The sequence below is a fragment of the Lepisma saccharinum genome, chromosome 22 (genome assembly GCF_977018435.1).
Source record: "Lepisma saccharinum chromosome 22, izLepSacc3.1, whole genome shotgun sequence".
Classification (NCBI taxonomy): Eukaryota; Metazoa; Arthropoda; class Insecta; order Zygentoma; family Lepismatidae; genus Lepisma; species Lepisma saccharinum.
Genome location: NC_139250.1, coordinates 37,429,738 through 37,573,916, shown reverse-complemented (window position 1 = coordinate 37,573,916; position 144,179 = coordinate 37,429,738). Strand labels below are relative to the sequence as shown.

Below are 144,179 nucleotides of genomic sequence, written 5' to 3'. Positions count from 1 at the left end.
GGTGGCAGCAATTTATATTTTTCCTTGGAGGTACAGTGAAATGCACATTTAGTTTAAAGTTTGGTTTATTTTTATTTCTGGGCCTCTTTCAAAGTTCCACATGGCTTAGTGCAGTATTTTCCCGATTTTTTTTAAAAAAAATGATTGAAAATAACACACAGGGTGTGATACAGGATTATTATTTGACTTTGTAAAGCTAAAGAATGAGTTGATTGCTCTGTATTCTTCCCCCGAGTTTGAATATAAACCTGTACATGAACTAGTGCCATATATGAACACGTACAATATTCATAACATTATGAGTAAAACTTACAAGTTGGCTACACTCATTTTGTCAATACCAGTTTCAACTGCATCAGTGTAACGATCTTTTTCAGCATTAAGAATAATTAATAATTACATTAGAGCAACCCAATCACAAGGAAGATTAAGAGCGCTTGGTATATTATCCATTGAAAGAGAGCTGCTTCTGAAAATTAAAGCATTGCCCTCATTTCAAGATGTTATAAGGGAATTTACCACTCAAAACAGAAGAGCAGAATTTACATTTAAATTATTTTAATTAAGTCTGGTCTTTTGTTCCTGAATATCTTATTGTAATTTAGGCCTCTACTACAATGTTATTTGCATAAGCCAAACAAACCTAAATTGTGAATCTCCAATGTAATATATAAACTTTTTATAAATATCAAGTGATTTTATAATTTTATGAAGACTTCCACATCAGACATCAAACCTGGTGAGTTTTGAACTTTATTATCCATATTTCATTACTTTATACGTTATGCAATATTTAGTAATGTTAATGTGCAAATCGTCAACTATTGAATATGTATAATGTTGTCCCTCATTCCATTATATATATGTTTTAAAAAATTTGTGTACAGCATTCCCTTTATGACATTCCAAGATACGTCACTGTTTAGAAGTATTATGCCATTGAGTTTACCAGAATACAGTGTTTAGTTTTCATAATGTGAGCCGTTGAAGTTACGTTGGTACACAGAAAATTAGGATACTTGAAGAGCAACACATGTGCGTCAGATTTTGTTTCAAATTGGGTAACACATTTACAGAAACGCTTAAAATGTTACAAGAAGCATATGGGGAAGAGTGTATGAAGAACATCATAACGAGCGATGAGACATGGGTCTATGGCTATGATGTCGAAAGCAAAGCACAATCATCACAATGGGTGGGCAAATCATCGCCGAGACCAAAAAAGGCATGCCAAAGTCGCTCCAGTGTCAAAGTGATGTTCCTTGTGTTTTTGGATTATCAAGGTGTCGGGTGGATAAATCTAGATTGCGCCATGATTCTATGATTAGCCTATGCGCAGGAAAAATGCTTGATTAGCGTAAAATTAGCACTAAGTTTCTTAATTTCATTTCTCATCCCCCCGTGGCTTTGACAGGACATTATTAGCAATTCAATTGTTTACTCTCCTGGAAATTTGATAAGTTAGGTTCAACAATTGCGTAACAGAGTGACAACAGTACCGAACACATCTTTGAAATAGTTAACCAACCTTTATGCAACATCCTAATGTTAATTCTCCTTTTTCCACAACCCAATCGCCGAATAACTTAGTTGAAACTCTACTCTTATTTATTTGCATCTTACCGTGTAGCATATTGCTTGGTCTACCTTTTGCTTTCTTTTCTTGATATTTGGTAATAAATGATTATTAGCACAACGTGAAGTGCTAACAAATAAAAATTCCGGTGCTATATCCCACGTACGTAATTTGCAAAGCTAGAAGGCTCTATTATTTTCATCATATTTTGGAATGAAATAGATGAAAATCGCAGTATTTCACGTACTGCAATGTTTTCTCATCGCATTTGCGAAAAATGGATGAGAAGCCCAAAGCACGTCCACCACGTAACGCAACTCCCATGCTGCATTTGAGATCGAACCAAGAACCTCTAGATTGAATTGGGTGATGTAGTTATTGCTCATTCATCTCTCAGATGGTTATCACTCGCTTGGCGTAAATGTGATAAATGCAAGAGGTTACATTTAAAGGAATGGCGATATAAATTAACTTAGGTTAAATATGGGTTTTATACTCTCCATGACTGAACCGATATGGATTGGTTTAGAAAAGGATATTACTTGCCTTACAAATAGATGAAGATTGTTCCTACACTTGTCCTCTGAAATGTCACTTGTCTGACCTCCCTGTCAGACATCGATCCAATCACACACCATCGTCCAATAATCGTTCTCCACTTTGCTTCTCTCTCACAATCCGCACAGCTTACTCTCTCTCGTATTCTCACCAACTGATCACACCTCCCGACAATTCCAACACTCATGCCACATACGCCTTCCAAGTCAATCACCTGACCTTTGCCTGATTACTTATTCAGCATTCCTATCTCTGTTTCCTACTATGCTAAGAATTTATACATCTTACCCAATACCTTGGGTACGATACGGTACACTACAGTCCCTTTTAACCAAATTTGATGGGACCGATGGTGCTTCGGTTGAACGAAAATTTGGTTAAACCGGAATAAAGGTATTTTGATATACAGTACGTACATATTATTATGTACAGTATTTTGATATACAGTACAGTATTTTCATATACAATACAGTATTTTCATATACAGTACATATGTATTTCAGCGTGTAGGCATAAACAAAAAGCTTACAATAATACATAGTCATTTAATCCAAGAACATGAATTACAGTAACATTAAGGCTCTGTTACATTTTTTTTTATTTGATTTGCATTATTTTACTTCACTTTCTGTGCCACTTTTGGCTAATTTGCAAAGATGGGGATGAGTGATGATATGATGAATGGACACTCACAAATATCCATGCCCAGGCCAGGATTCGAACCCGGGACCGCAGCGTCGTAGTGTGATGTGCTAACCACTCTGCCACAGGGGCAGGGTCTTGTACATAAAGGCGCACGACTAAAACATAATAAAGTTTAATTCAGATTGTGAAAATAAATTGTAACTCACGAGTAACAGCTTTTATATATATATATATATATATATATATATATATATATATATATATATATATATATATATATATATAGAGAGAGAGAGAGAGAGAGAGAGAGAGAGAGAGAGAGAGAGAGATTCAGTTAATCCGGAAATTACATTAATCGGGATTCGGTTAAATGGAACTGTAGTGTACTTTGAAGCTGATAAAACCGAACAGGTTGTGTGCAAAGTAAATAAATTTATTTTGAAAAACTTCGGATTTTTTTTGGACAAACCTCGTAGATGTTATAATAGATCTGTCATTTACGTATTTATTTTTGGCGAATGATTACAGATAAATAGATAACTATCAATTAATATATTTCATGACACATTCTTCACTCCTGCTTCACTCGTGAAAAAATTTATTCATGCATTCATTTAATTTAAAGATCGGTTTTGTGAAACTCTGTGAAAACGTAAAAGACAAGTATATTGGCTTCAAAAACAAATAGATTAATTTTTCAATATGATAAACATTACATACTACATTACACACACAATGCTTATGTAGCCATAAATAAACAGAATGACAAAAGCAAATTGGTATTCGCTGATATGAACACACGTGTTCTTCGTAATTACATGTCCTATCATTTCGACAATGAAACTGTAAGAAGTGGGAGTTCATCACAGTTTGCAGCAATGTCTATCATCCAGAAATAAATCATGTCAGTCTTCCCGACTCAGCTTTTGGTTTGAAGGAAGTCTTTGAAGCAGCAGCTTACAGTTTTACAACAATCATATACGCGAAGGATATAAAAATATTGAAAACCACAAACTATAATTTATGGGGGAAGAATGCTATTTTACCTTTATTGGTTATTTGCTTGTGGTCCTGCTCTTCTATGATTACAGATGCAGCAAAAAAAATTGGAAATGGAGGTTACAATCACAAAATTACCGACTGGAACAAAGTTACTGAATATATCAACAGGCTTCTCGAAATGTAAAGTCACAACATGTGACCGACTAAAAGTGCCACACACTGTCTAGCAAACACAGAAGAGCGTGTTGAGGAGAGAGAGAGAGATAAGAGTAGTTGGTTAAGGCGATCTCCTACTCCGGGGAAATGTTTGAACATTTTCCATATAAGCTCATGGGGTTAACTTTGGTCACGATTATCTCAAGAATCAATGTACAGAACATTTTGAAATTTTAACTGAACACCAAGAAAGGATGTTTCTAGAGAACTTCTGATTGATATTTTCATTTTCTGCATCAACGTCCCGAAAATTAATTAATTAATTAATTTTTATTCGCATTTTTCCACTTTTCTTGACAGGGCAACACTGCTGCCGGCCGGCAAACTCACTGCAGGTGCTCGCGGTCGCCTAACGACCTTGTAGAAAGAGGGTTGGAACATGGCGGGTGGTTTAGAAGGTGAACAGAAAGCAACATGTCTTTTGAACTTCTAACTGGGTAGCTTTTAAATTGTAGACTGGAAATGGCAGAATGAAATTGGTAAAGTGTGTTCCGAACCCATGAAAATATGAAGTTGGGATGTGATGCGAGAATATGCTTCAAATTTTTGCGAGCGTGAATTACATTTCTAAAGCAGTAGCGTTTCCATAACGGGGCAGGTTGTGGCATTATTATTGTTAGTGTAAAATATACTATTGTCGATTCTTCCATGATGAATGTAGATACGGACCATACTTTATAAATATAAATAATACGTTTCTTTTGTTTGTTTTTTAAAATTTGGTTTATGCACAGAAAGGATAGCTAGCTTACAATTTAAAGTGAGGTTCGAAACACAATGTGCCTCCACCGGGTATCGACCTCGGGACTCCTTGATTACACTGGAAGGTTTGCATATAATACATATATACTAGGGATGGCCAACAATGTAAAGTTCAGGGTAAACAAGAACTAGCTACCTGGATTTGGATCATAGAACCGAGTGTCCGTTGATTGTCTGATTAATTTGGTTATTTTTCGTCGTTTTCTGCTACATTTGGATAATTTCGACAATGATGAAGAATGGATATTAGATGAAATTGTTGAATGGCCACTCACAAAGAACCCCTATGTTCTAGTCTGGTTTTGAACCAATGACACCTGGTGTTTTAGCACTTTGCACGCACTTCGGCCCAAGTGTCCAGATTTCGGGTTGTGGATATATGAATTTTACATAATGGGTATTCCTACATTAAGACCAATTAACTATTAAATCAATCATTTTGAAAGCTCTTATCACGAATGCAATGAAACATTTCAGGCACAAAATACAAGTATTTTTGCCAATATATTATTTCAATTCCATTGCAAAAATGTAACGTTCGTCGTGCATAGTGAATGTAATAAGGGGAAGCTGCTACAAAATATCATCAGAGACCTAAATGCACTGATTCACGAAAAACACTGAATGTACAAAATTGCTGTATTGTGAGGCTATTGCAGTGTTCTTCACAGCACCGTGGAAGCTCTCAAGAATTTCAATTGTTAGTACTGGAACCCATAAACAATGTACTTCAATATTAGAATACTAAATCAATAGTAGCATTTTAATATTTGCTGGAAGTGAGAAAATCAATAAGTAAAAAATCGTAAGTATACGTTCGTGACAATGTGTCATTAAGCTGTAAGAAAAGAAGCTCTGTCAATATGCTAACCATTAGTCTTCCAATTTTACGTGCACATAACAGTAACCATATACACTTTGCTTGTTTTACCTCCACCTCTAACTACAAGATACAACTACAACCCACATTCATTTGTTGTTTTAGTACCAGGGTCAGTGAATGTACAATTCAATTCAATTTTATAATATCAACGACAGTTTTATTTAAAATTTAAGTAACACACTGTATCGATATTCGTAGACTATAAATATACGAGGCATATTCGTAAAGTAAGTACCGTTTGAAAATATTGCCGATGTAGCGCTGCAGTCGTGACCGTGTGAGTTCTTGCTGACGTCCTTCATCCGTTAGTAGGCCACAGGCAGTCGTGGAAGCAGGTCATGCTTTTTCTTCGTAGGTTTATGAAGGTTTGAAATGTTCAAGAAAATCAATCAGCCCGCCGACTGTGAAGTCCGGTCTATGATTCGTTTTCTCAATGCAAGAAACGTCAAACTGGTAGATATCCACCGTCAACTGTGTTGGCCATCTGTTTATTGCTTTCACTTGTGCTACTCATTTTTGTACAAAATTAATTTAAAGCAAAAGTATCTTCTGTAACAGTTTTTAAAAATATTTTTTATTATTTATGTACATTTCTGAAAATATTTTCCTAATATGAGCCTGGAGAATAAAAACTTTTGAACATTTTCCAAAAATTTGGTGCAATTTGGCCCATTGGTTGTTCAGAAAACATTCTTGAATGAGAGCACTGTGAATCACATATCATGGTGATAATCTTTGGGGTTACCTAAAAATTCTGTCCATCCATGCGCAGACAAAGTGTTAAAATTTTGTGCTTTTTTTCCCAGAAACTCTCAACATTCTCACATACTTGATCTAATTTAAATTTTTGTAAACTAGCATTATTTACCTGTTCTGTCTCTCGTTGATTGAATTTTATCCTCTTTATGGAGGCAGTATCTTTCAACATCATATCAGCATTAATATATTTTTGAAGGAAATCATCAAAGCCATGAATCTCATGCTCACATTGCATGCATACAACATCTGTTGAATCAAGTTGTGTTGTTGTCTGAAAGAAAGAAAAAATTGATAAATGAATTAAAACTATGTCCATGTGGCTCTGACATCTAGACCCACAGCTAGCATAATTATTTGTGCTATATACACATAGGCACACACAGAATGACTAGCTTTACCAGATGGTAAAGTGATGAAGCTAGCTTTAGAGCTATTTTTACCATGTTCTAAACTGTGCATGCACATAATATTTGACCTGGTGTGGCCTGTTACGCGAACGTGTGAATTCTTTAGTTGTTGGCAACTGGCATACATCAAGTTATTTCTATGTGCATTCATTTTCATTTAGGTGACAAGTACTTTTTTCTGCACAACATGAAGTTTAAAAATACAAGAAGTTTCGATATGGGCTGCTGCTAAAATGCCATGTGACATATGTATGAAAGGGTATTAAACCTTAATGTTTTCATTGTTGGGTTAGGCAGGGCTGTTAGCATTAAAATTCATGGTTGAAACATTACATGTAAAGTATCATTTATATAAATAAAAATAACCATGATCAGCATCTTTATTATTTTTCTAATATGAAGACAACAACACTTAATCATGTTATCAAGAAAGAGGCATGACAGCCTCCCTGCCTCTAATGCCAATGTACTAAAAATTGTGTTTTTATTTTTTCAAGTATGTAATAACTAGGGCTGAGCTGATACACAGAGATGCCGATGTATGGGCCGGTACCAGCAGTATCAGTATCAGTGGGTATTCATTGAATTTTTAATTCCATTTCATTTATTCATTTGCCCATCACAGAACCAAACTCCCATTTATGTTGAACATAATTTAAAGCAGCACTAATGCCGGGCCATGTGATTGCAGACCTTTTGGGACAGAGGGATAAAGGTTGCTGTGAAATTAGCTTTGTTTTATCTACATTCAAGTGGCAAGTGGATTCATCAATTTTCTCTTGTGCTATTCCATTCTGTAGTTCTGATGTTTGACTGCTGGCATTGACCAATGAAGGATTATTTATTTTCGCCCAGATTAGATTGGGACCATAGGCGTGGATGACAGTACCAAAGAAGATTTATGCACATCACTTCTTATAATAATATACACAAAATACTAATTAGAAACATTACATTTCATCAACTAGATGTAAAATGTTTTCATCATTTTCTGTTGTTCAATAAATATTGCTCTTTTTACATTAATTTTCTTGCCAGGGCAGTTGTTTTCTTATAAATTTTAGCGGTCTTAACTACACATAAACTAAATGATGAATACTTATGGTTATATCTCTAATTTTACAGCATTTTAAAACTAATTATATAATAATTAAATTAACTTACATGTTATCATGAATAGACTGATATATTAATGTATTAATTACAAACATGTGTATAATTATTATTTCTGAGTAACTTAGTTCGGACCCCCTCCCCCTCAAAACAATATGTACGTGCCTGGTGATGTGAGAAGTTAGTATGAATCAGTAACTAGTCTTTAATATTTACACTGGAATTATAGTGGTATTGGCAGCAGTGATTTATCCACACAACCCCTAACACCTCCCCAACACCCTCTCAAATTTTGATGAACACCCTCCCATGCAGAAAAGGTGGAACAACCCTCCTGCAGGGGGGAGGGGTGTAAATATGGATTTGTATATCAAGAAGAGAATGACAATACCTCAACATTAACAGAAATCAACCATTTTTAGCTCTACAAGATGCATAGTCCAATGGACCTTTCGAACTAAAACAAAAGTGTCAAGGAAGGAGGGTGGAATGTGCAGCATGGTCATTTCCTGGAAACACTAGCTCCCTTGACAAGGCTTCGGTCAGCTCTAGGGAAGGGACATTGCCATCTGGAAAATGTCAAACTGATCTCTCACCCTCTTTACAGGGAGCACATACCGCACACAGTGTTGACAGTTCAGGGTTTGAATACCTAATAAATATTTCTTAAATACGTTACAGATCTGTAAATTCAACCCCTGAGTCAATGAAATTTACATTTGTTGCATTTTCCTTTTGATTCTTTCATGTGAAACATGTAGGATAGAAGTAAGGGAAGAAATTGAAAGATACTCCTTGCAGTAAATTCTGTTACTATGGTTAGCAACACCATTTTTCTGTAACTTGGGCGAGATGTATGATTTTGTAGTGGTAGAGAAGGGAACAGTCAAATGCCTCAGTGGAGCATCTCAGTTCGTGTGTTGTCATTCTGCTTAGTGTAACAATGTCTGAAACTTTACTGCAAAACTGTCTGAAGAAGGTAGAGAAAATTAAACCAGACAGAAAGAAACTGAAAGTGGTGAGTAGAAAAACATTGACACTATATGTAGGTATAATTTCTTCAAACAGATATTCATAGAGTATGAATATAAAATTTACTGACTAAGTATTCGATATAAGTATTTCATAAAGAACCTAAGTGATTCATTCACGTCTATAGTTGATGTATGTGTAAGCTTACCATATGTCCGGGATTAGCCCGGACAGTCCTGGTTTTTTAGTGCTGTCTGGGATTGCAAAATATCTGGGGTATTGAGAATCTGAATGTGAAAATAGCTACCGGTATTGAATATTCACGACCAGAATTTATGACCAGCAAGGATCGATTATACCTTTTCTTTCTTTGAGATATCGACTTCCGAGCGGTTCCGTTTCCGTACTTCTGTGTGCGTCTTGGTGGTCTTGCAAGCGTGTGAAGTAACTCGTCTACACATTTTTGATACAAGGAACATCTGCTCCAGTTGAGAGAGTATTTTCAATTATGGGGAATATTTGGTCTGCAGAAAGAGGTAGACTTCTAGTATCCACTGTTAAAGATCTGCTGAATGTCAAAATTAATTCAGAACTTCCATGTTGTGAATTTTATGATGTTATTAAAATAAACAAGCCATTTCTGAAAAAAATCATGTCTAGTGAAAAGTACAACTGAGTCAACTAGAGTTGACGAGCTGTATCTTTGCGGGTGGCCTTGGCTACTTCGCACAGAGTGGGAGAGAGATACGTTTATGTAGTTGCCACCTACTTGCCCTTTGGGTGGTCGACAGCAAGGACAGAACGCAAGGATAATGACGCGCAGCCGGTAGCTCCTACCCCTTGCTACTGTGCAGCAAGGCTTGGGCAGGGTTCACCCACAAAGATACAGCTCATCAACTCTAACAAATAATGCTACCTAGGACAGAGAGGTTTCCTAAACATCAGAAAATATATTATTCAATTAAATATTTGAAAATTAATTGATTGATTTTGGAAAATAATGTTAATATTTTTTCTTGTACAATTTATATTTTAATATTCCAATAAAATGTTAAGGCTTTTAAGTAATTTCAATTTATTTTTGTAAAGAAAACAAATTCAACAGTAACGAGTTGATCGCGAATATGTACTGGGTTGGACCCAAAAAAATATGGTAAGCCTATGTATGTGACCATTTTTGTTGGCTCTAAGAGTTCTTACCTTAGTAAAATAAATTATATATTAGAAAGAGAATTGTATAAGGGGGAAAGGGGTTTGCATGGGGTGGTTACCTGAGCGCTAAGGACAAATGGGATCCCGAACAAGCAAAACAGATAAAAATAAAAAAGCATTAACGTCTTGGTGCCCTGAGAAATCACTGGCACCCTGTCAGTTTGGAAAGATATAAATTTAGTAAAAATTGTATTTCGCTTTTTATCTAGTCGGTTCCCTGACATAATGACATATTCCTTTTTGGTAAAAATTTACTATCCGTCGGACACCTATAACTTCTTAGTTTCATCAATTTCTGACATTCCTACTTACCTATCTGCTTCACGAAATATTCCTTAAGGTGTATTGACGTTTTTTTCATCAACGTAATTGAAATTTTTCACATTACGAGTACTTCTTTCTCGTAGTCTTTTCGCTTGCCTGAGATGCAATATGGTGCGTACACCTTCCTACATAATCGTGCATCGTGCTTGTGTTTTGTCGACTTTCATTCGTTACGCAGTGTTTCAACCTTCGGAACCCAAGAAATACCCGTGAACAAAGCTCAACTGATCTATTTTTTTTTAACTTTTTCGCATTGTTTTACGAAGAAAATTTTAGTGTTTCGTGGTGCTATCCGTGAATGGTTTTTGGGGCTATCAGTCCCGGAAATGGTGGAAAATTTAAACTAAAAACATTATTTTCGTTTTTAAATTTTTGAATCCAAATTTCTCACCGATTCCAGGCTCCGCCCCTGGGGTAATTGACCTACTGCTATTGCGGCCTTGCCTCCACTCTGCTCCGGCTACCCGGCTTTCTCTATAGAGTCCCTGTTAAAGGCATGTTAGAAATTGGCCGGAGTTACGTGCCCCCAAATGAGCCCCAAACTTTTAAATTTGAAGAAATCCGTTTCCAGTTACGGAAAATTTACCTGAATTTCACCACGCATCCACGACATGTTATATTAGGAATATACCCACAGCCCATTCCTTCTAACAAGTAGCTCACATTCACTGCCACATTTTCGACATTCCTTTCCTTTCTTCACGATTCCATGTTCAATTAAATTTAAAAAAATCTACTGGATCTTCCACACCCGGTATGAATTTCACCACGCATCCATGACACGTCATGTTTCTAACTTTTGTTGCAAACACAGACAGTTCGAAACACTGGATACCCAATGAACATGAACAAAACACTAACATGACACGAGATGATGTACGAAGGTGTATGCGCCAAATGCTATTGTCCGTCGGAGAATTAATTTTCAACAAAGAACATGAATTTCCGCAATGAAACATTCCCACATCACACAAAACACCTTCCAGATTTTAGGCAATGCTACAGGAAGTTATTACCGTAAGTAGTTTCTGGTGTAAAAATGAAGAAATCTGTCCGATGTATAGTAAATTAGTAACTAATTAATAGTGCAGTAAGCTTGTTTTAGTCCAGCCATTTCTTGCATGGAGTGGTGCTCGATTACTGAGAGTACATAAAATATACAGAAGGATCCATTCAAGTGTAGACACACTATCGGGAAGCGTGGCAGTCACGGCTGTTTGTTGGTATCATACAGTGTCGATGAAGAAAGTGCACAAGTTACCGTAATTATTTAAAAAAGTTATTTACTTACCAGATTTATAAGAGGTGGTGTTCAAACTAGTCGCGCACATTTTTGTTACATCTTTATTAATACATCCACTAACATAAGCTGGCGAGGGAGCTAGAAACAAGTTTTTATGGAGGTCAGGGTGGCTACAAACAAGCAGAAATGAAATTCCCTGACTTTTCCAGGTTTTCCAGGACAAAATTTAAATTTTTCCCTGACAATTACAAACTAAACTAAATCGATGTTTTTGCAAATGGAAATAATAAACTCATACAGATTCACGTATGGTTTTGCTAAGTACCAATATTATCTTCTATTAAATTGACTTAATTTCTCTATTCTCTATGATTTCAATTCAAACTGCAAAATAATGAATTTGGAAAATTATTACAATTCACAAGCTAAGTAAGGATTATGGAATTTTGTCATACGCAGTAAGTTTAAAATAAAATACTTGATTATTTTTAAAGTTACGACTAAATGAGATGAGAGTGAAGAGTGAATGATTAAGAAATACAATTTGTAATTTATCAGTCTCCTTATACATTCTCTGTATTATATGCTGATATTTCCACTGAGGTTTGGAACCCTCTGCTTGCAAAAACTATGAGTGCGGACTCATTTTTCAATGTATAAAGCTACTTCTCTCTTCTCTGTAAAGCAAACAACTTAACTCTTGCATATAAGTGAAACAACTGAATCAAACAAAAGAAAGTGTCATATTTCCTTACATTATCGATGGGATTTCTGCTTCAGTACAGTATATCCAAGTGAAGTACTGTGAAACTGACAACATGCAGTTATACCATTACTGCTGACGAAAAGGGTATGTAAGTATTAGAAATTTAACGCAAGGAATTTATAGAATTGCATTGTATAGGTACCTGATTTAGCTAACCAACACATTAAAACAGGAACACTCAAATAATAAAAGCTTCTGAAAGTTCATATACGAGGGGCATCCTGAAAAAGCTCCAATAGTGCCTATACGCAACACTAGTGGTCGGAGAGCGACACACACACATACAGGCAGGAAGAAGTGGCATGTAGCTGTAATCTGGTACAGTTGCAATGTAGCCGGTTTAGGACGGTTCTAGGTTAAAGATTGCAGCTCTCATAAAGTCTCTCACCGACTGCGATGTAGCCTACATTGCACGCTCAGAATTTGGCACAGAGCAATCGTGTGAGTTGTGCAGACCGGACGTCGTGCGTGATAGTATGGTCAGACGATGGTGCAGACAATTCACGGAAGGCCAATCGAATGTGCACAAGCACAACCCCATAGAGCTGAGTACACACGGGCCCTTTGCATCACTTCAGGTGAGAGATCTTAGACCACTCCCTGTACAGCGCTGGCCTTGAATGTACCTACTTTCATCTCTTTGTTTAACTGAAGAGGTTTCTGGCAAGGCAACGATTTGACAGCTACATTGCTGTAAAGATAGTTCCAGTCTTTGCTGTCAGACACATATACCATGGGCATACAAAATTTAGTGGCATGCTGCGACACATGCCAGAACAACGGTGGTGATTATGCCGAAAATTTTTCCCAAAATTCACATTTTCATTTTAGCACATTTTCTGGCAAATATCTAAAATTATACCTTCATGGTGTTTTTAAACTACTGTTTCAAATTGTAAGTCACATTGCTTATGCCTCTTCGCGAGAGTTTGATATCTTGAAAGTTATTTTGGGAAAGTTATTTTCCATACCCCTTTATTAATTTTAAGGTAAGGATTTTAGATAATGGAATTTTGGTGTGGAGTTAGGGCCCCACACTTTCTTGATCACGGCTGAAGTTGGGGGTAATGTGATCAGCACCACACTCCTGGCTACCTTTATCCCTCAAAGTTTCCTCAAGGTACCAGCTTCATATGATGCTGGGTGGGCGCCGGAGCAGTTTGAATAGGTGGAAAACATCCCGGTTCTCCCCCGCAGGGGATCGACCCCGGGTCTCTCACATAGTAGTCAGATGCCCTAACGACTGAGCTCCATTATTACTCACTCGACAAATGCCGATAGTGCGCACTTAGCTTGGTAATTCAAAACATATCTCGTGCGACAAATTCGAAGATGTGGCTCCCGTCTGACGGTAGATACACACTCGATCTCCTGTTAGAACCCTGCCACTTTGCTCTGTGATGCAAATGGTTTTGATAGAAGTTGAAAAAATCGTGGGAAATAAATGATTTAATGTGGCTGTCGGAATTATTTCACGTACGTATAACTCTATAATTTACTCTTGAGTAAAATGTTGGAAAACTTACATGTTCTATGTACACAAACATGGCCTAGAAAAGACAAGGGTGTTGGATTTCATGGAATTTTTCATTGTTTTAGGGCATTTCTTAAAAAAAAAAAATCGCTAAAAATGCCTATAATTCGCATTATTTCGATATTTCGAATGGGCGAAAAATGTGTCCAGACATCACTGCACATTCCTAAACATAATTTCGCAGCAATTACCATTTTTCACGGTTTTGGAGTTTGCAAAAAATCAATGTACCTAGTAATTGGAAATTACTTTCTGGCCACCCCTCGTATAAATCAGTAGATGGAAAGTGAAAATTTAGCAGGGCTGGCAGAGAAAAGTCAATTCTTGAAGAAAGTGATTTGCTGTTATGATTGAATAATTTGAGTAAATATGATATTAGAATATTTACGTATTTATTATTAGTATTTTATTTCATAATATTGGACATTAACTTCACTCAGTGAGAGATTTAAGACCATCTCTCACGAGATTAAACAGACAGGACAGAGAGTGGCGTTAATTTCATTGCAATACTAGTGTTGCAGTATATTTGAGGTTGGGAGCATGCACTTGCCAATTTTTAAAACGTTCACCAATGCAGTTTTATGTTTCACTTTTTCGTGATAGTATTTAATATATATCCCGTTTGGTTGGATTCTTCTTGATATCTAAGAATATTGCAATGTCATTGTAAACGTATGTTAACTTGTGCGAAACCAGTAATACGTCAGGATTATAAAAGAAAGCCTTCGCAAGCACTGCTACATTCAATAAGGTGAAGTGAGCCAGAAGAGTAATAAAATTCCAGCAGCATATTTTCAGTCTAAAGCTCTTCTTGTTTATGCATGCGATTTTTGTTGGATGTTTCAGTCCATTCAATTTCTGTTGCATGTTGTAGTGAGATACTTTGTCGGGTGGCGATATTCAACAAAAATCGTATGTATCAATGGAACATATTTGTTTCCATGTTCCTTCAGTTTGCCCAACAAAATGCCTTACTACGATGTCCGACAACTATCGGACGGCGCCACCCGCTCTTATCGCCTCCATCTGTCGACAGGTCCCCTACTACTCCCATACGGACAAGAAAAAATGATAATTCAATGCATTTTACACATAATAACATAATATTTAGAGGCTTAACCTTTACTCCTCCGATGATACCAACCATGGTATCATCAGAGTAAGGTCGTACTGGCCCGATGATACCATATGGTATCATGGTGCTGATTACGAAATGAATGTGCTTTTTGGACCTTCATACTCTTATGTTTGTGTGGAAACTCGGACACAGGTCTGGAGCAAGCCTGGGAAATTCATATTGATGACCAACCTCACCCCCCCCCCCCCGCTCTCTGCAACATATCCATGCCACATTTCCGAACAGAGTTTCTTTCACATTTTGGCTCATTATTCAACTTGTATGGCACCAAAGAACATGAAATATGTTTCATTCTTTTGAGAAATGTTCATTCTTTGAGAAGAATACTAAGGTTTGCGCCTTCTTCCCAAAATAGCGGGAGAAGAGGATGTAAACTCCAGATTTTTATGTTGTTTTTTCATTGAAATTCGGTGGTCGCGCCCACAAACCCCCCCCCCCCCTTTCTTCAGTTCGGTGTTCTGAATTGTACACGGTTGCATGCTATGATGTTTTAGCTGAAAACCAAAACTTATCCGAAGTAGATTGCTCCCATAGTACCCGAGATATAACAATTTTCCTCCAAACATGCAAATTACCTATTTTTCGTAAAAAAAGAAAAATCACATTTTGGCATATTATTCAACTTGTATTGCACCAATGAACATGGAACATGTTTCATTCTCTTGAGAAATGTCCATCCTTTGAAAAGAATACTAAAGTTTGCACCTTCTTCCCAAATAGCGGGAGAAGAGGGGGTAAACTCCAGATTTTTAATTATTTTTTTTTTTCATTGAAATTCGGTAGTCGCTCCCCCCAAACCCCCTTTCCTCGGTTCAGCGTTCTGAATTGTACACCGTTGCATTCTCTGATGTTCTAGCTGAAAACCAAAACTTATCCGAATTAGATTGCTCCCATAGTACCCGAGTTATAACAATTTTCCTCCAAAAATGCAAATAGTTATTTTTCGTAAAAAAAAATAATAAAAAAAATTGGCTTATTATTCAACTTGTATGGCACCCAAGAACATAAAACATGTTTCATTCTCTTGAGAAGTGTCCATTCTTTGAAAATAATACTAAAGTTTGCTACTTCTTCCCAAAATAGCGGGAGAAGTGGGGGCAAACTCCAGATTTTTGTTTTTTCCATTGAAATTCGGGGGACGTGCCCCCCAAAACCCCCTTCCTCGGTCCGGTTTGGAAATTGTACACCGTTGCATGCACTGATGTTTTAGCTGCAAAACAAAAGTTATCCGAAGTAGCTTGCTCCCATAGTGCCCGAGTTATAACAATTTTCGTCAACAGAGTGTTCGAAGTCAATGATGACGAAATTCCCTGACTTTTTTTGACACCTCAAATTCCCTGACTTTTCCCGGTTTTCCAGGTTTTCCAGGTCTGTCGCCACCCTGGGAGGTCCTCCAAGTAGACATGAGACTGTGAAGTGATATGGGTCCTTGTCTTTTTTATTGTGTGGCCTGTTTATTAGTCTGACAGCTGTGATAGGGTGCATGTTACGTATTGTGTTTTCTCCAGTGTATTCAACCAAGAAGTGGGTTGTGGCTCAGCAATGTTTTCTACTGCACAGCGTGTATTTATTTATGATTCATATGTGTTAAACCAATCGCCAGGTGAAGTTCAAAGGCGATTTTAACAAGATTCCCGGGTGTTAAAGTTCCATGCAAATTTTATCTCTAGGGTAAATTAAAAATGATGTATGCAAGTCGAATCCACACACCCTGGAAGAACTGAAAAAAAAATAATAAAAAGAACCCAACATTATCAAACCAATCTTTAAACTAGTTACGGAAACTAGCACGCGACTTCACAGACAGTCTACAGTGCCGAAATATCGCTGCGAGCCCCTCGCTTGCCAAACTAACTAACTCCCTAGCCTTCTTAAACCTGAAGGATTGGATTGGATTGATTTGGTGTTTTAAGTCCACTTTATGCACAGTAAGGCTAATCGGGACTGGACCTACAGTTTAAAGTCGGATCCGAACCACTTGTGCCTCCACCGTGTATCGAACCCGGGACCCCTTGATTACAAGGCTACGACGCTACCACTGTGCCATCGGGGAGGCCCTTAAACCCAAAGGTTCATGGCTGCAGCAACACAGGCCTTCCATCTTTCCCTATCTTGAGCAAGTTCTATATACTCTTTTCCATCCCTACCGATTTCCCTTAGGTCCATCTCAACGTTGTCCCTCCATCTTCTTCTTGGCCTTCCTACAGGTCTCTTACCATCAGGTTTCCCAACAAGAATCCTGTAAACTCCTCTTTCCTCTCCCATTCGTGCCACATGGCCGGCCCACCTAAGTCTTCTTGATTTAATTATTCTAATAATATCTGGACATGAATACAAATTATGTAGTTCTAAATTATGTAACCTTCTCCACTCACCTGTCCCCTCATCCCTTTTAGATCCAAAGATTTTCCTAAGGATCTTATTTTCAAATACTCTCAATTTATGTTCCTCTTTCAATGTAAGGGACTAAGTTTCACATCCATATAATACTACAGGCAAAATTACTGTTTTGTATATTTTAACTTTTAGTTCCTTAGATATTAAACGAGAAGACAAAAGTTTATGAAGAGAGAAGTAACATGCATTTCCTGAATTAAGCCTACTTTTTATTTCCTCTTTAATATAATTTTCATTTGTTAATATTACTCCTAAGTATTTGAATTTGGAAACTGGTTCAAACGAGTTGTTATCAATAATTAGATTTTGATTATTACCTAACACTTGGTTTCGGCCTGTAAGCATATATTTAGTTTTCTCTTTGTTAACTTCCAAACCTATCTCTTTAGCAGTTTTGAAAAATATTTTAGCATTATTCTTAATTGTATTCACATCATCCCCCAGTAAGTCTACATCATCTGCATATGCTAACAACTGAGCCACACCATTTAATTTTAGTCCTTCTTTAGTTTCTTTTACCTTCCTAACAGCATATTCTAAGGCAAAATTAAAGAGCAATGGAGATAATGCATCTCCTTGTTTTAACCCATCATGAATTGTAAATTTGTCAGACATATTAATACCCACACGAATTTTACTTTCTGTCTCACTGGTGCATATTTTTTATCATACTAACAAGCTTCTTAGGTATTCCAAACTCTACTAATATATTATATAATTTATCTCTTTTGACCGAATCATATGCTTTTTTGAAATGAATGAATAGCTGATGGACATTTTGATTATATTCCCACTTTATTTCAAGTGTCTGTCTGATGTGAAAAATTTGATCTGTAGTTGATCTGTTACGTTTAAATCCACATTGATAATCACCTATAATTTCATTAGCATATGGGGTTAGTCTTGTTAAAAGAATGTTAGATAATATTTTATATGTTGTTGAGAGTAGAGAAATTCCACGGTAATTATTGCAGTTCATTTTATCACCTTTTTTAAACACAGGAACAATTATGGATTCTTTCCACTGTTGAGGGATTTCTTCTTTATTCCATATTAAACAAATTAATTTATGAATTTGACATATTAATGAATTTCCACCATATTTAATTAACTCAGCTGGTATTAAATCAATGCCAGGTGCTTTGTTATTCTTTAGCCTTTTAATAGCATCTTTAACTTCAGTCAAGTTAGGTTCTGGAACTAAAGGTTCTGCTCTGTGGACTTCATTTACTTCTGATTTATCTCCTACATGGACATTTAAAAGGTCATTAAAGTAGTTCTTCCATCTATTTAGAATATCGCTTGGGTCAGCTAGAAAATCACCATCTTTATCTTTTATCAAGTTTACTTTAGGTTGCCACCCCTTTCTAAACTCATTTACACCTTTATATAAATCTCTGATATTTTTATTTTTGCTGTTTGTTTCAATTTCGTTAATTTTACTTTTCAAGTAATCTCTCTTTTTACTTCTAAACGTGCAGTTAACTTCTCGCTTTATTCTAATATAATTGTTTAGATTTGTATCATCAAAGTTATTTAACCACCTAAGTCTAGCCTGATTTCTTATTTCTATTAGATTATGACATTCATTATCAAACCATGGCTTACTTTTTCTCTGCTTATGGTATCCTATACTTTTTTTAGATGCTGATTCTATTGCATTATGTATGTGCTCCCAATTCTTATTTACGTCTGTTTCATTTATATTTTCATCATCATTTAAATCCTGCAAAACATCAAATCTATTTGACAGTTTAATTTGGTAATCTTTCTTAATTCTTTCATCAGTAAACTTTCCTGTATCAAATTTTAGAACTTTTAGATTTTGTTGCTTATGATTTATCACTGAGAGTCTTTCTCTTAATTTAGCAATTACTAAATAATGGTCACTGGCACAGTCAGCACCTCTATGTGTACGAACGTTAATTATACTAGTATGCCTTCTCTTATCAATGAGAATATGATCTATCTGATTATGAGTTTTACCATCTGGAGAAGACCAGGTATATTTATGGATATCTTTATGTTTAAAAGTGGTACTTTTCACAATTATCATTATCATTACTTAATTCATGAAGACTTTCTTTACCAATTGTGGGTTTAAATGTCTCTTCTTTGCCAGTCTGTGCATTACAGTCACCTAATAGAATTTTCATATCATACTGAGAAAATTTATCAAAGACCTGTTCTAACTCTGTATAAAAATCATCTTTAGTATTATCATCTTTATCTTCCATTGGTGCATGTACGTTTATTAAAATAATTTTACACCACCTACCCTGTAAAACTGCATATGATATCCTATCATTAATAAATTCTACTGTTTTAAGAGCCGAGATAATTCTATTATTTATGAAAAAGCCTGTTCCAAAATTATGGTTTTCAGTACCACCATAGAAAAAAGTATAATTTTTAGTTTTACAATTCCCTTCTCCTGGCCACCTAACTTCCTGGACAGCTACTACATCTAATTTATACTTAACTATCTCATTAACTGTACACTGAAATGCCCCAGGCTGGTAAAGGCTCAGAACATTCCAGGTTTCTAATTTAATATCCTTATTCCTAATGTAGATCTTATCCTTAGTCCAGGGACCTCCCAAAGTAGTCCCCACCCGGAGATCCGAACGGGGGACTATTTTACCTCCGGAATATTTTACCTTGGGATCATCCATGGCCTTATATTGTTGTTTCTTGACATTTTTTTTTAGAGTGCAGAGTTATCAGCTCTACGCCTAACCCCCAATATGAATGGAGGAACTACTACACAAGACAAACACAAACAAATAAGCAGCACAACTACTACGCAAGACAAAACAAACATACAAGACAGCACAACTACTAGGTAGTTACCCTCGCTTGCCAATAACAAAAATAGCAGCCCAGTTGTCTACCTTCAGTGGATCACTGTATATGATAGGGTGCAGTAAATGTGATTATAGTATTGTATAGGTAAAGTTTCAAACAAAGCATGATGTGCTACCATCTTCATCCTAGATGCTGTAACTTGTGGTGATTAATGCAGTTGGTTTTCAAAATGAACTGGACAAATGACATGCGACATGAAAAAATACAAGATTTTACCTACTCAATTAAATATTTAGATCGTCACAAATGAGAAGCAGGACGACATACATAGGAGTAGTACTTTTCTACCTTTTAAGCTGCTTTTAACATTCCTATTCCAAATGTAAAGAAGCATGGCACAAATTTTAAGAATTTTTTGTTAACTTGACAACTAGTTATGAAATTGTTTTTTTTTTTAAAAAAAAAATATCTTCCACTTCTTATTGCTGAAACATACCATAAAAGGTAAGGGACCAAAATTTCGTCCCCTAGTCACTCTTTCATACCTGAAGATGTTATTAAATTACGTATGAGCTACATAATTTGACTTTACATCCTTTAACTATCCCTTTACATGGAAGCCAAGCCCAGTCTCCTGTATAAGCAATTGTTGGTATATAAAAAAAATCTAGAGTATCTAGATTAGGCAAAATAATAAAAAAAATTGTTCCTCTTCATCTCCCTAAAAATTAGGGTAATTACAAATTTTGAAATTTGTTTTTTTAATATTCATATTATTTACATAAAGTCATTTAAAAAGTGAGCATAATTAGTCAAATGTAATAATTTAATGAAAATTTTATGCTTATAGAAAATTGAAAACAAATTTAGCAAAAATAAGAAAGAATATATAATACTTTACAAAATAACCTTATTGTTATTTCTTTTAGATGATTCCATATTTTAGCCTTCCAGGCAAGTATAACAAATAAATATCAGTTTTTGGCATCAAAGCATAACTCATGAAACCATATGAAACATTGCAAGCAGCAGATCCAGTTTTCGCCATGTCTATCTACACAAATACAGATTAGATGTGGATATAAAACTTAAAAAGTATTTTCAAGCAATTACTTGGAGGGTAATTCCACACAAGGAAAGCAGTGACAGTGAAAAATGAGGCAAAACCAGGACTGCCTGAAGTTACGCACCCTGGGAATCGAACCCAGGTTCTTACATGGTCATCAAATGCCCTACTTACTCAACCACTGTGGTTCCTCTTGAACAGTGTAGGATCTTAAAATTACTTAGAGAATGTTAATGAGTATTATAATGAGAAAGTATTGATGTATATTCATGTATCAGAACAGGGCCGTGGCAGGGGGGGGGGGTACTTGCCCCACTGAGATATGTAGGAAAACTTCATGTAATTCAAATTTTTAAATTGTAGCTTGAAAACGTGGACGATGTGCCGTGAGAGACAGCTGATCAAGTGCCTATGCAAATTATTCATTCTAGTGCTGGGACTACTTTATGATAATTACCTTCACTGGGGGAAAAGTTCAGCCCCCGCCCTTTCCCCACTTTAAGCACTGCTGCCCTCCTGGGAAAAGATCCTGTGTGTGGTCTTGACTTCACGATTTAAAATAAGACATCCTAACTGTAGAGTTAATTACATGAATAGGATGCTGCAGGAAGAACTTTTTGCTCGAGCGTCTAATAGTTCGCACGGACGATGCTAGATAGCATTCAGAATTGACAGATTCTTCGCTTAATCGAATAACACTCGAACAGATAAAATGATTGGTACTCGCTCGAAGCACAGTATTTCATGTACTGCCTGTGGCAATAGGCCTCAAATATGGATTCTAACGTGGGTGACACAGTTAAATTGAAACTTAAGTGATCACAGTCATCATCTCCATGTTAAAATGTAGTTTTAACCTATACATAGCGATATATGAAAATGAAATAGATGATTGTGGGCTGAAAACTACCAGGGCAAATTTTTAGGTTATATAGGTTACGATTATTATCAAATTGAATGATATTTGATTCTATTCGCTCGAGCATGGGAGACTCGAACGAGTATGAGGGAGCGAAAGTGGTCCCATGCAATACTCTAGTATTTAACTACTATTTCTTCAAGCAGTAGCTTCACTTCTCGACTTTAAAAACCAATCTAGCTTCTCATTACATTTCTTCTCTATTTCAGGTGCAACCACACAGGCGACTGCCATACCCAAGATCCAAGTCTCGGCTCTGGGAATCACGGCAATCTCAGCAGTGCAGAACCCTTCGCTAACCAGTACGGTTCCAGTTAAGATGGAAGTGGACGAAACAGGCACAACAGGAGTCAAGAGGAGAAGAGAGGATGATGATTTCGAAATGCCCGAATAGGACTTCCTTTTCTAGGTCTTTTCTGCCATGCTGCAGTGTGTTCTTATTGTATAAAAGGTTCGGATCTCAAGAGTGTACTGTTCAAATTTCTGTGTGCATGATGTGTTATCAACTAGCAAAATATTCCCTGTTCTCAAGGAACAGGTTTAATGTGACATTAGAGTTCTAAGAGATAAAAGTACAAAATTTGAATACTTAAGTGTAACTTTATTATGTGAATTCATCTTTACAAAATGAATGTACAATTGATGTTATACCTTTCTGATGATAAATATTTGAATAATAAGATATGTTTTAAAAAATTCATGAAGTTCAAATATTATTATTATTATTATTTTATGGTACATAGCATATAAATATCATCCTAAAAAATAATATGTTGGTGAAACTTTGATGTCTGTCTAAGATTAGGCTGGGATAAATCATTCTACAACAGCCAATTTCTCTGACAGTGATGTGAGATGTAAAGTTTACATTTCAACAATTTTTTTCCACTTTTGTTTATTTATTACACAATTGCAACTTACCCAAAAAACCTGGAAAATCATTTTTTTAACTTGCCAAAATTTGGGATTGAAAATTGAAAATAAATGTCACTCTTTCTTGAACTAAGTTCTTGATGGAAGATATTCTACACCAGTATTTCCAAACTTTTTCGTCTCAAGATTTTTCCGCAGCACCCAATCTATCTAACACTTGCGACGCTTAGGTAGTACGGTTAGGTTGCTTGCCTGAAGATAAAAAAACAAACACACACGAGGTGTGGCAATAAAGTTTCCGGACTCATGCTGTAACTCTTTTATTAAAAAAAATCAGACAATCGAAATGTTGTACCCTTCAATGTAGTCCCCTCCTCGATCCCTACTCCGCTCCAGATGGATCTTCATCTGTTAGAAGCAGTGTTGCAGGTCATTTTCTGATATGCTGTTCAAGAGTTGCGTCGCTTTGGCTTTCACCGCATCCACAGACTTTAACCGGCTTCCTTTTAGTGCGGACTTGACTTTTGGGAAGATAAAAAAGTCGCACGGGGCTAGGTCCAGCAAGTACGGTGGATATTCCAACACTGGAATATTGTGTTTACCAGAATCTTATTCACAGATAGTGCGTTGTGAATTGCCAGGGTGTCCTGATGAAGAATCAATGAGCCATTCATCCACATGCCTGATCTCCTTCTTCTCACCCGTTCACGAAGGGTCCCCAAAAGATACAACTGATTGAAAGTCTGACCTTCAGGCACCCAGGCAGGTTTCAATGGAGCAGTGGTTCGTGCTCAAAGTTTTCTATGAAGAAATTGAATATGACAGTCGAGAGAGGAACCCATTGCCTGTTTATAGTACTGCCCCCTTAGCTGAAGTACGTCGACGTTGGTGTATGTTTGAATAGACTGATGATTTCCAATGTGAAGTGGCATTCTAATAATTCCAGTAAATCTTGAAGTGGCGCTTTGGTGAAGAGGGCCACCTGGTGATATTCTGATGTGCTGCAACTTCTTGAATTCTGTGGAGTTTTTTCAGATGGTGTTCACATTTCCCTATAAGTGGTTGCAACTAGGCTGTCAGGAATTTGACGAGTCTGTATGTTAAGCATCCAAAGTGATGATGGTTTTTATCAGATGGGGTGACCACCACCACCTCTCTTACTCTAGCCAATTCTGCACACAAACATGGCCCTTGACCAAGAAGGTGTTTGAGTTTGGTGTGATGAGTCACGCCCATCTTTGAGTAGGATGTATGAGATAAGTATTACAAAGCCATTACCATGTTTCTTCTCTTCGTTTTATGCAATGGAAGCTTCAAGAATTGAAGCAAATTGGAAAATAAGGTGATAGCAACCTCTGCATCTGTGTAGGTAAAAATATATTCTTTAAAAATGCCTAAGATGTGAGAAAAAGGAATTAAAATAGTCATGACAATTTTCCATCAATACTTGTACATCCCTTCAAATGATGACAATCCGCGTATTGTTTCTTTTGTTGTTGGATGTACACAGTTGGTTGAGCATCTGGCTACCATGCAGAAGACCCAGGTTCGAATCCGAGGCACATAATTTGGACCAAGAAGTTTTCCAGTCATATCCCTGTTTCTGCATGGCTCTGAAGCCCATCCAGCCTCATGTAAATGGGTACCTGGGGGCAACCCTAGGAGGTAAAGACTGTTGGGCATGATGCTGATCACATTATCCCAACTATGCCCGAGATCAATAATATGTGGAGCTTAATACCTCCACATCACCCCATATGCCTTCAAGGCATCAATGTGCATGCACAGAGGTACATTCAGTGTGATATTTGTAGGGGGGAATGGGGGAATTCCCGCCTCTGGATACTTGTGTCCTCCTCTCTGATTGATAAATTTTATCCCTGGGGGGAATGGTGTTTGGGGAGGGAAACAAGAAATTATTGGCAATTTAGTTACATTTTCCTACTTCCCCATTCAATTGCAACATTTTCTATCAGCCAACTGGAAGCTCCATTTGGCGAACACAGATGTGGTCTCAAGCGCTGCTCTATTTCTGGGACTGTCAAAGAAGTGGCCAGGGTTGAAGATCACCTCCCCTCTTTCCTTTTCTTTGTCCACGGAATTTGATAGGAAAATGCATGTAAAAGTTCAATTTAGTTGTCACGTGCCTCGAACTTGTCACTTTAGAACGACTGAATTTGTATGAGTGGAACAATAGTACACGAAGATAGCCTACATGGAATTTTTGACGCAAGCGCAATAGCCCTTTACGAAGTCATTTTTTTAATAGAACAATGTGCTTTTTTAAAAAAATAATGAGTTAGATTTCTTTGTGAAGCTAGAATGTTAGTGGAAAAAGTGAGCATTACAAGTTCCAGACTCTGCTATATCAGGAATCTGCCTTCAAAAAGAACGAAATCTGATAAAGCTGGTGGCAGTGAAGGTTGTGTTGATCAAAGGATTGGTTTTGAAAATTTGCAAGTGCATCTACACAAGAAGGAGGTAGTAGTAATGTGTTGAGTTTCTTTGTTTGTTGCCCATGAGAGATTTAACAAAAACGTAAAATTACGTGGCCATGGATGGCTTGATGCATTTACTGATGAAGTTGCATATGAGTCATTCCATGTCAAATCAGGCAGGAGTTGGCCCTCATAGTCACAGATTTTGATGATATTTGGTACACAGCTTTGCTTTGCTCCAAAATCGACACCTGTCAAAGGATTTTGCTGAAATATGATTATTACGAATTATATGAGGATTGTTCAAAATGTCAATTTTGAGCAACATGCCTTTTTCAATTACGTATACATCTGGGATGAATGAAGATACAGAAGCGTTCTTGAGCTCGTTGTAAAGAGGAAAGATGGTAGCATATCATGAGATGATCAAATGTTGAAACTTAGTAAAATTTGAACACTCTATTGAAATTTTCACATTTCAAGTTTGAACAGCTCAAAACATGCTCCAATCGATTTTTCTCATTTTTTGATATTTTTAACTACCATCCTTCTTCTTTATACTGAGAAAGTTTTATCAAGGTGTTTTGTGATATATGTGAGAAAAATGAAGTTGAAATTTGTCCTGCATCATCAATGAACAGAGCTGTAGCGTCCCTATGATGAGACTTTTCATTTGTGTTGCGCTAAAGGATATATATACTTACTGTTCAGGGATAGACGATATTCCACTTGATAATTGGCTTCCTTATGTGTTGTTATTACTAATTTATATGTTACTTTTTCCATATTTTTAGCCACGTTTGTGTGGGACAAGATGTGGGCGTGTTATGAAAATTCCTGTGTTAGCCAAGAAAATGAAGGGTGGAACACGATGAATGTCGGGAATAATTCCATACAAGATGAATTTTGTTCAGTTGTTAGACCACTACTAGAAGTGCAAAATCTCAAAGTTCTCGCCCTTCTCCCTTGTGCTTCCCCCTAAGCATCACATTCACAGACTCTTAGTTACTGGCCTACATGTAAGCAGTTATTTTTTTTAAAAGTTTGGTCCTCATTAGATGGACTGAAGAAAAGGTGATGTTTAATTGTTCAATAATGTCAGTATTTTCACGTTATGTAAGAAATCATCTTTTTTGAAAAGACAATTCTTCCTGTACTTTTTGAAGTTTCTCCTTTGTAACTTTCAAATAACTTACGCGACAGAAAATTGTTTGGAATAAAAGTTATAGCCTAATTTATAGGCATTAAACTGATATAAGTTTTATTGTATTTAATCAAAGAATCGCCATAAGATGTACCTCCAAATAGAGGACTTCATACCCACCATCTTGATCACTGTCCAGCAGCTAAGTCCCTAATGATTGATGAATTGTTACACTTTTTGATAAAAGCAAGAGACTTGGTAGTATAATTGTTATGCCATTTAAGGTATTTGCAGTCCAGAAGCCAATCACTATGTGCGACCTGACGCCTCCCATGTTGAAAGAGTCCGCCATATTGGATACTTTTGGTTTGATATATTTCGTGAACGATGACACCTATCAATCTATGGTTTTCTCAAAAATGCTCCAAATAGTGTAAACTTTCACATTCAATCAAGAAATCTATTTTTAGAGAGTAAACAATTGTTTTGTGAAAAACTCACTTTTTAAAGCTTTTTGTGAGAATAACTGTGAGTTGAAAGTTGTACATTCTCAGTCAAATAAATTAGAGCTCATTCCAACATCTCGAAATGCGGTCTCCAGAAATAAAATTTTGTAGAATTGAATTTATTAAAAATGGCATTTGTCCAGTAACTTTATAAATATAAAGATAGTATTTTAAATATTCAGTTAATCTAAAATTTAAATTTAAACTTCTAACAAATATTACCCAATATTACAACATATATAATACTATCGTTTGATTCGGGAATATTTTTAAGACTGCTAACTAGTAGTAGTAGTAGCGGCAATTGAGTGCCGAACATTGGGGGATGGGGGAAGGGCAGTTAATTTTCTTATTAGACAAGACATTGCAATAAGAGGGCATAATGCAAGGCAAAAAGTGGCAGCAAAAAGTTGGAGGTAACTGCCCCAAGTACCCCTAATTGCCGCCATTGCTTCTAACACACAGTTACTCTCATAAATTATTATAAGTAATGATTTTTTTCACAAACATTTCCGACATTCGTCGTTTTCCACCCTTCATTTTCTTGGCTAACACAGAAATTTTCATAACACGCCCACATCTTGTCCCACACAAACGTGGCTAAAAATATGGAAACAGTAACGTATAAATTAGAAATAACAGCACATAAGGAAGCCAATTATCAAGTGGATTATCATCTATCCCTGAACAGTAAGAATAGCCTTTAGCGCGACACAAATGAAAAGTCTCATCATAGGGACGCTACAGCTCCGTTCATTGCGCTACAGCTCCGTTCATTGCTGATGCAGGACAAATTTCAACTTCATTTTTCTCACTTATATAAAACACCTCGATAAGAATTTCTCAGTATAAAGAGGAAGGATGGTAGTTAAAAATATCCAAAAATGAGAAAAATCGATTGGGGGCTGTTTTGAATTGTTCAGACTTGAAATGTGAACATTTCAATAGAGTGTTCAAATTTTACTAAGTTTCAACATTTGATCATCTCATAATATGCTACCATCTTTCCCCTTTACAACGAGCTCAAGGACGCTTCTGTATCTTCATTCGTTCATTTATACGTAATTGAAAAAGGCATGTTGCTCAAAACTGATATTTTGAACAACCCTCATATAATACGTAATAATCATATTTCAGCAAAATCCTTTGACAGGTGTCGATTTTGGAGCAAAGCAAAGCTGTGTACCAAATATCATCAAAATCGGTGACTATGAGGGTCAACTCCTGCCTAATTTGAAATGGAATGACTCATATACATTATCTTTCATTACACACCTAACAAATTTTCAGAATTAACAAGCTAATGGAACTTGTGTTAAGCTCCTGGTTCCTGAGATGATTTCGCAAATGTAACGGTTAATTACCAAAGGAGTCTTGGGTGTTATTTTTATGTGGTACAAAACTTCTTGATTGTGCCTCCCCCCAAAAGTTATGCCCAAGTTTGATTCAGATCCCCAAAAGTTAAGTCCCAGACTAGATTTCTGACGGTGGGTGTCAAAATCTCACTTTAAAAACTGTAGGCAAAGTCCCAATAAGCTGTTCTGATCATAAATTGGATTTGGCCATTTCACTCTGTCAAGATACAAATTTACATCGGCAATTTTTCATCAATTATTAAAAATATGTTCTATAGGTCCAGTCCCGATTAGCCTTACTGTGCATAAAGGTGGACTTAAAACACCAAATCAACCAATCACATAATATATATATATATATATATATATATATATATAATATTACATTCTAGAGTCGGTAGAATTTGTCCCCTCTGGAAATTTCTTAAATACCACAATGGGTACATTTACCTTCACCTTCCTATCTTTTGCTTTATTCTATGTGTTTTTATGGAAAGAATTGTACTTGTACCTGTCTTAACATTTTCTTACCATCCTCAGATGTCTCAAATATTGCTGAAATAAGGAAAAGTCTAGATTGAAGGAAGAACTTGAAGAGCATGAGATACAGTCTCCACGGGACTCTTCCGTCTATGGCAGTGTGCCTACTTAACTCTCTTGGAGTCAGATCTGGCTATTTTGTGCACTCGTACGGCTGAGAACTGGGACGTCCACCCCCATATCCCACTATGATGCCATCACTGGTTCCAACCCACATAGACCAACTTTTGTTATAATTATACATTTTGCACATTACGTGATATTGTTATATTGGCTGCGTCACTCCACTCCCTCTTATCTCCCCAGCTACTTCATTATAACGCCGTGTTTGACGTGAAATTGACATAATATTGTTATCAGGGAATTCTTTATTTTCGATTTCATACGACCATCGGTGGATTATTGAGAGGGGCGATGCCGCTGGATCTACATGTTGAAAATTAAGAATAAATTGTCATCAATTTAGACTTTTAGAGTTAACGATAATAGAAGTGTCCCCACCTCTTTCACAACTAACATTACCCTAGGAGGCACTTTATCCAGCCTTCGTAAATCTAGCTCCATGAAAGTCAGTTTTAACTCCATTTAAGGTGAAATTTAGTTCTTTTATGCACATCAGGTTTGGCAACATTACCAGGAGGCAAGGAGGAATGCCATTTATCATATGGGAGTATGATCTGATTCGTTCTCTTGGGCATATAAAACTTCCGATGGAATAGAAAAAGATGTGAACGGGAAGAGGGCAGTTTGAAGATGTATTTCACCAGCGGAAAAGTCGAAACTTCCATTTGATTAGCCGTAACTTGATGTTGAAGTTGATTCCCCATAAGGAATACGTGGGATTCCAAAAATTCTTATTCATGATATTTTTCAAACATCGTGTCCAGCTTAATAATCAACATAAAAAAAACGCATCCACTTGCAACATGGAGAGAACTTCATACTCTTGGATCAGAGGCGTGCCCAAGGGGGTTGTTGGGGGTCATGAAATCCCCCTTTTGGCCCATTATTCCTAAAAAAAAAAAAATGAACGTCAAAGGTAGGAAAAGTAGTCAAAATAAGGGCTGACTACCAGAAAAAATGTACGTAACCTCTCCCTTTCAAAAATCCTGGGCACGCCACTGTCTTGGATACACCCAGGTTTTTTAGTAGCAGTGTCCATTCGGGCGATATTGAAATAAATGCACAATTGGTGTGTAACTGTATCTCCTGCCCTTAAAAAAATATCCCTTTTTACATATGCCTGCATGACTATTTTTTGAAAGTGTTATGGTGACTGTTCTAATCCAATACTTCAACGAAATATAATCAGGGTGTGAAATCCTGGGGGATTTTCCCTTCCAACAAAAATATTGGGCTCACAAATTTCAGAGGGGGGATAGTTTTTGTTATAACAAATAAAAGGTAAGCAATTACTTTCAATTTTAAATAGGATATACTTTACTAAGAATAATATCGAAAACAAACACAAATTAGTGTAGTTGTGAGAATTGAATGCATTCTCTCTCAAGAGATCATTAACAAATCTACATCAATATGCACAATAAAAGTACAACAAGGATGCAAGAAAATAATAACTATGAAATCTAATTGATTTATATTAACTTAAAGCAAAAATTAAGTAAAAACTTAACATAATGAAACCACTTCAACTATTTCATAACTTATTAATATGTTTACCAGTTAGTAGGCCTAAAGGCATTAGATACTTGCCTTGCAATATCTGATACGTATAAGAGTAACAAATTAATTTACATTATTTCATTAATAATAATAATATATTTTAATTGAGTAATTTATTTTTACTTTTAATAACACTACAAATATGTATATCATATTATTTACACATATGTTTGTGGGGGAGGGAGTTTGTAGATGAAGAACTTTCTCCCCCCCACCAGTTTTCAATGATTTCGCACCTTGAATATAATTAATTATGGTCAACAATAAAACAAAAGTTCAAATAGCTACAATTAAAAGTTACAATTACAAATGCAATTATCGCAAACAAGAAACTTTACTAACTGCAACAATTTATTATATTTCAAAGGTTTTTAAAACATCTACAATATTTTCTTCAAAAAAGTTGGTAATCACTAGAAATGATTAATTATCACTGTTTACGGAACTCAGATTGATTGACTGAATTAGGTTCTTTTACGTCCCTTCAACTTTTGGCTAATCGCGACGATGGAGATGAATGGTGATAAGATGGAAGGGACACAACACCAGCTGGCTTCGAGTGCCAGAGCGTCGTTAGTCTGCAAATGGAGTCCAGGGTGGAAGAGAAGTTGACGTACAGGTGTCTTCAGAAAGGATTACTCCTTACATCCTGTGATTTAAGTTCAAAACTTGCTGTTGTAACTTCTGTCACCACTCACCATTTGCAGAGTCCTACCATTGTTGATACAGAAATCCGTGGAAAATACAATATCCATAACGTTCCTTTCTCTATTATCTCTCCATCTCTGTCTCTTTCCCCCTCTTGTTCTATGCAGTAGCATAGTGCAGTTTCCTGTGCATCCCCCTCCCCCCGCAAGTAAAATCTGGGGGGCCCCTTACTGAAAGAAATTATGAGACTACTATAGTTGGCTAGCACACTCGCCCCCACGCTGAAAGTAATCTTCCACACAGAAAAGAATACTGGTGACACGTAATTCATAGAAAGGTACCGTATGCGACAGAAGATGTATGTAGAATACACAATTTATTATCAGGAAGTAATAGCCCTTAGTGCAAGGGAAAACTTGACTCCTGGGCCCCATCTGCTACTGCATTTTGGGGGCCCTTTGAAGTGCATAAGAGTTAGAAGAAAAATAAACTATCTTGTTATGCATAAGAGTTAGAAGAAAAATAAACTATCTTGTTATACTGCAGCTAAAAATCGAGAATAACATTAACACATGACAGGTGTGTACAATGTGGGAAATATATCTTAGCTGTTATTTGAATATAAAAGAAGATTGGGAAACTCCCAGGTCTTGTGCGAGCGGCTGCTTCGCCACTGGTTTTATCTGTTTATCTTTGCCCATTCTCTTTTCCCACTCTCTTTTTATCTTTCTTTGTCTTTTCCCAATCTCTTTTTATCTTTCTTTGTCTTTTCCCTTCTCTCTCTTTTGCCTCTGACTTTTTCTCAATCTTCCTATCTCTTTTATAACTTCTCCTGTCTCCCTCCCCTCTCTCTCTGCTTATCTCTTTCTCGTGTCCCTTTCTACCTATTTTCATATCTGTTTCTTTTCTCTATCTATTTCTTCTGTTCTTCCAGAGTTGGTTACCCTCCGGAGGGCGGCTCTATTACTTTGTAATCTCATATTTTTGTACCATCAAAACCTCATTTGCCAAATTTTGCACTATTTTTGTACTACTCAAAAATGCTAAAAATAATTTTTGTACCACTCAATTTACCGTCTAAAAACAAAAATCAATTTTGGGGTTACAGAGTAACGTCTCAACCTCATCATCGGTTTCAGCTAAGTTATCCCCATCAAAATATTGTACTATTTATGTACCATTTTGTACGACTATTTAAAAATTTTGTACCCATCAGAAACAGCCAGAAAAAAGGCGGGAAAATTTGTACCTTGCAACCATATATTTTTGTTCAGTCTCAAAATGGTTCGAAGAATATTCTGCTATTTTTGTACTATTTTTTTAAAAATAAAAAACTTTATACACACTACTTTGAAATAAGTGGATATCCGATTTTTATAGAGATCTTAAAAACTCCCAAAAAACTTTGAATTTGTATTTATTTCTTAGAGGCAACAATTCACGGAAAAAAATTGGATACATGACATAATATGTTTATACTCGGTCTCATACTGTATATAATGATGAACTAGCTCTGGATTGTTTTTCCAATGAATTGGGTAAAGTTTTGCCAAGACACACCACAGAAAACACTTATCATTCTTTTTTATATTAACTACACCTTTGTTATTTTGAATATTCACTGGAAGAGGGACATAAGTAGAAGTAGATAGAGGTGAAAATTGACTTATTTTCAATTCAAGTTTATGTAGGAGTCCACATAATTTCCAACCAGATCCTTTGGCCTCAAATTCCTCATGTTTTGTGAGTAATGTGTTCATAAGCTGGGTATAAATTTGTTCCAAATTATCTATATCACTCAAATATATAAGATGAGTTTTGGAACAATGGCAAAATGTATGACGTGTGTCATCACGTTTCTCATATTCAGAGGATAGAGTAGTATAAAACTTAATAGATTTATTTTTAAGTTAATTTCTCAGGTGTCTTTCAGGGTGGCTACAAACAAGCAGAAATGAAATTCCCTGACTTTTCCAGGTTTTCCAGGACAAAATTTACATTTTTCCCTGACAATTACAAACTAAACTAAATCGATGTTTGTCAATGGAAATAATATACTCATGCAGATCCAGGTATGGATTTGTTAAGTACCAATATTATCTTCTATGAAACTGACTTAATTTCTCTATTCTCTATGATTTGAATACAAGCAGAAAAATAGTGAATTTGGAAAATTATTACAATTCAAAGCTAGGGAAGGATTACAGAATTTTATCATACGCAGTAAGTTTAAAATAAAATACTTGCTTATTTTTAAAGTTAGGAATAAATGAGATTAGAATTAAGATTGATTGATTAATAAATACAAATTGTAATTTATCAGTTTCCTTATACATTCTCGGTATTATATGTTGATATTTCCACTGAGGTTTGGAACCCTCTGCTTGCAAGAACCATGAGTGCGGACTCATTTTTCGATGCATAAAGCTGCTTCTCTCTTCTCTGTAAAGCAAACAACTTAACTCTTGCATATAAGTGAAACAACTGAATTGTACAAAAGAAAGTGTCACATTTCCTTAGATTATCAATTGGATATCTGGTTCAGTACAGTATATCCAAGTGAAGTACTATGAAACTGACAACATGCAATTATACCATTACTGCTGACAAAAGGGTATGTAGGTATTAGAAATTTAACGCAAGGAATCTATAGAATTGCATTGTACAGGTACCTGATTTAGCTAACCACACATTAAAACAGGAACACTCTGTTGATAACAGCTTCTGAAAGTTCATATACGACGGGCGTCCTGAAAAAGATCCAATGCTGGTGGAGCACTAGTGGTCGGAGATGGCACACACACATGCAGGCAGGAAAAAGTGGCATGTAGCTGTAATCTGGTACAGTTGTAATGCAGCCGTCTTAGGACAGTTCTAGGTTAAACATTGCAGCTCTCATACAGTCTCCCACCGACTGCAATGTAGCCTATGTGTAGTAATCAGATTTTTGGCCGCTCAGAATTTGGCACAGAGCCACCAGCAATTGTGTGAGTGATAGTATGGTCAGACGATGGTGCAGAAAATTCACGGAAGGCCAATCAAATGTGCACAATTACAATTACAATCCCATACAGCTGAGTACACACGGGCCCTTTGCATCGCTTCAGGTGAGAGATCTTGGACCACCCCCGGTACAGCCCTGGCCTTGAATGTACCAACTTTCATCTCTTTGTTTAACTGAAGAGGTTTCTGGCAGGACAAGAATTTGACAGCTACACTGTGGTAGAGATAGTTCCAGTATTTGCTGTCAGACACAAATGCCATGGGCATACAAAATTTAGTGCCATGCTACGACAAATGCCAGAACAAGGGTGGTGATTATGCCGAAAATTAGGTTAGGACTCACTGTCACTAATGCAATAACTTGCAACTGATATTCCTGTTTTATTTATGCCTAATAGGTAGGGATCAAATTGGTGTTTTATTTTTATTTTTTACTATTTGGTGTTATTTTTCCCAAAATTCAAATTTTCATTTTAGCTCATTTTCTGGCAAATACCTGAAATTATACCTTCATGGTGTTTTTAAACTACTGTTTCAAATTGTAAGTCACATGGACTATGCCTCTTCGTGAGAGTTAGATATATTTAAAGTTATTTTCCATACACCCTTTAAGGTAAGGGTTTTCGATAATTGAATTTTCCCCATACATACTGAAGGGTGCATAATGACCATAAATGGCGACACACCCAAAAAATTTAAATCAATCAATATCACGTGACAGATACAGATATATTATGACACCAAAAATTGCCATTATCTTTCTTTGACTTGTTAGTGTTACGTTTCCCAAAATTCGCGTTTTTGTTTTAGAACATCTTTGTGCCTAATATACCAAAACTTAATACTCCATTGTGCTTTTAAACTATTGTTTTAAATTGTAGGTCACATGGTCTACGTAATTTCGTGACAGTTTGATATGTTGGAACAGATTTTTGAGGAAGAAAAAATAAAGTACTCCCCTGCACTTTGCCATGAAAGTGTATAGGGGTGTGGAGTTAGGTCCCCACACTTTCCTGATCACGGCTGAAGGTGGGGGTGATGTGATCAGCACCACGCTCCTGACTACCTTTATTCCTCAAAATTTTCTCCAATTACCGGCTTGATATGATGCTGGGTGGGCGCCAGAGCAGTTTGAATAGATGGAAAAGATCCCGGTTCTCCCCAGCAGGGAATCTACCCCGGGTCTCTCGCATGGTAGTCAGACGCCCTAATGACTGAGCTCCATTATTTCTCGCTCGACAAATGCCGATGATGCGCACTTAGCTTGGTATTTCGAAACACATCTCGCGAGACAATTATTGAAGATGTGGCTCCCGTGTGACAGCAGATACGCACTCGATCTCCTGTTAGAACCCTGCCACTTTGCTCTGTGATGCAAATGGTTTTGATAGATGTTGAAAAAATCGTGGGAAATACATGATTTAATGTGGCTGTCGGAATTATTCCATGTATAACAAGCATTATAGTTTGCTCTTAAATAAAATGTTGGAAAACTTGCATGTTCTATGTACACAAACATGGCCTAGAAAAAACAAGAATGTTGGATTTCATGGAATTTTTCGTTGTTTTAGGACATCTTTAAAAAAAATCGAAAAAAGCCCCAACAATTCGCATTTTTATGCCAAATTCGCATTATTTCGATATTTCGAACGGGCAAAAAATGTGTCCAGACATCAATGCACATTCATAAATACAACTTCGCAGCAATTACCATTTTTCATGGTTTTCGCGTTGGTGTAAAATCAATGTCCCTACTAACTGGAAATTACTTTCTGACCACCCTACGAGTTTAAACAGATAGGACAGAGAGTGGCGTTAATTTCATTTCAATACTACTGTTGCAGTAAATTTGATGTTTCGAGCATGCACTTGCCAATTTTTATAATGTTCACCAATGCAGCTTTATGTCTCACTTTTTCGTGATAGTATTCAATATATATCCCGTTTTGTTGGATTCTTCTTGATATATAAGAATAGTGCAATGTCATTGTAAACGTATGTTAACTTGAGCGAAACCAGTAATATGTCAAGATGATGAAAGAAAACCTTTGTAACACTGCTACTTTAAATAAGGTGAAGTGAGCCAGAAGAGTAATAAAATTCCAGCAGCATATTTGCAGTCTAAAGCTCTTCTTGTTCATGTATGTGATTTTTGTTGGATGTTGCAGTCCGAAGACATCCAACAAAAATCAATTCCATACGAGTGTCATGCAAGCAATTTCTGTCGCATGTTGTAGTGAGATGCTTTGTCGGGTGGCGATATTCGACAAAAATTGTATGTATCAATGGAGCCTATTTGTTTCCATGTTCCTTCAGTTTGTCCAACAAAATGCCTTACTACGACATCCGACAACTATCGGATGGAGCCACCCGCTCCCATCCCCTCCATCTGTTGACAGTTCTGTCCCCTTACTACTCCCATACGGACCAGTATGATCATCATGATCATTCAATGCATTTTCCACATAATATTTAGAGGCTTAACACATTTTTCTGCCCCTCCGGGAAATTCTCTCTCTTTCTCTCTCTTTTCCTGCCATCACTGGTTTCTGGCGCTGTGGTTGTGTTGTGCATAAAAGGGGCCTAAAAGTCGAGGCTGAAACTTAGCAACAAGATTTCCTGTTCTTGTGCAGTTCCATAACGATATCTTCATATAAAAATAAGTAAATAAATAAATAAACAAAAGCCAATCAAGACAAAATTCCCTGACTTTTTTTGACACCTCAAATTCACTGACTTTTCCCGATTTTCCAGGTTTTCCAGGTCTGTCGCCACCCTGCTTATTATTGAAGATTTTATGTTCTTCAAAAAATTGTTGATATCACAGTGTGGCTCTGACTTGAAGGAGTAATCATTAAGTTGACCACCAAAAGCTGTTGCACTAAGTGTATTTGAAGATTTGATTTGTTTTAATTCAGGACCATCATTTGGATCTATATCTGCTTGTCGTTTTCTAGTTTGGCTGGTTGATGTTTGAGATTTGCAACTCGTCTTCTTATGTCTGCTCATATGAGGTATGCTAATAACATTTCCACAATAGGAGCAGGGTTGGGTTGGTAATATATGAGTTTTCGGTTGGCCAGTGCATATTGCCAAGTGTTTTGACAAATTTGTCTTAGATACGAAATTATCACAAATGTGGCACTCAGTTTTACAAGTAGGATTAACCATTGTTTTTATTTGGCATTTATATATAAATTTTTCTGGATATATCACAACTCAAGAGTGTGTTAATATTTCAATCTCACTTAGAGATAATATGTTTAGCACAAGCACTTTTTAAAATTGAACAGAAACTACTCTATGCTTAAGTATGTCAAGAACAGTTAAATATTTTGGGTATTGTTATTATATAGATTTTGCTGGGTATTAGATTCACTTGTTATTTTTATTGTCAAATAATATATTTGGTTGTAATAGTGGCTCTATGGTAATGTTTGGAGCTAGCAGATCTGCTTCTCTTTTTCTAGAATTAGTCTGGCTGGTTGATGGTTGAGATTTGTAAAAATTGGTAGGTGATGGTGGCCACAAGGTAATGTGTGTATCAGTTTGAGCTATATCTGCTTTTCTTTTTCTAGGACTACTCTGGCTGGTTCATGGTTAAAATTTATAATTTTAACTATGTCTGTTTAAATTGGGTATGCTAATAAGATTTCCAAAATAGGGACAGGATTGGGTTGGTAATTTTGGATTTTTGGGTTGGCCAGAGCATATTGCAAAGTATTTTGACAAATTTGTTTTAGGTACAAATTTACCACAAATGGGGCATTAAGTTTTACTACAAAAGGGGCATTTAGTTTTACAAGTAGGATTTTCCGTCGTTTTTTATTTAGTATTTATATATAAATTTTTCTGGATATACTACATCCCAAGAGTGTGTTAATATTTCAATCTCACTTGTAGATAATATATTTAGCACAAACATTCTTTAAAAATTGAATGGAAACTAATCTATGCTTAAGTGTGTCAAGAACAGTAAAATATTTTGGGTATTGTTATTATATAGATCTTGCTGGGTATTAGTATTTATATATATATAGAGAGAGAGACCATACAGATCAATCTTGGCAATATACAGTGACTGAGACTCTGTATACCAGATCTTCAAGCAATCTGAACACACTATATTTCATCCGAATAGTATGTAATAGATGTCTATACAACTCAAAATACTTAGGTATTGAAAAAAAATAGAAACTCCCCTAATAATCTAGATTGAATTTTAGACATATTTGTGTATATGAATATTTTCTCCATCATACATAATTGCATTCTCAAGAACAGCAGTCAAAATTCTAACTGTGGAATGGCAAATAATATAATCCAAGTTATTTTTCTTATACACTTACTCTTATAACTTTATTATACTGTGTAAGTTGTCATGAATATACACATACTGCTTTGACTTGTAGGCAGTCCTAGCCTCAAATAAAATGCTTAAATATTTCACACAGTATTTCATTAGGAATATCTGTTGGCAGATTAATACCCATAGTTAAATATTAAGAAACCTGGTATTCAACAGTTTTACTTAGTTTTCTCTGAAACCAGGTATACAATGTTTCTAGTAATATACACTTACAGTGTTCTGGAGTAAAATTTTCTAAGTTCCAGTATCTCTTAGAGAAGACAAAATAATAATTCAAGTTCAGATTAACAGTAAAGATCTATCTGTTATATATAAAACAGTCTTGTGCCCGGTTCGCTCAACGCGCGTTAAATTTTAAAGAAGCGTTAAATGAAGTTAATGCTACATTAGCACATTGAGACATTTCTTCAACCTTCGTTAAGGCTAACAGACCTCTAATGTCATCGTTAAATCTAAAGGCACTCTTTTGCTTCATTAAAGTGCTTAACAGCACACTGTGTTGTGTTGGAAATAAGATGGCGAAATTATGTATGCCAGCTGTTGTGTTGAAAGGTTATCCCAAACCGATTTGAACACATTATTTGCATACCATCGCAAAACATACACTAGTTCGACTTCTTTCTACAGCAAAAATAATTTTCCCATTTCGTATTTCATATTATAAATTCGTACTGCAAATCAGAAATCACATGTAAGTTAAATGAGAAATATTGTATCAATGTACTTTTTAAAGTTTTGTCAATAATGGCATCGTGATCATTACACATTATTCAAATTTTATTAATTTTGCCTGTCGAGCCAAAAATATATGCTTATAGTTAATTATACGAACTTGATGTTTTTACAATGCATATTGGGCTTCCACCTTCAATGCACTGTAACCATAAACACAAAATATCGCATGACTTTTTAAAATAATGTAACCTCCTTTTACATATTTCAATTTGTATAAGGTGAAGTTATTCACCAAAATATTCGGTGTCATCGTCCACGCCGTTTTTTGAGTGGATCACTTAGAAACTGGAGAAAGTCGTGGTTTCTTGTGTTTATGTCTGCTTATAACTACCATTCCAATTTTATGTTGTCTGTTAAACTGAAAAATGTCAGAAAACGTAAGAGATAAAATTAAAATGAAGAAACTATCCTAGAAATAGGCAATACACGTCCTGTACTCTTATTTAACGTAAAATAAATTTGTGACATTACACAATGTAGCCTGCAATCTTTCAAAGTAGTAGCGAATTGTTCTTTCGAACTTTTCAAATTATTATCCACCTACTCCAATTAACATAATGGAAAAAAATGATTTTGCAGTGACGAGAATGCTTGACAGAAATGTTCATCATTCTATATTCTGAATCACAAGCGGCTAGGGACAGCTCTAGCAAACTGGAGATGCTAAAAGCACCAAACCTGACCTGCCTAACCTAACCAAGTACAGAAATAAAGAAAACCTGCATAACCTATTTACTTATTTAGCTCTTATCTGTACGTAAGTACTGTAGAATATAACATGTTTAATATAATGAGTCTTAATATAATCACAAAATCAAAACAAATATTATGCAGTATATTGAAAATGGGCTGACATATAACGATGCAAATAAGAATTTAATCGTATTCATAACAAACTGAAAGAGCACTTAAAAATTGAAAAAAATAATCAACCGTTACATGTACAAGGTACATTTACGAACGACTACCATCTCATCACGTAATATAGCTTACATATGTTGTTTCATTAAGAAAAAAAGCTTCAAGTCCTAAGCAGTTTCAGGTATATAGTTTCATGCATGGACATTGTAACATTTTGACATTGTGCAGTGACATGAAACACACTACCATCCAATCGGAAATTATTCCTTGTACATTCGTACAAGTGGTAATGATATTGTCTGAGTGCACTTGTTATATTTTTTACCAGTTATGATAAATTAAATGTAAAACATCATATTAATCAACCATTCCATGTACAAGGTACATTTTCTGAATGACTACAATTTCATCACATAATGAATAACCAAACATATTGTAAAGAACCGTACTACACATGTATGTTTCATTAAGGAAAAAAGCTTCAGGTCCTAAGCAGTTTAAAGGTGTTGTCGTTTCGTGCACGGAAATTGTAAGAGTATACATATTTGATTGAAAAACACACTACCATCCATTCGGAAATTTTTCGTATGTACAAGTGGTAATGGTACTGTCTAACAGTGCACTTGTTTTTTTTTTTTTTTACCAGTTATGATAAATCAAGTGTAAAATATTATATTAATCAACCGTTCCATGTACAAGGTACATTTTCTGAATGACTACAATTTCATCACATAATGAATAACCAAACATAATGTAAAGTACCGTACTACACATGTTTCATTAAAAAAAAGCTTAAATCCTAAGCTGTTCATGGTAATGTAGTTTCGTGCATTGACATTGTAAAAGTATGGTATTTGTTTGTAAAACACACTACCACGCATTCGGAAATTATTCTTTGCACGGTACGTTCGTACAAGTGGTGAAGATAGTCTAACAGTGAACTTGTCCTTTTTACCTTTTATGATAAATCAAATATAAAATATCGTATTGTATTATATATATTTTTTCATTGAAAAATATTTGTACGAAATAAAAACAGAACCATTCAGAAACGTCCCTTGTACATATGCATGAACGGTAATCATACTGGTAAACATTTTATGTGCCTTCTTTTTTTGTCAGTGATTATTTGGAAACAGTAGATTTCTTGTTTGCAATGCCACATTCACATCAATGCCAATAGAAGTGACTTGCAATATTTACATATTATTTAATTGCCATGGCACAGTAAGTAAGTAAGTGTACATTTCGTGAAATGTTCTTTTTTGTTGAGGAAAATTATTATAGCAAACACACGTTCATTTCCACCTTTAGGCCTCTTTTGCAATGCCATTTTAATATAATTAAATTTATCAAACTTCAAACAGATTACCAAAACCTAAAACAGTAGTTTTTATTTATATATTTATGATCTTGTATTGGCAGTCGGTAGGCACTCATTTAAATCTAACTTACGAAATTACAATGTAACTGTTAATCCTAATACATAACATTTTCGGGGTGCGGACGTAAATACCTAACTAACATTCATTTCTTAAACATATATTTATGTGTTACACATTACTTTATTTATTTTTGTTCCTGGGATTTCATACAAAAAAGCCCAAATCCACTTACGCACAGTCTACTAGTCTACTGTCCACAGTGCAACCAATGAAAATGTTGCATTTCTCGTATCAAAGTATGAGAAAAGCAAGGCTTCAAAGCTAAAAGTCTCTAACATGTCGTTAGTTAACGGGCCTATAAAATCGCTTGAGCGAACATTAAAAGTTTAACAGGCTGCTAAGATTTTAGTGATGCGTTAACTATCAACTCGTTAAGAACGTTTTAAAGATGGTTGAGCGAACCGGGGATTGGTGTTGAAAATATTTCTAAGTCAGAGTCTCTCTAAGTTGGAGGAGAACTTTTTACTGACACAAGTAAGTTCAGATTAACAGTAAAAATTTATCTGTCATATATAAAACACTCTTGGTGTTGAAAATATTTCTAAGTCAGATTCTCTCTCAGTTGGAGGAGAACTTTTTACTGACACAAGTAAGTTCAGATTATCAGTAAAAATGTACCTGTCATATATAAAACACTCTTGGTGTTGAAAATATTTCTAAGTCAGAGTCTCTCTCAGTTGGAGGAGACAGAAATCAGGCAGAAATGAACAGTCTTGTTGGACCGTATTTATATAAGGTAAAGCTGTTAGCCTGGATATGGAAACCTTGAACTCAAAGGTTCATGAACGTAGAAGGAAAATTCCCATTAATGACGCACCTAGTATAAGAGGTCATGCACATGGAAGAAAAAAGTAAGAAACATCAACATCCAACCTTGAACTCAAAGGTTCATGCACACAGAAAGAAAACAAAACAATTGGATTACATGAATACATGAGTTACTAGTGGACAAACATTGGGGAAAAGTAGACATATGTAGCTGATTAATATCTCAGGCAATTAACTAAGACTATTAACATCAACCTTGAACTTTTGCAAGAAATACCTGCAGGAAACTGGCAGGTTTCTTATTTGACTCCTGGCAAATAAGAATAAAAAACAGGTTGTGTTAAAAGTAATGTCTATTTTTTTATACAAGTAATTAATACTTTAGTTCCAACAACAATTATGTTTCAAATATTATATACATTACTCTCTATGTTGAGTCGTGACTATGAGGATAATAAACAAGAATTTTCAAATATAAATTAGTTAACCTAGGTCAGGCACTAACTTAAAGTCAAGCACCATTCTCAAACAAGAGTAGACACCTGTTTGGAGAATAAGTTAAATACACTCACAACTAATCAACAGTGTCACATGACTCTAAGGGTAGAATTCCCAAGGTAGATATTAAAAAAAAATTAAGATCTTGTTAATCACTCTAGTACGAGGGTACTAGCATGGTTGGGCATTTTGCTACACCTAGAACTTAGCTAAATCCACCAGAAGATATGAAAATATAGCTTAATTTTGGCCAAAGTAGGCTATGGTATCAAACGGATTTGTCCGGTGAATGCCCTATTTCTCTAGTACTGATAACGTTGATATTCGTCTCATTTCTGGTGCTTCAGTTTCGAGTTTTATTGATAAATGAGGTCACAAATCTGAATTCCCATTCAACCATTCGGGTCTGTGCCACCACAATGAACACTGTTTCATGACGCTTGCATCAATGCCTTTTGATATTAAATCAACTGGATTATAGTTTGAAGGTACATGTTTCCAATTACTGATTTCTGTTAAATCCTGAATCCTAGAAACTCTATCTCCTACAAATGTTTTCCATTTTACAAGTGAGACTGATATCCAGGACAGAACAATTTGAGAATCTGTCCATAAATGTATGCTTTCAACTTGCAAATTCAATGCTGGCATTGCCTTATGAACGGGTTCTGCTAAAAGTAATGCTGCACAAAGCTAGTCTGGGTAAGGTTACTTTCTTTATTGGAGCTACGCGTGACTTCAAACAAAGAAGTTCGACTGAAACTTGACCTTGTTGATTTCTGGAGGGAATACATAAGCATGAGCCATATGCTTTTTCAGTTGCATCTGAAAATCCATGCATTTGTATTTGTGTTATGTTACCTCTTTGTAGTACAAATCTCTCGACATTTATTTCATTGATAAGTGGAAGTTGCACTTGCAGTTTCTGCCATTTAGTAATTAATTCTGGTGACAGCTGTTGATCCCAATCAACTTCTTTCTGTCAAAGATGCTGAAAAACATTTTGTACTTGACGACAATTGGACTAACAAGTCCTAATGGATCGAAAATGGATGAAATGATGTCTGTTATTTGACGCTTAGTAGAAATGCTAACCGTTCTAGAACCAAAGGTAAATTTACTGCCAACGATGAATTTGTCCTCTACAGGATTCCAAGATATTCCTAGTGGGTTTGCAAATGTAATTGTACTGGAAAGTTATCTTTTCTGTATTCTGGTGGAATTGAACTTAATAGCTCAGCGTTATTACAACACCATTTGCATACTACAAAGCCTCCTTTAGCTAGTAACTCGATGAGTTCGGCTTGCAATTGTGCCACTTGTACGTTTTGAGATCCACGAGCTAAGTTGTCAACATAAAAGCTCTCAGCTAAAATGTTCGTTGCTTGAGGATAATTACAACTTTCTTCTTGTGCTAGCTGCTGCATACAGCATGTTGCTAAAAATGATGCTGGCGCTGTGCCATACGTGAGAGTCTGTAATTCATATATTTTGATTTCTTCCTTTGGCGTGTGTCTCCACAATATTTTCTGCAACGGAGTATCATCTTGATGTATTTTTATCATTCGATACATTTCTTCGATGTCTGCTGTTTAAGCGATAGGATGTACTCTAAATCTTAAGGCTATGGACATCAAATCAGGTTAAATGGTGGGTCCAATCATTCATTCAATGATTTTCCATTGTCTGTCTTGGCTAGGTAGTAGAATTGCTAGGTTTTACTACAGCGTGATGCGGCATGTAAAAGGTGACTCCTTGTGATGTGTTACATTCCTCAACTTGTTTCATGTGTCCAAATTCTTCATATTTACGCAAAAATGTTATGTAATCTTGACGTAATTCTGGTTTACGTTGCAATTTCGCTTCAAGTGGATAAAACATGATTGAAGATAGGTTGTATGATTGTCCAATGTTTCTTTAGCATCCTTGAATGGCAACTATCTTGTGAAACGCCCTGTATGGTCATGTGTGGTGTGGTTTACAAAGTGCTGCTCGCATGCCATTTATTCTCTCGTTGTTACCAATTTTCTTAATTCCTCCAGCTCCCAAAAAGCTCGTAACTGCCTATTAAGGTTGTCCTCAGTCAATATGAAACATGAAGTAATCGATGTGCTGGAGCTACATTGTTGTGGGATGCGTCCTGATAGAATGGAGCCCAATTGCATGTCTTGAAGTACGAGGAAGTTCTTTGGGTGAGTCATACGTTCTGGCTTCAATATTTGAAAGAAAACATCAGCGCCTAATAATAACTGTATTTTGCCTGGAATAGCGAACGTAGTATCTGCCAATGCAATATTTTCTTGGAATGTTGCATTCTTTATACGGAACGTTTTCTGTCGGTAAATTGCCGGTGATGGTTGACAACACTGCACATTCTATGGTTGTAGAAAAATCGATTGTAGTGGATTGCAAACATACTTCAACGCTTGATCTGGTTTCTGACGTAGCACCATTTATTCCTTTTATTGGAACAACCCTTCGTTGTTTCATGAGCCCTAGTTGTTGAACCATATCCGCTGTTACGAAATTAGATTGAGATGCAATGTCTAATAACACTCTGCATTTTATCCATCTTCCTTTTCGATCTTTCAGCTTAACTAACACAGTTGCAAGCAAAACTTGTGACTGAGGATTTCCTTTTATTGTGCAATACGAAGCTCGCGGTAATGAAAATTCATTCTGACTGTACTGATTTGTGTTAGAAGGCTCGGAGTTAACAGAACGAGTTTCTGATTGTTACAACATTCTTGACGCTTCTGTTGCGCAATCTACGTGCAATAAGGTGTTGTGGTTCTTCCGGCATTTTTTACATAAGCTTGAAAAATGTCCTTTTTTGAGACAGTTAGTATGGATATTGTCGTCTCGCAAACATTGATATTTCTGCACTTGATTTGCATTAATGAAGTCTTTACATTTGTAAAAAGCATGTGGTAGTTTAAAAAAAAAATGGACAGGTTGGAGATGATGTAGTGACGTATGCCTTGTGAATTTGTCTTACCATGCATTAAGATACGTTTTTCTTGCCTGCTTGTTTGTTATCAGAAGTGGAATTGATCGTATTTTTGATGGATTCTAACGCTTGGCACCTTTTTTCTATAAGTGACAAAAAGTCATTTATAGTGGGAAATGAAGATTCTGTGCATTATAATTCCCATGCCTTTCTTGTTGGAACATCTACTTGTGAAACGAAATGATGCATAAGAATCATGTCTTCTAACGATGCATCTATTTGTAATGCTTGAAGTGCATTTAAATTACTTATCGCTGAATTGACAAATTCTCGGAGTTCTGTTGCATTTTCCTTGTGCACGGGTTTAATGCGAAGGATTTCGTCAATGTACGAAGCTTCAATCACCCTTTTGTTTGAATATCTTTCTAATAACAGCTCCCATGCAACCTTGTAATTTGCTTCGCTGATTTCAAGATTTTCAGTGAGACACAACGCTTCTTCCTTGAGCGAAGTGCGCAGATACTGAAACTTATATATTTGCGGGATGTCTTTGTTGTCATGAATAAGCAAACGAAACGTCTTTTCATATGTGAGCCAATGATTATAATCCTCCTCAAAAGTAGGTAAATGCACGTTTGGAAGTTTCAAGTGTGAACTTGAAGCCGACGCTACATTGTTTTGCAGCTTTGTTGTTATCAAATTCGTGATCTTGAATGATTGTTCTCATTGTTGACTTAAGTGAAATATACAGCTGTTCCATTTCTGCCCAAAACTTCTTCCTGACATATTAGAACCCCCCAATGAACATTAAAAAAATAATTTCAAGAAGATCTAGTTGGTTAAAATATTAAAATATAATGTCAAATGAGGAGCTCTCCACTCTATGGACAATTATAAAAAGTTACTATAAAAATCGAAAATGTGCAGCACTGTTAACTCCACGTCAGGAATCGGAGGGGATGAAAACCATTGTGATTTCAAGGAACAGTTGGAAGTGCTTGTCTTGCCTTTTATATAAGATGTTTGGGATTAAATTCTGATTTTCCTATTGATATTCATATTGCTGAGAAGCTTCTCAATATGAGAAATTTTGCAAATCATTGTTATAATTAGAATAATAAACATTACCTACAGAACTCATCTGAAAATGTATATTTGTCTTACTTGTATTTCAAGGAGTAATACAATAACAGAAAACATTTTGTCGCTCTCTGTGGACCAAGATGCTCATGGAAGGGACAATTTCGTGTTTTTATCATTTGTTGAATCTGAAAGAAGACAATTGTAATTTTAGACCCAGCTATTCCTTTAAAGTGAGTTGTTGTAGATTCGAATATATTTATTTATTTTCTTGTTCACCAAATGAATAAGATAACTTATTGATAAGTGTCGTGTGTGTGACGCTGATTATGTAAATAGAGAGTATGGTTTACAAGATATTTGAAAATGTTAATATGTGGGTAAAAAGGGATTGTCGTTTGTCTTATATAAATGCAGTTCGTTATAGATTGTTGAGTGCCAATTTGATATCAAATAAATAATGTTCGTTTACGCAGTGCCTATATTTTAGAATATATTAGACACCTTGTGTGTGATTTGTGTGTGTTCAAATACACCACAGATGTATTAAATGGCGACGAGGAAAATATTTAACGGTGTAGTACAGAATTAGGTAAGTTTTGTCTATGATTAATTGGACTTAATTGTTGCTGTATGCATCATGTCGTATGTGCCAGGATTTGACATATATGATCCAGAGGAAGGATCCATAAACTCTTATTTGCAAAGATATGATAATAATTACTGCTGAGTGTTAAACATATCTGAGGAGAGCAAAGTTCCTTGATTCATATCTGTAATTGGCCCCAAACCTTATGAAGTTTTACGCGAGTTATTCTCTCCAATAGTACCACAGAAGAAATCGTTCAAGGAAATCTCGGATAGGCTCATTTCTTATTACAATCCAAGTAGTAATTTTATAGTTCTAAAGTTAAGAAAATGTATGCAATTGGATTTGGAGAAGGTTCAAGATTTTACAAGAAGGCTCCGAAAGATAGGTGAAGCATGTGGATATGGTGAGTTTTTATCTATTTCATTGTTTGATGCGTTTGTCAGTGGTTTATTGTCTCATATATTCAGGAAGAAAATAATAGCAGGAAACATCATGGAATTCCAGAAAGCTTTTGAGTTAGCTAGACAAATGGAAAAGCTCGAGAGTGATATGAAGGATTATTATGGTGAAGTGAATTTACAAGGCACAATGAATATTAAGTGCAAGGCAATGACAGAAATTTCATGAAGCGAATAATGTTTCACGTAAAAATAAGAATGATTCGAAATTTAGCAATCAGCAAAGTTATCTTCATGGTCAAGGTAATAATTCAAAATAATATGAATCTAAGTTAATGTTAGTTCTGCGGGAAGCAAGGCATTAATTATTTTAAATGTTTTAAAAGGTTTAACATTGAACGTAGAAAGTCTACAAATTATGAACACAATAACAGATTTGTTGCTCATACAACTGATTTAGAATCCATACCTAACTCTGAAGCTAATCCAACAGACACAGCTACCAGTCAAGATTTATTTATTGCCGCTATTTTTATGCATTCTAATGATGCACAAGTCAATGTTAATAGTAAAGTTGATAAAGAAGAAATTGTGGATCAGATATCCAGCCTTCAATCACATGTGATCAATGATTCTGAAAATGGTATAAAAGTGTGTACAAGGGATATAGATTCCAACATTAAACAGCGTGCATATTTACTAGAAATTAGTGAAAATGGTTATGAAACAAAGTTTGAGATTGACACTGGATCCTATGCATCTGTAGCTAGTAAAGGTTTTTATCAAACGTTTCTGCAAAATGTACAAATGTCTGAGCCTAACTGTACAGTGTGTCTCAAAAGTTTTAGGACAACGACATTTTAAACTAGGCAACCCAATTTACACAATGCATTGGTGGGTTGCGTGTAGAGTTAGGCTCAATTTCAGGGTTGCCACATGCACAATATATATTTATGAAATATGCAAAAGAAACAGAAAAAAAGCATTATTGTATAAAAATATCACTATTACATCGCAAATGACAAAATTCTTTCTGAAAGGGAAAAAAAATAGGTCTTCTAGCATTTCATCACTGAAGACTCTACAGAAAGGAAAAGAGGTGAGAGGAAACGAAAGGTGACAAAGGAGCGGAGACAGAGAAAGCGAAAGCAGAAGAGGAAAAGTAGAGGTGAGGAGAAAGAGAGGATAGACGAAGAGAGGAGAAGTAGTGAGAAGAAAGGAAAAATATCCAAGGAGAGAAGAGAAAAACGAGAGGATGGGAGGAGACGAGAAGAGGGGAGTGGAGAGTAGAGTAAAAGAGAGAAGAAGAGAAGAACGAAAAAAGAGAAGAGTGCATTGGAATCGGGAAGAGAGGAGTGGAGAAGATGAGGAGAGGAGTGGGGAGTAGAAAGAGAAGAAAGAAAAGAAGAGGAGAAGAGCGCATTGGAGTCAGAAATTGAAGAGAGGAGTAGAGAAGAGTGGGATGGAGACAAAATGCGAGAAAAGTAGGGAAGGCGATATGAGATAAAAGCAGAGGAGAAGGATGTGAAAGAAGAAGGAGAAGAAAAGAACAGAAGGGACTGGAGACAAGAGGAGAGAAGAGGTAGTTGCAGAAAATATTGTCTCGGCGTCAAGAATTGATGCATTGATCAGATTATCGACATGAAATATTCAATAACATTTTAAAATGTATTAGATAATGTATTAGATCGGTGCGAAATGCCTTTTGGCTGAGTACAGAGCAAGAAAAAATCTTTTACGTAAGATCTTTGATTTTACTTGCGATTATATCATTAAAAACATGAATGTAATTTTAATATTTGTAAGAATTATCCAGTTTTTCTCCACTTCTTGGTCGTTGAAATGGAGATTTAATATTTACCCTCCCTCCATAATTAATTCCAATCTGAATCATTCCATTTCACATGGCGTGGACAATGAACGCAATAGGATATGTCTAAAACTTACGAAAATGTTCTGCCACCGGAGGGGTTTGAACCTACGACCAATAGGTTGACAATCCTTAACATTAACCACTACCCTACAAGCTTTCTCTCCTAAAAGCAGGTAGAAGAAGCTGCCCAATGTGAAATGTAGATGCAATTCTGGTCCTACATGTAATATGCAAAGAATACTTGCTTGTAACAAAGCAAATAAAGACATGCGTAGTACGAATCGGCAAAAACATTTAATGGAGAATTGCACATGATGAAAACTTTCTAGTCGATATTTGTGTATCTTTGCATTGAACTCGAATTGGAAAATGGGTAAAATTAGTGTGTTCTGACACAAATATAGAAAGTTATTTCATTAATATTTGTCAATGTCTTTGAAGCAGGACACAATTATCGTTAGAGTATCATAATTCACGATCTTATACATGAAAATATACCTTTGAACGTGTGTCAATTTATTTTTCTTATATATATAAATTCCAGATGCAAAACAATGTAACAACTTTACTCTGCTATTACAAATAATGTCACCATGCTCTTCATTAATAAAAAAAGAATTAAAAAAAGCACTTCGTAAGGAGAATCAAACATGGGACCACTAGCAGCCCAACCGAGAACTCTAACCACTACACCACGCCCTTTCCTTCTGTTGTAACAACGATTTTTAAGTATTCTGTCCATCCAATATTGTAACTGTCGTTGGGTATATATGTAGTTGAACTGTTACTTTAGTTTTGAATTGCTCTCTTGTAGTAAGCTTGTATAATGACGCATTTCTATGTCCAGAACAGTCATAAGAAAAGTATTTGCTGTTGCGTAAGGTAACACAAAATAATTACACCACTTGCGAATTGGCAAATGTACGAAACGTTATACATAAACAGGCAGAAAATTGTATTCATAAAATCACATCACATTTGACAGTGTTAGTCAAGAGGTAGAAGAAGCTGACCAATGTGAAATGTAGATGCAGACTGTTCTGGACACGAGACTGCGTCAGTAAACAAGCATTTCATCTGTTGCAGTATCACAGAAAGAGAACATCGTCCTGGAATGTTCAAGTCTCTAGATATTTTCCATTAATAATATCTAATCATAATAATAAGTTGGAAGAAATAACTCGCATTTTCACAACTACCAATATTCTTGTTTTTCTTCATCACTTCGAAAATTATTTCTCGAAGATAGTTGTTACACTACAAGAAAGCAATTCATAACTAAATTAACATTTTAACTACATGTATACCCAACGACAGTTACAATATTGGAGGGACAGAATACTTAAAAATTGTTGTTACAATGGAAGGAAAGGGCATGGTGTAGTGGTTAGAGTTCTCGATTGTAATGCTAGTGGTTCCAGGTTCGATTCTCCTTACAGATGTTCTCTATTTTTATTATCTTTTTATTAATGAAGAGCATGGTGACATTATTTGTAATAGCGGAGTAAAGTGGTTACATTGTTTTGCATCTGGAATTTATATTGTTGAACTGCCTATGGCAGCCTGGGGATGTAACAGTTGAGAGACTTGCTTTTAATCCTATTTCAAATATTTATTTTAAACACCTTGACCATGCGGATTCGAATGTGGACTAGAAGTAGACTCACTTACCTAATTCATTCTCTCTCGGGTCCTGGCACCTCCTTACTTCCAGCATGCCACTTACTGCTCAACACCACCTTCTCCTCTCACTCTCCAAAACACCACTCTCGATCAGCCACAACTTCCTCCCGGCCAATGTCTTTCAGTTTTTATTACTCAGCAATGACATTCCCCGATCAGAAGTCGCACCTGTATTTCTACTTCAAGATCTCCGTCTCTGTCCACAATACATATAAGAAAAATGAATTGACACACGTTCAAAGGGATATTTTCATGTATAAGATAGTGAATTATGATACTCTAACGATAATTGTGCCCTGCCTCAAAGGCATTAACAAATATTAATGAAATAACTATCTATATTTGTGGCAATTCAGGACACACTTATTTTACCAATTTTTCAACTCAAGTTCAATGCAAAGATACTTCCACAAATATCATGTTCAATTCTCCATTAAATGTTTTCGCCAATTCATACTACGTGTGTCTTCATTTGCTTTGTTACAAACAAGTATTGTTTGCACATTACATGTAGGAGGAGAGTTGTATCTACATTTCACATTTGGCAGCTCCTTGTACCTGCTTTCAGGAGCGAAAGCTTGTAGGGTAGTGGTTAACGTTAAGGATTCTCAACTTAATGGTCGTAGGTTCAAACCCCTCCAGTGGCAGAAAATTTTCGTAAGTTTTAGACATATCCCATTGTGTTCGTTTTTCACACCATGTGAAACGGAATGATTCAGTTTGGAATTAATGATGGGAGGAGGGGAAATATTAAATTACAAAATCTCCATTTCAACGAACCGAGAAGTGGAGAAAAATTGGATAATACTTATAAATATTAAAATTACATTCATGTTTTTAGTGATATAATCGCAAGTAGAATCAAATATCTTACGTGGAAGATTTTATCTTGCTCTGAACTCAGCCAAAAGGCATTTTGCACCGATCTAATACATTCTCCAATACATTTTAAAATGTTATTGAATGTTTCATGTCGATAATTTGATCAATGCATCAATTCTTGACGTTGAGACGATATTCTCTGCAACTACCTCTTCTCTCCTCTCTTCTCCTTCTCCTCTGCTTTTATCTCATATCGCCTTCCCTACTTTTCTCACTTCTTGTCTCCATCCCACTTTTCTCCACTTCTCTTATCTCCTCTCCTATCTTCTATTTCCGACTCCACTGCACTCTTCTTCTCTTCTTTTCGTTCTTCTATTTTTCTCTTTTACGCTACTCTCCAGTTCCTTCTTCTCATCTCCTCCTCTCCTCTCCAAACTCCTCTTCTCTCATCTCGTTTTCCTCCTCGTCTCCTCTTGCTCCATTTTCCTCATCTCTCCTCGAATATTTTTCCTTTCTCCTCATTACTTCTCCTATCCACGTCTGTCCTCTATGTTCCTCTCTCCTTTACTTTTCCTTTTCCCCTTTCTCTGTTCTCCTCTCTTTTGCCTCATTCCGTTTCCTCTCTCCTCTTTTCTTTGTGTAGACTCATCAGCAATGAAGTACTAGAAAATCGATTTTCTTTCTTTTAGAAAGTATTTTTCATTTACATCAAATGTAATACTGAAATTTTTTTCTAGTTTCATACAATAATACTCGTACTCAGATTTCTTTCTTTTGCGTATTTCATAAATATATATTGTGCCTGTGGCAACCCTGAAATTGAGCCTAACTCTACACGTAACCCACCAACGCCTTGTGTAAATTGGGTTGCCTAGTTTAAAATGTTGTCATCCTAAAACTTTTAAGACACATGGTACATTGAAAGGTGCTGGTCATAATGTGATACCTTTATTGGGAAAAGTTAATGTGACTGTTTCATGGAGAAATCAGTTCTATCATCTACATTTGTACATAATTAACTGTCATCTAGAATATCCAGTTTTAGGAAGAAGTTGGATTCAGATTATGATCCCCAAGTTACATTGTGAGTTGACTGAATTTTGTGCAAGGGAAACTTGTTATTCACAGTCTGATATTATTGCACACAATGTCACAGGAAATAATTCAATGAACTCTGATGTTCGTAATTTCATGCATATATTGAATAAATGTGGCAACTGTATAAAAACTAATGATATTCAAGGAATCGTTGATATTCTAAAGGAAGCATTTCATTCTACATTTCATGGCGATTTAAGCATACCTATAAAGGATTTTAGAGCTGATATTCCATTAAAACTGGATGTAACTCCAATTTTTTTTTTAGAGATTTTACAATGTGCCTTATGGAATTAAAGCTAAAGTAAAATCAGAATTGGATAAAATGATAGAAAATGGCATTTATGAAAGAGTTGACACTAGTGAATGGGCCAGTCCGATGGTTGTCATTAAAAAGAAAAATGGAGATTTACACATTTGTTGCGATATGAAAAGTACGTAGAACCAATATGTAGAAAACGCTTCTGATCCCCTACCACTGTTAGAGGATATTTTTCAGAAAGTTAGAGGAAATGCCGTATTTGTTAGTTTGGATTTGCAAAAAACTTGCTGGCAAATAACTTTCAGTGAAAAAGCGAAAAGGTTGCTTGTAATGAACACACCACGGGGATCATTGCAACATACTAGATTGCCGTTTGGAGTTAAAATTTCGTCTCAAATATTTCAAAGAATAATTGAACAAATATTGCATGGTCTGCATTATGTAATTTCTTATCAAGACGATATTCTAATTTGTGGATCTGGATTGAAAGAAACGGTTAGCAGATGTATTGAGGTCATGGACAGGTTAGCTCAATATAACGTGAACGTTAATTTGGAAAAGTGCAAATTCTTTAAATCATCCATTCAATATTTAGGATATAAACTTTCTGCAGTAGGAATTAAATTGTGTCAGTGCAAGATTGAAGCATTGGTTAATTGTCCACGTCCGCATACCGTGAAGGAATTGAAGTCGTTTTTGAGAAGCATTAATTTTTTTCGAAGGTGCATTCCAAGTATGGATATACTGATTCCAGTTTTGTACAATTTATTAAAGAAGAATGTGCATTAGAATTGGAGTGATGACTGTGAAAGTCAGTACAAATATGTTAAAGAAGCACTGCAGTCATCCGAAACTTTAACTCCATTTGATCCGAGCAAGGATATGATTATTATATGTGATGCTTCGAGCTACGGATTAGGAACTCAGTTGTGCCATAGAATTAATGGTGAATTGAAAACAATAGAATGTGCATCCACTACTCTTTCAAAACATGAAATGACTTAACTGCATCATGAAAAGGAAGCTCTTTCAATTATATTTACCGTGAAGAGATTTAGAAAGCATATCTATAGAAAGCAATTTCAAATATGGACCAATTTATTACCCACCAAACAACTACTACAATATGGAAAGGCTATACCCATTATGGCTTCATCCAGGATTCAACGTTGGTGTTTGTTCTTGTCTAATTATGAATATGATATTGTGTACAAGAAAAATGTTGAAGTAGCGGATCTGTTGTCAAGGTTGCCGTTGCAAGGGGAAACAGTTGATTTCGACGAGATTCAGTTTGTAAATGCAATTAAGCTCACAGATCACCTAAAAGATGTCTTCCAAACTTTGTAAGAACAAGATGTGATGTTGAGACAGGTCAAAAGGTACATTAAGGAAGGTTGGCCAGAATCTAAGATTAAGGTTTCAAATATAGATGCAAATGAGTTTGAAGCGCTAAGAAGAAATCATCTACAATGTGAAGAAAATATATTGCTGTGGAGTACCAGATATTGTGCCTAATGCAATAAGGCATCAAGTTTTGGAGAAAGCTCATGAGAATCACATTAAATGTTAGTTAAAATGAGGTTACTATGGTGTGAAAGATATTAGTGGCCTGGCATAGGCAAATTCGTTGAAGATCACGTAAAATCGTGCAACGTTTGCAATGCCATAAAGTCCAACACCAAAAGAAAGAATACAACGATTGGAAGGAAGTAACTAAGCAGTGGGAGAAAGCACACATGGATTTCTTCTATTTTCAAGGAAAAGTGTTGCTTCTTGTTGTTGATGCATTTACTAAATGGTCAGAATGTGAAGTTGTATCTTCTAGATCATTCAGGGATGTAAAAGGATTTATGTCGAGACTAAGTTCAAGGTATTATCAGCCATACAATTAGTTACGGATAATGGTCCTCCCTTCCAATCTGCAGAATTCAAGATATATTGTGAAGATCAAGGGATTGCTTTGATGCATTCACCGGCTTATCACTCGGCTAGTAATTGACAAGCTGAGAGACACGTACAAATTATTAAAAGTGCTCTGAGATGCACATTTTACAAAACTAGAAGAGATGACAAGCATTTTGATTTAAATAATGCTTTGCTAGATATGCTACATAGTATCCGAATGGCTCCAAACAGCGTTAATTTGAAATCTCCTGCTGAACTAATGTATGCATTTGAGCTGAGACAGAAAGATGATATAGATCGGTTGCTGAATATTCCTGATAAAAACAAACGAGAGGATACCAGATGAGATGTCAAAGTTTGGGTAAAACTTGCCAACCGAGATTCCAGTGGTGCATTCTGTGCTCAAGGTGAAGTTGTCCAGAGAGCAGGGACATATACTTGGTACATTAAAGTTGGTAAAGATGTTAAGATGATGCATGGAAACCATATAAAATGGATGAATGTGAGGCAAATTGACAGAGGAAACCATGATAGTGATGGTGAGGAAACAGTCGGTACGAATAATGATGCATCTTCAGAAGTCCACGAAGGAAGGTATTTAGATGAGAGTGATCTGTTTAAGGAATACAAGAGACAAAAATATCATGAAGTGGTGGAAGAAACAGCAGAGGGAACATGGATTTGGATAGACGTGAAGCAGCAGAGGCAAGAGTGTTAAGGAGAGTCAGAAGCAAAGAAAACTACCTGACATTAGATTTGAGTGATTATGGTAAAATGAAGTAAAAGATGTAATCAAAATTTTCCGAATGCAAAATTTCATTGACGCGCGGGAATGTCATGTGTGTGACGCTTATTATGTAAATAGACAGTATGGTTTCAATATGCGGGTAAAAAGAGATTGTATTTTTTCTTATATAAATGGAGTTTGTTATAGATTGTTAAGTGGCAACTTGATATCAAATAAATAATGTTCGTTTATGTGGTGCATATATTTTAGAATCTATTTGACACCTTGTGTGCGATTTGTGTGATCAAATACACAACAATTAATTAAATAATAATAAATTAACAAATAACCTGCCAAATCTGTGATAGTTTAACATATTTCAATAATGTATCTGAAACTAACTGCTCTCTTAATTTTACTTAATTCTGAGTAAGAAACTAAAATAAATTCAAGGGTCGGAGGAAAAACCAGGTGTCAATTTTCTGTCATTTGGCAGATATGCTGTCATTTCCTGCCATGTGGATGCTATACTGGACTTTACAACATGTTCTCTTCGGTTTTATATATTTCAGCTTCCATTAATCAAAGCATATGTTCTTGGTACCTTTTAATTTACATCCCCAGTAACGTTTTGCAATTAAAGTTCAATTTTTCTGGAGTTTGACAAGTTAAAGTGTTGACTTCAAACAACCTAACATGAAAAGTCCTTGGAAGATTTGTTTAGTCTTTAAGAAATATTGTAAATTATTAAGAGTTCCTTGTAAAGGGATTTCCAATAAGGGCGGGTCGATGTTGAAATGGAATAAAACAAGCTGTGTGTGAGATATGAACGAAATTCTTTTCTTATTTGAAAGGCACATGCATCCCATTATGTATGGAATATAACATCGTTCAAATGTCCGCCGTGGCTTCTCACGGTGGCACGTATCCGAGTGGTCCAATTTTCAATGACTGCCGCATAGATCTGGCTGAATTTGAGCAATGGCCTGGGTGATGACTTTAAGGGCATCGGTCCAGTGCGGCTTATTGGCAAAGACCTGCGACTTCAGGAAACCCCACAAGAAAAAGTCTAGCAGGGTCAAATCGCATGATCTTCGTGGCCAATTCACGTCACCTCTGCGAGAGAGAACCATACCCTCAAATCGTTTATGCAGAATGTCCATCGTGGCGTCCGCTGTGTGGCACGTAGCACCGTCTTGCTGGAACCACATGTCGTCTACGTCCATATCGTTCAATTTGGGCCAAAAGAAATTGGTTATCATCGTTCTGTAGCGCTCGCTGTTGACTGTAATGGCTTCACCAACGTCGTTTTAAAAAAAAGTATGGACCAATGATGCCGCCGGCCCAAAATCCGCACCAAACAGTAACTTTTTGTGGGTGCAATGCCACCTGGTGAACCTCGTGTGGGTTGGCATCGTCCCATATACGGAAATTTTGCTCATCACCATAGCCATTCATCCAAAAATGCACCTCATCGCTAAAGATGATTTTTTGGCCAAAATTGGGGTCCTCTTCCAAACGCTCCAAAGCCCAGTCAGCGAACAAACGGCGTTGTCTATGGTCATTAACTTTGAGCTCCTGGGCCAGTTGGATCTTGTACGGGTGTAGGCCCAAGTTCCGATGCAAAATTCGCCAAGTTGAAGTCTGCAAAAGGCCGAGTTCTTGTGCACGGCAAGGAATTGACTGCCTCGGGTTCTCCTGCACACTTTCACAGACTGCGGCGATGTTCTCAGCCGATCTGGCGTTCCTTTGACGTACAGGTGTTGGCTGATTGTTTACTGAACCGGTCGTCTCGAATTTGGCCACCAAACGTTGGAGAGTCGACTTTAAAGGGCCACCGCGTCTGCCATAAAATGGGCGCAACACGCGTAACATTTGCACTAACGAACACTCATTTTGATAATAAAGTTTTATCATTTGGATGCGCTGCTCAATCGTGTAACTTGCCATGGTGATTTGGCATCAGTGCCTGAAAAAGAAACAACAGATTAGACAGATACCACCAAAACAACATGGCCGCCACAGGCTGCCAACATCGACCTGCCCTTATTGGAAGACCCTTTAGGTCCCTAATAACTATACTGCAATTTTATGGTCCACATGCAACCATTTCTGAAAATCATGATTGATGTAATTTATTTCTGCTCCTCATCCAATTCCAAAGAGCTTAGTTAAAGCAAGCTCTTGGTCAATGGACCAAAGAAGAAATGTCAAGAAGCAAAGAAGATCCCAGAACTCACATAGAATATGGACATTTTGTCTACTCAAACTACTCCACATTGTCAAGTGAAAAAAAGGGGGGCAAGAAAAATATGAATGGAATTCCTGAAACAAGACTAATTTGGAAATGGAAAATGAAAAATTATGAAAGAAAGTTGAAAATATCAAAATTGATTGCAAAAATTACCAAGTTCAGACCGCAAATCTATTTCATATCTTGCTACCGCAAGAAGGAAGTGATGACTTTGTTAGAAACAAAGAACACTGAAGAAACTGAAAAAATACTAGTTTGGTGAAGTCATCAGACCAGATAATGAAACGTTTCCAAAAACAAAAAAAAAGATTACAGAAAGAAGAAAGCAAGTATTAACATGAAAGATTCTTAAAAAAAAAGATAAATACCTTGAGATAGAGCTTTCACTTTGAAGAAAATTTTTATGATCAAAAAGAAATAAAGTTCATGTCTACTTTTCACCAAGGAAATGGTTAGGTACAGAAAAAATGTTGTTGCTTAAAAGGGAAATAATATACAAATCCACTCCAAGGACTGCAAAATTCACTTTATGGAGACAAAAGTCCTCTCTGTGGACAAGCCAATTTTACAAATAACTATACTAAGGTGCAAGCTATCTTGACAGTGACGTCAGCTGGGACCGCACTACAGGTTGATGCGAAACCATTGTATCACTCCGCGCAAAGCATGAAAGATTCTTTCCATCACAGTTGTGTCTCAGAGTCCGCAGAGAAAGCACACAGGAGGAACGGAACGTTTTTGAGTACAGCTGATCGAGGGTTGGGTCGGGTGGGAGGTAGCAAGCTCTGCTCGACTTCTGACACCCGTTCAATGTTGCCAAACTTACATGGACGAAAGGTCAATTGAGTTTGAGTGCATCTGTTGTGTATGTTGTTTGTACCGAAATGAAGGGCAAAACCGAACGTAGTGAGAGCCGAGAGGTGATTTCGAATTTTGTTAATTTTTTTGACAATGAAGCGAGAGAAGGATGTTACACGTTTCCAGTCAATCAAGCTATAAAGTGTGCGGCGGCTGCAGATCAAATGTAGGACACTTTCATTAAGAAAATTAGAAAGGAAGGAAATTCCGGAGGGAAATTTACGACACCAGGTAAGCACAGGTCTGCCGAAAAGCGTAGAATTGTTGTAGACGACTTTGACAAGTGTTTGATTAGAAGAACTATTAGTAATTTTTATACGGTTGAACATGAAGTGCCAACAGTAAAAAAAGTGCTTTTGAAATTAAAGAAAGAAATTAATTTTCGGGGTAGTCGTGAAACTCTTCGCAACATTATTTGCAATGACTTAGGATTATATAGTTATATAGTATTATATAGTATATATATATATATATATATATATAGTATTATATATTAGTTATATCAGCTAATCAAAACCAACAAAAAGCCCCCGCAATATCGGGTCGACAATCTTGCAGCAGAAAACGGCCACACTGTACTTCGTCTTCCACCTTATCATAGCGATCTAAACCCTATTGAGTATGTTTGGGGTACCATAAAAGGTTGTATTGCATCACAAAATGTGGATCGTAATTTGGGCAGAGTACTGGAAGTTGCAAGAGAAGAATTTCAGAACTTTCACAAAGAAGAATGGAAAAGGTTATGCGAAAAAGTAAAGGAGAAACAAGAGGAATATTGGGTCCAGGACAGAATTGTTGAAGTAGAAGTTGACAAGTTGGTAATCGAAGACTGATTGGAGGATGCAAGTCACATGAGCGGTGAGGATTTGGATTCAGACGAGAGTGGAAGTGCCATTGAGGTTGACAAACAGTGCGATAATAACAGTCAGGTGAATGTTAGTGACAAGTCGGATTTGGGTTATCTTAAGTTAGCGCCTCTGGCCTGGTCCCCCCAATCGGCGCCACTGTCTCTAAGGATATAATTATAATTAATAATTAAATTGAAAATAAAATCTGTTTCCTTGATGGTAATATTTACTATTGCATAGTAAGAATCACAACCATGACAATAGATTTTATTGTCATTAATTATTTAAATCGGGAATCGTCACAAACGCTATCCATACTTCTTCAACCACTGACCGCGCCACCCTGACCATCGCGTTTTGCGGCAGGTCCCCCAGAATTTCATCTGTCAGAGAACAGCTGTGAGGCATCGTGGCAACAGCGTGCCTGAGAGCAGAGGAAAAGAAGAATTTCCCCCATATTCTCATCTGCTGCCGTTCACCGCGACAGAAACAAGTGGGGGTGGATTTTAGTTCGCATATTTTCCAGGGGTTTTCTCTTCTTTGCTGAGCAGTATATATAATTTTAACTTTGACTTGTAACAAAATAATTGTGCCGAATACTCTACATTTCAACAAGCTTTTAAGTATCTAATATTTTTAACACATTTATATGCTCTGTATACGCTGTAATGTGTTTTCATTAAGGAACTATATTTTTGTGCTCAAGCCTCGCGAACTTTCCATTCAAAGGCGCGTTGCCATCTCGTATTCATTATCCGATTCCATTCATTTTCTTGTATTTATACATCGTGCTCGTTTTAATTGCTCTTTATTTTACATGATTCCATTCTAAAAGAAACCACGCATTGCGACATGTTGGATTTCCTTCCCTTGCATTTCAAACTATTGAAATTCTTTCCCTTGTTTGTCTTTTTTCTTACTGCAGACAGTGAAAGTATCAATGATGGAAGTTCGCAATGCTGTTACTACGTCACTGTCAAGATAGGTTGCACCAGAGTATACTAGCAAATGATCTTGGTCATGGTTAGCATTTGATTATGTTTTATTATTTTTACAAATTTTCAACAAATTTAATTTTTCTTTAAATCATCTCCTTGTTAATTTTAAGAATGGCCCATATAATTAAGGACCAAGGTCACAGGGTTTTGTTGGGAGGTAAATATATATTTTTTAAAACCGTATTACACTACATAATACACTGCCTTCCAAAAGTTAAGAACGCAATGCAAATTTTCGAAAGCGTATGTGAATTTGAGTGAATGAAAATTGCTTCGGATGTAAATGTCAGTTTTTATGTGTAGCTTTCTTTTTGTAAGTAAAAAGTGAATGATCTGTACCTAGGTGCTTAATCTGTGCTCTTGAAATAGCATAAAAGCGAGGATTTCATTCAAGAACCATCAGACTTTTGTTGAAGACGCCAGCATTCTGAAGGGTTTGAGGTGCATTTGAAAGCTGATACGAAGTGTTTGTAACTTTGTACGATTCTTTTTGATAATATTTGTGTTTCTATGGCTGAAAGATGACGAATGACAGATAGTGAACACTGGCATGCTGTCGGGCGCATTGAAGCAGGACAGTCAATTAAAGATGTAGCTGTTTTCTTTAGCGTTGATCATTCGGTAATTTCTCGATTATGGAAACAATTCCAAACAAGTCAAACAGTTGTGGGGAGACCTGAGCCAAGTCGTCCAAGGGTTACCGCCCCTTCTGATGATCAATATATTGCTATAGTAGCCACGCGGAATCGACGAGTGACCTCCACAACTGTTACATCCATGGTTGCAGCGACACTTGATAAGACAATATCTGCCAGTTCTGTATGCCGAAGGCTCCACATGGTACGCTCGAGTACCACGTGCTTGTGTTGCAGACAAGCCAGAGGGGCAAGATTAAAGTGGTGTCGAAAACATGTCAATTGGACTGTCTCAGATCAACATCCTATTCACGGACGAGTCCACATTTGCCCTGGAATCAGATGATAAGCGTGTAAGGGTCTGGAGAGAAGGAGGCACACAATCAGGCCAAGAACATCATCGAACATGATGCATTCAGAGGTAGAAGCAACATGGTGTGGGCTGGAATTTCAATGGGATATCGCACCGAGCTGCACATCTTTAAAGGTGGTTCTGTGACAGATGCGCAGTGTCCGGATGAAGTCCTAAACCCCATTGTGAGACTACGCTGCGACAGTTGGTTCTCATTTCCTTCTTATGGGCGATAATGCCCGTCTCCATCGAGCCAACATCATTGACGAGTACCGGGAAAGTGAGGGCATTTCTCGTATGGAGTGGCTGGTGTATTCCCCAGTCCTTAATCAAATTAAAAACCTTTGGAATGCCCGGGCATGCTTTCTCTGCACATTTACCTCCTCCAGCCAGTCTCAGAGAGTTGGAAACTGCCCTAATAAAGGAATGGCCATTGCTCGCATCTGTGATGGTTGATCACCTCATTCAAAGCATTGAAAATCTTTGTAAAGTTTGTGTGAAGGTCCAGGGTTGTCCCATACCATATTAATGTAAGTTTTCTTATGGTCACATACCTTATTACTGTAAGCTTTGTTTGGTATCTTTGCTCTTAAACATCATTATGTTAATGACCCAAATGTGAATTTATCATATATGTAAGTAACAAAAATTAAATATTTTTTCATCTTTGTACACAATTCTTGTTTGCTTTAATGCATAAACACATTTCCTAACTTCATGTGCGATTTTGTGTTAATCAAAGCTTTAGTTTTCCATTTTTGTTGATTTTACCATCGAGTGCTTAACTTTAGGAAGCGTGTTTATATAAAGCCAATATATTCACACTTTTGGCAAAAAAAAAAAAAAGTTTAGAAATAGACACAATATCCATTAATCTGTGATGCAAAATAAACAGATATCTAAAGTATCTTCCAAAGTAGCTTGTGTAAAGTACGTTAATGAAGTTTTTGTGTTAATAACAAAAGTGGCCGCGGTGGCTCAGTCGGTAACGCGTCTGACTACCATGCTCAAGGTCCCGGGTTCGATCCCCGGCCGGTTCAAATCCGGGAACTTTTCTAACGGTGGAAGCGGCCCCGGCGCCTACCCAGCGTCGAATAACATGGGTACCTGGGGGAAACCCTGGGGGTAAAGGCGGTCAGGGGCGTGATGCTGATCACATCACCCCCACTCACGACCGGATCAAGAAAGTGTGGGGCGTTACCCCCACACCCCCTATACGCCTTCATGGCGTGGTGCTATGCACAGGGGAACACTTTACTTTACTTACTTTACTTTGTGTTAATAATTGAATTAACTGTATTTTTTATTATCAACAGGTAAGAGCATATTCAAGTCCCTCAGATGTACTTTAATGGGGCGCATGATCAATTAGATAATTTCATCTATTTCCATAAGATTTTCTTTTTTTTTTCAAATTCCCTGAGATTTTTAGGTTTCCAGTGTTTTCCAGGTGTGTCGGTACCCCACGTATGTACAGTGAGGCAAAATCTTTGTTTCAAATTGAACAAAGAAAAGGTTTCTCCTTAGTATGAACTCTCACATGCCTAGTAAGACTGTGTTTAATGGCAAAATCTTTGTTGCAAATTGAACAATTGAAAAGCTTCTCCTTGTTGTGAACTCTCATATGCCTAATAAGATTGCGTTTATCAGCAAAATCTTTATTGCAAATTGAACATGTAAAAGGTTTCTCCTTGGTGTGAACCCTCATATGTACATTGAGATTCCCTTTAGTGGCAAAATCTTTGTTGCAAATTGAACAATTGAAAGGTTTCTCCTTGGTGTGAAACTTCATATGTTCATTGAGACTGCCTTTAACGGCAAAATCTTTATTGCAAATTGAACATGTAAAAGGTTTCTCCTTGGTGTGAACCCTCATATGTACATTGAGATTCCCTTTAGTGGTAAAATCTTTGTTGCAAATTGAACAATTGAAAGGTTTCTCCTTGGTGTGAAATTTCATATGTACATTGAGATTCCCTTTAGTGGCAAAATCTTTGTTGCAAATTGAACAATTGAAAGGCTTGTTGTGAACTCTCATATGCCTAATAAGATTGCGTTTATCAGCAAAATCTTTATTGCAAATTGAACATGTAAAAGGTTTCTCCTTGGTGTGAACCCTCATATGTACATTGAGATTCCCTTTAGTGGCAAAATCTTTGTTGCAAATTGAACAATTGAAAGGCTTGTCCTTGGTATGAACTCTCACATGCTCAATGAGACGGCGTTTAGCGGCAAAATCTTTGTTGCAAATTGAACAATTGAAAAGCTTCCCTTTGGTGTGAAGCCTCATATGTACATTGAGACTCTTTTTAAAGACAAAATCTTCGTTGCAAATTGAACAATTGAAGGGCTTACTGGTATGCACTCTTAAATGGCTATAAAGAATGCGTTTATCAGCAAAATTTTTGTTGCAAATTGAACAATTAAAAGGCTTCTCTCTTGTGTGAACTCTTTCATGAATTATGAAACCTGCTTTGTAAGACAAAACTTTGTTGCAGATGGAACATATATATTGCTTCCTCCTGTTATCATTTTTGGTATGGTCACTACATGCTCTGGTTTGAAGGGATATTGCTGAAGTTTCCGCCTCAATTTTTTCTTTTCCATTTGAATGTTCTGTATTATCTTGTGGCTGCTCTTGTTCACCTAACTCTCCTGGAGATACTACCAAATGTGCAACTGACCTTGGGAGTTCTTGAATCTCTCCTTCAACATAGTTCTCATTCAAGTATCTGAAAAAAACAACAACAGAATAACAAACAAATGTAGTGTCACTTCCTAAGCAGGGAACGTATTTTACATGCAGATCATTGAAGACAGAGGATAGTAGAATGAACTGTTAATGAGGACATACTCACAGAAAAGTAAATATGTTATTGATTCAACAAGAATTATTAATATACTTTTCTTACCACTTAGACCAAAATGTTAATGTCAATATACGCCTTAATTTGTTCTTAATAGTAATAAAGAATATGCGATATTCCTCACAATGCATTTGCTGTACTTATTGTCAATAGTAAGCTTCAGAGAAAAGTAAAACAGTACTAAGCTAGTAGAATGGGTGTGTCTGCCCATCATGAATATATATATAACCACAAGTAACTACTAAAGTCTTGAAGATTGAGGCACGTGAAGTTTAGCATTTTTGGGACGCAAGAGATAGCTGTGCTCAAAAGTTTGAAAGTTTTGAAAATTACTAACAAAACCAGAAAAAATACAAGAAAGCACTGAGAATATTTATGAAAATTCAGTTGATACTGTTTAATTTTTTGGTATGTCAACTAACTAACCCTCTAGCCTTCTTAAACCTGAAGGTATTGTGGCTGCAGCAACACAAACCTTCCATCTGTCCCTATCCTGAGCAAGATCTGTCTCTTGTTTTCCATCCTTACCGATTTCCTTTATGTCCATCTCAACATTATCCCTCCATTGTTGTCTTGGCCTTCCTACTCGTCTCTTACCATCAGGTTTCCCAACAAGAATCCTGTAAACTCTTCTTCCCTCTCCCATTCGTCAATTGTACATATTAACGAATACCCACCATATTTATTTAACTCAGCTTCTATTAAATCACTGTCAGGTGATATGTTATTCTCTAGCCTTTTAATAGCATCTATAACTTCAGTCAAGTTAGGTTGTGGAACTAAATGTTCTGCTGTGTGTACTTAATTTACTTCTGATTTATCTCTTTCATTAACATTTAAAAGATCATTACAGTAGTTCTTAAATACTTTTTGGTATGTCTGTCATTAAATTTTCTCCTTTATCTGGAAAAACATTTCTGAACGTTAAATGTAAAAATTACACTGACCATGCATCTATAGTGAGACATATTGACTACATCATTCTTATCCGTTCACTGAAACTTCTAATTGATTCATTACAAGACCTGCCAAATCTAAATATTTAGAACACGCAGCTTGATTCATAATGAGTATGTCCATATCACAGAAGGCGTTGATTGTCCACCATCGCTGTACAGGCAGAGCCAAACTCGGCACTCCATATTTGCACACATGCTCCTCTACATTAACCTTACACAATAAGCACAAGTTGAAGAGAGACCTGTATAACAGTACCTGTGTACCCCACCATGTACTCCACAGAAGTCAACTATACGATAGTGAGTGCCAACTGAAGCCTAAAGGAAGAGTGCAAATGACAATAATGTGGCAGGTCGTTTTCACAGTGCTAGATTTCAACTCACAATTATGGCCACGCATTGCAACTCACAGTCAGCCGACTTTATATATTTCCTTCCCCAAGGTATGCGGATCTTTTCACTGCTTGTTTCATATTTGCATTTTTTCAGAGAGACGAAATATTCTCATATTTCAGGGTCTTACAGTGAAAAAATCACCATGTAATATGTAATTTTTCTGCTATGCAGTGTCCAGGTATCAAAATATGATTTTTGTTCTAACAAAAAATAAACTAACCTTTGTAGCACAAATTGACTGAGGGTCAATTCCAGCCAAAGAGATTTTCGTTGGCTGATGTGTAATTATGGCATTGTCTCTCATCTCTGCTCTTTTCCGGATTTCCATACTAGAGTCCATTACTACTGCTTTCAATTAGTTGCCCAACTGGTCTCACACTGCTGAAACACCGGGGATCCCAACAGAATACAAATTCATTACTCCTTGCACCACTGGTGGGAGTGTCAACCATTAGGCTACATGGGTGCCATAATATGTTATTATATTTTGCTGCTTTCCATGACCCCGTTATGCTCCTCGTTCATAGCTCTCCAATTTCTTCATGATGGTTGGTAGCCAGCAGGCAGAAATATCAGGAGATAAGTTATTTCACTTCCTCCCAGTAGACTCGAACCAGCACATGTCCCATAACCTGATGCCTTACACCACAAGGCAATGATGCAGGAACACAATGATAAAGTACTTTGTGAAAAAAAAAAAAAACGATTTCAGCTAGAAAGTTCAACTTGAACTCATTTTAAAGCTTTTTTAAAGGGCTTTCCTATGAAATGTAACACAGCCATATTTAGATATCAGAATTTTAGTTTTCTCCCAAAATTACCCTATTTGAAAATTGTAAAAACACAATTTTCAAAAAATATATATGTTATGGAAAAACCTTTTTTATAAGCATATGTGTAAAATTCCAGGGTGGGACAATCATGTGATCATAGTCTCAAGATATTTCTTCACAATTGAACTGAAATTTTAGAAGGTAATCATAGCTTGGCCGCATGTTTGAATTCTCATTCTACTTGTTTAACCCTAATACTTCAATACTTCATTTACAGTTACGTTGTGCTGAAAAAAACAGTTGTTTACCTGTTTTAAACCAAATTAACAGTTAATCATATTCTAGCCTACTTACTTAAATATGATGTGTCTCTTAAAAAGGTCCTCTAACCAGAATATTTCTGTCTTGAGCCAAAAGTTGTTTTGACCTCTGACTTTCAACTGTACTGAAGGTGTAGACACGTCCAGTATGTGTGTGACAAGTTTCACATGCATAAACACTGTACATGCAGGAATAATCTGTATGTCTGGGACAACTGGATACTAGAAGGTGGTAATGGGTCACTTGGGTGCAAAATATAGGAAGGTAACTTTCAGGTTAGTAGTGTCTCCATGTGTTACAAGAATACATGCTACCCAAGAATCATCATCATATTCAACAGTGCTGTAGTCTAAACTTCATTTTGGTGCTGCACAAGGATTTCTGCATCTTGGCCATGAAGCCATGAGTTTTTAGTAACTCACAGAAATTTTCCACAATTTTTTCACAATCTTTTGACTCTGTCTCCATTGAACATCGGTGAACTGTTAACGACTGTTTGCATGTGATTTCAACAAATGATTCTTCTAAATAAGTAACCAAACTCTGTCTTCATTCATCTACTCCATGAGATTCTGCACAATAATATGTAAAGCACTCTGTTCGAAAAGGATTGCACATGATCTTAAACAAACACATTATATAGGTCTTCAGGACCCTTCATTGGGCTTGAACAGAGTTTATCTTCAAAATTAACTCCGTTCATCATGAGCTTCACATTTTGATGGGTGAAACACACATATACTACAGTAGTCTCATTTTTTGGCTTTAGTTCACAGAATTTTGAAAAACCTATTTTCTTACTCAGGTATTTAGTTTTAAAGTGTTGATAAATTTTGTATCAATTAGGTACAATGAGCCTTCTCTGAACGTGTATTTTCACACACTGATACTACATCTGCCTTTTCTGGCATGATCCTATTTACTTCATCGTTGTTGATTTCCTTAACCAATAATAATGCCTCTTCATCAAGTTATCTTGCCAGGTTTTGGGTAAGGAGTGGAGAGCACTCTTCTAAGGAAACCAGGTTTTTCACTCGACGTGCCTTGTAGTCTGTAACACCTTTGAACTCATTCATTATCCTAACGCTTGACCAACTTTAAGGTTTCTGTATAGGGATGTTATGTCTCAAAATTTTGCTTCATTTTCTCCAATTTGGATTTTACATAAACTGTTGTGAGAAACCTTATCAACAGGTAGCTGACCTAATTAAGAAACAGATTTGTTCAACAACTGAAGTGAAGTGTTTGAGTTAAATATCTTATCTTTCACCACTGGGGCTGCTATTGCATTTTCATCAACAGAAGGTTCTCTAGTTTTCAATTCAGACAGTGTCTTTCTGCACTTATCAAATATTTTCATTCCTGATTTCATATGAAAACTTTTTAAAGAAGGAATCCATACGGTAGCATTACCAGTTATGCGATGTTGTTCTGAAAATGATTATAGCATTTTGTAGCATGTAATGACCATTCCTTTCCTCTCTCGCTATCCATTGTGATGAAAAATATTTCATATAATTATGCAGTCAACTTTCGCTATTTTATAACCACAAGAATAACTTCACTAATGCAGAAGTAATAAATTAATTTACACAAACGTTATGTAACTAGAAGATTACCATGAAACAGTAACTTAATAATATGAAAGAAGCTTGTTGCTTGGTCCAAGGCTAAAACACAACTGGGCCTTATAGGCACGAGAAGCAGGTACCAGCAAAATTGGACATGTTTTTGCAGGTACAGACAAGCACACTGTGCCACTTACTGCACATGTTGTCTTCTGTTAATCCTTCAAAATGAACTGTAATTTACAGATTTTATGGCTTAATAACTTAAGTGACAGATAAAAAGGGATGACTTTTTAACTTCTTTAAAAATATGATCTGATGATTGTCTCATCCTAAAATTTTGCACAAATACTTACCAAAGGTATCTAACATATTTTTAAATATGTTTAAAAAATTGTGTTTCTGACATTTTCCTAAATTTGAATTTTGGAAAAAAGCTAAAATTTTGTTTTCTTCTAAATATGTATGTGTTGCATATCATATGAACGCCCATTAAAAGAGATTCAAAATGAGCCCAAGTTGAACATCCTGGCTGAAATAAGTACAAAAATATATTTATTAATGTGCACCAAAATTGTGGAAAAAATTTCAGTTGATTTCTTGAATTTTCTGAAGTAATTTTTTTTTTAAAAAAACGGCATGACTAAACAAAAATTATGAAAAATTACAGTTTGCATAGTCTCATTGGGTACATTTCATAAACCAAAAATCATTTAAATTTGTGAAACAACAAGGTAAAGCACTATTAACTCTATTTCGTTATGGTGCTTCTTCATAAGTATACTTGGAAGAAACAGGAAAACTGGGTGGCTGGATTGTTTTGCATAAAACACATGCTATTTGGATGCTTATTCCTACAAACTGTTCTAGTTCAGAGAATAAGCTATAATTTAGACAGAAAGCAATTTGAGCAGGACAACTGCCTTTGTAATTGCCCTTACAACGCAATTACTATCACAATACAGTTTACTTCTAAAAGAACGTGTTGGCATGTACAAATTTTTTACAAACAAAACACTGTGACTGATGCCTGTGGCTCATGTGTACCTAGGAAAATAAGTGGTTTTACCAACAGTACAAGAAGAGTTTTTATTTATTTTTATTATAAATTAAGACTATCAGAAAATATTTATTGTATTCGAGTTCCAAATGTCGTTGTAATTTCCTTGCGTTGTTGCATCCAATAGTTGGAAAAATGGGAATATATAAAATTAAGGTACTAGGAGTTAGTGAAACTAAGAAAAAAGAAAATGGAGAGAACATTCTGGATAAGAATTACGCACTTTTCTACTTGGGAATAAGTAAGAAAAACAGGGGTAAGGAAGGAGTAGGAATTATTTTAGAAGCAAACGTGATAGCCTGGGAACCAGTGAGCTCCAGAATAATAAGAGTAAATTTAGATGTAGAAGAAAAAGTAGCACTTATAGAAGTATATGCCCCAACCCAAGATGCAGAAGAGTTTGAAAAAGATCAGTTTTACACAAATCTCAAAGAGACAGTGGATAAAGCCAGAGATATTACAAGGCATATTGTGATAATGGGAGATTGGAATGGTAGGATAGGAAATAAGGAAGAAAGAGGACATAGGAGTATGGGAAGACATGGAGCTGAAAGATCAGTAAATACAAATGGAGAGCGAATGATAAACTTTTGTATAGATAACAACTTGCTCATAGGTAACACATTTTTTCCTCACAAGCAGATTCATAAAATAACTTTTGAAGCTGGAAATAGAGGAGCGAGAATTACAATAGATAACTTTACATATGCTAGGACAATTAGATATGCAGTACAGGATGTTAGGGTATATAGAAGTGCAGAGCTAAACCTTAAACATAGACTACTCATCATGAAGACAGGATTTAAAGAACCAAGAAAACAAAGATACACAAAAATAAAAGTAGCCCAACTACTAATCCCAGAGAAAACATCAGAATTTGAAAGAAGAGTGACAGAAGAATTGAGCATAAGAGAAGAAGAAATTAATGAGGAATATACATTGGAAAAGAGATGGAATGTGTTAAGAACAACTCTGCTTAACAAAGCAGAAGAGGTGTGTGGACTTACCACAATAGGAGGACAAAAGAAAAGAACAAAATGGTGAAGCAATGCTGTTAAAGAGGAAGTTAAAAGAAGAAAGAAGCTTGGAAAACGTATATCAGATATAAATCAGAAAATAACTGGAATGAATATGTACAAAAGAGAAATAGTGCCAAGCAGGCAGTAAAACAAGCAAAGTTGGAAGCTTGGGAAAAGTTTGTTAGAGAAACTGAAGAGAACCATCAAAGAAATGTTGAACAATTCTGGCAAACAGTTAAAAACCTTAAAGGGAAATACGGAAAGAGAATAAGGAATATAGAAGATAGAGAAAGGAACATCAAAACAGAAAAAGAGGAAGTTCTAGAGGTATGCAGTGAATACTATGGAGAAATGTTCAAACAGAATCAAGAAAAGGAAGAGAGAGTTGAATTGAATTGAATATAAACTTTTGGGTGCGTGAGCACTAAGGCTATTTTGCACCCGTCACATTATACGGGGTCCAGCCCCTTACCGTTATTCATAACAACTCTGACGTTGCATAACTAAAATCATAAAATATTAACATCTTCTGACTTTCGTTAAAAGCTGAGGCTGTAAAGGAGCACTCAGTACAAATAAGGGCAAAACACAGGACAGCACAAACAAAATTATACTGGCTATGGGCCAGACGCCAGAGCATCGTCAGTCTGCAGTCCAGGGTGTACTATGTGGAAGTGAGGTTGACTATTGGGTGCACTACGTGGAAGGAGCACCCCTTACACCCCAAGAGAGAGGAAATGTTGAAGTGACAATACAGGGTGATCGCCAAGACAGAAATGGAATAGAATTGTTTGAAGTAGAGCTGGCAATAGAAATGATAAAGCTGGGAAAATTTGAAGGTGCAGATAAAATATCCCAACAGCTTATAAAATATGGAGGAAAGGAGGTTATACGGTGGATGTGGAGAATATGTATAGAAGCATGGGAGAACAACAACGTACCAATTTACATGTGGAAAACAGAATAGAAGAAGAGCAAGCTGCATTTAAAAAGAATCGTCAGACACAGGATCATATATTTACACTGCGGCAAGTCATTGAGAAGGCATTAAATAAGGAAAGAGAAGCCTGTGTGGCCTTCCTAGATCTGAGAGCAGCTTTTGATACGGTACCAAGAGACAAACTATGGGATGCACTGGTGAAAATTGGAACATCTCCTCCACTTGTACAGAGAATACAAAGTGTATACAAGAGAATAAAAGGAACAGTCAGATTAGCAGGGAAATGCTCAGATGAATTTGAGATAGAAATAGGAGTAAAACAGGGAGACAGCCTGAGCCCCCTTCTGTTTATTATCCTAATGAACCAGATCATCAAACAATGTAAACCAAGAACTGGGAGATATAAAGTAGGAAACCGAAAGATGAGACCAGTACAAGTACAATCATTTGTGAATGCTGACGATATTGCCCTGGTGGCTAGGAATAGAGAGAAGTTACAGGCGGTAATTGAATGGGCAATTACAATAGAAGACAAAGGAATGAGCATGAACGTGGATAAGAGTAAAGTGATGGTGGTAACAAAAGAAAGATAAACTGTACCTTAAAATATACAGTGGAAAGAGAAGCAGCTGGAACAAGTAAACAGATACACATACCTAGCTAGGAACAGTCATAACGTCAGATGGAAGAATGGATGAAGAAGTGAATAATAGGGTACAAAAGGCAAACCAAGTATACTATCAACTCAACAACACATTAATTGGTAAAAAGGTAATATAGTGAACAATCGAAGATAATGATTTACAAGACAATCTACATTTCCACATTGCTGAATGGAACAGAGAGTTTGACATTATTACCAAAACAGAACAGCAGATTTCAAGCAGCGGAGATGACATACCTATGAAAAGTAGTAGGAAAGACTAGAAGAGATAGGATTAGAAATACCACCATTAGAGACCAGTTACAGAAAGAAACCCACTATTGCAAACAATAGAGAGAAAGGCATTGCAATGGTTTGGACATGTCACAAGAATGGAAAAGAATCGCAACCTTAGACAGGTGAGGGAAGCGAGACCAGAAAGCAAGAGGGGAAGAGGACGACCAAGAGTTCAATGGGAAGAGTATGTGGAAAAGATAGGAAAGAAGAAAGGGAAAACAATGCCGGAAGTACGAAAACTAGCCTTGGACTGAAAAGTGTACAGGAAGTGGAAGATTGAGCCCGACGCTTAATAGCAGAAGGGGATTGAAAAGAAGAAGTATTAGAGTTAACACTGACTATGAGGAAGTAATCATATGAGGCAGAATCAAATTATAAATTTACACATTTCTTGTATTGAAATATATTGAATACAAGAAGGTATGCACTTGCATAATTTTTCAACATAATCTCCAAGGTGCACAATACTAGTATTCCAGCACTCTAGAAATAATGCATCACTACTTCTAGAAAAAAAAAATTGTCTGTGAGGCTGCCACTGGAACACTGCTAACATCACCTCCTCATTGGATTGGGAAAACATGCCTCCCAATGGCTCTTTCAGTAATCCAAAGATGTGAAAATTTCTGGAGGCAAGGTCTGGAGAATACGGTGGATGTGCAAGACAAATCTTTGATGGCCGCAACAGTTGAACAGGCAGTTTGGTCTTGTGCATTGTCATGTTTCAACAAAACACTTGCGCAGCATATGTTGCACTGGTGACAATTTTCCCTCTGAATAGGCAGTGTTCCAAAATGATCATCATTCATCCCAAAAGAGAGTCAATATATAAACTTTCCCACTGATGGTTGTCTGTATAATTTTTTCGAAGGACTATGGTTCCATTCCTTGCTCACTTACTTGGTTTCTGATTGATGGTAGTGGACCCAGGTTTCATCTCTAGTGACAATTCTCCCTAGAAAGTCATCAACCTTAGCTCAAAATCACTACACATGTTCCCCACATGCATCAATATGTAGATGTTTCATTTCTGCAGATAGTTGCTGTGCCAACCACTTAGGAGAAATTTTATGGAACAGCAGAACATCATGGACATATGACATGCTGATTCATACAGACAGCTTTTTATCCATTGTCAGATGCCATTTTCTTTCACCTTGGCTTCATCTGCTACAATGGCCTCTAGTGCCACTATGCAATGTGCTTGACCTGGTTCAAGAGAGACTGTCACAGAATTAATGCCATTTTCAAACTTCCTAGTACATTGCTGGTGACAGACATACATCAAAGATTCACTCTTTGATGAATTTTGAAGACTATGATCTATCAGTGCTTACAAAACATATGGCAAAAAGCTCTTCTGCTTCTACTAAAAAAAAATATATGAATCAAAATTGAACATCAGTTTTGGCCCTACATTTTAACCACTTGAATTAGAGATGGTGAAAAAAGGTACAGAACATAAAATGTACCTTGAAATGTACTGGAAACAATGTTTTTAACATCAGATTTCTGTCATTTTTATTACAAGAGTTATCATTGCAATTGTCAGCAAAGGACAAAAATGCTGCAGGTCATTAAAGAATATTGGCCACCATTTTCAAACACACTGAAGTTTTAGAAAAATAATGCATGTTTTGAACTACCCTTGCATACAAGTTACAACACAAAAATGATTTTTTAAAAAATGGTCGAGCAACCAGTGCTGGACCACTTGGTATGGATCGACCCTGAAATTCTCCGCAATATATATATATATATATATATATATATATATATATATATATATATACAGGGTCTGTATTTTAAGTAATGAGAATATTTTTTTTCTGCCGCGACTAGACGTCAGAGCCCGCTGGGACCGGTTGGAGTTGGTAGTGGGGTGTGTGACCTTGAAAACGCTCCAAGCGGCAGTTGCCTGCTGGCGTCCGTTGAGGCATGATTACGCGTGGCGTGGACGTCTGCAAAGTAGTGTGTGCAAGAGCAAAATGCAGCAAAGCATGGAACAGCGGTACGCGATCAAATTTTGTGTGCGCCTTGGAAAATCTGGTGCAGCAACGCTGGAAATGATTCGGAAAGCGTACGGCAGTGACAGTTTATCACAAGCGCAAGTGCTTCGGTGGCACAAAATGTTCAAAGAAGGCCAGGAGAGCGTGGAGAACCACGCGCAGGGCGCCCGTCAACCTCAAGAACCAGAGACAACGAACAATGTGTGCGAGATTTGCTGAACGCGGACAGGCGTGTCAGTGTGCGGTTTATCGCGGATATGCTAGGACTCGATATAATGGTTGTTCTCAAAATCATCACCGAGGATCTTGGGATGAGAAAAATTTGCACCAAGCTCGTCTTGAAAGTTTTGACGAACGAGCAATTGCACAACCGCTCGGTTCAGACGGGTCAACCGAGTGCGACCAGAAATTTCCGCTGATTGGAAGCTCCATCATGTCAATGCGCCATGTCACACGTGCTTCGTGGTTAGAGAGTTCCTGACGAAATCTGGCATCACAACGATTCCTCAGCCTCTCTACAGCCCCAACCTTGCCCCTGCAGATTTTTTCCTCTTTCCCAGAGTGAAAACAGCCCTCAAAGGACACCACCACGGAACCCCGGATGCTGTCAAAGCGGCTTGCACGCGTGCTCTGAAGGCTGTTTTAGTTGCTGGCTTACAGGGAGCGTACGACGCGTGGAAAACTCGCCTGCAGAAGTGTGTTGACGCTCAAGGGGCATACTTTGAAGACTACTAAAGATTTGTAGCGATATCTGTAATAAATTTTGTTTTCTGGATTTATTCTCATTACTTAAAATACAGACCCTGTATATATAGAAAAGAAAACAAAAAAGGAAAAAGTTACATGAAGTTAAAAAAATGCCACTGCCGGTCCCAAGCCCGGATGAGAAAGAAGGAAGGTTGGTGTGAGAGACATTACCTCTAACCATAAAACATATAGAGCAGAACAGTTATGCTCACTGCAAGCCCAGAGGCGGACAGGATGCAGCCCCTTCACTGGGCTAGAATGCTGTAGGCCAATCCTCAGCACATTTGAACCTACAATGACTAAAAGAACAAGAGAGCAAGCTGGACAGATCACAATGATGACGAACTGGCGAGGATATGGATCAGTGAATGTTGGAACATGAGATGTAAGGGGTCTAAATGGGAAATAATGTGAATTAGTAAGAGAGATAAGGGAAACAAAAGTAAAGTAACTTGAAGTTACTTGCAGTCAAAAGTAATGGAACTGAAGAACTTGTTGACAACGTTCTACTATTCTATAGTGGAGTACCAAAACAAAAAAGAGCAAGAGCAGGAGTAGCATTTATGATACATATAGAAAGCAAAGTATCAAGGGATGGAAATTTATAAATGAGGAAATAATGACAATACACATTTTAGAGCAGAGAGAAGAATTAACTCTAGTGATAGTGTATGCCCCTAACAAGGATGAAACTTCAAACAACAAAGATCAGTTTTATGAAATACTACAAAGAACGATTGAAGAATAAACAAAAAGTTATTATCCTAGGACATGTGAATGCCAGAGTGCGAAGTACAAAAGAACGCTGGAAGAAGTAATTGGAAAGCATGGAGAAGAAGTGATAAATAACAATGGAGAGAGACTATTGGAACTCTGCATAATAAATGATTTGATTATCACCAACACAATGTACACCCATGAGCGAAAAAAACCGCCCACCCTCGAAAATTTCAAAGTCCAAATCTGCACAATGTGACAACAAGGCAAGTATAGCAAACCTCACATACGAAAAAAGTTGTCATTTACGTATTTATTTATTTTTGACGAATAATTACAAATAAATAACTTACAATTGATATATTTCACAACACATTCTTCAATCCTGCATCGTTCATGAAAACTTTAAGGGTCGGTTTTGGAAAACTCAGTGCAAATGTAAAAGAAGACAAGTATATTGGCTCCAAAAACAAATACCGTATTTACGCATGTATAATGCGCGTGCGTGTATAATATGCACCCTCGTTTTTGATGGGGAAAAGCAACAAAAAAAAATATCTCGTATATAATGCGCAGTACAATTCAGGTTCCAGAAATGGCTTTCTTAGCGTCGGACTAACATTTACGTATTTCATTTAAAATTAATCAGTAGATCATAAAAACGATATTTTCCTTGCTTTCGTAGCTGATGCATTCACCACGCGACCTTGAACTTCCAGATGCTGGGCTTTTCATAGGAGAGGAGGGAGCAAAGTTATCAACCACCCGTTCAAGGTCGCAGTGTGTGATGCTTACAATAGATGGATGACATTAAGGCAGCATGAACACGCATCAAGCGGGAGGGTGAAACGTGCGTCGCTGCCGATTGTTTGTGAATGGATTCGTGAGGCATGGAACTCCATCTCCCTTGAAATGATGATCAAAAGTTTTAAGGTAACGGGAATATCGAACAAGATGGATGGAAGTTAGGACATTTCAGACTGCTTGTATTAGTAACTGGGAGTGAATTAAGTGTAAACGTTATTTATTTATTTACCTGAGTGAAGCCGCAATAGCGCAGTAAATATACAGTAATTATTTCTATTTGGTAAGTGTTGACGTAATTATTTTACCTTCATATTTGTTACAGTCAACTCTCGATACAACGACCTTTCATAGTTCCCAGGAAAAAGGTAGTTATATCGAAGGGGTTGTTATTGGAATTTTCACCAAAAACGATTATTAGGAGATAATCGGGCAGAATGAATGTTGGATTTAATACGGGTCTACTAGAGCATTGTCTGTTACAAGATGAACTGGTAAGATAAGATCTCTCGGAAAATCTCACCTTTCTAGGCACAAAAAAAAGGGGCTGTAAATTTCGTTTTGGTTCGGCTGTGTAAAATACGTCGTAAAAATGTCATTTTCCTTCCTTCGACCAACTTCTAATTCACCCCCTCCCCACATTCCAGGGAGCAGTCCTTCCTCTTCCTCGACTTGCATTGTAAGCCAGCCTGAAAAAGGAAACGGGCAACTTGCGATCTATTTGCACCCAATGCGTATTCTAAGACACAGTGAACAGTGTCACACTCGATAATCATTTTGGATTGGAATTAGATTTCACTAAAGTGAAATTGTATATTTAGTCCCGATTAGCCCAAAAGCATAAAATGAACTCAAAACAAGCTTTATGAAACCTGCGCATTTTCAGATATCAAAATGGGAGATCTTTATTTACTCTCACGTTAATCGACGATAATCGGTGTCAGCTTATACATTGAGCATTTTTTTAAAAATCGTTCGCAGCTTGCACATTGAGGTTCTGAAGATAAAGGTGCAGAACATGAAGTTGTTTTAACTCTTCTTTTTCTTTCTGAAGATCAAATTTCGTTATCGTCAAATCAAAACAGCTTTGCGAGATACAAAACAATGACTTGCCTTCGCGCTGGATGAGTCATTGCTGTTATCCACAAGCGACAACTTTGCAGACGCTAGACAAAACACTGGCGCCAGTTGCAGTGTAAAAACAAGGCGACCGGCTGGAAGTTCGAGCAACAGGTGGTCAGGGAAAATCCTCCGTATTTCGAAGATAAGGCAGCTGTCCAAGGCTGAACTTTTATCAGCTGTGTGAAGAAGAAAGAATAAACTCTTTCTTTACGTTTTACCTTGCAACAGACAATAATACGGGCAATATTTCAATACAATAGCATTAAAAAAAGTAGGGTAAACGGTGCGTTTTGGGCCACCCCCGAAATTTTGGTTTACTTTTATTGTGTACACCTATACAGTAATATACTCAAAATCGAACTTTGACTGTTACAAAAAGTGATACAATACAAGCGCAAAAAAAAAAAGTCAAAGCTCAAATTCCAATTTTCATAGTGCAAAATTGTTAATTTTCGAAAATCCCTCTATAACTTTTGCTAAACTTTTATTTTTTAATAATTAAAGCGAAGTGTTAAGTTAAAAATAAGTGCTAAGTTACTTCCGGTCCACTTCCGGTTTACTTGACAGACACCTGTGGGTTACTGTGGTGTCTTCTGATTAGCTTACTGTTTCAGATGCGGTTTGAGCTTAGGCTACTTAAAGGGTTTTTGTATTACTTAGTTAATATTGTGAGAATAGTTGAAGAGTATAGAGGTGTTTTTCCAGTGCTCCTTAGTAGTCAGAGAAGGGGGTACAAGTAAATACCCTCCTCTCCCCAAAATCTAACTATTTCATAGTGAGCTCTCTTAGTGTAATTTAACTGAAAATCATGATTTTAGCTGATTTTACAAGTTTAAAAACTGAAAATTTGTTTTACGCAAGAGTTCAAATTCCAATTTTATTGTATAAGAATTATTTTATAGTTGCAGAAGTTTAAAAAACACAGTTCTACTACACTTGCTTGGCGCTGGGATGCACCTGCACTCAACAATATGTCTAAAAGTGTATCGAACTAGACGGGGCTAATAATTTCTTAATTGCAATTATTTTTCCAAAGAAACTTTTACAACACAGAAATGTTGGCAAGAATTCTCATGTAACATAGCTGTTTTTACTCAGACAAAATCAATAGTTTTACATTCCAAACATTCTCTGAGTGTGCGTGCGTGTGTGTATATGTGACGTCGACCTGTTAAGAATGTCACGTCAATAATACTAGCTTGGATATGCCATGACCCTCTCTTTTCTCTATAAAAAGAGAGAGAGAGAGAGAGAGAGGGTCATGTAACTGGCGATTTGCTTGGCTAAGGGTAATTTTCTGAGAATTTTTCTATTCTAAATATTTCTGTATATGTGTGTGTGGTCGTGTTAAGATTGACGCGCTTATGTATGTGTAAATATTAAGGCATTGATTTGTTAAGAATGTTTGTACTTATAGCTATGTGTGTGCATTAACTTGTTAAGAATGTCACATCAATAATACTGGTTCGGGAATGTCGCCTGTAACAAAGTTAAGTGAATTGTGTTGATTGGTTTGCTAAGGGGAATTCCCTGATTAGTAAATTGAGGTTATAAATATAATATATTTTTACTACTTATGTGCATCTAGTTTATTACACCACAGATAAACGGTTACACAGTGCAATATTAATTCGTCTATTTTATTGATTTGGTGTTTAAAACAGAGGTAATTGTTAAATTTTTTGAACTTAAATACAGCTATTTGTCTATTTAGTTGAATACAGTTCTGCTGTATTTGCCTGGTGCTGGGATGTACCTGCACTCCACTATATTTCTAAAAGTTCAGCGAACTAGACGGGGCTAATAATTTCTTAATTGCAATCATTTTTCTAAAAAAGGTAACACACACAGCATAAATTTATTCTTGTAGTGTTCAATTGATTAAATTGCTTTATTTTATTTTGTTTTTTTGTCTCTTGCTGCGACTGTTGTATATTAAAAAAGGTAGGGAACATGTATCTAAGAGGTAGGGAGATAATTGACCAAGATAGAGATTGTGAGAAAAGAGAAAATCTGTAAGCAGAGGATAAAGAAAATTTTATATTTTGAGTTTCTTATTGTGATAGAACAAGGAGATAAACGGATTAACTTTTTGCAACATTTTATTCTTTAATACCTATTTCTATTATCCCCCCTCCTTTTTCAATTATCTGTTGGAGTACAAATAATATGGAGTTCAAAAACTTGTAGTTTTCACTCTCAATCTCCTATTTTCAGCCCTCCATGCTAACAATTTACTTTTGTGCCACATCACGCCAAGATTATTATTCGGTAACTGTCACGAATATTAAGAAAAATCACTGGAAACTGGGGTGTGAAAATATATTTTTTTATTTTTTTTTCCTATAAAACTTCAACATACAATGATAAAAAAATGATCTGTGAAATTGATACATGAAAAATTGTAATAAATCTTCAAGAAGAAAAATAATCACTAACAAAACTATATTTTTTTAAAATAACGATTATTAACATTTCTAACACGGAACACAAAATTTGACGGAATATTTTTTACACCAACAACGGAAAAGAACAAAACTATTCACCATCTTGAACACACAATTTTTTTAATTTTTTGTTGCTTCGTATGAATTGTGCGCTTTTTACAAATCAGTGGACGGATGTCAAACATGGACACCCTACTCCCTCATTAAAATGAATTGGCCACCAAATCTCATGAAACATCGATAAAGGATGCACTTTCTATCGAAAATATAATTACTTATAAACGTGCAATGCGTGATATTTTCGAAAAACTCAACCCCTTCAAGAATTCGAATCCAAGCGATATTTTAAACAGATGGAAGAACTACTTAAATATTTATGTAGGAGATAAATCGGAAGTAAATGAAGTACATACAGCAGAACCTAACTTGATTGAAGTTAAAGATGCTATTAAAATACTAAAAAAATAAGAAAGCGCATACCAGCTAAGTTAATTAAATATGATGGGAATTCATTAATATGTCAAATTCATAAACTGATTTGTTTAATATAGAATAAATAAGAAATCCCTCAACATGTGGAAAGTTGTTCTTGTGATAAAATTAATTGCAATAATTATCGTGGAATTTCTCTACTCTCAACAACATATAAAATATTATATAACATTTTTTTAATAAGATTAACCCCTATATACTAATTAAATAATATATGTGATTATCGATGTGGATTTAAACGTAACAGATCAACTACAGATCAAATTTTTCATATTGAACAGACACTTGAGAAAAGTGGGAATATACTCAAAATATCCTATTAGCTATTCACTTATTTTTTTTAAAAAAATGCATATGATTCGGTCAAAAGAGATTTAAAATACTTATAAATCTTGTTAATATGTCTGACAAAATGTACAATTCATGATATATTATAAAAGAAAGATGCATTATATCTACTGCTCTTTAATTTTGCCTTAGAATATGCTATTAGGAAAGTAAAAGAAATTAACGAAGTAATGTGATTCAATTGTTAAGCATATGCAGATGATGTAAATATAATTAACAATAATGCTAAAATATTTTTTAAAGCAAGTAAGAAAGTTAGCAAAGAGAAAAGTACAGGTCGAAACTAACTTGTTTAATCTAGTTTTTAAATTTAAGTAATATTTATAAATGAAAATGATATTAAAGAAGAAATGAAAAAAGGAAGCTTAATGCATGTTATTTTTCTCTGTCTTCTTGTTTAATATCTAAGAAACTAAAAGTTAAAATATACAATAATAGTAATTGTGCTTGTGGATGCGAAAACTTGATCCCTTGCACGAATGAGAAAGGAATAAAGGAGAGTTTACAGGAATTTTGTTGGGAAACTTGATGGTAAAGGACCAAAACGAAGATGGAGATGGACCTAAAAGAAATCTGTAAAGATTGGAATAGAATATATATAAATTTTGCTCAGGATAAGTACAAATTGAACTGTAACCACGAATTTTCAGAATCAAGAGGGCTAGAGAATTAATTAATTAATTAATATTTAATTTTTATTTTTATTTTTATTGAGAAGAGAAGAGAAGAGAATTTCTACAAAACTTATTTTTCCTCGTACGTTTACTAATAGCAGTTACATTTGACATGTTTGACTAATCGTGAATCAACGTACGTTGAAACGTTTATATAGGAACATTGAACAGTACGTTTTGTCGTTCTTATATAAACGTTGAAACGTTTAAGAACATATAAGAACGTTTACCGAATAATAACGTTAATATTAACGTTAAAACGTTTCGGTAAACGTTCTTATACGTTCTTAAACGTTTCAACGTTTATATAAGAACGACAAAACGTACTGTTCAATGTTCCTATATAAACGTTTCAACGTACGTTGATTCACGATTAGTCAAACATGTCAAATGTAACTGCTATTAGTAAACGTACGAGGAAAAATAAGTTTTGTAGAAATTCTCTTCTCTTCTCTTCTCAATAAAAATAAAAATAAAAATTAAATATTAATTAATTAATTAATTCTTTAGCCCTCTTGATTCTGAAAATTCGTGGTTACAGTTCAATTTGTACTTATCCTGAGCAAAATTTATATATATTCTATTCCAATCTTTACAGATTTCTTTTAGGTCCATCTCCATCTTCGTTTTGGTCCTTTACCATCAAGTTTCCCAACAAAATTCCTGTAAACTCTCCTTTATTCCTTTCTCATTCGTGCAAGGGATCAAGTTTTCGCATCCACAGGCACAATTACTGTTATTGTATATTTTAACTTTTAGTTTCTTAGATATTAAACAAGAAGACAGAGAAAAATAACATGCATTAAGCTTTCTTTTTTCATTTCTTCTTTAATATCATTTTCATTTATAAATATTACTTAAATTTAAAAACTAGATTAAACAAGTTAGTTTCGACCTGTACTTTTCTCTGTAGGGTAAACGGTGCGTTTTGGGCCACCCCCGAAATTTTGGTTTACTTTTATTGTGTACACCTATACAGTAATATACTCAAAATCGAACTTTGACTGTTACAAAAAGTGATACAATACAAGCGCAAAAAAAAAAAAGTCAAAGCTCAAATTCCAATTTTCATAGTGCAAAATTGCTAATTTTCGAAAATCCCTCTATAACTTTTGCTAAAATTTTATTTTTTAATAATTAAAGCGAAGTGCTAAGTTAAAAATAAGTGCTAAGTTACTTCCGGTCCACTTCTGGTCTACTTCCGGTCCACTCCCGGTCTACTTCCGGTCCACTTGACAGATACCTGTAGGTTACTGTGCTGTTTTCTGATTGGCTTACTGTTTCAGATGCGGTTTGCGCTTAGGCTACTTAAAGGGTTTTCGTATTACAAATCAGTTAATATTGTGAGAAAAGTTGAAGAGAATAGAGGTGTTTTTCCAGTGCTACTTAGTAGTCAGAGAAGGGGGTACAAGCAAATACCCTCCTCTTCCCCCTCCCCAAAATCTAACAATTTCATAGTGAGCTCTCTTAGTGTAATTTAACTGAAAATCATGATTTTAGCTGTTTTTCCAAGTGTAAAAAACTGAAAATTTGTTTTACGCAAGAGTTTAAATTCCAATTTTATTGTATAAGAATTCTTTTATAGTTGCAGAAGTTCAAAAAATACAGTTCTACTACACTTGCTTGGCGTTGGGATGCACCTGCACTCCACTATATGTCTAAAAATGTATCGAACTAGACAGGGCTAATAATTTCTTAATTGCAATTATTTTTTATTTCGAATGTAAAACTATTGATTTTGTCTGAGTAAAAACAACTATGTTACATGAGAATTCTTGCCAACATTTCTGTGTTGTAAAGAGAAAATCTGTAAGCAGAGGATAAAGAAAATTTTATATTTTGAGTTTCTGATTGTGATAGAACAAGGAGATAAACGGATTAACTTTTTGCAACATTTTATTCTTTAATACCTATTTCTATTATCCCCCCTTCTTTTTTCAATTATCTGTTGGAGTACAAATAATGTGGAGTTCAAAAACTTGTAGTTTTCACTCTCAGTCTCCTATTTTCAGCCCTCCACGCTAACAATTTACTTTTGTGCCACATCACGCCAAGAGTATCATTCGGTAACTGTCACAAATATTAAGAAAAATCACTGGAAACTGGGGTGTGAAAATATATTTTTTTATTTTTTTCCTATAAAACTTCAACATACAATGATAAAAAATGATCTGTGAAATTGATACATGAAAAATTGTAATAAATCTTCAAGAAGAAAAATAATCACTAACAAAACTATATTTTTTTAAAATAACGATTATTAACATTTCTAACACGGAACACAAAATTTGACCGAATATTTTTTACACCAACAACGGAAAAGAACAAAACTATTCACCATCTTGAACACACACAATATTTTTATTTTTTGTTGCTTCGTATGAATTGTGTGCTTTTTATAAATCAGTGAACGAATCTCAAACATGGACACCTTACTCCCTCATCAAAATGAATTGGCCACCAAATCTCATGAAACATCGATAAAGGATGCACTTTCTATCGAAAATATAATTACTTATAAACGTGCAATGCGTGATATTTTCGAAAAACTCAACCCCTTCAAGAATTCGAATCCAAGCGATATTTTAAACAGATGGAAGAACTACTTAAATATTTATGTAGGAGATAAATCGGAAGTAAATGAAGTACATACAGCAGAACCTAACTTGATTGAAGTTAAAGATGCTATTAAAATACTAAAAAAATAAGAAAGCGCATACCAGCTAAGTTAATTAAATATGATGGGAATTCATTAATATGTCAAATTCATAAACTGATTTGTTTAATATAGAATAAATAAGAAATCCCTCAACATGTGGAAAGTTGTTCTTGTGATAAAATTAATTGCAATAATTATCGTGGAATTTCTCTACTCTCAACAACATATAAAATATTATATAACATTTTTTTAATAAGATTAACCCCTATATACTAATTAAATAATATATGTGATTATCGATGTGGATTTAAACGTAACAGATCAACTACAGATCAAATTTTTCATATTGAACAGACACTTGAGAAAAGTGGGAATATACTCAAAATATCCTATTAGCTATTCACTTATTTTTTTTAAAAAAATGCATATGATTCGGTCAAAAGAGATTTAAAATACTTATAAATCTTGTTAATATGTCTGACAAAATGTACAATTCATGATATATTATAAAAGAAAGATGCATTATATCTACTGCTCTTTAATTTTGCCTTAGAATATGCTATTAGGAAAGTAAAAGAAATTAACGAAGTAATGTGATTCAATTGTTAAGCATATGCAGATGATGTAAATATAATTAAGAATAATGCTAAAATATTTTTTAAAGCAAGTAAGAAAGTTAGCAAAGAGAAAAGTACAGGTCGAAACTAACTTGTTTAATCTAGTTTTTAAATTTAAGTAATATTTATAAATGAAAATGATATTAAAGAAGAAATGAAAAAAGGAAGCTTAATGCATGTTATTTTTCTCTGTCTTCTTGTTTAATATCTAAGAAACTAAAAGTTAAAATATACAATAATAGTAATTGTGCTTGTGGATGCGAAAACTTGATCCCTTGCACGAATGAGAAAGGAATAAAGGAGAGTTTACAGGAATTTTGTTGGGAAACTTGATGGTAAAGGACCAAAACGAAGATGGAGATGGACCTAAAAGAAATCTGTAAAGATTGGAATAGAATATATATAAATTTTGCTCAGGATAAGTACAAATTGAACTGTAACCACGAATTTTCAGAATCAAGAGGGCTAGAGAATTAATTAATTAATTAATATTTAATTTTTATTTTTATTTTTATTGAGAAGAGAAGAGAAGAGAATTTCTACAAAACTTATTTTTCCTCGTACGTTTACTAATAGCAGTTACATTTGACATGTTTGACTAATCGCAAATCAACGTACGTTGAAACGTTTATATAGGAACATTGAACAGTACGTTTTGTCGTTCTTATATAAACGTTGAAACGTTTAAGAACATATAAGAACGTTTACCGAATAATAACGTTAATATTAACGTTAAAACGTTTCGGTAAACGTTCTTATACGTTCTTAAACGTTTCAACGTTTATATAAGAACGACAAAACGTACTGTTCAATGTTCCTATATAAACGTTTCAACGTACGTTGATTCACGATTAGTCAAACATGTCAAATGTAACTGCTATTAGTAAACGTACGAGGAAAAATAAGTTTTGTAGAAATTCTCTTCTCTTCTCTTCTCAATAAAAATAAAAATAAAAATTAAATATTAATTAATTAATTAATTCTTTAGCCCTCTTGATTCTGAAAATTCGTGGTTACAGTTCAATTTGTACTTATCCTGAGCAAAATTTATATATATTCTATTCCAATCTTTACAGATTTCTTTTAGGTCCATCTCCATCTTCGTTTTGGTCCTTTACCATCAAGTTTCCCAACAAAATTCCTGTAAACTCTCCTTTATTCCTTTCTCATTCGTGCAAGGGATCAAGTTTTCGCATCCACAGGCACAATTACTGTTATTGTATATTTTAACTTTTAGTTTCTTAGATATTAAACAAGAAGACAGAGAAAAATAACATGCATTAAGCTTTCTTTTTTCATTTCTTCTTTAATATCATTTTCATTTATAAATATTACTTAAATTTAAAAACTAGATTAAACAAGTTAGTTTCGACCTGTACTTTTCTCTGTAGGGTAAACGGTGCGTTTTGGGCCACCCCCGAAATTTTGGTTTACTTTTATTGTGTACACCTATACAGTAATATACTCAAAATCGAACTTTGACTGTTACAAAAAGTGATACAATACAAGCGCAAAAAAAAAAAAGTCAAAGCTCAAATTCCAATTTTTATAGTGCAAAATTGCTAATTTTCGAAAATCCCTCTATAACTTTTGCTAAAATTTTATTTTTTAATAATTAAAGCGAAGTGCTAAGTTAAAAATAAGTGCTAAGTTACTTCCGGTCCACTTCTGGTCTACTTCCGGTCCACTCCCGGTCTACTTCCGGTCCACTTGACAGATACCTGTAGGTTACTGTGCTGTTTTCTGATTGGCTTACTGTTTCAGATGCGGTTTGCGCTTAGGCTACTTAAAGGGTTTTCGTATTACAAATCAGTTAATATTGTGAGAAAAGTTGAAGAGAATAGAGGTGTTTTTCCAGTGCTACTTAGTAGTCAGAGAAGGGGGTACAAGCAAATACCCTCCTCTTCCCCCTCCCCAAAATCTAACAATTTCATAGTGAGCTCTCTTAGTGTAATTTAACTGAAAATCATGATTTTAGCTGTTTTTCCAAGTGTAAAAAACTGAAAATTTGTTTTACGCAAGAGTTTAAATTCCAATTTTATTGTATAAGAATTCTTTTATAGTTGCAGAAGTTCAAAAAATACAGTTCTACTACACTTGCTTGGCGTTGGGATGCACCTGCACTCCACTATATGTCTAAAAATGTATCGAACTAGACAGGGCTAATAATTTCTTAATTGCAATTATTTTTTATTTCGAATGTAAAACTATTGATTTTGTCTCAGTAAAAACAACTATGTTACATGAGAATTCTTGCCAACATTTCTGTGTTGTAAAGAGAAAATCTGTAAGCAGAGGATAAAGAAAATTTTATATTTTGAGTTTCTGATTGTGATAGAACAAGGAGATAAACGGATTAACTTTTTGCAACATTTTATTCTTTAATACCTATTTCTATTATCCCCCCTTCTTTTTTCAATTATCTGTTGGAGTACAAATAATGTGGAGTTCAAAAACTTGTAGTTTTCACTCTCAGTCTCCTATTTTCAGCCCTCCACGCTAACAATTTACTTTTGTGCCACATCACGCCAAGAGTATCATTCGGTAACTGTCACAAATATTAAGAAAAATCACTGGAAACTGGGGTGTGAAAATATATTTTTTTATTTTTTTTCCTATAAAACTTCAACATACAATGATAAAAAATGATCTGTGAAATTGATACATGAAAAATTGTAATAAATCTTCAAGAAGAAAAATAATCACTAACAAAACTATATTTTTTTAAAATAACGATTATTAACATTTCTAACACGGAACACAAAATTTGACCGAATATTTTTTACACCAACAACGGAAAAGAACAAAACTATTCACCATCTTGAACACACACAATATTTTTATTTTTTGTTGCTTCGTATGAATTGTGTGCTTTTTATAAATCAGTGAACGAATCTCAAACATGGACACCTTACTCCCTCATCAAAATGAATTGGCCACCAAATCTCATGAAACATCGATAAAGGATGCACTTTCTATCGAAAATATAATTACTTATAAACGTGCAATGCGTGATATTTTCGAAAAACTCAACCCCTTCAAGAATTCGAATCCAAGCGATATTTTAAACAGATGGAAGAACTACTTAAATATTTATGTAGGAGATAAATCGGAAGTAAATGAAGTACATACAGCAGAACCTAACTTGATTGAAGTTAAAGATGCTATTAAAATACTAAAAAAATAAGAAAGCGCATACCAGCTAAGTTAATTAAATATGATGGGAATTCATTAATATGTCAAATTCATAAACTGATTTGTTTAATATAGAATAAATAAGAAATCCCTCAACATGTGGAAAGTTGTTCTTGTGATAAAATTAATTGCAATAATTATCGTGGAATTTCTCTACTCTCAACAACATATAAAATATTATATAACATTTTTTTAATAAGATTAACCCCTATATACTAATTAAATAATATATGTGATTATCGATGTGGATTTAAACGTAACAGATCAACTACAGATCAAATTTTTCATATTGAACAGACACTTGAGAAAAGTGGGAATATACTCAAAATATCCTATTAGCTATTCACTTATTTTTTTTAAAAAAATGCATATGATTCGGTCAAAAGAGATTTAAAATACTTATAAATCTTGTTAATATGTCTGACAAAATGTACAATTCATGATATATTATAAAAGAAAGATGCATTATATCTACTGCTCTTTAATTTTGCCTTAGAATATGCTATTAGGAAAGTAAAAGGAATTAACGAAGTAATGTGATTCAATTGTTAAGCATATGCAGATGATGTAAATATAATTAAGAATAATGCTAAAATATTTTTTAAAGCAAGTAAGAAAGTTAGCAAAGAGAAAAGTACAGGTCGAAACTAACTTGTTTAATCTAGTTTTTAAATTTAAGTAATATTTATAAATGAAAATGATATTAAAGAACAAATGAAAAAAGGAAGCTTAATGCATGTTATTTTTCTCTGTCTTCTTGTTTAATATCTAAGATACTAAATGTTAAAATATACAATAATAGTAATTGTGCTTGTGGATGCGAAAATTTGATCCCTTGCACGAATGAGAAAGGAATAAAGGAGAGTTTATAGGAATTTTGTTGGGAAACTTGATGGTAAAGGACCAAAACGAAGATGGAGATGGACCTAAAAGAAATCTGTAAAGATTGGAATAGAATATATATAAATTTTGCTCAGGATAAGTACAAATTGAACTGTAACCACGAATTTTCAGAATCAAGAGGGCTAGAGAATTAATTAATATTTAATTTTTATTTTTATTTTTATTGAGAAGAGAAGATAAGAGAAGAGAATTTCTACAACTTATTTTTCCTCGTATGTTTACTAATAGCAGTTACATTTGACATGTTTGACTAATCGCGAATCAACGTACGTTAAAACGTTTATATAGGAATATTGAACAGTACGTTTTGTCATTTTTATATAAATGTTGAAACGTTTAAGAACGTATAAGAACGTTTACCGAAACGTTTTAACCAAAACCGGAAGTGGCCCGGAAGTAGATCGGAAGTAAACCGGAAGTGGACCGGAAGTAACTTAGCACTTATTTTTAACTTAGCACTTCGCTTTAATTATTGAAAAATAAAATTTTAGCAAAAATTATAGAGCGATTTTCGAAAATTAGCAATTTTGCACTATAAAAATTGGAATTTGAGCTTTGACTTTTTTTTTTGCACTTGTATTGTATCACTTTTTGTAACAGTCAAAGTTCGATTTTGAGTATATTACTGTATAGGTGTACACAATAAAAGTAAACCAAAATTTCGGGGGTGGCCCAAAACGCACCGTTTACCCTACTAAAAAAAGAAAAAAATAGGACCTGAATTCTGCAATTATTACATTGCCGTGCAGACCAGTGGCGGAGAAAGCTGGGTAGGGGGCATTTTTTTAATATTTTTTTATACTTGTCCTATGGTTTTTGTTCATTTTCAAGAATGCATCCAGAACTGGTTGACCATTTTAGAAGTCAAAGGAAAGAAAGAGCGGTCCACTTCCACCCTTGCCTGTAATCAGCCTGTGTGCGCACACGAGAAGAGGGAGAAGTCACTCTGCCAACGGAACACTTTTGTCAAATATTAGGACATCGGCACAGTCATGAAAATGTAGAAAGTGGTAAACGAGAGTTATGATGCAAGTAAGATCGAAGTGTACTTTTGCGGAAACCTGGATGAAAATGCATTAAGAGTGTTGACGATCTTTAGTTGGCCTATATGGCTTTGATTATCTATAACAGTTTCACTTCTTTATCAAGTGTTACAGGGAACAAAGAATACGTTTTGAATGAAAGCGATTACCGGAAGTTGTACGCTACAAAGTCGATTTAAAATAACATCCAAGCATATTCGATCTCTTCTCATGTATCCAAGAGCAAACGAAATCACAATGGCAAAACAAGCCTGGCATGTTGGGTAGCAGCCGTCGGCTGCGGGTAACATTGGTACGCTTGGGGGAGGGGAGGGCATAGGTCAAGTGCTATTGGATATAACTGAAGCGTGGTCTGGTGTTTATTTTTAGATCAGACCCACTTGCGAGCGGTAGAGTGCTTCTGAAGGGAATGAGTGCAAAAAACGTATTTTTCGCTCTATCTCTGTTCATGACAATGTCTAAGGCGAAAACAATTTTTGTGGAAGTTATTTCTCCCGCGAAAAATACCGCTTGATACGTCTCCCGTGTGACGGTAGGCGCGTGCTTGAATGCCGCCAGAACGGGTGCTGCTTTTCTCGAAGTCGCAAAACTTTCCATTACTAAGTGACAACTCATGGAAAACGGTCATTTCGCATTAAAAAGTTATTTTTTTAAATTATTATTGCTAAAGAAAGGCAATCTGTAGATGTATACATGTTATACGCAGTGACATAGTAAAAAAAAATGCTTGATTTCATTTTGGCTGTCAGAATTATTCCGTGCATAATACGCACCACAGTTTTGAAGGGCAAAAATTTTGAAAAAAAGTGCGCATTATACACACGTAAATACGGTAGATCAATTTTCAATGTGATAAAACATTACGTGCTACATTACACACACAATGCTTATGTAACCATAAATTAACACAATGACAAGCAAAATTGTATTCGCTGATATAAGCACACATGTTCTTCGCAATTACATGTCCTATTATTTCGGCAATGAAACTGCAAGAAGAGGGAGTTCATCACAGTTCGCAACACTGCCTATGATCCATAAAAAAATAGTGTCAGTCTTCCCAACTGAGCTTTTGGCTTGAAGGAGGCTTTTGAAGCAGCAGCTTACATTTCCACAACAATCATATACGCGAAGGATATAAAAATACTGATGACCACAAACTATAATTTATGGGGGAAGAAAATATATCAACAGGCCTCTCGAAATGTAAAGTTACAACAAGTGACCCACGAAATGTTGCAATACAATATCCAGCAAACCCAGAAGAGTGTGTTGAGGAAAGAGAGAGAGATAGAGTAGTTGGTTAAGGTGTCTTCTTTGTAAACTGAGTTTTACATTTTGATCGGCTGTTCAAGTCTCCACTCAGCCAGTAGTATTTTTTTTTCGGGTTTCTGTGGATGGTGGTTTATAATGTATGTTTATTAAAATTGCCCTATTGTTTTGCACTGTAATTTCAAACCGTTTGAGAATAATTGTTAAAAGCACTCCATTTGCTCTAGTGGACTACAATATTCGTTATAAATTGGTGTTTGCTTTTATTACAAACATTACAAGAATGAAGAGCATAGTATGCAACGTTAATCAAAATATTACTTTCCAACTAAAATCATTGAAAACGTGTTTAATCTTGCAGTTCATATGTGTGTTGAATAAAATTACAAAATACTCGACATATTCATAGGATAATAATAAAAAAAATGCTAATAACAACATGAAGGAAAATGGTTCTTGCTTTGACTAGATAGTTGTTATTTATTGATAAGATATTTTCCCCAGTTTTGTGTTCACGCCAAGAATATTACATGGTTCATTTGAAGCCTCAAGTGACCTTGAGTATTGTTGTAGAAGGATTTTCTTCCTGTAACAGGAAATTCTTGCCATCAGCACTGGAAGTAGGTCATTCCAAAGATGAGAATTTCATCTCTAAGTAAACTGAGGGTATGTAGAAGTTGATAAGAAAAAATGTTTCCCATAAATTATAACAAATAATAAATTTATTTCAGTAGGATTGTAAACAGTACTTCTTCATGGCTGTGTTTTGGACTCCGACTGCAGGATGGCATGGGTTAAGTCTCTGGCTCTCGGCCTTTGTATAGGACTGATGGCAACCCACCACCGCGAGGAAATCGGGTAGCTACAAGTGAGTAGTGTAACCCAGTCTCGAAAATCTCCTATAATGGCTGAGGATTCGCCGTATTGACTACACATCAGCCCACTAGTGGTTGAAGATCTCCACATCTCACGGTTGGATTGCAAGAGGGAGACTGGCAGTCGGCAGATATGCCAAGGCCCTACAAGAGCTGTCGAGCCATGGGTTATTATATTATTATAGGATGGTAAATAAAATATTTTTCTAGTAGTTCACAGTTCATTCACTGCATTCGTAGACTTGATATTTTCTCATTTCCAATGTTTTCACTTGGTGCTAAACTTGAGGTTTTTTCATACAAAATCATTTTACACATATCCCAAATTGGATACCTTTCGTTTTTTTTACCTGAATGTTGTAATTTATTCATGGTCATATTATGTATTTCAAATCATTTATCATCGCGATTAGCCAAAGTGGAAGAGAAGCGACGTAAATAATCTAATTGCATCAATCAAATCAAGACATATAAAACCAGACTAACATTCCTAAAATTGTAACTTGTTACAGCAATTAGTTCAAGTGGAAAAGGTTAGATGTTATGGTATCATTTGAATTTACGTTAGCTGTCTTTATGCAAAATTCAATATGAATTCGCCCATGTTTCAAAATAATATTTGAATTGATTGATTAATTGAGGTTGTGTTTTAAGTAACCTTTATTCACAGTAAGGCTAATTGGTACTGCACCTACAGTTTGAAGTGAGATCCGAACCACTATGTGTCTCTGTCGGGTATCAAACCCCTTGAAGAAGAAGAATATTTGGTTTTTCAACATTTGGTTGATAGTTGATAAAATGTAGTTGAAATTTCAAATTATGCATATCTATTCTATGCTATGCACGATAATAGATTTTTAAAGTTTTTTTTAATTTATTTTCATGCTACAGGAGTTCAGAATAATAATACTGCAAAAAATTAAAGCTCCAAACTTGTTGCAAAATTATTTGATTTGTTATTGGAGTAAAACAGAATTTTTAACCATAATATTTTTGTAACCAATGCGACTAATATCCATGATTTTGATAAGCAACATTAAAAACCAGGCAAACACTTGTTGAATTAACAAAGCTAACTTTTCCAAATTTTCGTTGAGTTTAGTGTTAGTGAATATTGATAACAACTGAGGAAAAATCAATTAATTCAGTATCATTGATTGCCATACACATTCACATTCTAATTTGATATTTAGCATTGTCTGTCAATTCTAGCTGCTGGCGGCAATGAGGATAAATGAAGACCACATGAAATTAAAGATGGGACAGTGGGAAACACCGTGGCCAGTGTAATATTCAAAACAGAGATCGTCGGTGCTGATATCATGAGTCCAACTACAATATGCTTCTTTTAAGCCCTACTTCGTCAGCAAAAATTATTTTCATTTCTTATACTTTCAGTTTTCTGTTGTGTTTCTTTCATAACAGAACGACATTCATAACTTAATCAGAATTCGAACAGAGGAAACGTGGCTTATGATGACCACATGATACTAGGAGACATGGTAGGCTCATGCACATAGCCGGGGGTTCCCTGGGGCCGCTGTGACGTCAACTGGTGAGCAACTCAAGATTTCGCCCGCTACATCTGGTAGTGAATCCTTATGTCTCGCTAAGAAATAGACGTTTCTTTCTTTACTGAGAGTTTTCTTCAAAATGGCTTGTGCTGTGTTCGGATATAATAACTACAACCGTAAGACTAAAGGAGGAGCTGTTAGGTATTTTAGATTTCCGAGAGATGAAAATGTACGAAAACAGTGGATTTCGCTTTGTAGAAGCATGTATACTTCACACATATATGTATACCTAGGTAAAATGTGGAGGATGGGGAATTCCATTTTAGACGCGAATATATAGAGTTTCTAATGCAAAAATTTGCCAAAATGATTTATATTTATTTATTTATTATTATTTGCTTTTTACAATTTATGGCTATTTCAAAACAGGTTTTAAGACCAGATAACAATTCCAGAACATATAGTTATGGAACTTATTCTGAATTTAATGGGATGGAAAATCAGGAGTTTGTAATATGAAAATTGTGAGCAAAGTTACATGTATTCATTTTAATGAGGTTGCTATTTAAAGGGGGTGACGAGCATTCCCCCTTCTCTAACTTGATTCATTCCAAATCAGGAATAATAATTTTTCCCCCACTGAATATGAAAATTATATTTTTAAATATATCTTACTTACAGAATTCCACTTCAGTTGAGTTCATTTTAGAGCCCCATAGCTATATGTAAAATATCATTAAACTAATATATGACAGATTTGTACCGTATGCAGTGCCCTTTAGAAGCCGTGTATTCGGTATTTTCTCAGACTTCTAGAAGGTGTTTTACAAGTACTTTTCTATCAAATACGAAAACTTTGACGTATGTTAACAGCACTTATCGAATACTTGTTGACAGCTATAGCGTGTGTTGCCTTTTTTTTAAAAAAAAATACTAAATCGAGATGATTCCCGATCAACTCGCAAGAGATCTAACTTTGAAGTATTTGTAAAACATATAACATAGTAATTATTTGTAATGTAATTAGCTGTACCTTAGATGCTCTTCAAACGCTGAAAGTACTATCATTACATATGCTAAACCAAAATCCTTCATATCTCAGAGCAAGCAAAGTTAGGGGAAAACCATACGCTCGAAATATTTTTTTGTCAATGGCTGATGGACAATATGAAGAACCAGTTTGAAAAACTAGGTTTCTTTTCGGGTGTAGTTGTATTAAATGCAGATACATACATGTTTTATGGTGACATGTTAATTCCTCGTTTATACAGGGTGCTCGGAAATTCCCCTTACAAACTTCTAGGGCTAGTAGAGGGGATTGAGTAGACAATATTTGGAATAGGAACCCATGTCCGGAAACGTGCCGTTTCCATGCTACAACCATGACAATGTGTCGGATATACCTGTGTTGGTATGCAACCGGGTAGGCAGTACATGACGTCAGAAGATCACCTGATGCCTTAAAGTGTAATCATTTATAACAACCATGTCAAATGAGGTGTTACGTAAGGTACAGAAGTGAATGGCGTGTGACTCAGTCCATAATACAAACAAATTTATTTGGTAACAATGCCAAGGGAACAAAAAAGAAGCGTACTATTCATTGATCAACACCTGTGTTGACAGTGGAACGCAACAATTTGTAGACGTCACGTGCCATCAGTTGATCTTCTGACATCATGTACTGCCTACCCGGTTGCATACCAACACAGGCACATTCCACACATTGTCATGGTTGTAGCACGGAAACGGTACGTTTCCGGACATAGGTTCCTATTCCAAATATTGTCTACTCAATCCCCTCTACTAGCCCTAGGAGTTTGTAAGGGGAATTTCCAAGCACCCTGTATAAAAAGTTAACTTTAATGTAAGCGAAAGCATGTACGCGTCACCAGTCGAAGATTTTCGCATCTACAAAGAAAATTCAATACACATTCCCACCTAACTCAAATACCTTGCGAATCCAATCCAAATTGTACCAATATCTACAGCTGAGTGTGAAAGCAGAGTCAGTGCCATGAACTTTACCTTAACTGATTAGAGAAATCACTTAAAAGTTTTAAACCTGCTTTTTCTTTCAATACTTGTAGACTCCGAGTTCATTGTTTTAATGCAGAAAAATTTGCAACAAAATGGATCAAGCCATAATCATTACAGTGTCCTTGACAAGCCAACTGGCAAATCACCGAATCTGCAGTGTCTCATTAATTTCATAAATTCAACTGAATAATGTAACTTTCTTACAGTTTGACTTTAGAATTTAACTTGAAATGGTGTTGTGTTTGTGCTGCATTCAATATCAAAATTAGATTTTATGCAATTTATGTCATTTTCTAAGCATATCTAATTCATAGGTAAATCCTCCCCTTCTGATAAAATCACACTCTGTTTTAAAGTCTAGGAAATATCACCGATCCATTTCAACTAGGAATGCTATCAAGATGAGACAAATGTATCACCACTCAAACTTTCACAACGTATATATGTCATTAAAGATAAAAACTTTCTTAATAACGTTTTTCTGCTTTACATTTTGTTCGTCGATGCGAACCATTTTATCCTTAATTGATGAAACCGGGCAGCACAGGCTCGCAATTGTCACTAATGGATTAACTTTCCAATTATAATGAACAAAATACACAACTTATTTAGATTTTGATTTTGAAGAGATTCATTTCAGTCTCATCTCCAAATTTGAGACTCTTCTTGTTTCAGTACCATCTCTATTTTCAAAATATCTCTTAATATATAGGTTTAAGTACAGTTTTCCAAACACCCTCTGAGAAAGTTATAAAAATAATAATTATAATCGGTGAGGTATATTGTACCACCGAAATTGGTTTGTCGTGTCGCATCTCGCAAACAAGACGAGGCAGGAATTGTGGAAGTATTTCATTTCGGAAAATTTCATTTGAAAAATTCAAAATGAAAGATCAGTCATAAACTATTCTGATGCAGATTAATATCTTCGAATCAACCCGATCACTTGTTTACAAAACATATACCCCCCCTTATATGAAGGGAATTCGTCTGCAGCATGTTTTTCTGAAAGTAAAGTTTAGCTCATTCCATCGTTCCACACACATTTTAAATAATTTTCATCTCCTTAAAAAGATTTCCAAACATACAGATCAATGAACTAACTAGTAGCAAGCACAATGTAGTACATGTAGAATAAGTTTACAATGGTTTGAATTCCTGTGGTAACGAAAATAATGCTTGCAATTTACACTTTTTGTATTGAGCAATTAGAAAATACTAGGTTTCTTTTAACAGTAGCATCTTGCATCTGAGGGGGGTTACAAGGGTTACAACTAGAATCGTCAACTAAGGGGGTACAGTACCCCCATTCAAAAATTTAGGGGGTACAATGTATCCCTTTACCCCCCTTCCTGCGCCACTGTTCTTATGGGTTTGATTCTATGTTAAGAAGGATTACATCAGCCCTTGTGCTGGTACGTGTGGTACTGTAATGTTGTTTGTGTACTTTATAAAATTTGTGTTGAACTAAAAAATTGCAATACAAACTTACATTAGAAATAATGTAACTATATTTATATGCTTCATTCTTCCATTAAAGAAAATATTCAATTTATATTTTTGTTGTTTCATTGATACTTTTCCAGTCGACGAACTGTATCTTGGATGACTACCTCCTTATGTACTATATTCAACTTATTTTTTACTACCTTTCACAAACACTTATATGGGTATATTAATCTAACTGAAATTAGTACAATGACAACGATTTTAGAATCTGTTATAACACATTCAATTTTAGGAATTGAAATATGTAGGCTTCATTTTAAATTTACGTATCATCAAACAATATATCATTTAGTAAATGCAAATAGTGTCTAGTGAGTTACGAAAGTTTGAATACCGGGTAAAGCATTTCTGTTACTTGCCTTTGTGAAATATAGAAGAAAAAGCAACAGCCATGGTTAAAATGCGAAAATATTAACACAATGTCCAAACTAGGGGTGTGCGGGACAGAATTTTTTGGGTACAGATGGGATTTTTTTTTAAATCCTGACATTCGGGACGGGAAGAATTTTCGGGACAGAAAATTTTCAAAATTTCCCAAAGCTCTGAAAATCTCGAATTCTACACATCATTTTCACTTTAAGTGATTGTTTTTGCATTTCTGGTACAAAAACGAACAATTTTCGATAAGTTCCAGACATTTACAATGCAGAAAACGTCGATAATTAACGACTTTTAAAAATTACCATTTGGTATTTCCCGACTGCTCGGGATCCCGAAAAGTCTGGAATTAATTTCCTGAAGTCGGGATTGGGATGAGAAATTTTTCGAGATAACGCACACCCCTAGCCCAAACACTTACAAGGATCAATACAACATGTGTTACCTTGAGGTACAGAGGAAAACGCGACTAAATTAGCTATAGGTTTTCTTCCGTATGCTCCTCCCCTACACTCTATTCATTCCTACTTATACTGACTTTGTGCACAAAGAAATATCGGTCCTTTTAAGTGTTAAATACGGTTTTAAACCTTCCCCGGAAGACTTCATTCAATGAAAAACAACCCCTGCTATGTGTTTTCTACCCACTGGATGCGACATTTGTTCACCAGATGACGTAATATGCTGGAAGGGATGAAAGTCGTCCGACAGATGAGCCAACCTACTACTCTAAGATCAATTGCGTCACCGAGATAGGAGACATTCAATAACATACGCGACAATACAGTTAATAGTTTTGATATTCCTAAAAAAATTACACGTTGTTACACTGATGTTCTCAAACAAACCCAAAGAATTGAATATTGATGAACCCAATGACATTTGCTCAAGGTCGCCTGAGGCTGCAAATGAACCACGCAATATTCTTGCCATGAACACAAAGCTGGGGAAGAGACCTATCAATCAACAACAACTATCTAGTCAAAGCAAGAACGCATGTGTAAATACTAATCTCACCATTTTCCTTCATGTTGTTATTAACATTTTCTTTATTATTATCCTATGAATATGTCGAGTATTTTGTAATTTTATTCAACACATATATGAACTGCAAGATTAAACACGTTTTCAATATTTTTAGTGAAAAAGTAATACTTTGATTAACGTTGTCATATTATGCTCTTCATTCTTGTAATATTTCTAATAAAAGCAAACACCAATTTATGACGAATATTGTAGTCCACTAGAGCAAATGAAGTGCTTTTAACAATTATTCTCAAACGGTTTGAAATTACAGTGCAAAACAATAGGGCAATTTTAATAAACATACATTATAAACCACCATCCACAGAAACCCGAAAAAAAAATACTACTGGCTTAGTGGAGACTCGAACAGCTGATCAAAATGTAAAACTCAGTTTACAAAGAAGACACCTTAACCAACTACTCTATCTCTCTCTCTCTTTCCTCAACACGCTCTTCTGGCTTTGCTGGATATTGTATGGCACATTTCGTGGGTCACTTGTTGTAACTTTACATTTCGAGAGGCCTGTTGATATATTTTCTTCCCCCATAAATTATAGTTTGTGGTTATCAATATTTTTATATCCTTCGTGTATATGATTGTTGTGGAAATGTAAGCTGCTGCTTGAAAAGCCTCCTTCAAGACAAAAGATGAGTTGGGAAGACTGACACTATTTGTTTCCGGATAACAGACAGTGTTGAAAACTGTGATGACATGTAACTGCGAAGAACGAGTGTGTTTATATCAGCGAATACCAATTTGGTTTTGTCATTGTGTTCATGTATGGCGACATAAGCATTGAGCATGTAATTTAGATTTTTTACAGAATTCATTTGTTCAAATATTCAGCACGTAATGTTTATCATGTTCAAAATGATTCTATTTGTTTTTGGAGCCAATATACTTGTCTTATTTTAAGTTTCACAAAAACCTATCCTTAAAGTAATCTGCATGAATAAATGTTTTCAAGAATGAAGCAGAATTGAAGAATATGTCGCAAAATATATCAGTGGAAAGTAATTTTTTTTATCTGTAATTATTCATCAAAAATAAATAAATACATAAATGACACATTTATTATAACATCTATAAGGCTTCAACTTTGTGGTGGTGCAAATTTTTTCGTAAGTGATCTTTGCTATACTGCACCGCCTTGATGTCACATTGTGCAGATTTGGACTTTGAAATTTTCGAGGGTTGGTGGTTTTTTGCTCATGGCTGTACATACATGAAAACATACACAAACATACTAGAGAAGAAGCAGTAGAAATGAAAAATCTATAATAAATTACATCATTGTGAGGAGAGAGATGAAAAAGTTCATAAGAAATGTAAAAGTGAAAAGAAGGCCAGAAATAAACACTGATCATAAACTTCTCATATTAGATATGACTATAGGGGTTAAAAGTAAGACACCAAGGAAGAGTAGAAGGAAGAAAAGAATAAATGACAACATAAGAGAGAAGATAAATGTAGACAAGTTGAAAGAGAAAAATGTTCAAGAAGAATTTAGAAAGAAAGTAAGAGAAGAACTAGCAAATGAACAAGTAGAAGAAAGAAAAGAGGACTTACAAAAACTCTGGCGTAAATGAAAAGGGGCAATAATAATATTTGCAGCTATACAAGTTTGTGGATCATCTAGAGTAGGAAACGAGAAGAAGATAACAAATTGGTGGAAGGAGAGGTAAAAGAAAGAAATATGGAAGAAATATTTGTGATTGGTAACTCTGGAGGCATTTGAGGAATATAGAACACAGAGAGAGAAAGAAATGTGGGAGCAATTTGGAAGAAATATGGAGCTAAATCCTACAGAAAATCAAAAACTTTTCTTCAAAGTTCTGAAGAACATGTGGAAACAAAAAGATTGCTCTTTCAAATTTATATATGATGAAAATACGAAATTATTAACTAGTTCTGAAGAAATAATGAAATGATGGAAAAACTACTTCCCAATAATAATAAATGAAAATGAAAAATAAACATACCAAATGAAGAGGAGGAGGAGGAAGAGGAGAGAAGGCCTGACGAACAACATATCCCAGATGTAGAACAAGAAGCAATTACATGGGAAGAGTTTGGTAGAATGAAACTAGGAAAGGCAGCAGGTCATGATGGCATTGCACCCAAAATGATCAAGTATATGAGAAAGGAAGGAGAATATCTGTTGGTCAGAGTAGTAAAAGTGGCATGGAAGGAAAAGAAGATAGTGAAGGATTGGGAAATATCAATACTAATACCCATATATAAGAAAGAAGATAACAGGGAATGTGAAAATCACAGAGGTATTTTACTACTCAGTGTGCCTCGCAAAGTATATTCAAAATAGATTAAGACAAGAAATAGAGGATAAATTAGAGGAGACACAGAGTGGATTCAGACTGGGTACAGGTGTTCAAGATCACATATTTACAATAAGGCAAATAATAGAGAAAGTTATAGAATGCAATTGAGAATTATAAGTATGCTTTATACATATGGAAAAGGCTTTTGATAGGGTGCCATGGCAAGAGCTATGGAAAACACTAAATAAAAACAATGTAAACAAAGTATTAATAGAAGCAATACAAAGATCAAATGTTGCTCAGTGTTGTTGTTGTTATCCTCAGCCCAATGAACAAAGGCCATTCTCTGTTCCTTTGTGAGTTTTTGCATCATGCTAATCTTGTAAGGATACATATGAAAATCTTTTTTTTAGAATTGATCGAACAGAGCGTCTTGATATCTCTAGTTGTATTGCTGCTTGTTTAGCTGATTTGCCGGGACTCCTCTGCAAAGCGACTCACTTCAATATTCTCAGGTGTACAAACAGGTTTTGGATGATCATGCTTCGATTGCAATACTGATACTTCCATTCAAAACTTTTCATGCAGTTTGTGGATTGCTTATCTTGGGAGGACTGAGAGAGTGTGGAAATGTGCACGAAAACGCCTGAGGCACAACAATGCCTTTTGTTTCATCAAAAAATAAAATAGTTGCTGATCGCTGTTGCATCATAAGTCTTCATTTGTCCGCCATACTGTCTACTCTAGCCCCCTAGTGACAGCATCATGAATTATGCTTCATATTTCATCATGCGGCATTTCCAATGCTGTTGATCCACATAATATGATTACTCATCTTAGATGAGAAAAAAAAATAAAAAATGGGGGATCATTTAGTCCACCACCTTGAATATTATTGTTTGTTTTGATGATTGACAAGATTAATCGAATGTTTTTAAGCAGAATTTTCCCATACTTTATAAAATTAGCCTTTCATTTTTTTCAGTGAAAGTGAACATTTTTCTAATTAAATTAAACAATAAAATGGATGTATCCAAGTTGTGCTGTATAAATTACATGGCGCTTCTAAATTCATTGACTGCACAATTCTGTTTTTTCTTGTATATTAACTCAAGCAACTATGTATTCCACTTTATTAAAAATATTATTGAAATAAGATTAAATAAAATTATATTGAAATATTTGTCACTATTTAGGATACCAATGTCTAGGTCCCGTCACTTCCATCCTTTCCTTGTTTCCTACCACACCACATGCAGAACCACGCCTTCAGGCCATTCCATGCCAAATCACACAGCCTCCGACCTCACCATTTCCGAATTGCATGAAAATGTGACAGGTAGTAGTATTTGAGGAAACAATAACATTTGCACAACAACAGCCAACAGCGATGCATACTTTTTGTGTAGCAGGGTTGCCAACTTAGAGAAAAAGTGAAAAATTTGACACACTGGCCCAAAGAAAAAAATCGTAACTGTTGTTGCAGGTAAGCTAGAATCTTCATGTTGGGCTCATTTTAAAGCTAAAGGATTGTTCTTTTAATAAAAATTAAACTTCTTTACCTTCAATGAAATTTTTATTTCACATTATGACCTCTGACCTTGAAAAATTTTCAAAACTGTATTTTTTGAAATTTTTGAAACTAATACATATTGTGTAATAAGATGTTGTCTAATGACAGAAATATCATTTTTGGATTGCATTTGGAACAGGAGCTGCTGAAATTAATAAACTTAACGAAAATGTTACTGTGCACTGACCGAGACAAACACTGGGAACGATGCAAATGTTTACATTTTAGAAAAGTACACAATAATGGTAACAAATAATACTACATATAGTGCAGATTAGTGGCGTTTCCTACTCCTCATTTTCTCTTCTGAGGTCTTACTGTCTGAAGCTGGGATCTTATATGTCCGTCCAGTTTCAGTTCTTAGATCTACACTAGTCAGAACATCCTGGATGGGAATTCTTCTTATGTCTGGATGTTGGGGATATACAATATACAGTCTGCGCGGAAAGTATTGACGCCAACAGCATTGACGTCAATTATTTTCGCATTTTTACATAGGACCACCTATCTCCTAAACGATACCGTGAAAAGAGTTGTTGTTCATGGGCAGTAAACTACCACCTGCGATCTTCCTTTGTTCATAGCTGCAAGTTTCAACTTGCTCAGTTACGAGTGGGAGACGTTGTTGTATGTGTGCACGTGCGTGTGGTATTTCCTGTGAATTTTGGGCTGTTATGTTGGTGTTCTGAGTTGATTTTGTGTGTGAAACGATGCCTTACAACATATTGAAGCCTGGTGATACTGAGCAGGTGATTGCCTTGTTTAGAGCAGGCATAAAAAACACAGAAATCGCGACACAAACAGGTGTGAACCTGAGAACAGTGCAACGTTTGGTGAAACGCTTCAAGGACGAAGGTGGGGGTCAAAATGCCTTGCCCAAAACCTAAGTCTGGTCGGCCTAGGAAAGTGTCTGAAAAAACACTGCACATCATGAAAAGGCAGCTAAGGAACCAACCTTCATTAACAGCTAGGGAACTGAAAGAAAAAAATCCTCTGTTGCTTGATAATGTGTCCTTCCGGACAATTCAGGAGAAGATCCATGATGACTTAGGGCTACGCAGTTACAGAGCTCGCCCGAAACCTCACCTTACAGAGAAGAATCGTAAGAAAAGACGGGATTTCTGTAAGAAATACAGTACCTGGACTGTTCATGACTGGAAAGAAGTGTTGTGGAGTGATGAAGCCACTTTCTTTGTTACTGGTAGTGGTTCCAAGCGAGTGTACCGTTCTCCCGGTGATGCCTTCCTCAGTACACACATCCAACTATAAAACACCCTCCCAGTATTATGGTCTGGGGTTCCTTTAGTTATGGTGGTGTAGGAGAGTTAGTTATTCTTCCTAAAAACCAGACCATGAATCAGTACTCCTATCTTGAGCTCTTAAATGATGTTTTGGAAGTGTCCTTTGAAAAAAGTGGAGCATCTTTTTTTATGCAGGATGGGGCTCCTTGTCACACAACCAAAAGTGTGGTTTCATGGCTCAAAGATGCTTGTGTCCCTTATTTTGATGATTGGCCAGGACAAAGCCCCGACCTCAACCCGATTGAAAACCTGTGGTCTATCATGAAGCGACGTTTAAGGAACAGGGACACATCTACACTCCTTAAGCTAGAAGCTGCCATAAGGGACATTTGGGTCAATCTGCCAGTTAATCTCCTCCAAAACCTGGCTTTGGGTGTTCCAAAACTACTGACAGAATGCCGGAAGCATAAAGGAGGGTCGACAAAATACTGACTGCAAGGTGAGTAGTACAACATTGATTTTGTTGTTTGTTTGGTGTATACATCTGTTGTGGTTCTTGCTTTCACTGGTGTGGCATCAATATTTTCCGCGCAGACTGTACATATGATGGAGAAGGACCATGCACATGAAGAAAACTGATAACAACCTCATAAGAACTTTCACAAACATCGACAACACATCCCAACCACAATGCATGATCATGAACACACGTCACAAAACCACGAGCTTCATCCAAAGGCAGTGTGTCTTAGGTGACACTGGTGTCGTGTTTTTCACTTATGTCTGTAGAAAACCTTTTCACAAGTTATTCTGGTGTCACAGGTATGAATGCATGTAACTCCTGAGTTCCAAGTACTGTCCTAGCATGTGTGTATCTCATAGTTAACAGTTTCCTTTCTTGAATGACATCTTGTTGAGAGACATACGAAAAGTTCATATTATCTATACTACTTTCTGCCCAAAGAAACACCTGTCTTGGGGTCATAATCTGCTCTGTGTAGGGATGTTGCAAACTTGCTCAGGCTGCTAATCTCTTTAATGTCCCTCCAAGACCATCACACGTAATCTTGCCATGGGATGTGGCAAAAAAGTGCCACTCAGCTGGAACTCCGAAGTCATGTACATGATGCATCAAATTTAAAAAGTTATACTTGTTCTTGTACTGTGTGGAACAACCATCTGAAAAGTAAAAAAAATCTTTTTTCTATCACAAATTAAATAAGCTCTTTGAGAAAAGTGTAGACTGTGGAGGTACCATGTTGTAAAAGTCTGAAATTATTACCAGGTTCGTATGTTCCAGCTTTCCAGTTGATGGTTCATGATAATATACTGTAAAAGGATGGACAGTAGCCTGTGCATTGTTCCAATGATATCCCTGAACCTCATCTTGCAGTACAAAATAATAATTTTCTGTAAAATCAAGCAGTACAACTATTTCACCAAGATGCAAATTATCTTTTAGATCACTCAGGAAATTTGCTTGCTGACAGGCAATGAAAGAATGTGTCTGCAACTGCAATAGTAGAGAAATTAACACTTCTATAAAATCTTCTGATGACTTCACAATTGTTTCAAAAGTGAACACCTGTGATGGAACCCATTGTTTAAAGGTGACAAACCCTACTGCATTAATCTCCAATACAGTCTCCAGTAATGGTTTTATATAGTGTGATCTTGGACACTCATCACATTCATGACAGTAACACTGGAGTTGAGGTGGATTACATATCATGCGGGCCAAATAATTATGGTAAGATTGCTATTGTCTTCTTCCACGAGTTTTGTGAGTTGACATCCTTCTATCAGTAGCTTTATGTTTTGATGTGCAGCACAGACACATACGTTGTGTGTTCCACTGGAACCTGCTAGAACACAGTTCTTGGGGCATAGTGAGGCAAACTTCGTGTAACCTATCTTTACACTAGGGTGGGACTGTTTGAATTGGGCATACACTTCACTGAGATTGTTTAGCAGCAACCTCTTTTATTTGTACTCTTTGGTGTCACTTTTTCAAATGGTTACAAAGTCCTTCTTGCCGGGTATAGTTCTGCTAATACTATCACTGCAATAAAAATGTTCCACCAAATGAACAATTTCTGGATTCAAACTTCTCCCAGGTTTAGGATTTGGTGATGACATTACTCCACATTCCCTCATTAGCTTCTTTGAAGTTCGTATCATTTGATTTGTTGCACTTGGGCTAATACTCCAATTTTTAGGTAGTATAGTGGCAACATTTGAACTTTAGCACTTCATTCTGTACATTTTTCAAAACTTACTATCAACTGCTCCAATATTTTTCCATCAGTACTTTTGATTTCTGCAACCTGTTCTTCTGCTGCTGGTATTTGGAATATTTTGTTTTGCACTGCTTATGTAATCTTCTTTATTTTGCTTTTGCTATAACCTGTTGATTTCATTTTTTTCCTGTTTGATGTGTGATTCTCCAACGCTTTCATTTAATGCCTAAATAGAGACAACCCTGTAGAACTTCTCCACTTCCCCATCACTACCATTATCATTTTCTCTTTGTTTTCTAACCATTGTGTCTTCACCACTCATTCTGTTGCTGGTTCTGATTGGAATTTGTTTTCTACAACCATCACATATCTTGTATCCAATCTGCAGGTGTGGCAGCTTTTCTACCATCCATGGGAGAACATTTCTTATTTTCTGCTACTGGCATGTCCTTCAATATCAAAGGGGTTACAGCACTGTGTAGGTACAAAATAGTTCTTAAATCCATTGTAATATACTGCAAAGAGATCAACACACATAATTACAAGACAAAATGTTCATAAGGACACCTCTCACTGCTTGAAAGACTGTATCTGCACTGAAAACAAAGTGACTGAGCACCTCTGAACTTGCTTCTTCGATACCTTCAGTGCAACAACTGCCTAAGTCCACTGCACCAGTGGACAGTAACTATCATAACTCCTGTTCCCAATGTCATCCTAAGATGATATTTCTGTCACTTATAGAAAACATCTTAAGCACCATATGTATTAGTTTCAAAAATTTCGAAGAAACAGTTTTGAAAATTATCAAGGTCAAAGGTCATATGATATGACCTTGAAATAAAAATTTCATTGACGGTAAAGACGTTTATTATTATTAAAAGAACAATCCTATGGCTTTACAATGAGCCCAACATGAAGATTCTAGCTTAGCTGCAACAACAGTTATGATTTTTTTTCTTCGGCACCGTATGTCCAATTTTTCAATTTTTCCCTAAGTTGGCAACCCTGACACATGAAAAGTATGCATCGCTACTGGCTGTTATTGTTCAAATATTCCTTGCTCCTCAAATACTACTACTCTGGGAGTTTCATGAAATTCGGAAATGGTGAGGTCCAAAAATTCCATTTTTTTGAGTGATTTGGCATGGAATGACACCTTCTTGAAAGAGGTAACCAATCACTAGGGGCATGCATATTTCGTTTTTGACGAAAAAACGAAATTTGAAAAAACACATTGTAGTGTTAATTTTTCATGTTTTTGAAAGGTGTGAGATGCATTTTGTGACCATGTTTTGTCACGAAATAATGCGAAATGAACTGCAAAAAGCGAAATTAACTCTTAAACACGAAATTTACCGTTTATATACCGACACGACACCTTCCGAGGTCTGAATTATCCTGAGAGTTATGCAATTCCTGGATAATTGATTAATTCTGCTGTTAATATTGGAGAAGCAAAAATGGACTCCTTTACACAGAAATAAACTTAATACTCTGATAACTACATAAATGTGCTATTAGAAGTGAGATGTTAATTCTGTGGAATAAGTGTAGTTTTTAAATCAAATTTAGGATTATATTCACAATTTTAAAACCAAAATGTATTTTTATATACCACCTTTCATCCAATTTTTCACCGCTATAACACCGATATTTTATTTTATTTACCACTTTTGAACCCGAAATTGACTCAGTTTTTGTACCGAAATTTTGCTTTTTTATTTACCAAAAATATGTGCCTCTACCAATCACACACTTCCATCTGTATGACGTTTAGGCACTTGCTTTGAGGCTAGTTACACTCCTAGGGTTAATCCAGAGTTTCGTGTCTCACTATGTTCATCGCATCTTTCATATTGATTCAATATAAGATGATCATTACTCGAGGATTACCCTGACACACAGATATTTTTACTCATGAGTTAGTGCAACGTTGGTGCTAACGGGAATCAGTAATTCTCTCTGAGCCAGCACTGGCAACAAGCCAGTGAACTCAAGGGAGGCAGGGGATTTGATGCACAATCCATGCACATCACTCGGAAAAGAAATAAACCCTGGTAATTCTCACAAGGTACTGCCAAGCTCATTTTCAATCCTTGTACTAAAATTTTCCTCACTTACCTTTCTGCAGGATCTGCTGCTTCACCTTCCACCCGATCAGGATGCTCTACACTATTCCTGTCTTTATGATCACTTAAAATTAAGGCATCATTGTCACTATCTACAGGTGGCACTTTCTCGACAAATTCTTCACAATCATCTGGATCAAAACCTTCACTTTTAGAAACATCTTGTCCACTAGGAACCTCCTGAGTTGTGCCTTCAAAATGCATCAATTCTTCATCAATCTCACTTTCTACTTTACCAACTGAAATTTCTTCCATGTACTGACTATATAAATTGCTGTCACTTTCCACTTTACCAACTGAAGTTTCTTCCATGTACTGACTAGTTAGTTTGCTGTCAACAGTGGTATTGACATCAGGAGCCACAAGGGATGATGCAGTTTCAGTCTTAATATAAGGTTGATCCTCAGGCCACGTATTTTCCACGGATGGTTGTTCAGAAAATAATGGGTCAGTTGTCTCTGTTTCAGACTTTGTTGGCACTTCCAGAGGTACAAAACCCATTTTAGACACTAGAGGTGAAATAGTTTCTTGAGACCTGGATGCTGACATCTGAAATATAATAATATGGGACATAAGTATTTTGGTACTCTCCTTGCCTTTATAAAATAGCCCTTCCCTCTTACTACAGAAACCAATGTCCTAATTTTGCGGTTTAGATGGCACCAATAAAGCAAAGCTGCTTTCGAATTGCGAAGCATCACTCTTTAAGCCTCCAAACTTGTCCCCATATGCTGCAGTGGGTATTACAGTATGCCAATACTGTTTACCAAATAACATTCACTGGGTATGAAAGTCTTGAGTTAGTGGCATATTGCAGTTTCTCTATTGTCTCTATTCAGAGCTCCAAGAATGCTGATTTTGAATTGTGCAATTGGTGATCTACAATGCCTGTACCTTATTTTGAATTTTTTAACATAAGCTACAATTTCTGTAAAATTTCCACAAAATTTCATGAGAACATAGAACATACTGCAGGGTCCCTGCACCTCCGCCCCCCTTGAATTACAAGGGTTGCAGTGACAGTCACTGCTTTGAGTCAATATGTACTATGATTCCTTTGTACTAAGTGTACTTCTACACCAGATGCAACACTGGACCCAGAATCTATTGTAGAAATAATTGTTTTTTTTTTGTGAGAATACACTGTGATCACCACAGCATATCATGCGAAACCATTCTGAACAGAAATAAGGCATAATAATGCATGTAAAGTTTTAAAAGAAAGTGCAATAGATTCCTGGAGCAAGTGATTCCAGGTAGGAATTTTTCTGAATGTCCAGCATCAGGTGGCTGGCTCTGGCACTAACAATCAATCTCTAACCAATGGTATTCTGGATAAAACCTGGAAGGTAACTGTGGCCAGAACATGGTGCTGGTTATATCACCTTTACTTGGAACAAAATCGAAAGTATGTGGGGCCTTACATCCACAACCACTATGTGAATTTATGACTAAGCCTCGTTTCAGTTTAAGTTTGCAGCAGGTTTTGAAAAAGCAGGACTTGAAAAAAAGTGGGAATATAATCAAAATGTCCATCAGCTATTCATTGATTTCAAAAAAGCATATGATTCGGTCAAAAGAGATAAATTATATAATATATTAGTAGAGTTTGGAATACCTAAGAAGCTTGTTAGTATGATAAAAATATGCACCAGTGAAACAGAAAGTAAAATTCGTGTGGGTAATAATATGTCTGACAAATTTATAATTCATGATGGGTTAAAACAAGGAGATGCATTATCTCCATTGCTCTTTAATTTTGCCTTAGAATATGCTGTAAGGAAGGTAAAAGAAACTAAAGAAGGACTAAAATTAAATGGTGTGACTCAGTTGTTAGCATATGCAGATGATGTAGACTTACTGGGGGATGATATAAATACGATTAAGAATAATGCTAAAATATTTTTCAAAACTGCTAAAGAGATAGGTTTGGAAGTTAACAAAGAGAAAACTAAATATATGCTTACAGGCCGAAACCAAGTGTTAGGTAATATTCAAAATCTAATTATTGATAACAACTCGTTTGAACCAGTTTCCAAATTCAAATATTTAGGAGTAATATTAACAAATGAAAATTATATTAAAGAGGAAATAAAAAGTAGGCTTAATTCAGGAAATGCATGTTACTTCTCTCTTCATAAACTTTTGTCTTCTCGTTTAATATCTAAGAAACTAAAAGTTAAAATATACAAAACAGTAATTTTGCCTGTAGTATTATATGGGTGTGAAACTTGGTCCCTTACATTGAAAGAGGAACATAAATTGAGAGTATTTGAAAATAAGATCCTTAGGAAAATATTTGGACCTAAAAGGGATGAGGAGACAGGTGAGTGGAGAAGGTTACATAATTCAGAACTACATAATTTGTATTCATGTCCAGATATTATTAGAATAATTAAATCAAGAAGACTTAGGTGGGCAGGCCATGTGGCACGAATGGGAGAGGAAAGAGGAGTTTACAGGATTCTTGTTGGGAAACCAGATGGTAAGAGACCTGTAGGAAGGCCAAGACGAAGATGGAGGGACAACGTTGAGATGGACCTAAAGGAAATCGGTAGGGATGGAAGAGAGTATATAGATCTTGCTCAAGATAGGGACAGATGGAAGGCCTGTGTTGCTGCAGCCATGAACCTTCGGGTTTAAGAAGGCTAGAGAGTTAGTTAGTTTTAGCAGGTTTTCGCATATGTAGATCCAAATGTGCGTGCAGAATATAGTTCCGCTGAGATGGGTTACATTTTGACACAACTGCACACTTGCAACAAGACAGTTATTTAATGTGTAACAACAAGACAGTTATTTAATGTGTAACAACAAGACAGTTATTTAATGTGTAATGTACAGAGAAAATGATACATCCATTAGCAGGTATGAAATTGATCGGCTGTAATCACTGTGCAGACGAACTTGGATCTGCAGATTCGCCAACTGGGCAGTCGGTAGTGCTGAAGAAACACAAAAGCTCAAGAGCAAGTCAAGTGAAACTGAATATGTTGCAAAGCATGTGGAATAAGTGATATCAGTGTTGCACATCCCACTATTTTAACCCTATTTTTATTGTGATTCTTTGCTAATTGTGCTGTACAGCGGCAAGAATGGATGAATCGAGGTCGTCTGTTCAGTGCCCGATTTTGCCCGAGTGTTATTTTGAGCATCATCTGAAGGAAAAAGCTCTTCAAAGTTAAACAAGTTGTTTTAAATACATATTCCTCCTTACGACAACAAGACCAAAATAAAACAGGGCATGAGGTAATTTGCCGTCAATGAGCACACAAACTGTCTCAGATGTTGAATGATTCGCGGTTCAGTTTAGAAGTAGAAAATGATTGTTTGTTGTTTGACGACAAAAGAAACTCCACGATATTAAAAGATATCACCGTGAAAAAGAAACATGTTAATTATTTGGACGAGGCATGCGTCAACGTGGGTCGTACATTGATTCAACCATGGGAGCGTGCAAAATCACCGCAAGGGCTGAAGCAACCAATGACGGGGGAGGGGGAGGCTCATTGTTTCACGCACTGGTGGCAATGAAGGCTTTGTTGAAGATGCATGTTTACTGTTCCGTGGAAAGAAAGGGAAGAGTGAATATCACCAAGAAATGGACAGACCAACATTTGGCTCCTGGTTTAATGAAGTGATTCATAAATTGAAACCAAACAGAGAAATAGTAGCAGACAATTCACTACATTGTATATATAACCAATTACAAATCATGCTTTTTTGGTAGTATAAACTTGAAGGGCGTGTATTTTATAGTAACGTATGTATTACGAACGAAACAACAAAGGTTTTCATAAATTAATTTCTTTCTAAACGAGAAACAATAACTCATTAAATTCAACAGGAGTCTGTCGTTTACTTTTACCTTTGTTTTTTTTTTTTGTTTTGTGCGTGCTCCACACATACACACATGCCCTCATGTTTCGAAGATATTTCGCAATTTATATTAAGTAGGGACACATTTATTACATAATCTATGCACAGAAAGTACTTGAAAAATTGTAAGGTTCAGGAGACAAAAAGAAGCAAAAATGCATTTTGCTTCATATGCATGTACGGGTTTTGATATGTTAAGGGGTTGGCAATACTGCTGATTGTTTCATTGTCTGCGATATGAAGAGCTCAGTACTTCAGGAAAGACTGGCATGGATGATTCTGAGCTCCGTTCTCGCGTGGATTAATACATAAAACCTGCTGCAAACATAATCTGATGCGGAGCTTAGGTGTAATGCACAGGGGATACCTTTACCATTTAATTTAATAAAATAATATCGCAGCATCATGCCCCTGGCTGCCTTTACCCCCAGAGTTTCCTCTAGGTACCCACTTTATTTGATGCTGGGTGGGTGCCAGAGCCGGTTGAATAGGTGGAAGATATCCTGGTTCTTCCCTGCCGGGGATCGAACCTGGGTGTCTCGCATGGTAGTCAGACACCAGATGGTACTCATTTTTGGAGAGTCACAATTCTATTTTTGAGCTCCATTATGAAACCAACGTGCACGTGTAAAAAAGGAATGCCCAACAATTTTTATTTTACAAAAATTCCATTTACTGTTAAAAGTTAAATTAGAGGAAAACCATTGACTTATTGTTAATAGCCTGGATAACTGATGTTTGTGTGGGGGAGGGGTGGTACCTCCTTTCATGTGCCTCCCTGGCTGTGACATAAGCTCTTCTTGCTTTCAGATTTCTATTATTTTTCCCATCGCATGCTCAGTGCCCACTTTGCGATTCTGTTTGCCAAAGTGGCTGGGGAAGGAATTTATATATTCTTCAAGCCTTCTCCCGAGCTAGGATAACACTTTTTTCGAAAGCAAAAATAAGTTTTTTTTTTGGCATCATTTTCAGGAAATACACAGCACTATTTCCACCTCACTTAATATAATTGCCTTTACCATTTATTTTAATAAAATAATATCGCAGCCTATATACAACAACTTTCTCTATCACTTTAGAGTGACCTTTTTAAATTCAGAGGATGTGGTTTCAGTCATGGTTGATATGCAAGTCCTCTCCCAGTGTTTTCATTCTGAAGTGTTGTAGGATTTAGGTAAAAGGTAGATGATCACTACCCAGAAGCAGTCATTGAAAAGTGTAGATATTGGCAGTGAAATTCAAGTTTTGGGTGGAGGAGTGTTTATCCTAACATTGAGGACTGTGGATGTTTCCCTCACGTAGAAGCCACCACAGATGCTGAAGTGAGAAGAATGTACACAAAGTCTGAAGTGTGGCCTTCCGAGGATGATAATGTTGACTGTGGGAATATGAAACGGGAGAGTAGTAGAGGTGATGAGAATTGGGAATGTACCGAACAGGGTGTTGGTTGTGGGAGTATTGTGGACTAGAATAAGGATTACAAAGAACAGAGTATGACCCCACACACAAGGCATTAGGCTGGTACACTTCTGTTCACAAAAAGTGGCACACTCGTTTGAGTTGAAGTCCAGCTTCATAGGCGATCGAGTCTGGCAGTACAGCCGAAGTAAGTGTTCGGAAAGCAGCAGTGTTGCTTACTATCAAACATTTTAACCACATTCAGGGAATTTTGTCTCTCAGACTCAAATAAAAGGGCTAATGGAAAGATTGCAGCATAATTATTAATTAACTGGACTGTACACGTCTACATTGAAAGTAATGTAAATGCGAAAATTTGTGAAAAATATATTTAAAAAAAATGCATTTTTGACGTTCATAAGGAAGTGGTTATCACAATGCATTAGAATGCGAGGGCCCCGGGTTCGAATTTGGCCTGAGCATGGGTGTTCTTTTTGAGTCTCTCATCATTGCGAGAAGCCAAAAATGAAAGAAAAGCAAAACTAAATAACGAAATAAAAAATGCAATTATATTAAGTGAGGTGGAAATAGTGCTGTGTATTTCCTGAAAATGATGCCAAAAAAAAACTTATTTTTGCTTTCGAAAAAAGTGTTATCCTAGCTCGGGAGAAGGCTTGAAGAATATATAAATTCCTTCCCCAGCCACTTTGGCAAACAGAATCGCAAAGTGGGCACTGAGCATGCGATGGGAAAAATAATAGAAATCTGAAAGCAAGAAGAGCTTATGTCACAGCCAGGGAGGCACATGAAAGGAGGTACCACCCCTCCCCCACACAAACATCAGTTATCCAGGCTATTAACAATAAGTCAATGGTTTTCCTCTAATTTAACTTTTAACAGTAAATGGAATTTTTGTAAAATAAAAATTGTCGGGCATTCCTTTCTTACACGTGCACGTTGGTTTCATAATGGAGCTCAAAAATAGAATTGTGACTCTCCAAAAATGAGTACCATCTGGTGTCTGACTACCATGCGAGACACCCAGGTTCGATCCCCGGCAGGGAAGAACCAGGATATCTTCCACCTATTCAACCGGCTCTGGCACCCACCCAGCATCAAATAAAGTGGGTACCTAGAGGGTAAAGGCAGCCAGGGGCATGATGCTGATCACATCCCCCCCCCACCCTTGGCCGTGATCAAGAAAGTGTGGGGCCCTAACTCCACACCCCTATATGCCTTCATGGCATGGTGCAAGAGCAGAGGGGTGCACTTCACCTTTTTTATGCGCTGTTGGTCCTTGTCACATAGCAGAATCCTCTAGGTTGAAGGAAGCTAGATCACAATGATCATTTAGGGTTGGGAACACTAACCTTCCACAAAAGCACGACTTCCCAACGTCTTTACTCAATTTCATACACATTCTGTCAGCAATGTGCACAGCATACAAACACTATCTGATGAAGTGTATTGCTTTGAAATGAATGTAATTAGCAAGAAGCGACATCAAAAGTTTCAAGCTGGACAGGAAAAGATGTAATCTTATGGAGAAATTACCTGAATAGCTTGGTTTCCTAACCGTGGTTTGTGACCATGTCGGTTGAAGGTCAGCTTTGTAAGCTGATATCCTAGGTTTGATTCTCCTCGTGGTGGCTTTTTTTTTTTTTACCAACTTGTAACACATTAAATATTCCATTCTCTATGTATTTCAGTGTTTTAAAGTGTGATGCGAACCACTATGTGCCTTGACCGAGTATCGAATATGGGACGTCCTGATTACAAGTCAACACACCGATTGTAGTGTTATATTTTCTTATTGTTTGTGTCGCAAGATGAAAATAAAAACATGACACCCACAGATCTTCTGACAGGCGAAATAATTTTGACTGTAAAGCAAATATTTTCTTCATTGTGTTGCGGCTAACGCTCACTACTTACAATAGTCAATACTAAAAACGCGTTGTGATATACAACTTGTAACCTGCTGGTTGTGTGCATGAAGAAATAGAACAAATTAATATCAAGGAAAGCGTGAAAAAGGTCCGGGATCTATTTATGCACAAGCTTAAAGTAAAGCAACAACCAACAGATACAAATTCAAAATTATTGAAGGTTACGGCCAGCCTTTAGGGTTACCCCCTCAGTCTCAAAGAGAGCCAATGCCTATTATCGTGCGAACTCAAATATAACGCGAGGATTAATTGTTCCCCACTTACCAATCAAGAGAGAAATTGTAGGCAAACATAAATGATCACAAAATAGCGTGGAAAATTACACTGCTGCAATTCAGAAAAAATTATCACATTAACACATAATAACTACATGCAACCAACTACATCGTCTACAATATGCTTCAACACTAGTTCTTTTTTTTTGGTATCAATAATAGATTCGTTACTTTAGTGTTTTACTTCACGCAAAGATTATAAACAAAAGGAGAGGCACAGAATTGCGCACCCTTCCATAAAACTGCTTCGCGATATAAGGTCCAATGCTTGTGGAGAGAGAAAACTAATTCTTGGTGCGCGCAAAAAGAGAAGAATTCAAAATTGGGTTAAGTCTCGCCAGCGAGGCAACTTGCACACTTAACCATGCGGCGCACGTAAAATTCTCTCTCACACTCGTGACGCAAAGTCACGTCGTTCTTATCGCGATAATTACAGGATCGGAACTGTTGCTGTTTTCAGCTCGGGAAGCGAGCACGGAGCGAGGGGTCGGTGGAGACCTCTAGCGTAATAAATTATAATCCAGGGAAACAAACAAGACGCAAAGCGTACGAAGGAAATGAGAAATTGTGACGTTTTTCTACGCGAAAATACAAATGCGTAGAAAAAAACGTCACAAACTCCCCCTTGTGGCAAAAGAAAAAAAAAGGGCACGTAACTTACACTCACATGCAAATACCACCTTCTGAGAGCATCAAGGATACCTCTAAAATAATAATAGATGGTCTATAAAAAGACCCATTTGAGAAAACACTAAGATAGAATTTACCACATGTATCATATATGACAATGGACAACTCAGTAACAATAAATATATATATATAGTGGCATATATAACCATAATTTAAAGACTAGAATAGGATCTTTACCCTGACTGTACACTTATATAAATAATTTACACAGGGTAAATAATGCAATAACAATATAACAAGCATTAATCATGTAAAAATGAGGCATGAAAATGATGAATTGATTGCAATCAAATGACTTTTTAAAGGGTATGAAACGAAAATTAATTTAACCCTCTTATAATGGTTAGAATACTATAGCCAAAAAAGGAGAAAGAGGGGAAACATTTACCTGAATTTGAAGCACACAATTTCACCATACACTAAGCATAGAATACCTGATATAAATAACAATGGTATACAAAAAAGGTCCATATGTAATATAGTGCGGCGAGAAAAAAATTTTTTTTGTTTGTTGACTAACAATATAGAAGGCGTCGCAACTATTCCATGTGTAGTCCGAGATAGCAATATATGATGCACACAAAAAGCACTCGACACATAAGTTTCCTCGATAAAACATGCAAAAAAAAGAAAAAAAAGAGAGAATTAGAAAAGAAGAAGAAATGGAAGAGAAAAAAAAGATAGGAAAGAGGGGAGGAAAACCTATTGGAGGGGAATAGAATAAATAATTAGGAGCATCAATTACAAAGGTAACTTCCATCACAAATTACATATCAAAATTACAGGCAAAAATATACTATAACACATGCTAGTGAATGAAATGAAGCATCAACTTTTGTATGTAATAAAAAGGCAAAATTCAAATGAAATAATAAACAATTTGTGGATGTATTGTTTAGGTGTTGTAAAATAAACGTGACCAAAATATTTGTATCCCAGCCCAATGCCAAGGCCTCCGCCGAATCATGCACGTCCGACACGTAAAGGTGAAGAGTCTCTCCCTCGCGTTGGGGACGAGTGACGTAGTCATTAACTAAGGTGTTATATAGAGACATAGGGACCAAATGGCGCCATATGTAAGATTTCATATGTGACCAAGACATTGAAGATGCAAGAGCTGTAGCCCAAAGAGTCTGTAGGACCCCTTCGGTACGGCGAATAACATTGTGAAGTAACCAAAGTAAAGGGTATTGATGAGAAGTTACAAGGCGTTGGAGAGCCAACATAAAGGTAAATAAGACAATATGATTACGACCATCACACATGGGTAGGGCGTTCACACGGGTGTCTAAGTTCTTCAGCATAATTTTATGAAGAATATGCGTATCTCCGTTTGGATGGGAAGATGACGCCAAACTGGGTGAGGAAGGGGCCATTACGGTCGGAGCAGTCGTAACAGGCAAGGGAGAAGAAGGCATGGTGGGGACATTTGAGGTTAAAGCCCCTGTAGCTTGCGCCAACGGTACCTGAGCGGTAACCTGAGGAGCATGTACAAAATGCGGACCCGTGAGAGAGGGAGGTGGTGGTAAAACAAAGGGGGGGGTTGTTCTTGTTGGAATGTTACTAAATCATTAAAGTCGTTTAACTCTGGTGGCGGCATAATGACAAAAAAAATTATCTAGACGTACAAAAAAAGAAAAAGGGGGGGTGAACAAGTATCAAAAGGTAAGCAAGGGAAAAAAAATTTGTAAAATTTGAGATGTACAGATTAATATAACCTGCTCTGGTACCAGGAAATTTGTAACCTGCTGGTTGTGTGCATGAAGAAATAGAACAAATTAATCTCAAGGGAAGCGTGAAAAAGGTCCGGGATCTATTTATGCACAAGCTTAAAGTAAAGCAACAACCAACAGATACAAATTCAAAATTATTGAAGGTTACGGCCAGCCTTTAGGGTTACCCCCTCAGTCTCAAAGAGAGCCAATGCCTATTATCATGCGAACTCAAATATAACGCGAGGATTAATTGTTCCCCATTTACCAATCAAGAGAGAAATTGTAGGCAAACATAAATGATCACAAAATAGCGTGGAAAATTACACTGCTGCAATTCAGAAAAAATTATCACATTAACACATAATAACTACATGCAACCAACTACATCGTCTACTATATGCTTCAACACTAGTTCTTTTTTTTTGGTATCAATAATAGATTCGTTACTTTAGTGTTTTACTTCACGCAAAGATTATAAACAAAAGGAGAGGCACAGAATTGTGTGAAAGTTTCAAAAAATACTTTTGAGTAACAAATTTATTTATATTCAATCATGAACAAGAAACAGTAAATTTCTCCAATAACAACAATATAAAAAGGATAGTTTTATGACGTACAATTCTAATTTTACGTATCCTTTTTTGAACTTCCTTCGAACTACAACGTTAACAATTTCTGACTGCCATTCTTTGTCTTGTCATTAGACGTGGCAGTGATTATATACATGCGTTTTACGCAGAAATTACAAGTTCCAGCGAATGCTAATACGCCCACCAGTTCCAATTGAACCTCATTACTTAATGCTAGTTATAATTCTGAACATATCAAAGAATTTTGAACATTACAATTTATCGATATGTTAACCTCTTATATTACGTATCATTCCTATTTCTTTTGGCAATAAACAATCTTATAATTTCTATGACATTTGATGCTCCCAGTAAATTACTTATTTATTGGTGCCAGTCCCCGTGTGCGTCTTATTTTTACATTTTTTAGAAAAAATCGCAATTATAAATAGCAAATAGCTCGCGTACGCCAGGGTCTACGCTTGCAATTATGGCGAAGAAAGCCGCAAGTTCATTTGCGTTACTATTAACGTGCAATCCAAAAGATAGTTTGACACTAGGGGTGCGACGAAGTGCTGTAATAATGATTTTGAAGCGACTAGCTTTTTTTTGTCGATTCGTCGTTTAGTCCTATTACACTCTTTCTTTATATTTTCGATCCGGTTAAATTAAAGATATTCCAACCCATCACAGTGCGCGAACTTGCATTCTTTTTGCAATCAAAAGGAGGGAGAAAACAACACAGTACATACCTCCATTAGATTTCGCATAGAGTATCAAACAGCAATCTCTCACAACCATGTACGGCAAGACACTACAAGTCGTGGCTTCCTTCACGTCTCGCCTTCAGGATATTGGAGTCACACGTAGGAACATCTCTGGGTCCGTATTCAATCACCAACATGGATACTAATTCGTGTTACTGGAGAAAACACCCAAATCAAACTGGGCAGTGAGCACCTTGGTACATTCGTCAAACGCACCCTTCCATAAAACTGCTTCGCGATATAAGGTCCAATGCTTGTGGAGAGAGAAAACTAATTCTTGGTGCGCGCAAAAAGAGAAGAATTCAAAATTGGGTTAAGTCTCGATAGCGAGGCAACTTGCACACTTAACCATGCGGCGCACGTAAAATTCTCTCTCACACTCGTGACGCAAAGTCACGTCGTTCTTATCGCGATAATTACAGGATCGGAACTGCTGCTGTTTTCAGCTCGGGAAGCGAGCACGGAGCGAGGGGTCGGTGGAGACCTCTAGCGTAATAAATTATAATCCAGGGAAACAAACAAGACGCAAAGCGTACGAAGGAAATGAGAAATTGTGACGTTTTTTTACGCGAAAATACAAATGCGTAGAAAAAAACGTCACAAACTGAAGATGAAACATTCACTGAAAAGACCTGCAAAAATTGTGAGTTACATAGAAGTATTGTTTCCTCATACCTATGCTTGTTTGTTTGAGTTTGGCGTTGAAGTCCACTTTATGCAGAGCAAGGATTATCGGAACTGGACCTACAGTTCAAAATGGGATCCGAACCACATTTTTCTCTACCAGCAATAGAACCCAAGACATTATCTATGTTCCCTTCTCCTCATGTAAACATACACATGAACATAATAATAAAACTCCTTGACACTACAGCCTTGTAAATGCCTTGGCCTATCCCTCAACTTCCAGTCTCCCTCCCACAATCTTACCTAGAGGTGTGGAGTTCTTCAACTGGTAATGGGGTGACGTGGGGTCAGCATGTCGAACCCCCAGATACACACATTATATGTAGGTAGATATATAGACACAAGTGGGTGCCTGGGTGATGTTTACTTCTATATCACAATATTTTGTACGGAAGTTGTCACATCAAGATATGATTTCCCCTCTGGTTGTAGGGGGTATTGTTACAAGCATACAAAGCTGTCTTGTAACTAAATTAACCAAAGAAAATGGAATTCGTGCTTGTCAGCATGTAAAAGTGCTTAAAAATCTTTATTCTCTTTGAGCATTTGATAATTAAAAGGAAATGAAGCTCTAAAATTATGGCATTGTAATTAAGGTATTTCAACTCAAAAGGGATTTTCGTTTATTACTGTCAAAAAAGAAGGTGAAGAGAGAAGAAAATATGTTAATTTCATGAACTAGATTGTAAATGCAAACTTTCTATAAAATGACTTCAGTATCCGAAATTTACCCTGTTTTCAAAACTATTCATGTAATGTGACATCATGGGAACCCATTTCAAATTTGCACATTTTCTGGTTTTAAACAACTAGCGAGACGCTCTTGTGTGGCACAGTAATATGCATATTGTGTCAACTGTATTACTTTAACTCTATTTTAAATAGTGAAAGCGGAAAGCAATTTCCTATCTGCTGCAAACATTTGGACACGCAATCAGATAAACGTTAATTACACACATATATTGAAACTTTTACTCAGGTTATGGCATTTCATTCTTCTGCATGAAAAAAAAAACTGATCCTATCAGGGTTCAAACTTACGAACGGAGATTATCTGTCTCTTTCACAAAAGTGAAGCACCATGACGCATGCACTCTATATAGAGACATTGCTCGCAGTTCGGTGCCTGATTTGTGAAGCTGGCTGATGGACATACATCATGTGGTTTGTGTTTATTGGTGGTTCTACGGTATTGGCTAAGCAAAACCACTTGAAGTGATCTGAGAATAGTGGGTTTCTGGCAGAGAAAAATAACATTTATGCAATATATTTGATTGGGCTGTCTTCGGCTTTCATATACAACTATTTAAATCTTGGAAAATAGATTCATACACATTAGTTTTCACCAGTATATTTATTTTTCCACGCTTTTCATTCATGTCACGGTTCTACAGGCGCCGCTTTTACATCCGGCGTGGGAACATTCTTAATGGCAGTGACCCCCTGTTACCACGTTTCCCTGCAAAGGAACTCATGGTCAAATAGCCAATTAGTAGAGGTCTGCAAATGTGATCCACTGCTCGCCCACCGTAATGAGAAGGAATGCCCACCCATTCCTGCCCTGCACAGCTGTTGTCTTAAACCAGCCCGACTTGCCCATCTGAAGGGGAAGTTTTCAGCGGTCCATCAGTACCCAGCGTGGTTCAACAGCGGGCGGGCTGCCGATGCCCGTCGCTGTCTACTGCACTGCGAGCAATGGCGTCCGAACCAGGGGCGGGCAGGGAACACAGGGAATCGTAAGTACGAAATTTATGGTGGAAATTTGGGTAACAATAGTTAAAAATTTGGATTTTTAAGCTCGATTTCTTAAATGAAGGGGTTTAGTGTTAGGCTTGATCTTTTTTATGTGTAGACCTACCTGCAGGATGAATGTAAATAAAATATAAGTGCTTAGAAATGCACCCCTTTTTTACAGCATGGGCTCAAACATGGCCGTTCATTGAATTTTGACAGTTTTCGGGGTCAAATATCTCAGATGGGTCCTCTTCTAAAATTCTGAAATTTGGCACAAAAGAAGCCCTAACTCACAGTAAAAATCTCAACTTTTAGATTCAATTCATTTTGGTCAATATGAGGTAACGTATGTCACCTAATTTCTGACATTGCAAAGTAAGGTTAAACTACATCCCACACTTAGAATAATGAAGTATTTTCTTTTTCTTTTTTAAATTTGGGTTAAATAAAGCCTCAGAAAATATAGTAACATAACGTTTTAATACTTGACTTACCACAAATTGAAATTACAAGGTATGACAATTGAAAATCTGTGAAATCTCATTGCAAAAGGTTTGATTTATTAGGTAGCCACGACCAGTTGGTATTGTCAGCTCCAAAACTGAGCTCCATCACATTTTTTAAATGTAGCAGCAATACATGCAGCTTCAGATAGGCAGTGGCATGCTCAGGAATTTCGAAAGGGAGGGGCGGGTCACATATACTTTTTTAGTATACAGCCCTGTTTTTGCCAAATTATCCTGCCTTTGAAGTAATTGTTTATGGAATACTAGGTCAAAGGTATTGGGTTATGACCCCCACCAACTTCTCTTTGGGCACTCCACTGTAAGTAGGCTATTTATTTTGGAGGGTTAAAGCTGGTAGAATATATTATTTTTTGTTTCCTTTATTTGTCACATATTTTTATTTTGCAAGAAAATACATTTGTTGAATTAGATGCGAGTCATGCACAGCAGAAGATTCAGAGACATGTTTAGATAGAATGTGAGACAAGCCTGGAGTTGACATGCGCATGGACAATCTCTGCTGTCATTCTTCCTTTGCCTAATGTGTCCAGAGTAGCGACTTGTGAATGTTCGTTATCTGTGACTGGAAATGGAGTGTTCTGTAGAATTTTTAACTGGAGAGGACTGTCATAAATACACTTTTGGTAAGGGTCCGAAAGACCTAAATAATCTTAATGAACTCGGTGAAAATGATAAAACACTTCTTAGGTCAAGACTACAGGTGGATGACTTAGAGACAATATGCAATATGAAAATAGTTATTTATATGGTAAAGTATGTTGTGATCTTCAGCAGTACTACTTAAAGAAGAAGTTAAGTAAGGGAATTTTTAAAATCAATTTGCATCATATTGTAAGGCAAAAAAGTGTCAAGTAAGCCCAGTTAAATCAATATGCCTGACATGTTGCAGTAAAATTTTCATATCTGGAAAAAGTGCCAGAATGGAAATGATGTCTTTGTGCCAACACAAGAAAAACTAAAGGATATGCATGAAGTCTGTTCTGTTTTTGATGTATCTCCTGTTTCAAAACTGAGGAGGCTGATTGCAGAAAAACAATAAAGTGCTCTTGCTCGAAAAACTATTCACATCATACAAGAAGTGCAAAGGAAACTGAAAAGTTGCTTTTTCAAAATGTATTAGAACTGAAGAAAAGGAAGGCAAGTGTGACAATCCTTTGCATGGTGAGTACAATCATATAATTGAAATTATAAGAAGAAAAATGTAAATTAGCGAAAACTAACATTGAAAAGGTCAGAATGATCAGTTTGATTGCTGCCACTTTGTCAAGAAAAAATATATGTGATGAACTGAAGGTTTCTGATAATTTACTTAGGAACTTAGGGAAAGAACAAATAATTCTGCCTGATTTGACGAAGAGAATGAGTACGAAACTGGAGCTGACAACAGCAACTGGTCGTGGGTACCTAATAAATCAAACCTTTTGCAATGAGATTTCACAGATTTTCAATTGTCATACCTTGTAATTTCAATTTGTGGTAAGTCAAGTATTAAAACCATATGTTACTATATTTTCTGAGGCTTTATTTAAATCAAATTTAATAAAGAAAAAGAAAAGACTTCATTATTCTAAGTATGGGATGTAGTTTAACCTTACTTTGCAATGTCAGAAATTAGGTGACATATGTTACCTCATATTGACCAAAATGAGTTGAATCTAAAAGTTGAGATTTTTACTGTGAGTTAGGGCTTCCTTTGTGCCAAATTTCAGAATTTTTCAAGAGGACCCATCTGAGATATTTGACCCCGAAAACTGTCAAAATTCAATGAATGGCCATGTTTGAGCCCATGCTGTAAAAAAGGGGTGCATTTCTAAGCACTTATATTTTATTTATAGACACCCTGCAGGTAGGTCTACACATAAAAAAAAATCTAGCCTAACACTAAAACCCTTCATTTAAGAAATCGAGCTTAAAAATCCAAATTTTTAACTATTGTTACCCAAGTTTCCACATAATTTTCGTACTTACGATGCAATTTTGAGTAAAACATACTTGAATATCATAGAAAGTATACTTCATTAGCTACAAAATGAATTTTGTTTCAGGTCCCTAGCTTGAATGGTTTTTCAGATATTAAGGTTTCCGTATACTGCTACATGAGCAAAAAAATGCCATGTGCCATGTTGGAAAAATGGCTGCCGCAGGAGAACTAAAGACAATATTTTTTCTTTAACATTGGTTTTGATATCTAGAAACATGTACAAACGTATGTACTTAAATGAAATTGTTCTAAAACGGTCATGCAATCAATTATTTAAAAATTGGTTCATTTGACGTGGAATGACCCTAAAACTGATAATTCAATGCTCGAATTATGAATGTCACTGAATGAAAAGACTGCTCAGGAGAAATCTCAAAAACTTTAAATGTGAACGGGTGTTGAGTGACTTCCCGTTTGATAGATTTATTAATTCCAAAAAACAGGAAACATAGTGGAGTACTGGTGACCATGTTTTGATAGTTAACAAAAAATCTAGATCAGATACAATTGGATATGTCAGTGGTGTTATAATTACATGAAGGGAATAGGAAGCATTCTTACCCTCTACTAAAAAAAATTGGGTTGCCCATTTGAAAGCGCTTATCCATATCAGACATTGAATTTCCTAAAAGTTTGATCGCAGTATGGCTCGACTCCCTTTCTCATTTAAGATGCAAGTTGTTATGGTAGGATTCAAATTTAACAGGACAAGTCTCTACTGCGGTTATAGTGTGGTCCTAAACCAAGTGAAATTTCAAAGTTAACTTCATGTTTTATTAGAGACCAATTGAGAGTCTCTTTTATGTCGTGATTTTAAACAAGACAGCACAACATCCAGGCTACTTCATATTGATTGAATTACTGACAACTTTCAAACTTACGAAACAAAATTTTCCCCTTTTACATTTTGTAATAAATACTTCAAAGGCGTCACAATTTATATATATAAAAAGTATTCTTTCTTTTCATAAATATGCAATTTATTTGATTTTTCATTTAGCCACTTTTGGCAAATCGTGACCATGAGGATGAGTAATGAAATGGTAACTGATGAAGCGACAATCACAAGGAACACCTATGCCCGGGATGGGATTCAAACCTGGAATCCCTAGCATCATAACATGCTGTGCTAACCACTCTGCCATGCATGTCGGCAAATTCGTAAATAAACATCTATATAATAAATGTTCTCAATTTGTTGGTCTTACAAGCAGATAGTTTTAAGAAATATAATCGAATTCATAACAATGGTAAATCAGTTACTTTTCTTCTATTCAATTTACCAATATGTTCTAATTAATTATAGAAATGCAACGAGACATTAAAGAAAGTTTTGAAAATAAAGTTGCCTCAAGTGGGAATCAAACGTAAGACCCTCACTACCACAAGCACCTGCCTTAACCACTATGCAATTTTGCCAAACTTGAAAATTGTGACTCTTCTCGGTCCTTTGTGTATCCTGCTATTTATGCTCATAATTAATTTTGTACTGGAAGGGATATTGAAATAATCATGTCAAACACATGCTTTTTAACGCTGAATCTACTTATGTAGGTTTCATCGGGAATTCTAAACCGTCTCCTCGGTTATCATCAAGTGATTGCCTTATCGCTGTGCCAAGAATAGCGATGGCTGTGTTGTCTGCCAGCTTAAAGTCCCGGATGAACTGCAAATACCCGCTCCAGCGCAGTTGGAAGCACGTGGATCCTGCCCAGCAAACAACCAAGCAGGGATGACATCATCCCGTGTCCGTCCAACATGTGCAGTGCATTGAGGGCTTGGGTCCTGACATGTGGCAGGTCGGATAAGTGGACATTCCTTCTTGCAGTAAGTCATGCTCGCCACGCAGATATATAACAATTAGGCCTAGTGTTTGGCCAAGAAGCAACAACATTAAAAATCCCCTCCCCCCAAAGCAGCCAGTAGGGAAACAGGAATTTGTCAACAATTGTTCTATGCTGTGATTGCACACCGGTTGCCACGCCATCCCAGGAATAGTTGCGATATAAAATTTGGCTTCACAATCTGGAGCAAAGCAACACTAAAAGTGAGGCAGAAACTGAAGAAAATGTAGATTAGCTACAAAGGGCAAAAAATACAATTTTGAAAGGAAAAAAAGTTACTATGAAGTCACTAGTGTTCATGTAGGGTAAATGTAACTGGGCATAATGTTTAAAATGAGATCCGTACCTAGATGCATTGAATCTGGAATCCCTTGATTACCAGACAACGGCGTTGCCAGTAGGCCATTGGGTTCTCACACATATACACGCTCACAAGGCAAATCAAAATTAGTAATTAGAAGCAAAGCCAATATCTCTCCCCCATCTGCTACATCATGGAATATTATCTAGCTAGTTGCGAAGTATGGCATTGACAACACAAACGGCGAGAGAAAGAGGCCAGCCGCAACTAGCAAAAAGTCAACATTTCTGTTCCTTAAAAATAAAAAAGAAGTTCACATTTTTTCGAAGACCCCCCCCCCCCAAATCAAAATAACCATCCTTTCTCCAACTCTGTCCTCACGCCGTATGAACAGCAAAGAAATCAATGTTGGTCATCTGAATAATTCGGAAGCAAATAGTTGTTCTTCGTATGACCGTCCTTCTCTTTCTCAAAACTTCTTCATCTTTGCTCAAATTGAAAAGGCGATTCACAGTGTTGCTGCATTCTAGTAAGTTGAGCCCAGGAAAGCGACAAAATCTTCTAAATACGTTATTCGTTACTTCCTTCTGCGCAGGTTATTTACGACAGTTTTCTACCTCTTGTGGTAAACACGACAAACTCAATAATATTTCCATCAGTTAACCAGTGTTCAATCCTGGGACTTCTTGCTTTGTAACAAGTCACACTGACTATTCCACCACTGAAACCGAAAGTTCAAATAGTTACTCGTCACAGAATGCCCACCGAAAAAAAAGAGAAGTTGCCTTGCCAAATCTCGGGGATTCATTTTATAGTGAGGAATATGTTGTTCCTACTTATTATATTGAGACAAGTATAACCAGTCATCAGAAAATGGGTTTCTTGGAGCAGTATATTCAAAAGCTACAATTAAGAAACTGCAGTTCGATACCCGGTGGAGACACATGACATAGTTGTTCGGATCTTACTTTAAACTGTAGATCCAGTCCCGATTATCCTTGCTGTGCATAGAGTGGAGTTCAATGCCAAACTCAAACAAACAAGCATATGTATGAAGAAAAAATATTTCTATGTAACTCACAATTTTTGCATGTTAATTTTATTGACTCTTCTTCTAAAGAATATTGAACATTTCATCTTCAGTTGGACACTATGTGGAATAGAGTCATTGGACACCCAATCAAACGAACTCCTCATGGAAAAGAGAGTACAGACGGGTGTATATATACGGCAGCAGGAGGCTTCTCAGACCATTCGCTGATAAAATGACAGACAGAAAAGAGCTCAGCATGTTTGAAAGAGGGATCATAGGAGGTATGAGTATACGTAGCATAGCTGATGCTCGACAGGTCCCTAAATCAGCTGCAGGCTCTGTCATCAAGAAGTGGAAGGAAAAGGGACACCGTGTCCGATGCACTCGATTTCAGAAGAGTTTCAAAGTGCAATCAATTTGACTGTTTCTACGAAGACACTTTGCAAGGAGACCCATGCGCTCGGTTATCATGGTTGAGCCGCTGTGCACACCCCTGATAACAAAAACCAATAAACGGCAGAGACTACGCTGGTGTAAAGAGCGGAGAAACTGTATGGTGGAGCATTGGCGGCAGGTCCTACAGAGCGAAGAATCACACTGTTTTGATCAGATGGGAGAGTGTGAGTATGGCAATTACCCGAAGAACATCTGTTACCTGAGTGTGTAGTGCCCGCAGTGAAATATGGTGGCGGCGGCATCATGTTCTGGGGTTGTTCGGCTGGCATGGCGTGGATACACTGGTACAGGTGTATGGCCACATGACGTTTGCATCCTACCGAGATATTCTCGACAACTCCATGCTCCCCACGTTGTGGCGTTTCTATGGAAACGGAGAATGGGTGTTCCAGGATGATAATGCAACTTGTCATGTTTCCAAGGCTACCATGGAGTGATATGCAGAAAATAATGTAACCCGACTGGATGCGCCTGCTAAGTCAGAGCCCTGACCTCAACCCTATCAAACATCTTTGGGAGAATTGGAGCGGCGATTGAGGTCGCGATCGCCTTGCCCTTCTACACTTCCAGGGTTGGTGACTGTACTGCAGGAGGAATGGCAGAATATCCCACTCGGTGTACTACACGACCTTGTGGCCAGTTTACCACGACAAGTGGCTGCTGTTATCACTGTCAAAGGCGAACTGACCTCCTATTGATTGCAAAAAAACTGATGGTATTTGCTGACATGTGGTGTCCAATGACTTTCTCCCACATAGTGTATTTAATAACGCATTTTTAGTATTGATTATTGTAAGCAGCAAGTTTTAACCACAACAAGACGAAGAAAATGAAACATTAAAACACGCTTTACACTCAAAATTATCTCGACTGTCAGAAGATCTGTGGGTGTCATATTTTTATTTTTATCATGTCACACGAACAATAACAAAATATAATGCTATAATCGGTGTGATGACTTGTAATCACGACGTTCCATGTTTGATACTTGGTCAAGGCATATAGTGGTTCGCCATCACACTTTAAAACACTGAAATAATTAATGTGTTACAAGTGGTAAAAAAAAGCGACCACAAGGGCAATCGAACCTAGGATTTCAGCTTACAAAGCTGACCTTCAACCAATATGGCCACAAATGACGATGAAGAAACCAAGCTACTTAGGTAAATTTCTCCATAAGATTGCATCTTTTCCTGCCCAGCTTGAACCTTTGATGTCACTTCATTAGATAGTGTTTGTATGCTGTGCACATTGCTGACAGAATACAAGTCACGGTTGTGTGAGAAAATGAATGAAGATGTTGGGAAGACACAAAATTCCCTGAATGTGGTTAAAATGTTTGATAGTAAGCAAACACTGCTGCTTTCCAAACACTTACTTCAGCTGTACTGTCTGACACTATTGCCTACGAAGCTGGACTTCAACTCAAACGAGTGTGCCACCTTTTCGAACAGAAGTGTACAAGTCTCCTGGGAGGAGGCATAAAAAAAATCTCCCCAGATTTTGGCTAGTGTATCGGACAGGTGGCCACCCATCATCATAAGGAAGGAAATTGGGGAGTTACAAATTATTAAGTATGTGGCCTCCCCAATGGTGCAGTGGTAGCATCGTGGTCTTGTAATCAAGGGGTCCTGGGTTCGAGACCCGGTGGAGGCACATAGTGGTTCGGATCCAACTTTAAACTGTAGGTCCCACCCCGATTAGCCTTTCTGTTCATGAAGTGGATTTAAAACTCCAACTCAAATCAAATCAAAATCAAATCATTAAGTGTAACCCAGTCATGCAAAAAATACAACTGGGGGTTTGTCCTGCTAACCACACATCACATGGTAACTGGTTGATCTCTGCTGAGACATGTAGAAGTGAGACCACAGTCGACAGATAGACCTTGGCCTGCAAGTGCTGTTACACCATGGGTAACGTTATGTTAACAATAGAGTATTAAGAATTTATTTTTTTCCTTCAGTAGACCTGATATCTCTTTCACTGTAAACCTTAACAAGAAATAATAGAGGATTCTATTCTTGTTAATAGCAAGTGTAAAAATAATACTTCATATATTTTTAAAAAATGCATCACACCATGTGTAAGTAATGCTTGACTGTTTTTTGTGCATGTCACCATGTATTCAAGTAAAAAATTAACTTTACCTTCGAACTTGACATCCTCCTAAGCGTCTGTCCTGCAGATATCAAGTATTCTTTGAAGAGGCTTTCCGATTCCTGACACATATCACGGAAGTCCTGGAAATGCTCTAACTTGTCTATGCATGGATAGCACACAAACTTCGGCAAACGGTCATCCTCTGTGACCTGGAATGCAGAAAATTGAAGTCATAAGTAGGGTTGGAATATGGGTATTTGAGACACGTCAAACTTTATTGTTTCATACATAAATTGTGTTTCATATTTTGCAACTGTTAGAAATGTCATCTTACAGTGAGTGTAAAGAGGTTAAATGGAGAACTTTGAAGTTTTCCCACTAGGAATGAAAGTTAGGCTTGCCTGATCCTGTAACTTCCTTAGTGGTTGGAATTATACATACACACTAGAGTGCTTCAGGAGGAGTGTTTCACTTGGATGACAATAGATAACGCATGGAATTGAGAGTTCCCTTTGCTCGAGTGAATAATGTTCGAACATGCAAAATGCAGAAGTATATATTCGATGCCCAGTAGAACACATATAATCAAAATTTGTTTGTGATACTGGGCCCTCAAATATGAATTGTGAAGTGAAAGACACTGTGAAATTGAAACATAAATCAACATAATCATTGTCTTCAAGTTAAAATGTAGTTTAGTCTATCTTATCAATACAGTGATAGATGAGAATGAAATAGATTATTGTTGGCTGAGACTGTCAGGATGGATATTTTACATCAATGTCTAAGATTATTGTCACATTAAAAAGATATTCCATTGTAAAAGCTCGTGTGTAGAACACTCGAGCATGGGAGACTCGAACGTGTGGGAGCAAGCGAAAGTGGTTGCATGCAGTACTGTAATACACACACACAGGTAGGAAGGTAGGTAGGTAGGTACTGGGGGAGGGAAGCAACCCTGGGGGTCCAGAGCATGGTGATGATCACACACGTCTACGAATGGCCAAGGTCACTCCTGTTTGAGGCCTTACCTGCACACAGCCCTTTACACCTCCATCGAATGCACACACAAGTTCCTTACTTTGGTAGTCTAAAATAAAGATGTGGCAGAGCAGCCGTAGACTAAACCTCGCCCTTCAATAAAGGAAAATTAAATTGAATCGAACCTGGCCTGGCCTGCTACAAGGGTGTGTGTATTCTTGAGTTGTTGATGTGTATGAAGCTTAAGCATGATCCACACATAATGTCTTCTTGTCAGTCTTGCATGATCATGCCAGAGAGATCAAACAAAACAATATGTGTGGACAGCAAGTTTGACATCTTGCATGAACTGAGTTTTGTTTTCAAACAAAACGGAAGACAATTCGTTGCATGTACACAAACATTCGTATAATTGGTCAAACCTTGCTTAATTTTGTACCAGGTTTCGTAGATGTTGGATGAAAAATGTCTTGTCCTTTTCCTTTTTCAATGTCTAGGGTTACTAGTGTTAATAATTTGTAGTAGGTGTCCACATCCATACGTAATTAATTATGCCCATTCTGCAGTTCCTGTCGTAATTCATGGAGCAAATTGGCATGTGAGAATTTATCACTGATCAAAGACATTTTTAGGGTGATTGAAATTATTGAATATAATATTAATAGACAATTTTTATTTATATTATTATTTAAATTTGATAACACTTTTGATGACATGCATATGAATTTTCTTTGTAGATTCATACTGAGATTCCAAATTTTTTTTAAAAAATATGGATGGTGGCCTCATATTCTAATCTTGCTCAGGGCATCGCAATATGTTGCAACGTCACTGCTTGTAAATAATGATTCATCCATGCTGTTTTTACAATGATTAAAGAAAAGACTGAAAGCATGCATAGTATAACAATATTTTGCATCAGCCTTATCTGTCAAACGTACCTTATCATGCAACAATGATGACAAAACATTACAAGTGGACCAGGCTTTACTTCGGTGTGCATTTATTTTCATGCTGGAGGTACTTTTCTGCATGCCATGAAGTTGGAAAAATACTGCAAGGTGTTCTGATATGAACTGGTGCAGGTAATGGGTTACATGACATAAGTATGAAAGGGTCTTACCTTCCTAAATACATTCCTTGTTAGATTAGGCAGGTCAGGTTTAGGGCTATCAGCATTAAAATTACTTCCGTAAATACTTCCCAACACCTAATCATGCAATTTCTGGTCTTCAGCACTGTCTGCTGGTGACATCCATTTTAAACTTAAAATAAATTCTTAGCAGTAAGTTCAGCAACACTGCCAATGTATATAAGAAAATAAAAAACAGTATGGGGAACTTGACCCAACGTTGATATTTTTTAAATCGACAGACTTCAACGTTTTATGTAATATAAAAGTGGTTTCAGCATTAGAAAAGCACAAATAACTGAGATATTTGATCCCAAAATATGGCTTACGTAAGAAATATTTGCAATTTCGGAGTAAATTCACCTTTTTTTTTAACTGTTTGTGCACACATTAAAATCGCAAAAGAACATGTCGAAAACAACCATCAATACCTAACTACGTAAAATTATAGCTACTCTTGTGGAAAGTCGTTTTGGGTGCTACATTCACTTGCGCAAAGCCTTCGGCCTGTTCTGCTTCACAGTAAAGTAACACGCTAAGGTAACAGATGTACAATACTTCACAATAACACATTTCCACGAGCAAAAATCAACTGGAAACATTAATACACAACAAATCTTCATAAACCATGCAAAATGTTTCACTTTCTCCACGAGGTACAGAGGGTCAAGGGTACCGACAATATTATCATGTGATTTAGATAAATACTTTTGCTGGTGAAAATAGCCACATATGTTGTTCTCAGCACGTGCTGAAAACAGACCTACATGCTATTCTCACCAATTGGGCAGAATAGTGATGGCCAAAGATGAGTGCAAGCCATGATTAATTCAGAATTAAACAATCAGAACTTGGGCCGACCACGACTGAAACAGTAATTAACCCCTAAGGCCAGTTTGACGTACAGCATACTGACCTACATGCTTCTACCATGGGTGGTTTGATGTACACCATACATCTGAATCATGGCTCTAAATGAATGCCTTTCCCATGCTATCTATTGGCACTGAGAGAAAGAATTTTCTTCTGCTTGGTAGTGAGACTGTATTTTACTGTTACCTAGTGCCATCTTGCGAAAATATTTCAAAAGTTTCTTTTGTTTGTCCCTTGGTTGCAGTCAGGCAGGAATTTTAATACCCAGAAGTCTAGCGACTGGGCAGTAATTTTAAATTCGGAAACAAGGTAGATTTGAACAGCATTTTTTAAAATGATGAATTTTCGGAAACACTAATGCAATTCAACTTTCTACATCAGCACAGTACATATCCATGGGTTTATAAAACCTGCAAACATTGTTCAGAAAGTATAAATTCAAAAATACAATACAAAACAACATAATGTGAATGCTGACTATTCAATATTATACATTACTAAATTATTGCATTTATAATATCTTAACAGTGCTTGCAGGTTTAATAAACCCATGGATATATATATACTTTACTTATGTTGAAAGTTTCATTTGAATTTCACTAGTGGTTCCAAAGATTCAACATTTGGTAAAATTTTTGTTTCCCCAAAACGTATTTCTTCACTTTTACAGAAGAAAGTACTTACCAAAATGGGGTTATTTATACTTTAGGAAGGCCTTGGAAGTGTATTTTCCCCTCGCTTAAATTTTTTTGCCGGTAAATCATGTAATTTTCGACATTAATGTCACTCCGATGCACAAAAGCTGTTCCCTTGATGTCCGTCTACTACGTGAACCAAATTTTTGCGTGCGTTTAATGACGTAACAACCGGTCAGTGTTTCCACATACGCGGTTTTGTAACTGTGTAACTGTTCTAGAACGTAAATAAACGTCAGTTACTGTTCATCATTTCTGATTACGAACTTGTGACAACATGAGTGCACAGGATCAGTGGGGTGCTCAATGTGAGATTGATGGGTGTTATAACCCACCCCCCCCTTTCGCCCAGTATCTCTAAGGCTATTTATGAATGGTTCGTGGGGCTATTTATGAATGGTTCGTGGGGCTATCTGTGATTGGTTCATGGGGCTATTCATGAATGGTTTGTGGGACTATCCGTCAATGGTTCGTGGGGCTATCCGTGAATGTTTCGTGGAGCTATCCGTGAATGGTTAGTGGGGCTATTTATGAATGGTTCGTGGGGCTATCCGTGAATGGTTCGTGGGGCTATCCGTGATTGGTTCATGGGGCTATTTATGAATGGTTTGTGGGGGTATCCGTGAATGGTTTGTGGGGCTATTCGTGCATGGTTCGTGGGGTTTTCGAACCCGAAAAAAAAATTCTAATTTTGAAAAACAAATTTAACTATGTTTGCCTAACCTAACCTTGCTGTGCATGGTTCATGGGGCTATTTATGAATGGTTCGTGGGGCTATCTGTGAATTATTCGTGGGGTTTTTGAACCCGAAAATTTTTTTTTTCTAATTTTAAAAAACAAATTTAACTATGTTTGCCTAACCTAACCTTCCCGTGCATGGTTCGTGGGGATATTTATCAATCGTTCGTGGGGTTATCCGTACATGGTTCGTGCGTTTTTCGAATCTGGAAAGAAATACAAAATCAGTAAATCCAAAGTAGGTATTTTTCTATGAAGAAGGTTGCAACACTGCATAACCACTGATCATGGACAACGCTAGTCAAGATTTCTCCGCCATATCGCATGTAACGCAAGCGAAAGCGAACAATATAAAAATACTCGATATTTCTAAAATTGACATTATTTGCGTGGAAAAAACGAAACGCGAACTTGAAGAATCCTTAGGAATGCAGAATACGTAACTATCAATGTGAAAAATACGAAAATAAGGGAATTAGAGACGTTTGGTGGTTACTGAAATTTTAATAGTATTAAAATTCCGGCATTACGGGTTAAAGAATAATCAAAATTTCCAAAGATTCAATGGACTAGGGTGGTGGACTCCTAAATACCTAGTTGAAGTAACAGATGAAAAGTAGTGTTAAAAAAATACTCACAATAAGAGATAAACAATTTAACATCTTTCCTTGAATATCTTGTCTTTTTCCTTCCTCTAGGCAGATATTAAGTTTCAAACCAGTTTTCGTCAAGCAAAGTCTACACAGACTATGATAATCCTCTCCTATCTCTGTGTGCCGACAAAAAATTTTCTTCAGTAATTTGGGTCCCATGAGTCTCAAACTTTCACACAAACAGACGTCTGTGAAGTTCCCCACATTTTCTTCAGCCACAAATACAAGCCACGCCCACCAGTGGCGTGCGGTGACATTTAAACTAGGGTACGCAACATGGGCCAACCGAAATGAATTATGGGGGCCAGAACCCCCCCCCCCTCCCTGGCCATCATGTTATTCAGAAAATAACTTTTTTCTACAATTTTATAACGGGAAATTTCTCATCCTTGTATCAATATGCAAATGTAACGAGGTAAAATATATGTATGATATTTTATATTCGCAAATATATTCTGATAGTAGCTACGTCGAGTCCAACAATTCAACTTTGATTATTTCCTTCATGCAGTGCGATGAACATTGAACGGAAAGGAAATGGCACAATCATTTTCCGTCCTTTCAAATTTCATGTAATAAATTTGATAAATCTCAGTATCCTCTACTATTTCACACCTTTCGCAGAGGAAACCAACGAATAAGGCCAACAATAAAGTTTCAATGTATTTCTACTCAGTCAATCACTCTGTAGAGATATTTTTTCTTCTTCTCAAAAATCAAAATGCCTAATATACTGCTTATCATCCTTCACAACTCCTGCCTGAAACAATTCTTCCAAATCAGGAACGGATCTTCCATTTCGGATTGTTTACACTTTTTTCGTAAATTCCGAAAATCCCTTCTCCAGTATGTCATCAATAACTCCCGGTCCCCCTATTTTATCACTTCACAGCACCGACAAACAATAGAGATCCTGTAATGTAAATAATATGAACGAAAGACTGGCTGCAAATTTCACACGACAGAAGAAAGCAAAAGTCAACCTCCCACGGTACGTTGTGTCCGGTCCCGCTATGCCCGAAAACCACGAGTTCTTGTGGACGAATGAATCGGAGTTGCCAGTCGACAAAGTATTTTGTAGACGGGAGATAATTAAGGACAAGTATAAAATACGTCAGCATACATCCCAGAACACTTCAAAAGCTAAACTACCGTACATCACTTTGCAATGTCTGGCGGGAGGGAGGGGGGCTCATTCGAATCCCATTGTAAGCATTGTGTTTTATTATGTTTTTCTTTTATCATTCATTCATATCGTCGGGTCAACAATCAACACCCATGCTATGGAACTCAAAGGAAATGTTGATCCCGAAAGGAGATAAACAGATACTCTCATACTCTGAGAATTGCGCGAAACTTGCAAATTGTTCACATATTTTCCCCTCGACACAATGACAGTCCATTCTGGTCCTCACTTACCTATACGAAAAAAAAACTTGCTAGTGTAACTTTAACCTCACATAAATATTTTATATGTGATAGTTTACGCGTATATTAAATGTGATCTTCCACCACTACATGTTCTTGCCCTCCTGTCTGATTCCTGTATCACTTTTTATAATGTATTTTTATTGCAACCCAACAGTGATCTATCTACGCGTGGCTGCTAAATGCTAGTAAGCTAAGCATTCCAGAAAAAAATATGTTGACTACTGTCAACACTGCATACGCTGTCAAAATCTTGTGTACCCTCGATGCTTAGAACCAGGAAAGAAGTGGGAGAGAGGGTAAGCGCGGGCAGACCCAAACACTTGGTCGGGGCTGATATGAGCCAATGGGGTTACCTTCCGAATTTCTAGGGTACCAAGCAGAAGAAACAGCGTCTTTCTGCGGAAATCGGCAGGAACGCGGATCGAGTGGGTGCCGAAGTCACAATCGGGATCATTCGGGACTGCCTTCAGGAAGGCAGCAGCGTGTTCGTGAGGAAATCGGAATTACTTGCAGTGGAACTGCTTTCGGAGCGATAAATGTTGAATTTTCATGTTCGGGGGAAGACGAAAAAGTGTTTATTTTTTCTTACTGTGTTGTGGGTACGCAGTGCGTACCTTGCGTATCCTGAATGCACGCCGCTGACGCCCACAATACCACAAGCCACATCCACAAGAGCAGGGTTGCAAGCCGCGAATATCACGAATTTCAGTGTATGGTATAACGCACGTTTTCACGCAAAATAAGCTAAGTAAACTTTGATTATACACATACGTAATGCTTAAATACATCATTCTATTAAAAATATGGTATATGAAATAAAGAAATTACTGTCACACCCCAAAAATAATACATATACATGCCCTAGAAGAAAGACGTGTTTCTCGCATAATGATACCGGCCGCGATCCAGCCACGAATTTTAACACGAGCCACAAATGATAATTCTAAAGCAGAGACCTAATAGAAATTGGATATTATGAATTTAAAATAAAGAAAAAACATTAACGAACAGTATGAAATAAAAAAATTACTGTCACACCCCACAAATAATAAAGATACATGCCCTAGAAGATAGACGTGTTTCTCGCATAATGATACCAGCCGCGATCCAGCCACGAATTTCAACCCGAGCACGTCTGTGAAGTTCTCCACATTTTCCTCAGCCACAAATACAAGCCACGCCCACGCCGCACCCCTTACGGCAGGGTTGCAATCCCAGAAACCAGACCTTCCCAGGCAATATGTAAATGAACATTTCGGATAGTAGTAAATCATGAAAGTAGAATTTCATGATTGAAATACAAAGAATAAACATCAAAGAACACAAGGAAATGAAGTTTCACGATAATTTTCTAGTCATTTTTGGGATGGTTATATCTTCGTTATTTGTTGAAAGTCACCGTATAAACTTTTTTTGGTTGTGTTCCTTGATGTTTATTCTTTGTGTTAAAATCATTAAATTGAACTTTGATTGGTCTTAGGCGCCGAAAATGCAATTCGTGGCTGGACCGGTAACGGTCGCAAATCGCGAGAAATAAGTCATTTTTGGGATGGTTATATCTTCGTTATTTGTTGACAGTCACCGTATAAACTTTTTTTGGTTCTGTTCCTTGATGTTTATTCTTTATTTGTAAAGTTATGAAATGGAACTTTCATTGGTCTTAGGGGTCGAAAATGCAAGTCGCGTCTGGAACGGTCACGGTTGCATATGGCGATAAAAGAGTCATTCTTCGGGTGGTTATATCTTCGTTATTTGTAGAAAATTATCGTGAAACTTCATTTCCTTGTGTTCTTTGATGTTTATTCTTTGTATTTCAATCATGAAATTCTACTTTCATGATTTACTACTATCCGAAATGTTCATTTACATATTGCCTGGGAAGGTCTGGTTTCTGGGATTGCAACCCTGCCGTAAGGGGTGCGGCGTGGGCGTGGCTTGTATTTGTGGCTGAGGAAAATGTGGAGAACTTCACAGACGTCAATCTTTCAAACTTATTCCAAACCACACTGATTCTGTTTGTTTACAAACAACACAGAGGAAATAACGTCACAGTTTACTTGCCTAGTGGCTTGCACAGTTGCGTGTTGATTCATATGTTGGCTTCTTCTTCTTCTTTATTTTTGGCTCATACAGCGTTTGCGATTTCTAGCCAAAGTTGCTGAGTTGAGTACATAAAGCGTATTTTAGACGAGAGCATTTCCTCTAACATTTTTGCTAGCATGAATGCTACACAAATGCATCCACAAATCTTATAGCAGATGGTACTTTACATGGAAGCATTTCATGCAGGGTTGGCAAAATTTATGTTTTTTTTTTCTTTTAGGTAGTGTCTTTAAGCCTTATACGATTTTTGAAAAATATGATGAATTAGTATTTACATAATCCCATGTATTCCTTATGGAGGATCAACTTCAAATTCAAGTTACGTCTAAACCAATGGGATTTTTTACTTTTCCTTTTGAAAATGTCATCTTTAATGGATCCTCTACCTCATCATATGTTTTTTGCCGCCATCGAAAGTTTGATATTCTCAAGAGAACGAATAAAGTAATTCTCCCATATGCGTAATGTTAAATTTCTGCCTGTTTCCTACAGCAATCCCGACACAGGCTTCACCCCTCAGCAGCTCGCGGCGGAGGGTAGTGGGGAAGGGGCGAGAGGAGGTCTGTCTACTGGTCACCGAACGAGAAACACATGTTCGTTTTAGAGGGAAAATATTTCTGGAGTGTCCTCCAGAGTAAACAAGCTTCCAGTATGGGATTCGCGAGCCAAGGTATGTTAGGCAAGAATACGCTGGAAGCTCTGGAAAGTAGGGAGGGAAGAAAAACAAAAGCAGACAGCTGGGAATAGATTTCAGGAAGAAAAGCAGTAAACATAATATACAGTTTCTTGTAATATGCAGTAACGTACTTGAACAAGCTTGGAAAATTACGGGCAGAATGCAGTAGAGGCATAATTAAGTAATTCGTCATGGATTTGGTCTCAATGTATATGTAACCGAACAAATACGTACATATTTACTAGGGCTGAGCAGATGCCTATGTATCGGTAGATACCACTGGTATCGGTTTCGGAAAGTATCGGTTGGAATTTATTAACCGATACCGGCCGATACTCTTGCAGGATTTAGTCTTCCACGGGCTCCGCAAAATTGTTGAGACACTTTCGCGGACTCGAAATATCCTTTAAATTATGCAAAATTCGAATTTTCCTTCTATTTTGCACGTGTTTTGTGTGAAAAATAACTGAATTTTGGGATAACGTAACCAAGGATATATTTAGGGGGGGTCCGGAACCACCCGAGAGATTTATCAAGTACTACAATTAAATAATGAAAAATATATTCGTTAAACCATTGTTGTATAATTTCCTCTAAACTTATTGTAAGACAAGGATTATATTGGGATCATGCGGCTTTCAAGAACAAGAAGGACGTATTTAGGAGGTCCCCCCCCGAAATAATTATTAAGTACGAAAATTAAACAATGTAAATATACTCATGTAACATTTGTTGTATAATCTCCTCAGAACTTATTGGAAGACAAGGATTATATTGGGATCATACGGCTTTGAATGGCATTACATAGAAGATTTATGTACACTACTACTCAAAATAATATGCATAAAATATCAGAAACTTACTTTGCTCCAACTACATGTAACATAATTTTTGTTATTAGATAAATATTTAATTATTCATCTATTTGACATTAATTTCATTACTAGGGCACTTGTTTTATGTAAATTATTCCGATCCTAACTACAGGTAAGCTACGCAATGAATATGAGCTGTTATCTCTTTACCTGTTCGTGTAATAATAATATAATATTAATGTATGTATTGTAATTTGTATTAATTTGATTAATATAATTATTTTAATTTTAACATTATTATTATTCCTGAGACAATTGTTTCGAAGCCCCCGAAAAATATTTTAGATACTTTCCTGAACGTAACGTGTAATTTAATAATGTCGTGGTAACGTCGTCGCCTTGTAATCAAGAAGTCCCTTGAATACCTGTGCAGGTATATTTCACTGTGGTTCGGATCCCACTTTAAACTGTAGGTCCAGTCCCGATTAGCAAGGCAACAATTTAGTAGATGATACATATCAGTATTTTGTTTCCTACCTTCTGTCACTGTAACAAAAGATAACCTTTAATAATCAGTTTTCAATTTCCCATGCGTTTACAAAATTAAACCCGATTTTCTTATGTTATTACTTAATTAATCCATAATCTGTAAGTAATTATTAATATACTGTATATAGTATATATATACGGGAGATAGGGCCAAGGCCCTTCGAGGGCTGTCAAGCAATGGGTTATTATACACACACACACACACACACACACACACACACACATATATATATATATATATATACATATATATATATATATATATATTCACTGATACTTTATTTTCTAACTGTTGTCACTGTAAGAAAAGTTACCTACCTCTGTCTGATACATTTTCAAGGACAAAGGCAAGAAGCAAGCGGGGTGTGAAAGTTTGTTTGGGAACTAACATCCGGGGCATTGGTTGCTAATGTAGGAATGTCAACATTTAGACAGTAATTTGAAAATCATTTGTTTCCAAGAGTAAAAAGAGAGGGCGTCGTGCTAGTATAAGATGTTAGTAACGTCATGGGACTTACAGGTACGAATTCCCCTACATGTTTCGAACCTTCTGTATCTTTATTTACAAACCCAGGCCAGTACTTCACTTTTGTTACTTTTGTTAGCAATGTATAGTGAAGTGAAGTCCTTCCCTTCAATTTTTTATACTTGGTTGGAGTCCCGCTTGGTTATTAAAATTTTGCTATTTACCGTTGGTTTTTTTGCCACTTTTTACTAATGGCGACGATGAAGATGAGTGATGATGATTCGCTGGCGGATTTTTGCATATTTTTTTCCTTGAGGAAAATTCACATGCTTTCAACGAATTAATTCATTTGACTCCATTTGAAACACTTGGTGCAAATTGGGGTTTGATGTTCCTATTAATTGCATTTATTAGAATACTTGGCAGTTTCGTACCAGGTGTACATTTATTTCTACATCGTCGGAATGGGTACTGCTACTAAAATATTACCATACCACACAGTGGCGAAGCGTGCTGTCTCTGGTAGGGTAGGCACAGGACGAAGCAGGGATTGGGGGGGGGGGTGATTTTTTAAAGAAGTAGTATGTTAAAATTTAGCACCCAGAAAATAAAAGATAACATATTGCCTTAATCTCATCTACTGATGTTCGAAAAAATCGGGATAGGGATTGAAAAGGATAATGTCATGGGCGTCCGGAAGGGGGGGCAAGGGGTGGGCCGTGCCTCCCCTGGAAAATGAGTCAACCAAAAAATATGTATTTCACACATATAATTTCATTTTGGCCACAATAATATGTGGTAATTATTGCATGAACACCATAAATTCAAATTTAAGCAATGTTTTTTAGGGAACAACACTATTTTTGGGGAAAATTTGCCTTCGGTTGCCCCCGCCCTGGAAAAGAAATACCTTCCTTGCCCCTCCCTGGAAAAAATCCTGCGGACGTCCATGGATAATGTAGTGATTAACGCTCTCGCCTTATAATCAAGAAGTAGAAGGTTCGATTCCCCCTGGAGGCATTGGTTCAGATTCTACTATAATCTAGTCTCGATTAGATATCTGAGAATAAAGGCGCTTCTGTCTCGAAGGTCAGAAAACAGTGACGATGGGACTCGATGTTCTGACCACGCGTCACCCAATGAAAGAACCGTTCTGTCAGGCCCTAGCCCTCTTACATTTGTTATATTAAAGCTGCTTGTAAAAATTATTTGCTACTTCAATAACAGACTTGTAAATGTTTCTCGCATTAAAGAAATGGATCACTCGATCGTCACTTAGTACTTATTTCTTTTTAATACTGACCTCCGCGGCCGATTGGTTATAACAGCGTGCTACGATAAGGGCCTCAGGTTCGAATCCCCGCCTGGGGATAGGTGTTTTTTGTGAGTGTCCCTTCGTCAATGTCATCATATCATCGCTCATCCTCATCTTCCCAATTAGCCAAAAATGACAGAAAGCCAAGTAAAATAAACTAAATCTATCAATCAATTATTTCTTTTTAACTCTTTTATGCATATAATTCTTCAACACGCGACTTTTTTTAAAAATTATAATATGATTTAGAAAATGATGAAATGCTAAATGAGAACAAGGACACCTTTCTGTGTAACACACCGACCAGAAAATTTCAGAAACATGGATTTTCTCAATACGTTTGCACTGTACTTTGCCCCCTTTTAAAAGTAGCGCGTTTTCAGTTATGTCACTAATCATGAAAGGAAATTTCGCCTCAATATCCCTTTCCTCAAAGAAATAAAATACTTTCCCTCTCTGAATCGAGATTTGTGTGGGACACATCCAGCAGCTAACACTTCGCCACTTCGCGAGAAGCGGTTCTCAAAAAAAGCTGAAAGCACCAAACTTAACACTCGTAAGGAACTTACATGCATTATTTGCAGTTAGAATTCTAATAATGCCTACGTTGATAGGTTAGGAGGCCAGGTTTAGAGGTGTTAGC

General features: G+C 36.3%; 1 protein-coding gene across 1 annotated transcript; it reads right to left on the bottom strand.

Moving 5' to 3' along the window:
* Positions 1–63,810: 63,810 nt before the first annotated feature.
* Positions 63,811–136,359, bottom strand: LOC146004653 (uncharacterized). Its single transcript, XM_083143560.1, has 4 exons — positions 136,167–136,359; positions 131,157–131,318; positions 109,197–109,753; positions 63,811–65,236 (listed from the first exon to the last, which is right to left on the bottom strand). The coding sequence occupies exons 1-4, from the start codon at positions 136,338–136,340 to the stop codon at positions 64,000–64,002; spliced, it is 2,130 nt and encodes a 709-aa protein (XP_082999686.1). The 5' UTR covers positions 136,341–136,359; the 3' UTR covers positions 63,811–63,999.
* Between the last annotated feature and the right edge of the window lie 7,820 nt (positions 136,360–144,179).

Excerpts from the sequence above, each read along its gene's own strand:
- LOC146004653 (XM_083143560.1), bottom strand. The coding sequence starts at position 136,340 with ATGGGACCCAAATTACTGAAGAAAATTTTTTGTCGGCACACAGAGATA. Across the intron at positions 109,754-131,156 it reads GGAGGATGTCAAGTTCGAAG|ATGTCAGCATCCAGGTCTCA; the intron begins GTAAAGTTAATT and ends ATTATATTTCAG. Across the intron at positions 65,237-109,196 it reads GCAGCAGATCCTGCAGAAAG|ATACTTGAATGAGAACTATG; the intron begins GTAAGTGAGGAA and ends TGTTTTTTTCAG.